This window comes from Erpetoichthys calabaricus, chromosome 7 (genome assembly GCF_900747795.2).
Source record: "Erpetoichthys calabaricus chromosome 7, fErpCal1.3, whole genome shotgun sequence".
NCBI classification, from domain to species: domain Eukaryota; kingdom Metazoa; phylum Chordata; class Cladistia; order Polypteriformes; family Polypteridae; genus Erpetoichthys; species Erpetoichthys calabaricus.
The window spans coordinates 23,429,203-23,567,497 of NC_041400.2; the positions used below are offsets into that span (position 1 = coordinate 23,429,203).

At 39.1% G+C, this 138,295-nt stretch overlaps 2 protein-coding genes across 2 annotated transcripts; one reads left to right on the forward strand and one right to left on the reverse strand.

The window, feature by feature from the left end:
* The first annotated feature begins 3,669 nt into the window (after positions 1–3,669).
* mettl14 (methyltransferase 14, N6-adenosine-methyltransferase subun) lies at positions 3,670–27,613 on the forward strand. Its single transcript, XM_028804989.2, has 11 exons — positions 3,670–3,845; positions 10,176–10,264; positions 11,555–11,642; positions 14,189–14,269; positions 16,325–16,412; positions 16,551–16,641; positions 17,094–17,235; positions 17,734–17,826; positions 18,390–18,506; positions 22,140–22,350; positions 27,220–27,613. Exons 1-11 carry the CDS (start codon positions 3,780–3,782, stop codon positions 27,534–27,536), a joined length of 1,383 nt encoding a protein of 460 aa, XP_028660822.1. The 5' UTR covers positions 3,670–3,779; the 3' UTR covers positions 27,537–27,613.
* Positions 27,614–40,819: 13,206 nt separating this feature from the next.
* On the reverse strand, positions 40,820–113,789 carry sec24d (SEC24 homolog D, COPII coat complex component). The gene is made up of 23 exons (XM_028804988.2): positions 113,697–113,789; positions 105,700–105,879; positions 99,355–99,481; positions 98,713–98,834; positions 96,953–97,231; positions 90,171–90,292; positions 89,810–89,921; positions 89,401–89,528; positions 79,571–79,709; positions 78,343–78,458; positions 75,897–76,021; positions 74,143–74,334; positions 72,105–72,198; positions 71,514–71,630; positions 67,544–67,714; positions 65,540–65,636; positions 64,380–64,525; positions 58,634–58,772; positions 57,606–57,724; positions 54,576–54,755; positions 51,716–51,907; positions 46,995–47,084; positions 40,820–42,597 (listed from the first exon to the last, which is right to left on the reverse strand). Exons 2-23 carry the CDS (start codon positions 105,848–105,850, stop codon positions 42,457–42,459), a joined length of 3,099 nt encoding a protein of 1,032 aa, XP_028660821.2. The 5' UTR covers positions 105,851–105,879; positions 113,697–113,789; the 3' UTR covers positions 40,820–42,456.
* Between the last annotated feature and the right edge of the window lie 24,506 nt (positions 113,790–138,295).

Consider the following 138,295-nt stretch of genomic DNA (forward strand, 5'->3'; position numbering starts at 1 on the left):
GGATAAACTGATGGGAGAATCCACACACCCCTCCTCTGAAGCGGTGCTAAGATCAATAGGACAATCTGCTAAACACCCCTATTAATGAAGCGGTGTTAAGAATAATGGGAGAATCAAAATGAGTCAGCAACTACTGTTGGCTTTAGTTGATTGGAGGAGGTGATAAAGTTCTGCATATCATGAGTCAGATGACAAGATGTATTAGATAAGGTGATGTAATTAAAGAAAAGCATAAAGTGGGATTAATTGTTTAATTGATTGCTCACTCCATGGACATTTGTGCATAACTCTTTGCAAATAAAGAAATGTTCTGCCTTCTCATCTGGGCTCCATGACTGCCTTCTTTGAAGACAGACGAGTTTTTTTTAATGACACTCCTAGATAAGAAACAAACCCAGTTTAATCTGCCATTAGATTACACACTTTCTTACAGATAGGAAACAGTATGTGCAGTTGAGCAAACTTGTGTGACCCTCTAGCCCTTAGTACTGGTGTGCCACAGGCCTGTGTCCTTTCCCCACTACTCTTCACACTCTGTACCTCTGGTGAGTCATCTGTCAAACTTCTTAAATGTGTGAATGACGTCACACTAATAGGCCTCATTTCAAACAATTATGAGTCCATATACAGATGAGAGGCAGAACATAAGACAGTTTGGTGTAGTCTGTATAATAATTTGGACGCTTTCAGGGAGCTGGCACTTGCTTTAAATGGCTCAATTGTTGGGATGGCAGAGCCATTTAAGTGTCTGGGCACCACACTGTCGCAAAACCTTAAGTGGAATGAAGCATCACATGTATTATCAAGAACACTCATCAGAGAATGTTCTTTTTGCACCAGCTGAGGAAATTCAATCTCCTCCAAGCAATATTGGTCCAGTTCCACACAGCAATCATCAAGTCCATTCTGACCTCATCTGTAACTGTCTGGTGTGCTGCTTCCTCTGCTCAGGCTAAGTATAATCTGTGGCACATCATCAGAACGTGTGAAAAGATCATAGGCTGTAACTTACCACCCATTCTAGTCCTATACGAGTCCAGTGTAAGAAAGCATGCTGCAAGGATCACCACATCACTTAAACAAATTTCTTCCATGTGCAGGTATTCTGACTAACCAGGTCTGGGTTTTTACTCAGTCTCTATGCATACCTGCACATCTTGGACTTTTTAACCTTTTACATTTTATATATTTTATTCTGTTTTATCTTTTCATATTCTGTGTTATCCTTGTATGTTGCATCAATGACATTAAGACAAATTCCTAATACTTGTTAAGGTCAGGTCAGGTCAAGTTGGGGAGCATGCACTGGTACAGCACGTTGCTGCACCCACCACATGACAAAACAGCTTGGGATCCTGGTTGGCAAACTCCCAAGCAAACACACAGTCCAGTCCCACTCTCCGGAAACGATCATCTATCTGCCGCAGCTATGTGATATGTGGGAGTCCCCTTGGCCTGGTCTAGACACTCAAGCCTGCTTACACTGGGTTTATGTCCAAGTGTCTGTTAAAGGCGTTTTCGTTTGAAAGCCACAGCTCAGTCAGCTCTCTGATATTTTCATTATTAGCCTTGAATTTTACTTGCACTGTGTCCCATTTAAACTTGTAAACTTGTATGTGTATATGTCAGAGACCACGGGTCCTTCCTTCTGACATCATTGTGATGCTCTTGTATTTGTGTTGCAAAAACTGTGTATCAGTACCATTATGGACTAAGTTGAGGCTGAATCATCTGAAGGTCATTAAAAACAAGACACTAATGTATCTCTCAAGAGCTAGCTTTGAATAATCAAGAAGGTTGCACCAAACAGGAAAAGGTGTTGGAAAGCAAAAGTATTTTTGTAGAGTATACACAAGTTTTTCAACACAGTCAGATGAATAAGTAGCTGCAAATAAGTTGCCAACTCCAGGCTTGTTAATTAGTACATGTTCATATCAAGTTCTAAACTAATAATTGGTCCCCACCTCATTCTTTTCATTCTTGTGTTCATCGTTCATCAGGGAATGCTGTTGTTCTTTCAAAGAGGTGTATTTCAAGCAAAGTAAACTTAGCGTTTGGCATTCGCTACTTCAAGACCCGTTATCAGGGCCGGATTTTCCTATAGGCTAACTAGGCTTCAGCCTAGGGCCTCAAGATCAAGAGGGGCCTACATTCAAATTGTTAGCAAAATTAAAATTACACTATTCTAAAAACAGTGAACACTAAAACACTGAACCGAAAATAAGGAGAAATTCTACGCATATGACTAATAAACAAACATAAAAATGTATTGGTTAAGATCAACGCGTATTACGTATTTTATTATCTCTCATGTAATTTACAAACTTAAAAATGGAAGGTGAAAGGGCCTCATAAGTGGAATAGCCTAGAGCCTTTTTTCATATAAATCCGGCCCTGCCCGTTATATTTCCGAATACCTCAAAGTATACTGAGCCATATTCTGATTGCACTGTTTTGCTTTTCAATATAAATGTTTGATGAACAAATTAGTTTTAAGTTATGCCACCTTTCTCACTATCCAGTGTAGCCAGGTTTTGACAGGCACTTTACAGACCAATTCTATAAAATCTAGCCGAATGATGGTTAGTATGAGGGGTGATTCATGCCAAAATTAAAACTCACAATGCGGACATTTGGCATGCATCACCCCCAGAGTTAGTTCACTCAAATAACCACCAAGCTGCAAACATTCTTGATTGTCACTCCTCTGGTTGGCAAATTGATATTTAATTTGAATGAATGGGCGGGGCTATGTGGTTAAATGTCGGGAGTAGTTTTGCCACATGACTGACGTCTGCCGGAGGGTACAACCAATATTATATTCGGTTATATCGGCCCAGTTTTCTTTTCTTCTTTCCAGTGAAACAACATAACAGAAATTTAGTGATGACTGACTGTATCACTGAATATCTGCAAAGGAAAAAAAAAGTGTATTTCCAGGCTGAAGATGAAAGGAGGTTGGAGACGCAGTACTACAGCAATAAAGGATTCATCAGGTGTTTTACCAAATGTCATGTCTCATACCTTCACTGTTCTTCAGCGAGGAAATAACCTTTATTTTTTTTTTGCCTAGGAGAAATGTGACGAGGTTAAACTAAAGTAACATAATTGTAAACGTCATGGTGAAATACAACACATTTTTGTTCTCACAGGAACTATCCTTTTAAATAATATACTGGTATAATTTAATGCTTTATTATAAATGTGGCATTCACATAAGAAAGGATTACTCACTAAATATGTTACAGCCTTTTATCTTCGCATAGTCTCAAAGACAACTGACCGGTGTTAAAAGAATGGAGTTGTGCGTCATTTCACTGACATTACGTATTAAAGAAAAGGAGACGATTTCATAAACTAAGCTAAAGGGACGTGGAAACGCAAACAGACATTTTCATTCTTTACAAAATCGTACCCGGTTTAAAAGAAAAAAAAAAATAGCTCAAAATAAAGAGTCGCGTCAAAGTCATTTTTTTCACACAAAACGGGCTTGACCTCAGCTCAAGTGTGCGTCTAATCGCCAAATCTCAATCTGTCAAAGGTGCTTCTATCTAGAAAGAGATTGAGGGAAATAAAAAATGATTGGCAGATGTTTCGCCCACAGGCTGTACTATCCACGCTAAAGCCCGCCTCTTTCACGAAAACACAACTATGGTTGGGTAGGTACTGGTCTGATGACCCGGATGTGGTGTTAGTGGAAAACGCACGCGTTTCTTGTTATTTCTAGGAAGAGGGTAAAAGTTTATTCAATTTGTGTTGTTCTGGATGAAATTAAAATAATGAACAGCCGGCTACAAGAGATAAGAGAAAGGCAGAAGTTACGTCGACAGCTGTTAGCGCAGCAGGTGAGAACATTTAGTACAGACACTCGCGTCTACTTATGTTCTTAGGTAACCAGTATTCTGTATCGCCTTTGACTTTGTTTATACAGTATATCAGTGCTTGTGCTTATAATTGCTTTTGTAATACAGTACTGGTAATAATGTGCTGGTGGGTCTGTAAAACTACAATTAAGGAAAGCGGCTTTAATTTAAAACAATTGTAAACATCGCAGCATGGGGTTTCAAAAAGTCGGTTTTGGTTCTTTTAGAGAATGGGATGCTTAAGTGTTCGTTTCTTCCAAATTACGCATTCGTTTCAGCCTGCAATCAGTAAATATTGTTAGATTAAAAAAAGTCTCCTCCCAGGCCGAAGATTTTCATTAAAAAATACTATATTCGAGCTCAATTTTTACCTTTAACATACCACAGTTTTAACAATGGCGACGTTGAATGAATTGTTTGGCATTGCTATTTTATTAAGATGTCATTAAATGGTGCTGTACAACATACCCCACCAAGCAATATTCATATGCATGCGACCAATTTCAGCCAGTGTGTTTGTCGTAGAAAAAAACATAGAATTGCATCAAATTAATTTGTTAGTGCTCTTTACTGGGAGTAAATAGATCAATGGAAAGGTTTTTTTTTTTGTTGTTGTTTTTTTTTTATTTAATATATCTTTGGCAGATCAGGAAGGTGTGATGTCCCTGTCAGCATTCTGTGGGGTAAGAAATGCAGTGCAGTGGCTAAGGAACTGGGCAGTAATTCCTCACTTAAGCCCACATTTGAATCAAAAAATAATTTTTTTTTGGTCTAATTTTTATACACACAGTGCAAATTGTTGTGAAAAGTGTAATTACGGACACTTGGGGAAAAATGCAAACATTGTAAATAAATGCACATAAGAACGTCAGGCTTGGATAGTAAGAGGGCTTTTGTTGTCAATAGCAGGCTTGTTAGGTGGTAGTAAGGTGTGGTCAGATCTGCCCAGTTGTTTACATCTAAATCAGGCAAGTGCAACCCACGGGCCGAATCTGGCCCGCGTACTGATTTTATACGGCCCGCGACGACTTTTCCAAATATCATTGAATCTGGCCCATTAACACTCTTGGTGATGCCTGTTTGTTCTTGTGGTATTGTTGGATTATTTTTGATAGTATGATGCGGCCAGTGCTTTCTGAAGTACTTTATATTGTGCTTCCCCCACTTTTAAGGCACGTCTGGAACTGTCGCACGTTTAAAGTGTGCAAGAGCTCGTAGTCGTTGACTCTGCTGCATCTTTCTGCTCTGCTGTCATGCGTAGCATAGCACAGTCTTTTCATGGTTTTTGCTAGTGCTGTACCTATCTGCATGTTGTTTCAAGTTTCACGCTATATACTTGTGAATTTTTGATCAAACCCTAATTAAGATGGCTTCAACAAAGAAGAGAAAAGTGCACGCTGAGAGCCGTACATTTCAAGAGAAATGGACTGACGATTATTTTTTTATGATGCAGAAAGAAAAACCTCTTTGTTTGATATGCTTGGAAACTATTTCAGTTTTAAAGGAATACAATTTAAAAAGACACTACAATACAAACACGCTAATTACAACCGTTACAAAGGTAAACTAAGAACAGATAAGATACAAAATTTGAAAAAATGTGTATCGGCACAACAGATGTTATTCTGCAAACATACTGATGTAGCTGACAATATTGTTTGTGCAAGTTTTATTGTTAGCGAAAAAATTGCGAAGCACTCAAAACCATATTCTGAAGGCGAGTTTGTCAAGGAATGCCTTACTGCAGTTCTGTGTCCAGAGAAAAGCCATGAAATGGAAAAGATAAGTCTTTCTCATTGGACAATAACCCGACGAATCGACGAAATGGCCAGTGACATAAAATTAAGCGTTAAAAATATTGCATCAAAATTTTAAGCATTTTCCATTGCTCTTGATGAGAGTACAGACTCCAACGATACCGCTCAATTGGCTATATTTATTCACGGAGTTGACACTAGCTTCAATTGTACGGAAGAATTGCTTGCACTCCAACCAATGAAGAATACAACAAGGGGTGAAGAGATTTTCCAGGAAGTAAAAACTGTTTTTACTGTATTTGATTTAAAGTGGGAAAAGTTATGCGGAATATCCACCGATGGAGCTCCATCGATGATTGGACCAAACATCGGAGTTGTTGCCCAAATAAAAACCAAATTATCAAGTAACAAAATCAATACCGAAGATTTGTCGGTATTGCATTGCATTATACACCAGCAAAACTTATGTGCAAAATCAGTTAAATTTGCACATGTGATGGGCACAATAACTGCATGTATAAACTTCATTAAATCCAGGGCGCTAAATCACCACCAATTTCAAGAATTTCTGGCTGACGTTCTTTCTGACCATGAAGATCTTACATTTTATTGTGAAGTGCGTTGGCTTAGCAAGGGAAAAATGTTGAAATGTTTTTATGATTTGAGAAATGAGGTATCTCTTTTCATGGACATGAAAGGAAAACCTATTCCTGAGCTAGAAAACAAACCCTGGCTGTGTGATCTTGCATTTCTTGTTGACCTAACAACACATCTAAATGAACTTAATGCTAAATTACAAACTCAGGGACAAATATTTTGATTGTGAATTGTTTGCGAATGAATTAAATTCATTGAGTGGAGAATTCAACATTTGGTTCCGTGGTTTTAAAAATCAAGAAGCAAACATGCAAATTTTCTCTTGTCCATTTGATGTTGATGTCGAACTAGCTCCACTTTCATTGCAAATGGAATTAATTGAACTACAAGAGAACCTTGTCCTGAAATCAAAATTCAATGATATTGAATTACTTGATTTTTATAAAAACTATTTCCCACGTGACAAGTTTCCAAAGCTGACATCTTTTGCTCAGAAAAGAATGACTCTATTTGGCAGCACCTATAAATGCGAGCAACTTTTTTCAAGGATGAACTTCGTGAAATCCAAAACCAGGACGCGAATTACTGATGAGCACCTAGAAAACACGTTGCGAGTTTCCACGTCCACAATATCTCCTAATATTGATAAGCTTGTGTCCACCATGCAATCTCAATCGTCGCATTAATAAAGAGTTTTTATTAAATAATATATTAATAAATATTTGTTTGTTTTTTTTGGCCGCCTTGCATTTTCGATTTTCAGAAATACATATATATCCTGAAGTACTCTGGCCCGCGTAATCTTTCTACTTTCTAATCCGGCCCATAGTCCTGTCAAGGTTGCACATGCCTGATCTAAATGAAGCATGTCCAGCTTTTCGTGTCCGCAAATGTTACATGCTGAAAGATGTTTGTACTTTCTGATGTTCCTCTGGTTGAAGTCCCCATCATTCTTGGAATGAATGATTCATTCACTAACAGTTTTGATAACAGAGAATTGGTGTTTATCAATCTATCTACAATGCATCCGGAAAGTATTCACAGCGCATCACTTTTTCCACATTTTGTTATGTTACAGCCTTATTCCAAAATGGATTAAATTCATTTTTTTCCTCAGAATTCTACACACAACACCCCATAATGACAACGTGAAAAAAGTGTACTTGAGGTTTTTGCAGATTTATTAAAAATAAAAAAACTGAGAAATCCCATGTACATAAGTATTCACAGCCTTTGCTCGATACTTTGTCAATGCACCTTTGGCAGCAATTACAGCCTCAAGTCTTTTTGAATATGATGCCACAAGCTTGGCACACCTATCCTTGGTCAGTTTTGCCCATTCCTCTTTGCAGCACCTCTCAAGCTCCATCAGGTTGGATGGGAAGCGTCGGTGCACAGCCATTTTAAGATCTCTCCAGAGATGTTCAATCGGATTCAAGTCTGGGCTCTGGCTGGGCCACTCAAGGACATTCACAGAGTTGTCCTGAAGCCACTCCTTTGATATCTTGGCTGTGTGCTTAGGGTCGTTGTCCTGCTGAAAGATGAACCATCGCCCCAGTCTGAGGTCAAGAGCGCTCTGGGGCAGGTTTTCATCCAGGATGTCTCCATACATTGCTGCAGTCATCTTTCCCTTTATCCTGACTAGTCTCCCAGTTCCTGCCGCTGAAAATCATCCCCACAGCATGATGCTGCCACCACCATGCTTCACTGTAGGGATGGTATTGGCCTGGTGATGAGAGGTGCCTGGTTTCCTCCAAACGTGATGCCTGGCATTCACACCAAAGAGTTCAATCTTTGTCTCATCAGACCAGGGAATTTTCTTTCTCATGGTCTGAGAGTCCTTCAGGTGCCTTTTGGCAAACTCCAGGCGGGCTGCCATGTGCCTTTTACTAAGAAGTGGCTTCCATCTGGCCACTCTACCATATAGGCCTGATTGGTGGATTGCTGCAGAGATGGTTGTCCTTCTGGAAGGTTCTCCTCTCTCCGCAGAGGACCTCTGGAGCTCTGACAGAGTGACCATCGGGTTCTTGGTCACCTCCCTGACTAAGGCCCTTCTCCCCCAATCGCTCAGTTTAGATGGCCGGCCAGCTCTAGGAAGAGTCCTGGTGGTTTCAAACTTCTTCCACTTACAGATGATGGAGGCCACTGTGCTCATTGGGACCTTCAAAGCAGCAGAAATTTTTCTGTAGCCTTCCCCAGATTTGTGCCTCGACACAATCCTGTCTCGGAGGTCTACAGACAATTCCTTTGACTTCATGCTTGGTTTGTGCTCTGACATGAACTGTCAACTGTGGGACCTTATATAGACAGGTGTGTGCCTTTCCAAATCATGTCCAATCAACTGAATTTACCACAGGTGGACTCCAGTTAAGCTGCAGAAACATCTCAAGGATGATCAGGGGAAACAGGGTGCACCTGAGCTCAATTTTGAGCTTCACGGCAAAGGCCGTGAATACTTATGTACATGTGATTTCTCAGTTTTTTTTATTTTTAATAAATTTTCAAAAATCTCAAGAAAACTTTTTTCACGTTGTCATTATGGGGTGTTGTGTGTAGAATTCTGAGGGGAAAAAAATGAATTTAATCCATTTTGGAATAAGGCTGTAACATAACAAAATGTGGAAAAAGTGGTGCGCTGTGAATACTTTCCGGATGCACTCTATCTATCTATGGTTTCTCTGTCAAGTAAAATCTCAAGCCATTGGGCTTTGAACCATGCTCTTGGTCTTAATCGAGAGCTTATGACGTAATACAGTATTTGCCCCTGCAACATGAGACTGGAGGTATGTCTACTCCTTCCTATTTCATAGCAAACACCACATGCCATTGATGATAGGTAAAGAACAGCAGTGACATCTGTTAAGAGTGAAGCATATTGCATAGGCCAATCAGACTGCAGGATACTTTGTGAACAATTTGATGATAATAAAAAGAAGCCAGCAAACCTTCTTTCTTTAAGAACTGAAGGTCTGCGTGTGTTCTAGTAAATAAATAACCTTAAAAAATATGCTGTCAAGAATATATATCTACCTATAAAGTGCCTTGGTGTTGTTCATCATATAAAAGACATTATATCAATATAGGATAAATGTGTGTGTGTGTTTGGGGGGGGGGTTTGGGGGGGTGGTGAGGAGCACACTTAGCCAGTAGCTTCCAAAAACCCTAGCAGCTTGGTGGCATGTGGACTCCTATCTGACCTTTAAAAACACGGCAGTGACTTGGGTATTTCCAAACATATAGCTTGATTTTCAAATTTTTGTTTAAAATTTGAATACAGTTTGTTTATCAATGATTCTGTTAATTCTTAATTTGTACTGTTTTTTTGATTTCAATGTTATGGGGTCTTTGCTTGCTTTATCCAGAGAGATACTCCTAATAACTACCAATCCCTGATAGGATTATATTAGCATTCTTTTACACTCTGAAACTTAATAAGAATAAAGTTTTATCATTTGGTCAGGTGGGCGGGCACGGTGGCGCAGTGGGTAGCGCTGCTGCCTCGCAGTTGGGAGATCTGGGGACCTGGGTTCGCTTCCCCGGTCCTCCATGCGTGGAGTTTGCATGTTCTCCCCGTGTCTGCGTGGGTTTCCTCCGGGTGCTCCGGTTTCCTCCCACAGTCCAAAGACATGCAGGTTAGGTGGATTGGCGATTCTAAAATGGCCCTATTTTGTGTGTGTCCTGCGGTGGGTTGGCACCCTGCCCGGGATTGGTTCCTGCCTTGTGCCCTGTGTTGGCTGGGATTGGCTCCAGCAGACCCCCGTGACCCTGTCTTTGGATTCATCGGGTTGGAAAATGGATGGATGGATGGTCAGGTTGTCTTTGTAATTTTAATTAAATTATTTGAATTCTTATGGCCTTTAAAAGTGAAAATAAAACAAATAAAGATGAGTGTAGTTGAACCATTCTCTTCAATCAATCACCAGTTTGGCTTATAAACTTTATTTATTTTCATCTATAGTTGGGAGCTGAAAATGCTGACAGTATTGGTGCTGTACTCAACAGCAAGGAGGAACAGAAAGAGATTGAAGAAGCCAGAGAAACCAGTAGGTCAGTACTGCAGTATTTGGACTTGTTCTTGGCACAAAAGGGACTTTGTGAAAATTAATATTTGTGTCATTCTCAAAACTTTTGGCCACGACTATGTTTTGTTTCTGTTTTTTATTTGGTTGCAAACTAGTTCATCTATATTTTGTGTGAGTACGTGTGTTACCATCATTGGAAAAATACCATACTATTTTCCTGTGCTCTTTTCTGTCACTGTCCTCTTTTGAATTTTCCCTTCATACCATTTCTTGCCTTTTTGTCACAATGATTGATCGCAAATGATTTGTCAATTTTTAAAACTGTGAGTAATCTTTCTTAAACAGGTGCCCCAACTGTGTTTTTTTTTTTTCTCTCAATTTCCATGCTGCTGGGTTAGTCTCCAGCTGTTTGCATTCTGAAACCTCATTAATTGTTTGTAAAAATAAATATCTGCGGTGGGTTGGCACCCTGCCTGGGATTGGTTCCTGCCTTGTGCCCTGTGTTAGCTGGGATTGGCTCCAGCAGACCCCCGTGACCCTGTGTTCAGATTCAGCGGTTTGGAAAATGGATGGATGGATGGAAAAATAAATATGTGAAAACATTTCAGTTTTTATTTTTTAACTATTCCATTTTTACTTACAAAAAGATTTTTTCAGTGTCTCTGTCACAATGTGTGAATCCACTCCAGTGAGATGCCAAGTGAAGTTGAAAGTTTGCGTGAAGTGAGGCTTCTGTCATTTCGTCACCATGCGCTTGTCGTAACATTTCTAGAGTTTCATTACCGCTCATCCCAAGCTTAACGCAAAATTCAATCACACACCTGTGCCAGACTCTCACAAGAGCGTCGTCTTCATCCACCATAATGACACATACAAGGTGCTTTCACTGGCAGTGACAGAACGCTGAAAAATATGGCTGCCCATCTGCAAGTTCACCCACGTCAATGTTGGTCATTCACAGACACCTGCACAGTATTCCCATTTCTACATCCCTGAAAGAGAAACCTTGACAGTCTAATTAGTTTTCAGTAAGCCATTGTATGAACATATTTCATTAACTTATACAGGCTTTCTTATCTTACCGAGCATACAGTATGGCGCAGAAGGTTCAAGAGTAAAAGGTTAATTACAGTGGTATAGATGTGTCCATTTTCACCAAGAAATATTAGACTGTATACAAAAATGTATGTATATGTGATCTTTTATGAATATTCTGTTGTATTTGAATATGTATCAGCAATACTCCTTGAACTGAAAGGTTAAAGACTACTTATTCTGTAGGATAATTTATCAGTTTCTTGAAATGTCTTTTCAGAGCTTCTTATGACACCTCATTTTCTGCAAATAAACGCAAGTCTCAGAATGAAGGTGATGTTATTGATGAAGATAGTGATGTACAAAGAGTAAGTTGTAATCTGAATTTAATTCCATTAATAAATGCCAGCTACCAGGGTTGAGTGAGATGTTTGACTTGTGTCTTTTAGTAATATTTTCATGGGATTAACATTACCAGAGTCTTTATTTTTATGCTAGTTTTATTGCTCTCATATTGAAAATACACACCTTAAACCTTAGTAGTCCGTAAATAATTCTGTATTGAATACTTCATCCAGCTATCACATTTTAAACCTATTTCCCCTCCAAACGAGGAGCAAGAATTTCAGAGAATATAGTAAAATCTTCCTTAATTCTATGACTGTCCCTTTGATGTTGATGACATTGAGAGACAGATTGTTGTCCTGGTACATCTGTGTCAGAAGGAAAATCTCCTCTCTGTAATCTTTTTATTCATTGTTGATGGTCAGGCCCAAAATGGTTAAAGCCATTGGCAAATTTAGTGGAGCAGGTGCTGTGTCTGGCTATACAATCATGAATGAGGAAAGGGTATAGCAGGGGGCACATCATTTGCTCTGTGGAAGGCTTGTGTTGATGATTAATGTGAATGAAGTAATGCTGTCATTCAGCATGTGGTGGGGTCTGCCAGTTATAAGGTCTACAATCTGGTGACAGAGGATGACATTAAGTCCCAAGTCTGCGAGCTTGGTGATCAGTTTGGATGCAATAACTGTATAACTTCTGAGCAGTACTGTAAACAATAGTTTTGTACCCTTTGCGTTTTTGTGATCTGGACGTGTTAGTATGGTACAAAGAGCATTCTCTGTAGGCCTGTTGTGGTGTGGAGCAACCAACCTGGAGGTGATTCAGACTGTAAGGAAACATATCCCAGCATCATTCACTAACCCACATGGTCTATTTGTATTCAGATCTTCCTTATGTTTATCTCAATTTTATCAATTTGTTTGATTCCCCAGACCACTTTTTGCTTGACAAACAAAAGGTTAAATATAAGTTAGGTTTTCTTGGTGGTGAAGACTGTGGTGGTAACAGGCCTAGCTGGACAGACAAGACCACTCTATTCTCAGCAGCTTCTTTCAACTCCTTCTAGGGAATTCCCAGAAGCTCCTGAGTAGGGTGAATGATAGCACCACCACAGCATGTTTTAGGTTCACTCTGGGGTCTTCTCCCAGGTAAACTTTTTATGATGCCTGGGAAACTTTCGGGGATGGGTTGCATCATGCCTGTATGCCCAAGCCAGCTCACCTAATGCCTCTTGATCCAGAGAAACACCTGATCTATCCTGAAAATTGTTCATCCTATCAAGGGGAGTTAGCCTAGCAACCCTGCATAGGAGCCTTATTTTGGTCCCCTGTACCAATAATTCATATACTATGAAGAGCTGACCGGTAAATCAAAAGCTTCATCCAGAAGACTAGCTCTATCCCCAAAACTAAAGCCCCTGTATTGTTTAATTGGTCAATCTCACAATCGCCTCTACCCTCACTCATGAACAAGACCTGAAAGTACTTCAACCACTCCACTCAGGGCATCTGTTCACCCCTTGCCTGAAGATTACAGACCATTATTTTTTCCCCGGACAGGTACATGACCTTAGATTTTTCTGGTGCTGATTCTCCTTCTAAAGGTATTACAATTTGGCTGCAAACTTGTCCAGAGATTACAGTCTGATGACATCAAGAAAATCTTACCAACTGAATAAGCAGAAGTGCAACACTTGGGTTCAGGCTTCAGATGTACCCTGGTATCCTGGCTATGAAAACTAAGAACAGGAAAGTAGGTACCACATAGATGACAGACACCCTTGATAAAGTCCAGTGTCCACCCTGAACAGACCAAGAAAGGAAATACAACTCTTGCACTGCAGGGATTAAGGTTAATCCCATACTCATGAAGTACCTTCCAGAAGATACTGTGGGTACTTAATCATAAGCCTTTTCCAATTCCACAAACTTTGCTAAGATTTGGTAAATTGTCACATGTTTCCAATGTATGTAAGAAAGGATTGGTTCACTGTTGTGAATCTGAGGTCAAGTATTGAATAAAGTCTCCATTCCATCACCTTGGCATTTGTTTTCTAAAGCAGACTGAGGACCATGGTCCCTCTGTTAAAAAAAAAAAATTTTTTTTTTTTTTTTGTTTTGTTTTTTTAAATATAGGACTCACCACTACTGTCTGGCAATTTCCAGGCGTACTCCTGACTTTCGAAACAATATTGGAGATGTATGTTGAGCAAAACACTCTTACAGTATTCAGCGCTCTTATTATCTCCAATCACTTCTCATTCACTCCTTCAGCCTTGCTACTGTGGAGGCGAAAATTTAACTTGGGATAAGAAACTTAACTTAAACAAGGAGTTCTCTCCTAGATAGAACATCTTGTTCCCCTGTGTCATAGAAAAACATTTTTATTATTATTACCCAAACATTAATGTGAAAGAGACGAGATCTTTGATTTAAAAAAAAAAAAAAAAAAATCCATTATATTGGTCAATGACCCAATCTGGCTCAATGGCTTCTTGACTGTGGTAGGCTCTGTCTGTAGTTTTTGTTTCCCTTGTGATTATCATATTCAAATGTATTGTTTTTGGCAGGATGAAATAGAACAACAGCTACCTGATGAGAATCTGCAATATGAAGAAGAAATATATAAAGATTCAAGCACATTCTTAAAGGTAAGAATGTAGTTATTTATGCTGCTTGTCTGCAGGTTTTAGTTCTAAGTAATTTGCTGATTAGTGGCCAATATCTGCTGTTAATGAATTGTATCAGATTGGAAGATTATTTGTCTCACTTACCTTAATACTGTTTGTAAAATTACTGTATGATCTTCAGAAAAATGCTTATTGAAATATCTGCTGGACCATGGCAGGTCAGTTGTCTATTTTCTGAAAATTATGAGGGATTTATCTTTTTCGTAACCAGGTACAATATATCTGGTAGCATTTTGTCATGTTCGAAAGCAGATTCCTTAACCACATTTTAAAACTGGCTGAATGTTATCTATACTAATAAAAGGCAAAGCCCTCACTCACTCACTCATCACTAATTCTCCAACTTCCTGTGTAGGTGGAAGGCTGAAATTTGGCAGGCTCATTCCTTACAGCTTACTTACAAAAGTTAGGCAGGTTTCATTTCGAAATTCAAAGCGTAACGGTCAAAACTGGAACCTCTTTTTTGTCCATATACTGTAATGGACTGCAGCTCACTGGCCGTGGGAGGCGGGGTTGCGTATCGCGTCATCACGCCTCCCACGTAATCACGTGAACTGACTGTGAACGCAGTACGTAGAAAACAAGGAAGAGCCCCAAAGAGCGCTGAAGAAAACATTCATTACACTAAAGACTGCTTCACAAAAAAACAGCAGAGCGCCTTATATGAGCAGGCAGTCAGCTAAAGAAGGGAATCAATAAATAACTATAATCGTAATAAACGAACAAAAAATAGCAGAGAATCCGAGGATTACATAAAGGAAATGGGTACCTGAACAGAAAAGTGACTCATACCTACACAATAACTATAACAATCATAATAAACGAACAATAAAACAATACAGAACCGCTAAGCAAGGAGAAAGGACGGCCTTATATGGCGTTTGTTTATAAAACAGCGGACAGGCTGTGTAAAGGCAGCTTCACAAAAAAACAGATCCTTAACAAATTGTTATTGGTATATTTTCCCTCAATTTAAAAAGGTTTTCTTTTCTTCTTAATTAAAATTTAAAAGTAATACTTCACCGCTACGAAGCCTGGGAATTTGGCTATATGCAGTGAGTGTGTACGCCTGATGAGCCCAGAATTAGGGCGAAACACGTGTCGCGTACTCTTTCCGTTATTTGACAGCAAACTATTTTCAACCATTCTATGATCTGCTTCTCACAACTGAAGGCACCGTGGCTGATGTTAGCTGACTTGCTGGCCAACCATAAGCGTTACCTGGTAGGTAACCACCCATACAATCAGATTGTGATTCAGACTACGAATGCTGTGTATATGTATATATGTATGTCTATATATATATATATATATATATATATATATATATATATATATATATATGCATATATTATATATATATATATATATATATATATATGCATATATTATATATATATGCATATATATGCATATATTATATATATATGCATATATATGCATATATTATATATATTTATAAGTACATATTTAGATGTGTAAATTTGTATATGTATATGTGGATGTGTGTATATGTAGATATGTATATATATGTTTACATAACCTCTTTAACACACTACTTCTCCGCTGCGAAGCGCGGGTATTTTGCTAGTACAGTATATTGAATAAATCAATGAGGTTAGAAAGCTGAACAGTTGTGTATTGTTATTGTGTCTTTACCTTTAAACGTCATTAATATTATTCTTTTAAATATATGGTGTACTTATTTTCTGAGGAAAACCATTATACATTTTGACATGTTTGCTTGCCAGTTTTTAAATATATAGGACTTTATTTGTCCCCAGAGCAGAAATTTGGCTTTTTACAGAATACCTTTAAATATAATAATAATAAATACATAAATATGAGTGTGTGTGTGTGTGTGTGTGTGTGTGTGTGAGAGAGAGAGAGAGAGAGAGAGAGAGAGACTGGATGCAGACTAGAATAACTAAAAATAAAATGAAAAAGAAAGGATGTTTTAATGTAAACTGTGATATTGCCAAATGATCTAAAAGCTTAAATTTTCTTTGTATACAGGGAACTCAAAGCTTGAATCCTCACAATGACTACTGCCAACATTTTGTGGATACTGGCCATAGACCACAAAACTTTATTCGGGATGTAGGTAAGCAGTACTTTAGGAAGTGCTTAGCTTTTATTAAAAATGTTGATTAATGTATGCATGATTTCCTGCTAACACTAATTATGAATTTTTGTTTATTTGTCTAAGATGGTTTTAAAGTTGTCTTTGTTCATTTTACAGGACTTGCTGACAGATTTGAGGAATACCCAAAACTCAGGGAACTAATTAGATTAAAAGATGAATTAATTTCTTCAACAAACACACCTCCAATGTAAGTACTGGGATTGAAATATAGACATTGATTGTTTTAAAACAAATGGAACAGTACTTAATTTAAGTAATGCTAGTAACATTATTAGCAAAAAGCATGTTGGGATTCTTTATTAAAATGTATTTGTTGTAGGTCATAGCATTCATTAAGACAGAATTAAGTTGGTTTAAAATTTGCTGCATATTCTCATGCTATATTTAGCTAGCCAGAGGAATGTTGATCCTAGTGGTGTAATCTTTACGTGTTGCCCTTTAAATCCAACTGGATGTGTTCTGGTGGGCTTTCCTAAAAAATACGGGGGGTGGATGGTGTCTAGAGACATGTATTAAGAATTAAATTTTTCATGATTTAACATTGTGAGCATTCCGAATATTCTTCCTTGCATTTCATACATACACGTTTTAAAGAGTGTTTTAGAAGTTGTAGGTTATTTTGAGTTCTTCTTTTTTCAGGTACCTTCAAGCTGATCTGGAGACATTTGACTTGCATGATCTTAAATGTAAGTTTGATGTGATTCTTCTTGAGCCACCTTTGGAAGAATACTACAGAGAGTCCGGCATTATAGCCAATGAGAAGTTCTGGACCTGGGAGGAGGCAAGTTAATGAAATGATAAAATCCACCTCAACTCTTACTTCTAATAAGATGAAAATTTGAATTGTGTTGGTCATAATGTTCTGCTGTCCCAAGTTCTGTTTACTTGTATTTGGTCTAAGCACTTAAGCAGTCATTACCTCACCATCTTTCTTCTACAGAAGTATGTCCTCCATTGTAAGTGTTTGACCCTAAACTTTTTATTGGGCCACATGTTGGTTGCTGAGAGTAGAGTGAGGTAATATGAGGCAAAGGGAAATGGATGGTTGGAAAATACTGCCTTAGCATTACCTTAAAAGTATTTTACACTGTCTGGAAGGAGGAATGTTGTTTAATGTTGGTTTATACACAAATACTGCATACTTTAACTGTTTTTAAATATTTTCATTTTTATGCCTACATTATTATGTGCCAAAGGAAAAAAAAGTTTAGAGTAAAGTTTAAGTGATCATTGTTTATACATAGTTTTCTAATATTAACTATATTCCCTTGTCCCACAGATAATGAAGCTTGAGATAGAAGAGATTTCAGCACTGAGATCGTTTATCTTTTTGTGGTGTGGTTCAGGCGAGGGTCTTGACCTTGGACGAGTGGTACTGTCTATATTGTTCTCTTTCAGACAATTTTTTTTTAATTAACATGTTTGTGAATATTATTTTTGCATTGCTTTAACTCAAATACATTTTCGCTAATAATTTTATAATTGGGATAAAGTGCATAATAAGGCGGTTCCCCCAACACCGCATCTTCACACATTGATAAGTCAAATCATCTTTAGTAAAACGTTCAGCTTGACAGTAAATCAGTATAAATATGCTAAAGATTTTCCAAGCACACTGATTAGTCATGAACCACAATCAAGGGTTTACCAGACATCACTCATTCACTTAAATCTTTGCTAAATCTCAATATCAAAATCAATAGTCTATGTTTAAGTAAAAATGTAAAATCAAAGTTATATCATGGCATATAAATAATACTTTAAAGGCCCTTGAATCACTCATGGGTGTAAAGGAAGCATGCAAGCCTCTAATACTTATACTCTATCATTTAAGAATGTGAGGTGATGTTTATGGTAGTTGTTTAAAAAAAAAAAAAAAAAACACTTCTCTATAAGCACTGTCCTTTACTTGAATGTAATCATTTTCTTTCCCAGTGCTTGCGGAAGTGGGGATTCCGAAGATGTGAAGATATTTGCTGGATCAAAACTAACAAAAATAATCCGGGAAAAACAAAAACCTTGGACCCCAAAGCTGTGTTTCAGAGAACAAAAGTAAGAGAAATCTCATTTAGGTGATCATTTACTCTTTTGTGGGATAATCTAAGGCTTTTGCATTTCATTTAATATGAAAAAAGCACTTGGTAGTTTTGTCTTTATCTTGCATGAAACAGACCAAAAAAAATAGTCTAAAGCAGCCTCATCGTGGTTCCCCATGTTATTCAGTAAAATATGATAGTGTTGTGTCATCAGCTGTGGTAATTGCTTTATTACCGGGTGAGAGCCTCTTTTATAGAGGTTTATTGAAATGCAGATTAGGAGCAGCTCAAGGTCTAGAAAATGATTCTCGAGGATTGAGTTGCTGAAAAACTGTCAATTTGGTTTATATAAAATGACTGAGATAAGAGCTGCTACTCCTTGTTCAGTTCTCTTTCTTAACGATGGTTGCCCTTCAGAAAGTTACAATTAATTGTGTTTCTTGGCTTCAACATTGGTGTTGCCTTTCACACTGCAGAATCTGAAAGAAATTAGTAAAGTGAAGGAAAAAATAAATGTATCCTGGGAATTTCGATAGCTGAATATATATCATGCTTACTGTTTTGCAGTTGTGGAGATTATGAAAACTGAGATTCCTTTCCAAATAACTTTATCCAAATTAAGGATTTTTTTAAATTTTATTTTGTATCACTGTCTCTATATAGAATATGAAGTTCCATACAAAGGTTTGGACAACCCTGGCCAAATCACACACATTTGAGATTTTTACACAAGTAAAAAATAGTAAATACAACTTCAGCAACAAACAAAGTGCAATGCTGTGTGAGCTTACCAAGTTTAAACCTTTTTGATTTGGTAGCATATGATCCAGCTCCACCTATAACCCGAATGCACTCAGTATTTCAAATAAACTAAATTAGTCTGAACTTGTAAATGAGATGTGAGCTGATCCAAAACATACTTAACTTTATTTAAACGTTTTGTCTCATCAAAAGCAGTGATAGGTTAGCAACTAGTCACATTTAATGATTTATTTATTTGTATTGCTTGTTGTTAATTTGCTGCGGTCATCTGTGTTATGTTTATGATGTTGGCAACCTATTTAGCCACTCCTTTTGCTATAGTAGTGGGAATAAAAGCAGGAGGCTGGATGGCCTCTTCAGTCGTCTGACTTCAAAATCTAAATATACAGGCTCATCACATTTAAGGGAGCATTTTTATTTTTGATAGATATAGAAGGTTTTTTAATAAATGGCTTTTTAGCTGAGCAGTGTCTTGTGCACATGCTTTATTCAGCAGTAGTAATTGCAATTAAATTTTTCTTGGGCACCCTGTGAGAGGCACTATAAGAAATAGATTTATTGTTAAAGGCACAATTTCCATGCTTAAATTGAATTTTCCTTTGCTGTAGGTGGAGAGATACCCATTGTGTTTAGTACCCCCTACCAATGTAAATTTGCATACTGTATAGTATATGTAGCCGGCTTGAAGAACAATATTTTTTACAGCGACTCTGATATCAGACTGCCAAAGTTTTGTGATAATTACATGGATGGTGTAGGACAGTGTTTCTCAACCATCAGGTTCCCATCGGTGGGTCATGAATGGCTATTACCATTACTGTGTTTTCTTATGGTGTAAAGGCCTGTAAGAACTTACTTTCTCAGAAATTTGAATACTTAGAGGTTTTGTCTTCTCTTTCCTTTGTAAATGTCATCTATATATATATATATCTATCAATATATAGATATATACAGTATGTGTGTGTGTGTATATATAATATATACAGTGCATCCGGAAAGTATTCACAGCGCATCACTTTTTCCACATTTTGTTATGTTACAGCCTTATTCCAGAATGGATTAAATTAATTTTTTTCCTCAGAATTCTACATACAACACCCCATAATGAAACATGAAAAAAGTTTAATTGAGGTTTTTGCAAATTTATTAAAAATAAAAAAAATTGAGAAAGCACATTTACATAAGTATTCACAGCCTTTGCCGTGAAGCTCGAAATTGAGCTCAAGTGCATCCTGTTTCCCCTGATCATCCTTGAGATGTTTCTGCAGCTTCATTGGAGTCCACCTGTGGTAAATTCAGTTGACTGGACATGATTTGGAAAGGCACACACCTGTCTATATGAGGTCCCACAGTTGACATTTCATATCAGAGCACAAACCAAGCATGAAGTCAAAGGAATTGTCTGTAGACCTCCGAGACAGGATTGTCTCGAGGCACAAATCTGGGGAAAGTTACAGAAAAATTTCTGCTGCTTTGAAGGTCCCAATGGGCACAGTGGCCTCCATCATCCGTAAGTGGAAGAAGTTCGAAACCACCAGGACTCTTCCTAGAGCTGGCCGGCCATCTAAACTGAGCGATCGGGGGAGAAGGGCCTTAATCAGGGAGGTGACCAAGAACCCAATGGTCACTCTGTCAGAGCTCCAGAGGTCCTCTGTGGAGAGAGGAGAACCTTCCAGAAGGACAACCATTTCTGCAGCAATCCACCAATCAGGCCTGTATGGTAGAGTGGCCAGATGGAAGCCACTCCTTCGTAAAAGGCACATGGCAGCCTACCTGGAGTTTGCCAAAAGGCACCTGAAGGACTCTCAGACCATGAGAGAGAAAATTCTCTGGTCTGATGAGACAAAGATTGAACTCTTTGGTGTGAATGCCAGGTGTCACGATTGGAGGAAACCTGGCACAATCCCTACAGTGAAGCATGGTGGTGGCAGCATCATGCTGTGGGGATGTTTTTTAGCGGCAGGAACTGGGAGACTAGTCAGGATAAAGGGAAAGATGACTGCAGCAATGTACAGAGACATCCTGGATGAAAACCTGCTCCAGAGCGTACGAACTGTATGTAAATATTTTTTTTTTAAAGATTTTTAAGCATATAGTTAATTATAGCATAGAATGCACAGCGTAATAGTAAATTAAATGTAAAACTAAATGTTAATGTAATAACATTGAATAACACTGAGAAAACCTTGAACAGAAAAAAGTAACATTGCAAGAATTCACGCTACGAACTGATCGCAGTAGACCGAAGTGAAGTGGAGGTTAAAATCCAATAGAACAAAGTCTTCATTAAATACGAGGTTAAAACAATGCTCGAATCAGTCTCTTTAAAAACAAGCCTGGTGCATTCTTTAACTGCCTTCTCGGCCTTACGTGGCCAACCCCCAACCCCCCCCCCCCCCCCCCCCCCCCCCCCCCTCTCTCTCTCTCTCTCTCTCTCTCTCTCTCTCTCTCTCTCTCTCTCTCTCTCTCGTTCGAGCGCTGCACAAGGAGAGACTGAACACGTGCGGAAATCATCGGTGCGTACGAACCGGAAGGGAAACTGGCTTGTTCGTCACCCGACTGTGTGGTCGTGAACAGATGCAAAATTTTGGCAAACTTTTTGGTCGTATCCCGATTTGTACGTGGTCCGAGACGTTGGTGACCCGTGGTTCCACAGTATTTCTCATGCACACTTATGATTGTGCATAATAATAACGGCAAAGCATTTATGGAAGTACTGTGAAACAATCTAGGTACAAACAAAAATCATTTATAGTGATTCAATGAAAAATGCTCTAGGATGTTTTTTTTTTTTTTTTTTTTTAATCATATCATCCACTTAAGGAGTCTGTTCACTGATTTCCTTTATTGTTTGCTTGTATTTATTTCTTTGTTTATTTTAACAAAGGAGCACTGCCTGATGGGGATCAAAGGTACTGTAAAAAGGAGCACAGATGGGGATTTTATCCACGCCAATGTAGATATTGATCTGATAATTACAGAAGAGCCCGAGATAGGCAACATCGAAAAACCTGTTGAGATATTTCACATCATTGAGCACTTCTGTCTCGGACGTAGGAGACTGCATCTCTTTGGAAGGGACAGCACAATACGACCAGGTTTGTGATGTTTTTTTTTTTATATGAGTAAAGAGAGAATGCTGTAAATGTTGAATACTGAACTAGAATTTGAGCAGGTGTCTAAACATAGTAAGTCATTTATCTTACTCACATTGACATTGCTTTTCTAAAATGAACACGGCTTAAGCCCCAGAATCCTGGGTTAATATAGCTTAGATCAGTTCAGGGCTCCAAGTAACGAAAGTCTTTCCTAAGAGCCTTGGCCATAAGATAGGAAAGAACCCTGGATCAAGTGCCAAGCTATTGAAGGGACTGCTCTGGCACTCACACGCAACTTACATTCACGTGGGCCCAGTTAAGACTTTACAACCAGGATAACACCCGTGCCTTGATGAGAGAAAAACCTGTACAGCAGTGAGAATGTTCAGACTCTGCACAGACTCTGACAAGGCACGGAATTCAAATCCAGAATGCTGTGTCTGTGAGGCAGCGCTAATCACTCTGCCACTCCATTTATAAAGTGATTTTTGCCAATATTATAAGCTATAGAATTATATTGATATGATTTGTCAATTGAAGAGAAAGCAGTAGTAAATAAGTGCTTTCAGGTTTTTCGAATGTGAAAGGCATACACGGGCAGCTAAATTTTAAAGTCCTGTCTTTTTTCCAGTCACTCCAATTAAATTGACTTTACTCTTTGAGTTTGTTGTATTTGTCATACATTTCATTGACTTTAGTAAGTCTTAAAAAGGTATCTTGTATTATGTTAGAATATTGCTTTTCATTGCATTCAATATAGTTAATAATTTAACACTCCTAAAGAGATGACTAACAATGTAACAAGTGAAATATATTATCTCAAACTGGTCTGTACACTTGTATTGCACTTGTCTGTTATGTGAGTTTGTCAGTTGGAGATGATGTGAGGCCACCAACACACCCAGTGAGTGTTTTCTTTTTATAGGGGTATTTTTCTTTGTATAGACATTTCCCCTTGTGCAGTGCACTTACTTAAGATTTTCCCTAAAAAATGTCTCATTGTCCCATTTTAGTGGACTTGGCACACAAAATGCCTTTTTAAAGTGTATTTTTTACTCAACGCCAAAAGAGTTTTCTATTGTGTGTTCAGTTGTTCATGTTTTTAAGTTCTAGTATGTTGGGCACAGTTCTTAAATGCTGAAAAGAGTTGTAAAAATGTGAATTTAATGCATTGTAGGAGGTGCAGCGCTTATCAAAATATTCACCTCATTCAGAGACCTATTCTCACTTTGACATTAAAATATTTTTCTGTTGATCAGTGTCAAATAAGCCAAATTGAATCTATTGTGATTAAGTTTTGTAAAACAATAAAGAAAAGAGGTAAATTCTTTATTTTTGAAAATTGTATTGCATCTAACTACACAGCACAGTACCATTTCTGATAATCCCCTTTTGGAATCCCCTTTTATTTTAGATCCTAAATCTATAGTCAAGTCAAATTGCTTTTGCTTTCACATGGTTCACGAACATGGTGTGCTAAGCCTGCAGTCTCTTAAATGTAATCTGGTAAAGAGTGTGAATCTTTATATACACTAAACCTACTTGTGATGCATAGCGGACTGATATAAGACTACAATTACTCTGCTTCATGTATTTCACCAGACATTTTACTTGCACCTCAGATGTGTACAGATACTGTACTGTTTGTTTTAACATTGGTGAATTCTGGTTTGGCACCATTTGGGCTGAATGAAAAAAGTTATTACACACATCTAAGAGCCTCTACATTAAGGAATGCATTCTTTAAACAGTGATAGGTCGTTTGTGGCGGTCTGTTTCACATCAACCCCCAGTTTTTTAAGTTCTCTGAGTTCTTTTCTTGTTAGATATGCTGAGTACCGAATGAGCCATGTGACCTTTTATTAGGTGCAGAGCTCTACAGTAATGATTTCTGTCTGGCTGTCAGAGTTTTCTTTATTTGTAGTTGCATAGAGAGACTTTTTTTCCCCCAAGTTCAGAGTTTAATTTTTTTTCCTTATTGAATAGAATAGACACATTCACAATAAATAAAAATCTCAGATTACAAATGGGACACACAAGATTTCCCTCATGTTCCTTCAGTTATAGTTTAATACATTTCTGACACATATTAAGGACAGCAATGGGAATCTTTGTTTTTCTTAAATCAGAAGGATGAAACATATGCACACCATATGCACACCTTCTGTCGCATGGAAAAAATTGCACATCAGGCCTCTGAATATTTTTTCCATTGCATTATGTCAGAAATTCTTTAAATCTGAATGCTGTAAGGCATCTGATAGTTCAGCTGTTTTTAGGTTGAGAATTATTTTGTTCTAGAAAACATTTCAGGTTGTCAGTTTGAAGAGGGGAGGTATAGTCTTTTAAGCTGCAGTTGCTGCAATTAATCAGTAAAATTATATTATCTCAATTTTGAATGATACAACAATTGCAGTTACTGTATTAAAGTATTTCAGTACCAGAGAGTTAGTGTAATTTCTGCAAATTGATCTCTAAATGCTGTCACAGTGATGTGAAAAGGTACATGTCTGATTCTTGATATCCTTCAATTTTTGTATTTTTGCAACCGTGAACATTCAGATCTTTAGACAAACTTAATGTTAATGAGACCCAGCATAAACATAACCGCGTTTCCAAATTTTTACTTACTGTAGTTAAATAATTGTATTTTTTTTTTTTAGATCTTTTTTTATATTTGATTTCAAAATAAGGAAGTGGATAGCAAAGGAAAACATTTTCATGTATAAATGTGAACCAATCCCAGGTGATACATCTATGAGTGACTGAGATAGATATAACAACAGAATTATGGCAGGCATACATAGAGGAGTTGTGTTTGATGGAAAGGGAAGAAGAAAAAAATAGTCATATCATGAATGGTTGGGAACAGGGGCAGAAAAATGTACTCCACACATCCCAAGAACTGATCTTATCTGTTGTGGCTTGCAGAGGGCACTCCTGCCACCCAAACCCGACACAAACAGATGTAGGACACAAGTTAAGCACACGTGCTTTTTATATTTTGTCTTTTTTCCCCCCATGTGAAATGCCTTCCCCCTTTTCTCACTGGTACAGCACACTCTGAAACTCAACAGCAACAAATCTTTTTCTTTTTTCTCTCCTTCTCATTCCTCCACTCCTCCGGGCAAACTTTGTCTACCGCCTCCCGACTCTGGCTCCTTTTATAAGGCACTCAGAAGTATTCCAGGTGCTCCTTGACCCACTTCCGTGTGTGGTGGAGATGCTACAAATAAGGGCTCAGCAGCAGTTGCAGCACCCCCTGATGGTGACCACAGAACCCAAAAGGGCTACATCAAACTCCAGCTCCCATGGAGCCCTGCGGGAGTCTGAGGCACCACTGCAACACAGGGGTGCTGCCAACTAGCGCAGAGAGGTAGTGCTCTGGTTATGCTCCCTCCCCTGGTCCTTCCAGCGTGGAGGCGTCCCGGCCATGCAAGAGCCCCAGCCATACGCCACACTGTACATAGAAAAAGAAACGAAGATTTAATTTTAAACTTGTTTTTGATGAAGTGGTAAGTGGCAAGCCCAGCTCTGTCAAAAAAGCGCTGATTGAACTGATGCCTCATGAAGCCCAAGTTGGCTAGGAGATGAGTTGCCCACCAATGTTTAGAGAATTACTGTGAAATAGTTTTGTATTTTATTAAAGTTATCCAACACTTTTATTGCCTATGTGAGAAGGCAGTTGCCCCCTTAGTTGCTCACAGAAGCAGCTGACCAGAGTTAATTGATAGTTTGACTATGCTGACTGAACACAGTCCAACTGAAATGCACCAGTCCTGTTGACACTAAACCTCACCATTTATTGACACTTACTTTGAGAGTGAAGTAGTGAGCATGGAATCACTAGAAAATTGATATGCTTCAACTGAAGGAAATTCCAGAATAGGTTACAAAAAAGTTGTTGCAACTTACTGATCAGTCTACAACTGAATGAGCCCGAACAAATAAAATGAAAGTTTTGGAGTGGCATAACTAGAGTCCTGACTTGAACCTAACAGAAAAGCAATGGTAGGACCCGAAACGACAGCAGTTCATGCTCACTGACTTAGCAGCGTGTCTAATTCAAAACAGTTCTGCAAAGACAAGTGGGCTAAAATTCCTCAGCAGAAATGTGAAAGATGAATATCAAAATACAGGAAGTGTTTGCTGCTTAAGGGGCTGCAACCAAGTATTGAATGGGTGGGAGTCATTACTTTTTTAATGGATGGTAAGGTTTTTGAGTTTGTTCCTGGAATAAAGTAAGTAATGTTTGAAACCTGTACTGCCTGTCCACTTGTGTTCCTTTTCTCTAGTATTTTTGTCTAAAAGTATGAGGCCATTCATTGTGTATAAAATATAGACAGTGGATACTATTAAAGGGTCAAATACTTTTTATCATAGCCTTGTGTAATGACAGAACATTTTTCAGATTCTTTTTTTTTTTTTGGTTGGATTTAACAATTTAAAGTCATGATTGCAGCACTTCATTAGTAAACAGTTTATATGATCATTTTTGAATAAGCATTTACTAAGTTATCCTATCACGGTACATTTGAGCATAGAAGTGTTGCCTGTTTTGTAGCTTTACCTTAACATTTATCTGTACATTAAAATGGTGATTTATATTTATGTGATGAGGCTGTTGTGATTTTTTGATCCAATGTTTTTCTTTTTTGAAGTAGATGTGTGTTGCTTGTTGGGGTGCTATATTTATTTTGTTTGTTAAAAATGAGATGTAGTTGCTTTTAGATAGATCTTTATTGTCATTGTCACTTTTACAAAGGAACAACAATGTTTTCAATTTTAGTTTTATGAATTTTTTTACAGGGTACCAATGGGTAGTTTACTTGTAGAGTAGTAAATGCTATGATTGTCTTTGTATCTTAGGATGGCTGACGGTGGGCCCAACGCTTACAAACAGCAATTTCAATGCGGAGTCGTACTGTTCCAACTTTGCACCTCCTAATTCTCACTTGACTGGCTACACTGAGGAAATTGAGAGACTTCGTCCCAAGTCGCCACCTCTTAAGTTGATGCCTGAACGAGGAGGAGGAGCCCCCAGAGGAGGAGGAAGAGGAGGAGGGGGTGCAGCAGGGCGTGGGGATCGGGGAAGAGAGAGGAACAGACACAACTTTCGTGGGGACAGAGGGTCATTTAGAGGTGGACGAGGTGGGCTTCATAGAGGAGGATTTCCAACCAGGTGATAAAATCTGGCAGAATTTTTTTTTTATGCTAAATAGAAGAATGATTCCAAGTGGGTTTATCCAAACACGACAGACAAGACAGTGTTCTTGGGAAGCATATGTTACAGGATCTGTAACATGTGGATTGGGAAATATATTTGATTCTGTTTTTTTATAATATTGTTTTTCCTAAATAAATCTCAGTAATTGGGAAATTTTTACTGGTGCTGGTCATTGATTTTTTTTTTTTTCTTCCCCAATTTTTTTTTTTTTTTTTTTTTTAAATTATTTACAGGCTGATTCATACAGTGGGGCAAAAAAGTATTTAGTCAGCCACCAATTGTGCAAGTTCTCCCACTTAAAAAGATGAGAGGCGTGTAATTTTCATCATAGGTATACCTCAACTATGAGAGACAAAATGAGAAAAAAAATCCAGAAAATCACATTGTCTGATTTTAAAGAATTTATTTGCAAATTATGGTGGAAAATAAGTATTTGGTCACCTACAAACAAGCAAGATTTCTGGCTCTCACAGACCTGTAACTTCTTCTGTAAGAGGCTCCTCTGTCCTCCACTCGTTACCTGTATTAATGGCACCTGTTTGAACTCGTTATCAATATAAAAGACACCTGTCAACAACCTCAAACAGTCACACTCCAAACTCCACTATGGCCAAGACCAAAGAGCTGTCAAAGGACACCAGACACAAAATTGTAGACCTGCACCAGGCTGGGAAGACTGAATCTGCAATAGGTAAGCAGCTTGGTGTGAAGAAATCAACTGTGGGAGCAATTATTTGAAAATGGAAGACATACAAGACCACTGATAATCTCCTTCGATCTGGGGCTCCACGCAAGGTCTCACCACTTGGGGTCAAAATGATCACAAGAACGGTGAGCAAAAATCCCAGAACCACACGGGGGGACCTAGTGAATGACCTGCAGAGAGCTGGGACCAAAGTAACAAAGGCTACCATCAGTAACACACTACGCTGCCAGGGACTCAAATCCTGCAGTGCCAGATGTGTCCCCATGCATAAGCCAGTACATGTGCAGGCCCGTCTGAAGTTTGCTAGAGAGCATTTGGATGATCCAGAAGAGGATTGGGCGAATGTCATATGGTCAGATGAAAAAAAAACTCTACTTGTCGTGTTTGGAAGAGAAAGAATGCTGAGTTGCATCCAAAGAACACCATACCTACTGTAAAGCATGGGGGTGGAAACATCATGCTTTGGGGCTGTTTTTCTGCAAAGGGACCAGGACGACTGATCCGTGTAAAGGAAAGGATGAATGGGGCCATGTATCGTCAGATTTTGAGTGAAAACCTCCTTCCATCAGCAAGGGCATTGAAGATGAAACATGACTGGGTCTTTTAGCATGACAATGATCCCAAACACACCGCCCAGGTAACGAAGGAGTGACTTCGTAAGAAGCATTTCAAGGTCCTGGAGTGGCCTAGCCAGAGTCCAGATCTCAACCCCATAGAAAATCTTTGGAGGGAGTTGAAAGTCCGTGTTGCCCAGCGACAGCCCCAAAACATCACTGCTCTAGAGGAGATCTGCATGGAGGAATGGGCCAAAATACCAGCAACGGTGTGTGAAAACCTTGTGAAGACTTACAGAAAACGTTTGACCTCTGTCATTGCCAACAAAGGGTATATAACAAAGTATTGAGATGAACTTTTGTTTATTGACCAAATACTTTTTGTCCACCATAATTTGCAAATAAATTCTTACATGATTGACATGTTCCCTACTAGAACTTTAATAAAAATGTATTCCTAGGTACTCTGATACTGGCCCTAGCAGCAGGCCCTTATAGGAAACTTTTTTCAGATGACGACAAATACAAATCAACCAAAGATAGAATAATGCATTCCTCAGTCAGTGTGAGACAGGGATTAAGTCATCTGAAAATTGTAAATCACACACTGTTTCAAATGTCCACTCCTACACTGGTTTCCTTCATCTTATACTGAGTTTTCCATCACATTTTACAAGTTGTATGGAAAATGGGAGTAAGGGGGACATCAGGTAAGTTAATTTGAGTCTGCTCTTAAATAAAATGAAGTTCTCTATATTAATACATTCTTGTTTATCATGGCATAGGAGAGTAAGAATTTCGTTGTACACATTGTCATATTAGTGCTGCAAAGACAGGCATGGCTTTCTTCATTTTCTGCTTGATTTTAGTTTACATATTTTGGTCTTTTGGTCCTAATGGCTTACAGTGTAATTAATTCTGATGTTCCACACCATATTACCAACATGACATCCATAAAAGAAAATTTTGGCTTAGTAGGAAATTTTAATTATCCATGCATACACCTCGTTCTACAGTTTGTATGTTGTTTGCTAAAAGTATTTTTTAACATGGTTATAACATAGCATCCAAAATCATGGAGCTCTAACCTCAGACCTGAATTTTGTTCTGCAAAATTAGATATATAGTTCTTTGTCCTAAGGCTGAAATTTTGCTTTTCACTGAAGCTCAGTAAATAATCCTCCCTCGAAAAAGAGTTCCAAAGTCTTGTCTTTTTATATATTTTTTTTATTGATTTGAACATGGGGCACAGCTGTTTAAAGTGGAGCTAGACAAGGTTAAAAAAAGAATATTATGGTGTGTTGGGCTTAATTCTGCCAAAAGGAAATGTCTGCTATGGAGGTGATAGCTTAGGCAGGAGTCACATTACTTGACTTCTAATCAAGAGGGGATGTCAAACTTGACGGCTGTAGTTGCTGCTCTTATTGCCAAAGGATTTCAGATTACTTGACTTTGGCCTTATGCTTGGAGTTTTTGTCTTGCTTGAAAACAAATCTCCCAGCATGCAGGTTGCCTGCAGACGTCTTCACGTTTTCCTGCAGGATGTCCCTGTATTTTACTGCAATCATTTTTTTTTTCCTCTACCTTCACAAGCTTTCCAGGGGTTACTGCAGTAAAGCATCTCCACAGTCTGATACAGCCTCCACCATGCTTCATGTTGGGGGTGGTATGTTTTTAATAATGTGCAGTGTAACATGGCATTTGGTCTCTTCACACCACAGGAACTTCTTCCAGCTGACTTCAGTCTCTCATGTGCTTTCTGCCGAGATATCCTGTTCTTCCCACCCCTCCACCCCCCTTTTTCACTGCACCCTAAATCTTAATTGAGCACCTAGGCAACTGCTGTTGTCTGCACAGACGCTCCAATCTGAGCCACTGCAGCGTGTTACTCGTACAGTACATCTCTTGGTGGCTTCTCTCACTAGTTGTCATCTTGCATAATCTCGGTTTTTGTGGACAGCCTGGTCTAGGCAGATTTACTCTTTCCATTATAGATAATCCTCTGAGAAAATTCTTGAAAAAATTAACACATATACAGTAATCCCTCCTCCATCGCGGGGGTTGCGTTCCAGAGCCACCCGCAAAATAAGAAAATCCGCGAAGTAGAAACCATATGTTTATATGGTTATTTTTATATTGTCATGCTTGGGTCACAGATTTGCGCAGAAACACAGGAGGTTGTAGAGAGACAGGAACGTTATTCAAACACTGCAAACAAACATTTGTCTCTTTTTCAAAAGTTTAAACTGTGCTCCATGACAAGACAGAGATGACAGTTCCGTCTCACAATTAAAAGAATGCAAACATATCTTCCTCTTCAAAGGAGTGCGCGTCAGGAGCAGATCATGTCACAGAGATAGAGAAAAGCAAACAAATCAATAGGGCTGTTTGGCTTGTAAGTATGCGAAGCACCGCAGCACAAAGCTGTTGAAGGCGGCAGCTCACACCCCCTCCGTCAGGAGCAGAGAGAGGGAGAGAGAGACAGATAAAAACAAACAATCAAAAATCAATACGTGCCCTTTGAGATTTTAAGTATGCGAAGCACCGTGCAGCATGTCGTTTCAGGAAGCAGCTGCACAAAAGATAGCAACGTGAAGATAATCTTTCAGCATTTTTAGACTAGTGTCCGTATCGTCTAGGTGTGCAAACAGCCCCCCTGCTCAATCCCCCTACGTCAGGATCAGAGAAAGTCAGCGCAAGAGAGAGAAAGAAAAGTAAGTTGGGTAGCTTCTCAGCCATCTGCCAATAGCGTCCTTTGTATGAAATCAACTGGGCAAACCAACTGAGGAAGCATGTACCAGAAATGAAAAGACCCATTGTCCACAGAAATCCGCAAACCAGCAAAAAATCCGCGATATATATTTAAATATGCTTACATATAAAATCCGCGATGGAGTGAAGCCGTGAAAGACAAAGCGCGATATAGCGAGGGATTACTGTATACATATGTGTGTGTGTTTGTGTATGTTTCATCAGTATTATTGGTACTGTTTTACTATAAAAGCACAAAGTCAGAAAAGATTGCTTGGTTGTTTGTGTATTGGTGTTTTTTTTAATGAATCATACCAGGCATTGTGGTGCATATGCAGAGCAGCTTGTAAGGCAGATGCACAATGTGATTACTGGTTGGAGTATTTTTATTCTTTGTACAGTATATGTATTGACTTGTCTTCAAGGTAAGACCGGGTTTGTGGAGTATTGGGATGTGCCACATTTGGCTCACATCTTGCCTAATGAATTTGTGAATAACACACATTTTAAAAGCTTGTCTTTAGTAGCATGCATGCAAAATCATGTATGTCTACAGCATCTGTCTGTTAGGGTGGTCTGGTTTTGTTTTTCAAAGAAGAGGCCTAAGGCCAGGGATATAATCAAAACTTGACACATGGCTTCATATAAGAGGAGGAGTCAAGCTAAAGCTAGAAAATGGGATTTATTAGAAAATGGAGCGAACCTTCACAAAACTGGTAATGTCATTTCTCAATGTCGTCTCCACCCTTCTCAATGCACTTGCGCCACCTACCTGGATTCCAGCAGAATAAAAGGGTTTGTCTTATCCCCTCAACCACTCGTGCACCGCTTTCTTCACGTTGTCATCTGTCTTGAATCAATGACCACCCAGATGGTTTTTTTTTTTTTTTTTTTTTTTTTTTTTTTTTTTTTTTTTTTTTTTTTTTTTTAGTGGTCCAAAAAGGTGGTAGTCACATGGTGTCAAATCTGGCAAATAAGGAGGATGTGGCAATACCTCAGACTTCAGTTTCTCAAGACAAGCCTTGGTGTCCTCAGCAGTGTGTTTATTGTCTTGCAGCAAAAGGACTCCTTGAGACAGCAGTCCGCACTGCTTGGATCGAATAGCAGGCCTCACATTGGTCTCCAGCAAGTCACAGTAACTGGCATTAGTGATTGTAGTACCCCTCGACATGTAGTGTTCGACAGTAACTTGGGTGCACAAGATGTTGTGAGGACAAGACAAAACCTTGTATTCTGCTGGAATCCAGGCACTTCCAGACTGATCTGTTTTGTGAAGGTTCGCTCCATTTTCTAATAAATCCCATTTTCTAACTCTAGCTTGACTCCCCATCATACTATGGATTTTTGCTACTTTTTCTAATGTAATAATTTGATCAATTTAAACATCTTAAGTTTAGAGAAGAAGATAAGAGCTGGTTTCCACGGCAAAAAAACTTTGCTAAAATGGCAGCTACAGGTTTAAGGTTTAATTCAAAACAGGAGGTTTTACATCAGCTCACAAGATATGAGCTGCAACGAGGGCAGTTGTCCTGTTTTAGCTTCCATCTTCAGATTAACAGAACACAAAGTTTGCTTCCTTGAGCGGATTTAGCACCTGGGAAACACTGGCTGGGTCAGACGGAGTCTAAAGAAGCAAGCAAAGGAGAGAGAGCCAAAAGGGCAGGTGAGAACTCAGTCTTAAACGTTGTAAACGTCGTGAGACAAGAACATTGCGTGGTAAGAGTGCAGCTGAGCTGTAGAGGGCAAGGTAAGAGTGTGCTTGTTCTCCATTGAAGTACTGTCTAAGAGGGAGTCTCCGAGGAGCAGTTCTGCTAGTTTGCCATTGGTTTACTGTTTAACAGAGTGTCCAAGCAGCTGCCAGTGGTGGCCAGGAGGACTGTGCAGCAGACCAGATACTGAGCTGTCTGCACAGCTACCACCGTCAGGGATGGCAAATAGGCAGTTGGATCCGTCTTAGAATACTTGTATCAACTGCATGTAAATATATTTTTGTAAAGATTTTTAAGCACAAATGTAGTTAATTATACCATAGCATGCACAGCGTAATAGTAAACTAAATGTAAAAACATTGCATAACACTGAGAAAACCTTGAACAACAGAGAAAATTAACATTGCAAGAGTTGCGCTATAGCGCTACGAACCGTTAGACATTTTCTCTCAAGACAGTAATAGATAGATAGATAGATAGATAGATACTTTATTAATCCCAGGGGGAAATTCACATACTCCAGCAGCAAAAAATATTAAATTAAAGAGTAATAAAAAATGCAGGTAAAAAACAGACAATAACTTGAATAATGTTCAACGTTTACCCCCTCTGGTGGAATTGAAGAGTCGCATAGTTTGGGGGAGGAAAGATCTTCTCAGTCTTTCAGTGGAGCAGGACAGTGACAGCAGTCTGTCGCTGAAACTGCTCCTCTGTCTGGAGATGACACTGTTTAATGGATGTAGTGGATTCTCCATAATTGATAGGAGCCTGCTGAGTGCCCGTCGCTCTGCTACGGATGTCAAACCGTCCAGCTCTATGCCAACAATAGAGCCTGCCTTCCTCACCAGTTTGTCCAGGCGTGAGGCATCCTTCTTCTTAATGCTGCCTCCCCAGCACACCACTGCGTAGAAGAGGGCACTCGCCACAACCATCTGATAGAACATCTGCAGCATCTTACTGCAGATGTTGAAGGATGCCAGCCTTCTAAGGAAGTACAGGTGGCTCTGTCCTTTCTTACACAGAGAATCAGTATTGGCAGTCCAGTCCAATTTATCCTCCAGCTGCACTCCCAGGTATTTATAGGTCTGCACACAGTCACCTCTGATGATCACGGGGTCCATGAGGGGCCTGGGTCTCCTAAAATCCACCACCAGTTCCTTGGTTTTGCTGGTGTTCAGTTGTAGGTGGTTTAAGTCGCACCATTTAACAAAGTCCTTGATTAGGTCCCTGTACTCCTTCTCCTGCCCACTCCTGATGCAGCCCACGATAGCAGTGTCGTCAGCAAACTTTTGCACGTGGCAGGACTCCGAGTTATACTGGAAGTCCGATGTATATAGGCTGAATAGGACCGGAGAAAGTACAGTCCCCTGCGGCGCTCCTGTGTTGCTGACCACAATGTCAGATCTGCAATTCCCGAGACGCACATACTGAGGTCTGTTTGTAAGATAGTCCACGATCCATGCCACCAGGTATGAATCTACTCACATCTCTGTCAGCTTGTCCCTAAGGAGCAGAGGTTGGATGGTGTTGAAGGCGCTAGAGAAGTCTAGAAACATAATTCTTACAGCGCCATACATAGATACCTTTCTATGAAATCTTTAGTTTTTTGGCAGTCTGTACAATGGAATATTCTTCCTTTTGCAAAAAACAATAGACTGACATGTTTCTTAAGAAAACTGTTTCATTTTGGCCATATTTGATCCCACCACTGAACTTTAGCAATGTCAGTCCTTTGCAACTCCAATGAACAGAATAACAGGCTGCAGTAGTGCTTTTGAAATTACCAAAGGTTCTCTGATAACCAATTATTATTTAAAAGGACTAATTAACGATAAGGTAAGGGACTATACCATTAGAGCATGAACAAATTACTGCTGAAATTGGGCCTCTGCATTCATACTGTATGTGAATAAGAAATTAAAAAGCTGCAGTAATAGGTATTACCAACATTATTAATGTCTTAGCTGTATGTTTACATCAATTTAATGGTATCTTGATTAAAAAGGGTATCAATTTCTATCTAAAGCATTTCTGGGTGTGTCCAGACTTTTGACTGGTACTGTAACCGATCGCACTGTACACTGGTGCTTTGGACAGCAGTGCAGTATAACCCCATGGTAAGAGACCCTGACATTTAAGAACACATTTCAGTTGGTCATTTCACTTATGAGTGCTCTGAATATAAGCCTGTACTTAGAGTGGGGTTCAGTATCGAATATTGGAAATTCTGGTCAGTGAAATTTATTTTTCATTCAATATTCTTAACATTTTAAGTGCATGAAGTAATAGCTGCATATCACATAGTATCACCAAAAATCAAAAAAGCACAGCAGCAGTAACATCTGTGGGCGTCTCACTAATGGCCATTTATCAAACATAAAAGCCATCAATATCTGCTTTTCTTGGCTTTTCTTCATCTTCCCAGGTCTCTGAGGGGTGATGAGGAGGGTGGAGGAGATGGAGAGCTGCTCTCCGTTACTTACACTTCACAGCATTTTGGTTGATATGACAGTAGAATGCAATGCTCAGTGTTTTATTCTCAAGTGGTCGAGGTCTGGCAGCTGAGACGAAGAAGGCGTCTCAAGTGAGGGTCTTCATTTTTGAATGGCTGGGAAATGCTGCCACCACATGGCAAACCAGAAATGTTTGAAGCCTTTTTAAAACAGAAACATTTTCAGATTGATGTAGCATTTAAAGCCAAAGAGCATGTAAAACAAATCGAGAGGAGACAATTCAGTTCAACTTGATGGTTAGCCAATAATTAAATTGCCCAAGTACAGTGCATCCGGAAAGTATTCAAAGCGCATCTCTTTTTCCACATTTTGTTATGTTACAGCCTTATTCCAAAATGGATTCAATTCATTTTTTTTCCTCAGAATTCTACACACAACACCCATTATGACATCGTGAAAAAAGTTTACTTGAGGTTTTTACAAATTTATTAAAAATAAAAAAATTGAGAAATCACATGTACATAAGTATTCACAGCCTTTGCTATTAAGCTCGAAATTGAGCTCAGGTGCATCCTGTTTCCCCTGATCATCCTTGAGATGTTTCTGCAGCTTCATTGGAGTCCACCTGTGGTAAATTCAGTTGACTGGACATGATTTGGAAAGGCACACACCTGTCTATATAAGGTCCCACAGTTGACAGTTCATGTCAGAGCACAAACCAAGCATGAAGTCAAAGGAATTGTCTGTAGACCTCCAAGACAGGATTGTCTTGACGCACATATCTGGGGAAGGTTACAGAAAAAGTTCTGCTGCTTTGAAGGTCCCAATAAGCACAGTGGCTTCCATCATCTGTAAGTGGAAGAAGTTCGAAACCACCAGGACTCTTCCTAGAGCTGGCCGGCCATCTAAACTGAGCGATCGGGTGAGAAGGGCCTTAGTCAGGGAGGTGACCAAGAACCCGATGGTCACTCTGTCAGAGCTCCAGAGGTCCTCTGTGGAGAGAGGAGAACCTTCCAGAAGGACAACCATCTCTGCAGCAATCCACCAATCAGGCCTGTATGGTAGAGTGGCCAGACGGAAGCCACTCCTTAGTAAAAGGCACATTGCAGCCTGCCTGGAGTTTGCCAAAAGGCACCTGAAGGGCTCTCAGACCATGAGAAAGAAAATTCTCTGGTCTGATGAGACAAAGATTGAACTCTTTGGTGTGAATGCCAGTTTGGAGGAAACCTGGCATCATCCCTACAGTGAAGCATGGTGGTGGCAGCATCATGCTGTGGGGATGTTTTTCAGTGGCAGGGACTGGGAGACTAGTCAGGATAAAGGGAAAGATGACTGCAGCAATGTACAGAGACATCCTGGATGAAAACCTGCTCCAGAGCGCTCTTGACTTCAGACTGGGGCGACGGTTCATCTTTCAGCAGGACAACGACCCTAAGCACACAGCCAAGATATCAAAGGAGTGGCTTCAGGACAACTCTGTGAATGTCCTTGAGTGGCCCAGCCAGAGCCCAGACTTGAATCCGATTGAACATCTCTGGAGAGATCTTAAAATGGCTGTGCACCGACGCTTCCCATCCAACCTGATGGAGCTTGAGAGGTGCTGCAAAGAGGAATGGGCGAAACTGGCCAAGGATAGGTGTGCCAAGCTTGTGGCATCATATTCAAAAAGACTTGAGGCTGTAATTGCTGCCAAAGGTGCATCGACAAAGTATTGAGCAAAGGCTGTGAATACTTATATACAGGTGATTTCTCAGTTTTTTTATTTTTAATAAATTTGCAAAAACCTCAAGTAAACTTTTTTCACGTTGTCATTATGGGGTGTTGTGTGTAGAATTCTGAGGAAAAAAATGAATTTAATCCAATATGGAATAAGGCTGTAACATAACAAAATGTGGAAAAGTGATGCGCTGTGAATACTTTCTGGATGCACTGTATGTCATCTGGTCAGTTGTTAAATAATGGCACGATCAGTGCTTCACTTAAAATGTGTTCTGAATGTATTCACCCCCCTTGGATTTTTAAACAAAGTTTCCTAAATTCTATCCACAAAAGTGGTTAAGAAGGCTAGTAGGATGCTGAGTAAAAAAGCAGCATGTGCGGAGTATATTTTGATGGGGGTTATTGCTTATGTGTGCAGTTTTTGTCTCCATATTGCAAAAAAAAGAGAAAGTCCAGAGAAGAACGACTAGGCTAAATTTCTAGGACTACAAGGTATGAGCTATGAGGAGAGAGTAAAGGAGTTAAAGAACTTAAGAGGTGACATGGCCGAATTAGTACAATGGTACTATGCTAGTGCTGCTGTTTTAAAATGAATTCTTTAACAGCAACTCGGGGACACAGATGGAAACTCCTTAAGGGTAAATTTAGAATGTTATTCTTCACAAACAGAACCACAGGCACCTGGAATAAGTTACCATGTAGTGTGGTAGAGTAGGCCTGTAGGGATCTTCAGGACATGTTGATGCAGGTTTGGAAAAATTAGATGAATAGGATGAATGCACTTGGTGGGCCAAATGTTATTAAAATTATTCTGATGTTTATTGTGATCCATGATTTAACACCATACCCAGTGGGCCCTACCACCTTAACTCCAGCTACTACTCCTACTCCTAATAATACTCTGCACCTCTCTTCATAGGTCTGCTTCTGCATTCAGACTGGCATCTAAAGTACCGTCCCCTCGTTTATGAGTTTTAGTGGCCCCCACTGTTCATCACCAAAGTGTCACTTCCACACTGGATGGTACTTACTTGGTCAGCCTAAATGTAAGGACAATGAAGCTGTAAATTGTACTAATGTTTGATGCTGCTTTCTGTTTTAGATCTGACATTTGTCCCAAACTGCTTCCATTGCCTGTTGATGGTTTTTTTTTTAATCTTTTGTGTTTTCATTTTACCATTTACTTTGAATACTTAGTAATGTATTGTAATGTTGTTTGCTCTTGTTATGATGCATATTCTTTATGGTACTTCAGGAAATAATGACTGTCAGCCACGGAGGAACAGTTTTGCTCAATGCTGTGTCGTTTTCTTCATCAAGACTGAGCTCTGGGTGGGGAGGTGGGTTCAGTATACTTTTTCATCAAAGTACACATTTTGTACAAATAAAGGATGGGAATGTTAAAGCCAAACAGAAGAAACTAATGCTTTTTATGGCCTTCCATGAATTATATTTAAAAAAAATGAATTATAAGCATAACATTGTCAAACCCATTTAATCCAGTTCAGGGGCACTGGGGGTCCAGGTCACCAGTCCATCGCAGGGCCTGCTCTCACATGTCTGTTTCGGAAACCTAATCAAGCATACCCTTAGGGCACAGGTGTCAAACTCCAGGCCTGGTGGGCCGCAGTGGCTGCAGGTTTTCAGTCTAACCCTTTTCCTAATCAGTGACCAGTTTTCACTGCTGATTCCCCTTTATTTTAACAGCCATGTTAGAAGGAGGGCGGCACGGTGGCGCAGTGGGTAGTGCTGCTGCCTCGTAGTAAGGTCACCTGGGTTCGCTTCCCGGGTCCTCCCTGCGTGGAGTTTGCATGTTCTCCCCGTGTCTGCGTGGGTTTCCTCCGGGTGCTCCGGTTTCCTCCCACAGTCCAAAGACAAGCAGGTTAGGTGGATTGGCGATTCTAAATTGGCCCTAGTGTGTGCTTGGTGTGTGGGTGTGTTTGTGTGTGTCCTGCATTGGGTTGGTACCCTGCCCAGGATTGGTTCCTGCCATGTGCCCTGTGTTGGCTGGGATTGGCTCCAGCAGACCCCCGTGACCCTGTGTTCGGATTCAGCGGGTTGGAAAATGGATGGATGGATGGATGTTAGAAGGATTCAGTCCTCTGAATTGATTTGTTTCCTCATTAAATGACAGCCAAACAGAAATGAGACGTGAAACGAGCCAACAGATGACCAGCTTAAACTGGGGCTTCAAATTCCAACCAGTTTCTTAATGAGAAGCCGATGCTTGCTGTTAATTAAACCCGTTATTTAATTCCACGGCTTGTTGCTGCTCTCGTTCTGCAACAGCAGACATTTCCAAAACTGTTGATATTCTGTTTTTTATAAGAACATCGCCAAAGTGTTTTGGTGAGTTGAGAGATCAACCTTACTGAGACCTTCACCTTTCTTTATTTTCAGATATTGTGTGATGTGGCGGCTCGTTTTGTGTCTCATTATTGTTTGGCTGCTAATTAAGGAAAAAGAAACAACTAATGGGCCTGAGTCAAGTTAAGTAAAAAAGTAATTAGCAGAAAAAAATTGGTCACTAATTAAAAAGATGGTTAGAATGAAAACCTGCAGCCACTGCGGCCCTTCAGGACTGGAGTTTGACACCCCTGTTTTAGGGTGTGGGAGGAAACTCCACAGGGAAAATAAGTCAACTCCAGACAGACAATGACTGGGCACACCATTTGAATCCAGGGGACAGTACTGCCAACTTTTAACATATATCAAATTATTATAGACATAAAATTATATGATTTTTTTCACAGAAAACATTAGAACATTATACAAAGAACAAGCCATTCAGCCCAACAAAGCTCGTCAGTCCTATCCACTTAATTCTTCTAAAAAAACATCAAGTCGAGTTTTGAAAGTTCTTAAAGTCTTAGTGACTACCACTCTACTTGGTGGCTTATTCCACGTGTCTCGGTGTAAAGAAACATTTCCTAATGTTTGTGCAAAATTTACTCTTCAGTTTCCATCTGTGTCCCCGTGTTCACTTTAAAGTCACCGTCTCGATCCACTGCACTAATTCCCTTCATACTTTTAAACACTTCACTCAGGTCACCACTTAACTTTGTTTTGCTTAAACTGTAAAGGCTCAGCCTTTTTAATCTTTCTTTATTATTTATCCCCTGTAGCCCTGGAATCAGCCTAGTTGCTCTTCTCTGGACCTTTTCTCGTGCTCCATTAAGTCTATTAGGCACCATTAAAAATGTAATTTATAGTTTTGTTTCAAATCATTTTCTGACAGATATATAGGAACTGCACCTTCCTTAAACATTTTTTAATTCGGTGGACATCACATATGTAGAAGCCACTGTTTTTTATTCCAATACAAAGTAGTAATGATAACACACTGGCAGTTGTAATGTAGCTCATTTTATTAAATAGAAATGTCAAATTATGAATACTGGAAATGCTGTACAAGGTTTTATTTTTTTAAGAACTTCAAAGATGAGAACATTTGGAGCCAGCTGTATTTTAAGACAAAAAAGAAGAAACATTTGTTTTAACTGCTTACCCTGTGTAAAATTCTTAAGTAACTTAATTAAGCCATTATTTGGGAATTTTGTAATATCAGCTGAAATTAAAATTTAATGTATTTAACTTTGTGAAATAAAAAGGTGCATACTGTTTTACTTTATTAAACATAAACTATTAATACAATGAAAAATTACTTTTAATTTTTACAATATTGTGGATTACTGCGGTGGGTTGGCACCCTGCCCGGGATTGGTTCCTGCCTTGTGCCCTGTGTTGGCTGGGATTGGCTCCAGCAGACCCCCGTGACCCTGTGTTTGGATTCAGCGGGTTGGAAAATGGATGGATGGATGGAATATTGTGGATTATCAAATGGTATTGTAGTCTGTAATGCCAAATGACCCAGTGACCTGGGGATTGCTGATGTTGCATCACCAGGTTGGCACAGCTTCTATGTGGAGTTTACATGTCAATCTTCTTGCCTTTATAACAGTATGATACCCCAATAATTTACGGCCCAACTGTCAGAATGCCAACCCTAAATATTACCAATACGTGCAATACGTGTGAGCGAGTGCACCCTGCAACACACCGGCTTCCTGGTCAGAGTAAAAACTGTTGTGTGTTTGCTATTAGAAGGATCAACTCTGACTTTTCTGCGCTCATGCAGATGTGCCAATGAGCCTAAGAATAAATGGAGTCAAATGCAAAGTTATGTGCTAAAAACAGAAGCCAGCAGAATGACATAACTGGTCATTATAACCACCACATCAAAGAAGGATGATGACAAGACAGACCAGACTGGCACTCACGTAGCCATCATGTCATATATGGCATTTTCTCTTTAGGCCAAAAATAAATAAAGAAGGGTAACACCGTGTATATTGAGATTTAGAGATGGAGGTTACAGCATATTTCTTTGTTTAATTAATGGTACCATGATGGGCTGGTGACCTGTCCAGAAATTGTCCCTGCCTTGTGCCCAATGCTTACCTGGATAGACTTCAGCTTCTCCATGACCCTACTGTGGAAAAGCAGGTTTGGAAGATGGATAAATGGATAGATTGATGGTATTAAACTAATGAAATATATTTCTAAATAAAGTCCCAATTTTTGTGTACAATTGTAGCACTATATGTATAACATGTAAAGAAAAAGTAAGTGTCTTCTCCATAATCAACCAACAAAAAAATAAACAAAATAATAATTAAGTGTCGTCAATAACAAAAATACACTGTATTAAAAGCAGCAATGCCGTATAAGCATTTCTAGTTGGTCAAATGGAGGCACCATGAGATATCAATATCCAAGATTATTAATATTTAGGTCACTCTAGGTTAACTGTACAAAAGGCCTGGACTTTGACGAGTTATTAAAAAAAAAAAAAAAAAGATATTTTGTTTGTAAACAAATGCATTTGATTTGCTGGAATAAAATACTGGCCTTGTTTTACAAAATAGGGCCAAAAGAATAACATCCAATAACGAAAGAATGATTACATGGAAATCATGTCTGAGAATTATGTTAGTAGCTGCCGGATCTCTTTGTAAACGTGGCAGAGAAAATCCATATAAGACGCTCCTCCGTATAAGCCTTTGTCCTCAACCAGAAACTGTCGGAAACTCACTTCTGCCTTATCTTTTTGCTTCACAAGTGTTAGCTGCAGAAAACAATAATAAAGCTGTTAGTATCATGGAGCTCCAAGACAGTAAATGTGACACTTTTTATGGCATTCAGACACACATTACTATAAAAAAAAAATAAATGAAAATAAAATAAGAAAAACTACAGTTCAAATGTTAAATGCTGTATTGTTTCACAGCACACCTTTGTTTAGGGAACACCTCGCTTATGTAGTAGTTTTAAATAGGACAGTATAGTTTTACATTTATTAGTACACTAAATTTAATTTATTATGTATTGTTCTGAAATTATTATAAGATTTTTTTTCTGTTTTTTTTTGGTGAACATTTTAATATTGAGCATGGGAAAGACATTTTATAACTTAAAATGTATTCTTCTTCTTATTATTATTATTAAGTATTATTATTTATTATTATTTCATACTTTCTTTCCTTCTGGATATCTCCTTACTCTCTGAGGTCATCCATGCCAGAGAGCTAAGACTGGCAAGTCTGTGTCTTTGTGTCAATTACCAGACTAACAGTTGATTGTTCTTTCTCCTAGAAATCATATTTGTTTGTGTGGCTATTGCAGATGTGATAGATATTGATAATAAACATTACATCTTTTTTCAAATTCTTTAAAAGCACATTCCAATTCTGCCGATATACAGTATCTTCAGTTAAATAAGCTCACAATTTTTTTGGATAGTTGTCACATTTCGCCATATTGCTTAAATTTGAACGAAGTACTTTGTTACATTCAGAAATAAAGCTACAGTACATGTATTTAAAATGCTAAATGCAAGAAATTGACATTCTAGTTTTGGAAAACCTGTTGTGAGGTTATTGTATTTTCATCATACACTGCCTGGCCAAAAAAAAAAGTCGCCACCAAAAAAAAAAGGTCACACACTCTAATATTTCGTTGGACCGCCTTTAGCTTTGATTACGGCACGCATTCGCTGTGGCATTGTTTCGATAAGCTTCTGCAATGTCACAAGATTTAGTTCCATCCAGTGTTGCATTAATTTTTCACCAAGATCTTGCATTGATGATGGTAGAGTCTGACCGTTGCGCAAAGCCTTCTCCAGCACATCCCAAAGATTCTCAATGGAGTTGAGGTCTGGACTCTGTGGTGGCCAATCCATGTGTGAAAATGATGTCTCATGCTCCCTGAACCACTCTTTCACAATTTGAGCCCGATGAATCCTGGCATTGTCATCTTGGAATATGCCTGTGCCATCAGGGAAGAAAAAATCCATTGACGGAATAACCTGGTCATTCAGTATATTCAGGTGGAAATGCTCTTACTTTCACTATTAAACATAGACCTGAGTTCTACTGTTGTTTTTCTTCGATTTGATTTCACCAAACGTTTAAGTGATCGCCGATCACGATCATTCAGGATTTTTTTCCAGCCACATTTCTTTCTCGAAGACGATGGTACCCCACTATCCTTCCAGTTTTTAATAATGCGTTGGACAGTTCTTAACCCAAGTTTAGTAGTTTCTGCAATCTCCTTAGATGTTTTCTCTGCTTGATGCATGCCAATGATTTGACCCTTCTCAAACAGACTTAACATCTTTTCCACGACCACGAGATGTGTCTTTCGACATGGTTGTTTAAGAAATGAGAAGCAACTCATTGCATCAGTTGGGGTTAAATAACTTGTTGCCAGCTGAAAGATAATCGCCCATGCAGTAATTATCCAATAGGAGGCTCGTACCTATTTGCTTAGTTAAAGCCAGGTGGCGACTTTTTTTTTGGCCAGGCAGTGTATATACCTTTATATAAAACAGACATGAAAGATTTAGATCTCTTTTTCTGGTTACTAATTAGAGCAGCTGAAAATTGTGAAATCTTTTACAGATGGAAGTTCTGACTGAGATGATAACCACCAGTGGATAAACTGGGAAGGAGCTGACAGACTTCACTAGTGCCGCCTTTAATCTTAATTATCCGTTAACTTCTCAATTTGTCTTTGTGACAATGGTGGTGGCTAACCAAAGTGCATTTGAAAATCCTGATAAGTGGGCGAGAAAGAAAGACCATAGGTGTAGTTTATTTTGGTTATTTTAAAAAGTAACTTTAAAAATAAAAAAGTGTGAAGCCAAAAGTCATGAGCCTAAGTATACATGTGCTGAGTCAACTATAACACCAAAATGTAAAACGAGAAATTACAAAGTCAATAAATTAATATGTAACAAAGGCAACACTAATTATTAATTAAATAAATGCCCAATATGAATTGTTTATTCGCTTTATTCAGATGCTGTTTTCTTGGTTTGACTAGAACTCCCGTCCATCCTAGTAGAAGACAGAGAGCCTAAGTAAGAGATTCATAAATGTCTCAATATTTCTGTTTGGTTTAGCTTTATGGCAGTATACCAGTTACTAAAACAGCTTACATTGTAATAACATTATGTATCAAAAATACATAATTGAGTAATATAATTGCAATCCTAAACATTTTTGCATTCATATTATCTGATCTTTTCATCAGATAATATTAATATGTTCATTTTAGCGGCATAAATATAGGCAGAAATTCTCAGATGATTCTGCACTTACGGGGTGTATTGATAAGGGGAGTCAGGTGGAGAACTTTGTTTCTTGGTGCAAAGAAAATTGTCTGCACCTTAACATTAGCAAAACGAAGGAACTGCTTATTGACTTTCACCGCAACAAAGAGCCTCAACGTGCGACCACTATTCAGTTAGTCCACTCCTATAAGTATCAATGAAAGATTGGACAGGTCTCAGAACACCGAGGAACTACAGGACAAATGGCAGAGCAGGCTCTTTTTCCTTAGGAGGCTGTGTTCCTCTAACTTAGGAAGTGACATCCTCCACAACTCTGTGATGACCAGTGCATTTTTTTACGCTGTGGTGTGCTGGGCTGGTAACATCACTTCAGGAGAGGCCCACCGAATTAATAAGGTAATTAAAAGGGCAAGCTCAGTTATGGGACACAATCTGAACCCCCTGGAGGTCATAGCAAAGGAGAGAATTAAAACAAAACTTGGTGCCGTTATGAACAATGCTACAGATCCTCTCTCTGACACACTAACATGGAGGACTTTCAGCAATAATTATTCAGCAGAAGTGTGTCAAGAAACACTATGGGGGCTCCTTTATACCAACAGCAATACATCTGTATAGCGCCTCACTGGGACTGCCAAGTAAGAAGTTGTCTCTTGTTTCTTTTTAAGTTTTTCTTCCTTTTTAGTCATTCTGGTGTGTGTTCAGACCATAGTATGGTTTTACATATATATTTATGTATTTATTTATTAAAAGAGCTTCTATAAAAAGCCAAATATCCCCCTGCAGACAAATAAAGTTTGTTCTGTCTATATAGAGGTAGGGCAGTTGCACAAAGGCCAATAGCACTAAAGGCCCCACGTTATTGCATGGCTGATTTTGTCTTTTATTTTTCTTCTCTTCATTATGTAAAGCACTTTGAGCTACTTTTTGTATGAAAATGTGCTATATAAATAAATGTTGTTGTTGTTGTTGTTGATGTATCGCAACAGGTCTTTACTAAGGTGCATGTCTACCTGACATAAATGAATAGGTAAATTGTGTGACCATTTCCACAACTCCATAAAACTTAATTATGATTATTGAGCTTTTATGTATGTCTCTTATTGATGGTGGTCATTTTTAAACTGAATGTAATTTAATTTAACATGAATGGGCATTTACTTTATTTTTTTGGTCTAGGGCCCATTACATTCTGACTCACACTATTCAACATTCATGTTTCTACTTTGTTTAGTTGAATTTCTAGAATGATACGTAGTTTATAGACTGGCTTATATAGCATACATGCTTTAAGGTATGCACACTATGCTCATTACATTGCTGTCTTCTGGCATTTTTTAAAAGTGTTAATGTAGCATAAAAAGTGCATACCCCAAAACTACACACTTTAATAATAATAATAATAATATATTAACATTTATATAGTGCTTTCCTAATCTACTCAAAGTGTTTTACATAGAGAGGGCAGAACCACTTCACCCACAATAAATTAAACTTACACAATTCTACACAAGTGTGGAAAAAACATTTTAAAAGTGTTAATACAACAAAAAAATAAAAGTACTAATCCACACAAAGATTACTGCTGTTTTAAAGAGCAATAATAATGTAAATAAGAATTTAAAAAAGCAAACACTAAATGAGTGCTTTTAGGTAAAATGCAAGGTAAAATGAGTTATTTTTAGGTAAAATGCAAGAGAGATTTATATTTTCATCATTCACAAGATTTAATAATATTCTTCTTTAATTATAATAGAAATTACTCTTCTGAAGTTTCTAGACTTAAATGCATTGACTTCTTTTTGAAAAGAATATACTCAGAATTATTTTAAATAAAACAAATACAGTACACATCTATATTTAAATGAGCTAATATTGGTATGGTTTACCTTCATTGAGTAAGGCCTTTGGTGACTAACCGTATCAATGACAGACCTCAGCTTTCTTGAGTATGGACTGTCAATAACTGGTAGGGTTGTCTGCAAAAGAAGAAGTCAAATCATCTTATACTTTGACTGTGGTTCATAACAGTGGAAATATACTACAGGGCTGTGAACGTTATGGTTAAAAGACAAGGTTAGAGAAGAACCAGGGCACCTTTGGCGCCATTCCTTAATACAGTGTTTCTCAGCCTCGGTCCTGGGGGCACACGTCTCATTTAATTAACTGGGATTATTTTTCTTTTATTCCACATTCAGAAAAGCACAGCAGCATGATTTTTACATTTATAAGACATTTAGAACTATTTCTGCTTTTGCTATAGATTTAAATGATTTAACTCTCTTTTGTTGATTTCATTATATTTTGCCCTTTCTCTGTGCAGTTTTTCCCCTTCGTTGTATCTTATTAATGACAATTAAAAATGAGCAGAGCAGACACGCTGGTAAACAACACGGAATAATCAAAGGCTGCAAGTACTTTAGCATCAGACCCACTATTTAGTAAATAATGGATTAATTAAACAATTAGAACACCTAGAAAAGTAAAATGAAATTCAAGATGAAAATATTGTTAAAAAGAAAAAAATACATTATTCCCATATAACTGCTTGGTACATTTTAATATACAGTTAGTTTTCTAATTTCTATATTGTTCCCCTTCTTCAGGCAAGATGTAATCCTGAGTTGCCTCGAAAGCTTGCATATTGTAATCTTTTTACTTAGCCAATATAAGGTGTCGTTTTCCTTGACTGCTCACTACATTCATAATGGCTAACACGGTACAACACCCTAGTACTATATTGTTCCCACAACACAGAACTTGGGAAATAACACATCACTTAATTAGCCCAGGAGTCCAATTAAAAACAGAAGCTGGTTGGAACAAAAACCTGCAGCCACAGTGTGCCCCCAGGACCGAGGTTGGGAAACTCTGCATAGGTCACAAGTCAGTGAGTGGGGGTTAAGCATCCTCATGTCTGATAAAGAGACCTCTGAAAAGTGTAGAAGCCATTTTAGCTTTCATCTTTACAAGTGAAGGTTCTTTAGAGAATTAGAAGGACTACTTAGCACAGTATATATGACCTCTATGGCATACCCCAAAAAAATCTTACCAAATAAAGTAACTCATTTTTTGCAAATCTGGGTATTACCACCATGTAACAGAATTTAAATGTATGTTTAAGGGTAGTGCTTTATATTTGTGTACATTAAAAATTGAACAATGTAAGAATGTATCATTACAAAGGAATTGTAATTAAACATAAAGTCCATGTAAGGGATATTTCAAATTAATTTGGGTAGCAAATACTAAATATGTTCTCCTTTTAAAATATACAATTAAAAAGTCCTCCTTCATGTAGAACAACGCTACTGCTACTATATACAGTATGTCAATGGAGATGAGGGTGTATGAAGGAAGCATCAGACCAAGCAGTGGACAGTCTAAAGAGGGCAAGGGGGGGAAATTCATTTCAAGAGACATACAATATTGAAATATCCAAGATGGGAAATAGGAAAGCAGTTATTAAAAAAGGGAAAACAGAAACTTGTCAATATGTAAATAATAGTTATATATTTAGAACAGTGCTCAATGTCTAAAATGAGAGATTGTAGCATTCACTGTACAGAGCGTGCACAAATTAAAGTTAAAATGGCAACTTTATATTGCAGCACTGGAAATACTACACACTTAACCCTGAGAGAGACTGCAGAGACTGTAACACAATTGTTATTACAGTCTTTTACAATTGCTTAAGTGCAGTTCTCAAAGCACTAACCTCATTTCTGTAACACAGCCTCAAAACTCTACAACCTTAACACAGCTGGCCACTGCGCTTTTACATTTCTTAATGTGTATGCACTAAGCAACAATTAGTAAAGCACATTTTGTATATCACTAAATACATGCATCATTGCACAAACACAACTTGCATTGTATAGACAGTTCTCATTGGTTCTGATAAGCCAATCAGAACAGATTGTCCTTTTATCATTTAGAAAAACACATTTCTCATTCATATTAGCACAATGGGTCATTGTATAAATCATCCATCCATTATCCAACCCGCTATATCCTAACTACAGGGTCATGGGGGTCTGCTGGAGCCAATCCCAACCAACACAGGGCACAAGGCAGGAAACAAACCCCAGGCAGGGCACCAGCCCACCGCAGGGCGCACACACACACACACACACCGAGCACAATTTAGGGACAATTTAGAATCGCCAATGCACCTAATCTACATGTCTTTGGACTGTGGGAGGAAACCGGAGTACCCGGAGGAAACCCACGCTGACACGGGGAGAACATGCAAACTCCACGCAGGGAAGACCCGGGAAGCGAACCCGTGTCTCCTAACTGCGAGGCAGCAGTGCTACCCACTACGCCACTGTGCCACCCCGTATAAATCATTGCATGCTAAATATAATGCACAATGAGCAGTGTATTCCTTTGGTAGTTTGTTAGAAGGTATAATAAGAATAATGAGCATCCCCCCATTCTACCTGTGCAAGTCATGGCTAATTGTAAGCAATTACTAATTACAAACCTTTATAAGGTCTACCTCAGTGTTGCTGTAGGGAACAATGCAGCACCAGAGCAAGAGCAAGAGGTGTCAGAATATGTGAGACGAGTGCAGAGAAAGTGAGGAAGAGGCAAAGGGAGTCAGAGGTGACTAAACATATCAAATGAGATCAGGGACACCGTTGTTGACCATGTAATAAACAATGGCCTAAGCTTGGCCGAGGCTGAGCAAAGGGTCCAGCTGCAATTAAGCCACACCTCAGTGGCATTCACAATATGAACATTCAGGAATGAAAACAGGTATATAACCAAAATCCTGCACACTGCATATATATTTTACTGTTTATGTGTAAACTTGGTAATGGCATACTGTAACAGATATTTGTACTGTGGAGTTCATGGATTCATGTTTGTGCCATTTCAGGATTGTACCACTTGCCTATTATTTACACCAGAACAAGAGATAGCAATTGTTGATATGCTGAGGGCCAACAATGTGAACAGACTTTGTGACATCCAGAGTGAAATTCTATAAGGTGGCACCACCTTTCAGAACATGACCTCTGCCAGACTCTCTGCCATGGACAGGGTGCTGAAGAGACATTGCTGTAACAATGAAACAGCAGTGCAGGGTTCCTTTTTCCAGAAATAATGAAAGGTGAAGGAGCAAAGGTTCCTATATGTGCAGGTCCAGTAATGTTTTCCCCTTAAATATGTCAATGTAATTTGAGTCCATACTTTAAACATACAGTTTAATAATTGTGTTTTGAGCAGTGTGTTACACTATTGGAAGTTCACTTCCAATTTGATCTGATATGCTGATTTTTGCTTTGCAGACAGTGATGCAGCTGGAAGTGAGTGACACCGCATACATGTTTGTATATGAGGATGAAGCAGGGTTCAACCTAAACAAAGTCAGGTGACGTGGCAGAAACAAAACAGGCCATCGAACCACAGTGGATGTGCCAGGTCATTGCGGTGGTAACATAACTATGTGTGCTGCAATATCAGAGGATGGTGTAATCCACCACATTCCCACCATCTGACTATAACGCAGCTCATCTCCTTGATTTCTTAGGAGGGCTTTACAATGCTCTCATTCCTGAGAATGAGGTGAATGATGAGACCTGATATGCCACAACATGTAGTTATATCTATCTATCTATCTATCTATCTATCTATCTATCTATCTATCTATCTATCTCTATTGGACAATGTCAGTTTTCACCACTGCAATCTTGTCAGTGAATGGTTAACTGTCCATGAATACATGTCAATGGAGTTTTTGCCACCCTATTCACCCTATTCCTCAACCCAACAGAGGAATTCTTCTTGGCATGAAGGTGGCAGGCATATGACCATCTGCCCCACAACCAGATGTCTACTGAAGGAAATGGATGCTACTTGTGAAGACATCACGGTGGAAGCATGCTGAGGGTGGATGCGGAATTCAAGAAAATTCTTCCCCCTCTGCCTTGGAAGATAAGACATCAGATGTGATGGTGATGAAGTGTTGCGGCCAAACAGAGAAGACAGGATGGATGCTGAGATGGCTTGAAATTATAATGCATTGTATTTACTGTACAGGACATACATTTTTTTCCCCTATTTGGAAGTTATTTGAATGTAGACTGGATTTTTGTTGCATATTTCTGTGTATATTTTGCATTGGCAATGGCGTGCCTTGTTTTGATTCAAATACATAGCATTTTTGGGGGGTTACCTATGCATTGTGCTGTCTTTATGGGAACAATACTTTACTGATGACTTATTTTGTGTGTTTTGGTACATGTCCATGTTTTGGGCATTTAACATTTTGGAAAATGCATCTTAGTGATTGAGAACTGTAATTGATAGGTAGAATGAATGGAAATTACAGCTACAGTGTAAAGACAAAGTGAGAGCCATCTTTGAGCTGATAAAGTAAGGATAAAAGAAATGGTTTTCTTATCTGCATTGGCAAATGTCATATGGATCCACAAATTACAAGAGATATGCTTTCTGTGATGTATTCTATAGAACACAGAGGCTGAGTAACATTGTGGTAAAATGAAACAAAAAAAATACACTGAAGAAATATTTTATGACCACAGACAAACTTTTTGATTTCTGGATTCTGCCAGCACACTGAAATCTTTATACTTACCACTTCTGAATTGATGTGTGCAAAAGAAGGCACATTAAAGATGCCCTGAATGATTTCTGGTGGGGAGGCAGCCCCAGCCATATGAAACATGTTTCGTCCATTTTCCAAAAGGTAAATTCCTCCATTTGTTAAGCGCTCTTCTGAGCAACGGACTGAAGTAGGTAGCAAATCACTGTTGACATCCATGTTGTGCTGCAAAGTGAATGGACACATTTCAATACAGTATCAGGACTGATTGATAGATTTAGTTTTATTGTATAAAATATATACTGTATAATGAACCGCTTTAACAACACTAGTGTGGAAACTTCAGGTGCATAGCAACATGAGCTATAGAGCAGGCCACCAAAAACAGAATATGACATGATTATCACAGGAGAGATGAAATGAAATGTGAAAAATTACATATCTTCTATAACAAATAGCAAAACAACAGAGAATACTGTACAAATTCTAAACAAGACCATGGTAACAAAAATAAAGAACTAAATGCATAAACAAAAAACTTAAATATGCAGATATGAATGAATGCAAACAATTGATTTTTGTTTTTCATTTTTGTTCTAGTTTTTCATTTGTTTATCATTTTTTGAGTTTAACACAATTTTTGTAAGGACAACATGGTGTTGCAGTGGTAGTTCTGCAGTAGTAAGGAGAGCAGGGTTCGGGTCATGAAATCTGCATGTTGTCCCCATGTCTGCATGGGTTTTCTCTGGGTGCTTTGCTTTCCTCACACAGTCCTAAGACATGCAGGTTAGGTGGACTGGAAACACTGAAATGGCCTTAGAGTGTGTGTGGTATGTGCTTGTGTTCACACCGTGATGGACTACTGTCCTGTCCGGGGTTTTTTTCCTACCTTGCGCCTTATATTTGCTGGGATAGACTCCAACCCCCCTACGACACTACTGAGGTTTAAGTGGGTTTAGAAAACAGTATGGTACAATTATTTTGTATTTTTTGGTCTATTACTTGTTGGTTTTATGTTCATAAATATCTGTATATTTTTTTCACATTATATATAATAATAATAAATAATAATAATTCATTACATTTATATAGCGCTTTTCTCAGTACTCAAAGCGCTATCCACACAGGGAGGAACCGGGAAGCGAACCCACAATCTTCCACAGTCTCCTTACTGCAAAGCAGCAGCACTGCCACTGCGCCACCTGTGAGGCGCAGTGCCCTTTACTCATGTGATGGACAGCTGGCGTTTCAGTCTGGCCAGGACGTCCCTCAACAGAGAAAAGGAGGAAAAGTACCCTTTTCAGGGCGTTGCATCCCCCAGGACGCTAGATGGCAGCTTCCCTGGACGGAAATGGTTCCCCGGATTCCCTCAGGGCATCATGGGACATGGAGTCTGTTTCATCAGCCCTGTTGGATGCCGTGGGTGCTGCCAGGGGGAGCTCACCAAGAACCTGGGGACTATTATTGGTACAACAACCCGGAAGTACTTCAGAGTCACAAGGACGGAAGCCGCAGTACTTCCGGGATACTTGAAGAAGGATGATGTGGCGTTTGACCCGGAGAAGGAGCAATTCTGGGTCATGGACTATTTAAAGGACTCTGGGAATACCAGCAAGAAAGCCGGAGTTGGGTGGTAGAGGAACGGAGCTGCTGGGAGTGGAGGATTGTATTATTGATTATTGATTTATTATTGGAAGAATTGCGCAGTGTGCAGTGCTTTGTGCACTATAACTGAAGAAAGTATTAAAGAAATTATTCTTGGTGTTTTAAACATGTGTCTTGGATGTCTGTCTGGTGGGTTCAAGTGGGCAACAGCGACCCCTAGCGTCCACACTCACCCTCTTATATTTGTATATTTAAGTTTTTTGTGCATTAATATTTTTTTTGTCGTAATGTTTGTCTTTTACATTTTTTGTTCCAAGTGCTGATATGTATCCACTGCTATTTTGCCATTCTACCAAGTTTGTGTTTTGAGTTTATATTACTTATTCGCATACCTCACTTCACCTACCTTAAGATTATTATGTACTGTAGGTTGTTTATTTTTAGTTGGCTTGCTCTACAACACATGATACAAGTAAATAGCACCACTCTACCCAATACAGTATAATGAAATAAACATTCATATTAAGCTCGACTAATAATCTTATTGGGGAAAATATAATATATATATTTTTTTCAATTTCAGTTCATTTTCCAATAGCTCTGTTTCAGGAGTACAACACATTTATGCACAAGAGCCGAAGTTACATTAAACACAATGTGCATAGACCTTCTAACTGAGATATGGTCATTTGGTGTGGAGGAGAAGAAAACAAAAACACCAGGCAATAACATTCCTGATAAAATAAAACTCCTAGAGAGTTTGTGAATAGTTAGACAAAATTAAAGTTCTGACTGTCTAAAATATATCTGTACACAAATTGATAGGACCTGATGTGCTGTAATTGTCAGCATTTTTGTGTTGCTTTGTTCTTTACAAAAGGATGCTTTATGATTAATTTTGGAAGCTATCCAGCATGATAGATAGATAGATAGATAGATAGATAGATAGATAGATAGATAGATAGATAGATAGATAGATAGATAGATAGATAGATAGATAGATAGATAGATAGATAGATAGATAGATAGATAGATAGATAGATAGATAGATAGATAGATAGATACTTTATTAATCCCAAGGGGAAATTCACTAACTATTCAATACTAACATTAAAGTAATTTCAGGACATTCAAATCTATTGAATATTAAATGAAGCGTTGTATTGTACAGCTCCTTTCTAAAACATTTCCACAAATGCTCATAAATAGCATTGTCTTCACAGTATCCCCCACTTTAACCTGTATGGCGTTTGCACTCTCACATTACATTCACACAGTTTTCACTTACAAGTGGTATGATTCTTGGGTAGAAAAATGCTTGAGATTCAGCAACATCCATTGATAACACCAGCTGTTTCTGATAAGCTCTCTCGTCAGTGGCAATTTCTGTGTTTCCTACTAGAACTGAACTTTTCAGTAAGCAGTTCATATAAACTGGTAACACTTTCATAGTGTCAGGCAGAATTAACTAAGAAAATAAGAGAAACATTTACAACAATAAGCTATTCACTATTTTCATAATCTGCTTTTCCAGACAGAAAATACAAGACTACTCACTATAACAACATATGCAATGTAATTATCATCCATTAATTTACCATTTGTCTGTTATGAGTTATGCAAACAATGCTATACACATTTACTTGGAGCCAATTAGGAGACCCCAAAAGATCTGACACAGTTGCTTCCATAAGTGAAACTCAACCAGATCTCTTAAACAGAACCAAGTCAAATTAGGGAGAATATGCATAGCTGCACACAGAACTCACCCTAGTTGAAACTCAGAAAAAGAACGATACATTTTTGAAATGGTAACATCTACCAGCTGCTTCACTACTAAATATCCTAAGTGACCAAATATGTTTAATTAAATATCCATTGATAGGTTTTCTCTCATTTAGACCAACTATGTTCAGTCAGTACTATACTTATAAATAAGCTAAAGTTTCTTAAATAAAATACAGAAATGCACTTCGCCAAATACAGTTAAAATCAAATTAAGTGTCATTTTGACTAAAATAAATATTTTACTTGTCAATCTTTATTTTATAAAAAATAATTTATACTAAGCACCAAGACATTTTTTATTGATACAATGTATTTCATATGTCAAATACCTGAAGTACAGTAAATAAATACACTTTAAAAATGGCCCACATTAAGAGAAAGCATTGAGGGACTCCTTAAAAAGAACTTGTGAGAATGTACGGTCTGTTTACAAAGAATAAAAGAGGTTAGACAGTGAAGAGCAGCATAGTCAGTAGGATGTTCTAAACCTTGGCAAAGGAGATTATTTTTCACCTTAACATATCGTTTTTATTTTAAGTTAATAATGCGAAAATTCAATGCACACCAATGAAAGCAATGTGTCAGGTTCCAGGTGTGCCGTTTTTAAACGCTCATTCTCTAAGAATTCTACACAGCAACTGCTATTCGTTCAAAAGGTTTTAGGATGGTATGGATTTTTTTTTTTTTGATATTCTAATCTATTTAGAAAGTAAAGGACAATTTTTGTCTCCTGAAAAATAATAATAATATGCTCTCTTTCTTCAAACATTTGGTTTGTAAACTAATAGACATATTTATTTATCATGCAGTTTAAAATCTGAAACAATAATGATTTGACGAGAAAAAGACAAGTCTGTTGCACCTGCCTGCTCAATCCTTGTAAGGCATTTTTTAGACTAGCGTGAATGACATGATCTTTATTGCATAAGCCAGTAGTCACCACCACCAGCATCAGCCATCTGCTACCAGAGGTGTTGTCATTCACTCCAGTTAAACCAATACTTTTTTACTGTGCTCTGCCCACTTTGAAAATAATTATGGAGCCACCAATCTTACAAGTCATTAAGATCCTAGAAATTTGATTCTGTTCATCTGGACAAAGTTTTTAAGTGGGAGAAATATTTCGAGACTTATCCAAGTCTCTTCCTCAGTCTCAATTGACTGCAGGTTTCCCCAACCTTATAAACAGTACCTTTGCTTAATCACAGAGACTAGCACCATTGACAAAGGGCCAGTTGATCAGTGATATGCAAATTGTCCACTGATTAGTAGACGTGTGAACCATTCATAGAGGGTTAAGGAATGGCTGCAATCACAGCATTGTAAGATGGCGACAGATGTACCCTTAGGCCCCCTCCTCTGTTCAGAGATGGTCGTTCCTTTTTCACGTAAATGGCCTCCTTGATTCCTCTCTCAAACCAGCGCTCCTCCCTGTGCAGGATGTGCACCTCTTCATCTTTAAAGGAGTGACCACTATCCTGTAGATGTAAATAGACTGCGGAGGAGGGGGCCTAAGGGTACATCTGTCGCCATCTTACAATGCTGTGATTGCAGCCATTCCTCAACCCTCTATGAATGGTTCACACGTCTACTAATCAGTGGACAATTTGCATATCACTGATCAACTGGCCCTTTGTCAATGGTGCTAGTCTCTGTGATTAAGCAAAGGTACTGTTTATAAGGTTGGGGAAACCTGCAGTCAATTGAGACTGAGGAAGAGACTTGGATAAGTCTCGAAATATTTCTCCCACATAAAAACTTTGTCCAGATGAACAGAATCAAATTTCTAGGATTTCCTTACCTGGATTATTGAGCATGCATCGAGAAGTCATTAAGATATTTAAGAAAATGACTCTCATTGGCCACTGTTAACAAAAATGTATCATTAAGTCTTGCAAGTACCAAGTTAAAGATTTAAAAATCTTCTACAATAGAAAGTTTGGAAAGCTTGGACCCCTTCATAAGTAAATATAACCTGTTTTTCCAATAACTGTTTTGTCCACGGGCGGCACGGTGGCGCAATGGGTAGCGCTGCTGCCTCGCAGTTGGGAGACCTGGGGACCCGGGTTCGCTTCCCGGGTCCTCCCTGTGTGGAGTTTGCATGTTCTCCCCGTGTCTGCGTGGGTTTCCTCCCACAGTCCAAAGAAATGCAGGTTAGGTGGATTGGCGATTCTAAATTGGCCCTAGTGTGTGCTTGGTGTGTTTGTGTGTGTCCTGTGGTGGGTTGGCACCCTGTCCAGGATTGGTTCCTGCCTTGTGCCCTGTGTTGGCTGGGATTGGCTCCAGCAGACCCCCGTGACCCTGTGTTTGGATTCAGCGGGTTGGAAAATAGATGGATGTTTGTTTTGTCCACAGCATCAAGGAAGCATGCTTTACACTTTTTGCATAATAAAACAATTTTTAAAAATCTAAACAGATTATACTAATCACTATGTTGTTTCCTCATTTTCTAAAAATATTGAATAATCAATAAATAATGCATTGGAAAGTAGACCACTATTCACAGACTGATTACCTTATTAGCTCTTACCTGAGTGACTGCAGAGGGCGAGGCACAGCACTTCTTGTAACAGGCCAGCATGTGTGCCGTCTGATTCACGAGGATTTCTCTTACAGTTTTTATAGGCTGAGTAAGTATGGCTTTGTAAGCTAAAGGTTAAAAAGAACAACATAAGAGAAAAAAGTGTAATGCATATACTACTTTATGAATATAAAATATATGATAAAAGAATATATTCTTACAGGAGTTGCTAATGGTGCTTTTAGCAGAAGTGCTATTAATATTAGCATATACACATACAGACTATAAAAATCTGTTATATTAAGATAGGATTATTATAGTAATATTTTCAGTTACAGTATAGGCTTCACCTAATGTAATTTGTATCAACATCATGAATGTATCCTTTAATTTAGATGGGTATAAAAACAAAAGTAAGGAGTACGTCAGATAACCCAATTTGTGATTTATATTAAATGATATGAAGTTCAGCATTTTAATGCATTCTTGTTTTTCATGGTGACATGTTGCATGTTGGTCAGACACGCAAGTAAGAATTTCACTGTACTGTACACATGACACTGCCACTACTACTGCCTAATCCAAATCAGGTTTAAAAGAGAATATCCCACAAGCACTGGGCACAAGACAGCAAACGATCCTGGATGGGGTACCAGTTCATCACAGGACCAACAAGTACACAATTGTTTATAAATGACTTTTACAGCATTAAAAGGTATAATTATTCTAAGATGTATACAAATTAAGTAAAATTCTTTACAAGCCTAATGAGTTCATTATTTTTGAGCAATGTGTTCCATTTCTGGTTTGACACTTCTTAGGTACTTTTTAAGAGGTCTGACCAACATCTATTAGAAAACTCTGTTTCTCTATTATAATAATTTGTGTTTCTTGGTTGTCGTCCTGTTAAATTTGACTAGATTTGTTATAACTTTTATTATAAGTCCATATTTCGGTAAAGTTTAGGTCAGTTTATACTGTAACTGCCATGCACATTACATAAGGGTGAACACATTAAATATAATAAAAATATGTACCAGACTTTGCAAAGAAATTAACGAGGGCATCTGTCTCACAGCTCTTGTACAAATCTGCAAGTTGAGAACTACAGTTGAGACTTAAGTTATGAATGCGAAGTCGTCTCTGCCCACCAACTGTTGTATAAAGCAAGGCACACTGGAAAGCAGAAGAAAAACAAACACAAAAGTTAATTTTTAAATTATTCTGACACAAGACTTTAAAATAATGTTTGCACTAATTCAAAGAGTGTCTTGACTTCACTTTAGCTGGAGTCACACTCCAGTGATTTGAGTTGTAGCCTTCATTTATATAATCATGGCACAAGTCTGTGACTGGCAATCATGCAGCAAGACACCCCAGGCAAACTCAACCTTTATTCTTTATTGTCATGTGTACAAGTACAAGTACCATGTACAATGAAATGCTTGCTGGCATGTGCCGCCGCAGACAGTGAACATAGACCAAAACAAAAAACAAAAAACACACACACACAATAAATAAATGAATATAAATAAGTAAATAAATAAAGCCAGAATCCTAAGAATAAATAGAGAAGTGGCAGAAGTATATGTGCGAGTAGCAGTGGAGGTGACACAAGGTCACAGATTGTTCACGAGTCTTATTGCAGTTGGGTAGAAACTGTTCCTGAACCTGGAGGTGCGTGTCCGAATGGACTTTAGTCACTTCCCAGATGGGAGGAGTGTGACAAGTGACAGTGCAGGGTGGCTGGGGTCCCGCCTCATGCGGTTCACTTTCCTGAGAGAGCGTGTAGTGTGGATGTCATGGATCGCAGGGAGCTGTGTGCCCGTGATCTGCTGTGCTGTATTCACCACACGCTGTAGAGCTCTGCAGTCCTGAACTCAGCAGTTGCTGTACCAGGATGTGATGCGTCCTGTCAGGATGGATTCCACAGTACACCTGTAGAATCTGCACAGGGTTGTGGGGGACATCCGGGCTTTACTCAGTCTCCTGAGGAAGTAGAGGTGTTGTTGGGCTTTCTTGACTACTGCCGCAGTGTGACTTGACCATTTAAGGTCATCAGTGAGGGTGACTCCGAGGAACCTAACGCTGCTGACCTGCTCCACAGCCTCACCTCCGATGTAGATGGGGCTGTGCTCTGTTGCCTGTTTGTGGAAATCCACAATCATTTCCTTAGTTTTACTAACGTTGAGGGTGAGGTTGTTGTTAGCACTCTGCGAAAAAATGTGCCAAATCAAAGGGGCTTGCTTTTGTCATAGGTCCTAGGGCCAGACTCCTGTGTTCAAGAGTTGGCAACAATGAGTTCATGTGCAGAAATGCAGTACATGTACAATGCAGCACAAGGAAAGAAAGAAAGCAGGTGTTCTGGACCACATGTAAGAATTTTACTGTTCCCCGTACCTGTGACAATAATACGAACATAAAGGTAGAGAGGCTTCTCTGTCTGAGGTCTTGTGTTTGTCATATAATGACAGAATGGAAAAAGTTGAGCCGAGACTCTGGCTGAATTTACCATACAGGAAAAAACATTTATGGAACCACCAGCACTGTCAGATAGTATGTTAACTGATTGTGAAAATGTGGTGAGCTCACAATTATTTGGAAAATTTAAAACCTCTGAGAAGTTGTGTAATCTATCACCCCGTACAATTCCTAGTCATGTTAAGTGTGACATGTTCTCTGATTTGAGGTCCTCTACTTTGCCTTGGGTGTGTAAGGATGTATAAATCCAAATAATAAAGGCTAGTATGCGTTACATGTTTGTATAGTCATACAAACACAGGATACATATAAGTGATGTATTCCTTATATCAAATCCAGTTCACCTTATTCTTGATAAACTATATACACATCATTTGGTATATACTTCTCCTTTAAGGAGTCTGATTTTTTTTGGTAAATAAATTTAAAACCAAGAATAGTTCTATAGAAAAGATATAAGAACTTGAAGCTTAGAGCTGTGGATAGCGGTCAATGAAGCATACAACTTCAGCTTGTTCAAAAGATAACATGCTATAAGCTTTACAGTGACAGAAGTGCATTAAATATTGAATCTGTCTTGGGTCCACATAAGAAATAATGAAATAAAATAGAAATTATTGTGCTCTGAAAATGAACAAAGCAAAGGATATGAGAATACTTGTCATGAGTGGTGGACCGTATGTAGGGACAATGGCCATCCAACAATTCAAAATGTTTTTAGTGTGAAGATCCAAATGAGATGTGCCATACAGTATTTGACTTTTTGATACAAACTTATCTGTCGCATTTTTTGGTATTACAGTTTTTCTCAATCGGTATGACACATTTCTCTCACCAAAAACGCCATTCTCACAACTGTTCATCAAATCCTCACAGCAATAATGCATGTGGTCACAGCACACTCACATTTCTCTTCGTTGTTTTATAAACTGCAGATGCTGAGGCACATATTGGCCAACTCTAAACACATTCTTCATTGTGAAATGTATTTCTCATTCGACTCTGAGAAACTCATCATAACCGTTACAACATTCATCAGTCAACTCAAAAACCAACTCTGTCAAACTGAAATAGCATCTCATTGCTATAAATGACAGCATATAAAACAACTCACACATGCAGCCTTTGCATAATCCATTCATACAGGACAAAGCTGGTGAGAGGAAGCAGAAGGCAGATGTTTCCAGTCATGTTTCCTCTGTGCCAGACCACTGAAAGCACAAGCTGTCAACCTCTCTCACAGGTGCATATCCATGTCAGTTACTGCAGTGTGTAGTGCTACATGGATCGGCAAACTGTCGCACAGGGACAAGGCATGTGGAGTGGAAGGGGTCCAAGAACACGTAGAGGGTGTTGGGTACACGGAAGAGACAGAGAGGCAGGAGCGGTCGAAGGAACCCCACAGGAGGTCCAGAAATAAGAGCCACAAAGTAGTCAACCATGGTCTAAGCATGGCTCAGGCAGGGAGACGGGTGCAATCTCAGGTGAGCCTGTGGTATCCATACTGCAGACATTTCCAGACAGAGGCAGTGGTGCTGTAAGAATTATGTTTCTAGACTTCTCTAGTGCCTTCAACACAATCCAACCTCTGCTCCTTAGGGACAAGCTGACAGAGATGGGATTAGATTCATACCTAGTGGCATGGATTGTGGACTATCTTAAAGACAGACCTCAGTATGTGCGTCTTGGGAACTGCACATCTGACATTGTGGTCAGCAACACAGGAGCGCCACAGGGGACTGTACTTTCTCCGGTCCTGTTCAGCCTATATACATCGGACTTCCAATACAACTCGGAGTCCTGCCATGTGCAAAAGTTCGCTGATGACACTGATATCGTGGGCTGCATCAGGAATGGGCTGGAGGAGGAGTATAGGGACCTAATCAATGACTTTGTTAAATGGTGCGACTCAAACCACCTACACCTGAACACCAGCAAAACCAAGGAGCTGGTGTTGGATTTTAGGAGGCCCAGACCTCTCATAGACCCAGTGATCATCAAAGGTGACTGTGTGCAGATGGTGCAGACCTATAAATACCTGGGAGTGCAGCTGGATGATAAATTAGACTGGACTGCCAATACTGATGCGCTGTGCAAGAAAGGACAGAGCCGGTTATACTACCTTAGAAGGCTGGCATCCTTCAACATCTGCAATAAGATGCTGCAGATGTATTATCAGACAGTTGTGGCGAGCGCCCTCTTCTACGCAGTGGTGTGCTGGGGAGGCAGCATTAAGAAGAAAGACGCCTCACGCCTGGACAAACTGGTGAGGAAGGCAAGCTCTATTGTTGGCATGGAGCTGGACAGTTTAACATCTGTGGCAGAGCGAAGGGCGCTCAGCAGGCTCCTATGAATTATGGAGAATCCACTGCATCCACTTAATAGTATCATCTCCAGACAGAAGAGCAGCTTCAGCGACAGACTGCTGTCACTGTCCTGCTCCACTGACAGACTGAGAAGATCGTTCCTCCCCCAAACTATGCGACTCTTTAATTCCACCCGGGGTGGGGGGGGGTAAACGTTAACATTGAACATTATACAAAGTTATTGTCTGTTTTTCACCTGCATTATTATCATTCTTTAATTTAATATTATTTATTGTATCAGTATGCTGCTGCTGAAGAATGTGAATTTCCCATTGGGATTAATAAAGTATCTATCTATCTATCTATCTATCTATCTATCTATCTATCTATCTATCTATCTATTTCCAAACGAGAAAAGGTACTGAAAATACTTTCCATACTACACCAATATTGTACCTATAAACTACTACAGCTGCACATAATTACTATAGAATTCTATAAAGTAAGTCAATATTTTGACTATAGTGATCGAAGGCAATGAGACCCCGCACAAATTTTGTATGTCAATGAAGCAGACATAAACCTTCACAAGTTTCGACAACATTACAGGAATCTCATTAGGCAGAGGGCCACAGTGGTTGGGCCTGGACAACACAGAGGCAACATTACCATGTGTGCTGCGATGTCTGAACAGGTTTTGCTCCACTATGTTCCAACTTTTGGACCCTTCAATACAAATCGGCTTCTGCTAGTTTTGGATGGGTTATTCAATGCCGTCATTTCTGAAATTGAGAGAGGAGTGGTTGCACCAGACCTGCCAAATGTTGGGATGGTCTGAGACACTAAGATTTCACCAAATAAAAACTTGGTTTGATGCCCATCCGAGGATATTTAACTTGTTTCTGCCACTATTTTCACCCTTCTTTAACCCAATTGAGGAGTTCTTTTTCTGCATGGAGGTGGAAGGTGCACAAGCACAGTCTCATAACCAGATGTCATTGCTGGAGGTAATGGCGACTGGATGTGAAGACATAACACCTGAAGCATGTTGTAGGTAGGTATGACACGCTAAAAGATTTTTACCCCTCTGCCTTGGAAGACAAACTATAAGGTCTGATGAGGATCCAGTTCTGTAGCTTGAAGCTGAAGAAAGAATGGATGGCCCATTGATGTTGATATTGCTTCATTAATAAGATACTTTTGAATATATTTTCCTCAGTTTGTTTTTATAGAAAGTTTCCATTTCCTGTGTAGGTTTACAATAATTACTGTATTTTTACTTGATGGGTAAATAGATGTATATGTACTGTAAATAGAGTAAATGTGTTCCACAATTACGTGTTATTTTCTTGGTTTCACTTTTGTCATGACAGAAGTATTCCAAATGCCAAGTTTTAATGTACAGTAAAAAAAATTGGTGTTTAGTCTCTGTAAAAAACAAACATGGTATAATTATTTCTCCATCCATTATCCAACCTGCTATATCCTAACTACAGGGTCACAGGGGTCTGCTGGAGCCAATCCCAGCCAACACAAGCAGCAAGGCAGGAAACAAACCCCGGGCAGGGCGCCAGCCCACCGCAAGGTATAATTATTTGGTCATAGTATTATAGTGACTGATCAGCTTTGTGCATTTTGATGCATGTAGTGAGTGTGCTGAGTGTTTTAAAGCCATTTGCACAGCTATGGTGCTGCTTTGAGAAATGCATGAACTGTTATGGGAAATGCTTCCACAGCTGTGAGAATGGTGTTTTTTTTGCGTGAGAAACACGTCAATCGATTGAGAAAAACTAATATGGTGGCATGTGTATATGTGGGCATAATATATCTTACATTTATATCTTATATTTATACAGTATGTCTGATACACCAAATACACAATTATTTATGGTCTAATTAATTTTTCTAAATTAATGGTTTATATGACATATGGCTTACTAAGGCATTTTTGTGGCATATAAATATACAAGTTTAGTTTTAGAACCAGTTCAATTACCTGAAATAAGGCTCCAGTATCTTCACTAAGTTTATCATCATGTTTGAACTCAACAGTTACGGTCTTATCACAGTCTATAGCCGCCATCTCCACATCTGTAGTGTTATTCATATAAATGGCACCAAAAAAGTCAGTTGCTCTGAAACCTAAAAGTACAAACAGAGAAAAAAGTATCTTTTTACAATAGGACAGAAATTTTGGTAATATTTAGTAACTAAATATTAATGAATGATGCCATATTTTCTTTTAATCAAAGACATTAAGGAGCTGTTGTATAAATGCGTTACCGATTTTAAAATATCAGCAAGTAAGGTTAAATGCTGATTTCAAATATGTTAAACAGGGTAAAGTACATTAAGATAACATTTAATTCACTAAATAGCAGAATGCTTTTGTTTTTTGCTTTGTAAAGTGTTCTTGCTTGCTATATGTGTTTCATGCATGCATAACTAGTGCTCATTTCCATCTTGACGCCAAGTAAATTACGTAAGGATTTTCAACATGCATCTTTTGTTGTGCCCACTGAATTGTGTTTTTGAGCATCCACAATCATGTTCTTTGAACAGAGTGGGGTACAGATGGCACAGCATAGAAGCAACTTGTTACTACAATACAATACAATGAGCTTCATACTGATTCAATGGAGAGCTCCACTTTATGGTAGACTACAACCAACAAAGAAGGGGTCTGGTCTGATTAGTGCTCTGGTGGGAATCCAAAAATTATAACAAAGCCAAGAAGTTAAGATAGAATACTATTAAACTCCTCTTGGCTGACAAGTGAAAACCCAGAGAGGTCCATCTGTCATGTAAGAGGGGTAAGACACTGCCACTCTAAAAAAAGATTAAGCAGCCTGTAAGTTGCCTTGGAAGCCTTAAACTTTATGGACAAATCAAGACTTAAAGGTACTGGGACAACAGGGGTTGCTAGAAGGAGCTCTCATGAAGTTACAGTGTAGGACATATATTGGGACTTGGTCCAGAAGTGAACTACAAGTGGTGGGGTGTAAAGCCTGCTCTCGACGAGGATTATGACTTGGAATTTAAATTACTGTGAAGGCTGAGAGGAAGAAATACAAGAGGGGAATGGAAGTTGAGCTGTAAGGAGGAGACTACAACACACAAACAATTCCAAGACATCAAATTTCAAATATTTATTACCGGTATTTGTCCTGACTCGCATTGTTGCATCAAAACCAATTGACTTTGTAACGTCTTTTCTCAGATCACTCAGGAAATGATCACCATCCGAATTAATCTGCAGTAAAACAGACATGAAATTTTAGTTAGTAAAAGTAGCTAACATGCAGATCTATAAAATGATTCATCCAACACCATAACAAACTATAAAAACACTTGCTTGAGACAAATGGAGTAGGTGCTATGTCATAATTGAAATATTACCAGAGTAGACAATCTGGATTTTAAATTGAAATGCATTGCAGGATATAGAAACATTACTGTAAATTAGTTTTGAAAACTCCGTTAAAACATGTGAAGAGAATTTCTTATGGTATTTAGCTAAATGATTTGAGAGCTTAAAGCAGTAGGATAAATAAATCAATAATTAGCTCTAGGAGCCCAGTTTTTGATCTATTCCATCAGTCTTTAGTTTTTCAAAGTTATTTTGGTCCAAGTTATCTGTTGAAGGTCATAAATTCACTTTGAGTGAAAATAAATGTACATGTTATGCTGAACGTATTGTTGGTCTTGAAAGGCCAAATTTGCTATGCAAGATGCATTATTGGCTGAACAGAATTAGCTAATAATAAGATGCTTGTCAAAAATGGCTAAATGTCTATGGCAAATGTTACTGCAACTCAAATTTCTTATTATATACAGACCCTGAAGCATTTATTTATTTGGCAAATTGAACTTTTCTGTTATTTTTCCCCAAGTAGTATATTGGTTTTTTTTTCCTGCAAATGGCATTAAAAATAAGAAGAAATTAAAGCTATTTTAAAATTTCCAGAGGTGTTCGGTTTTTATGTTTGTTTGTATTAAATATGTCTTGTTTTGATGTTTTGGTCAATTTAGTAGTATAATAAAACAGTTTGTTGCATTGTGGAGAAAGTAATGTGCCAGTGACATATGTGTAGGAAATATAAAGTAGAAATCACAAATATTTTGACAACTACCGAGAAATTGTCTTTTACAAATATTAACAGATTGATTATGCTGACAGATCAATTTTGAGATCTAGTTCTTTCCTTTATATGCAGCTGTTATAGGCTTGGCTAAATATAAACTGGTTTCTTCACGCATGCTATACGTGAAAATTCACAAGCTGTGTAAAAATCAATTGTGCTCAGCATGATGCCACTCAGAATAAATGAGGCCTAAATTAAATCAATGAGATTAGACTAAATTTAATAAACTGCAGCATGCTCTTGTCACTTTCGAAGTGCAGTGGGGAGGTAAATGCAAATTGTGTTTCTGTGTATATTCCACCCTTTATGTTAGTTCTACTTTTACTAAATTACAATTTATTCGGTTTTGTAGATTGTTCCAGTGTTGTTTCTATTGTATCGAGTTTTGGGGGTGGCCATAAGAATTCACTCACCATACATTTCATTGCACGGGTTTCAGCATTGTTCTACTATGCTCACTTTCTTGACTGATACGTCACCCTTGCCTTCCTCTGTTTTACAACTTGGGTTCTCACCTTTTCACACCAAAAAGAGACCTCAAACTTAAGTTACTCCAGCAGAAAGCAGCTAACTAGTAGCTAATATTATTGTTTAATTACTATCATATTTTTTTCCCAAAAGACATTCTGTCATAATTAAGTACCATTTTCTTATGTTTTTGTAAAAACAGAATTATGCGGTAGCAGCAAAAGTACTCTACTAATAAATTGGTATTAATAGCTGGCACTGTAGCTTAGTGGCTAAAGCACTAAACATCAAGCCACAACGTAGCAATTTGGTTATCATTTACAAACCACTGTACAAAGCTTAGCAAGTCAATAAATTATCTGTGTTCCAAATGTAAAAACTATACATAAACAATTTTAATATACATCCATACATGAAAAGTACCCGTGGATACGTTTACAATTGAAAGATGCTATGAGACATTTATTTGTAATAATTATTTAGATTTGGCAGCAAAATAATTTTTCAAAATGACAACAAATACACAATGAAAACATTTTTGTTTTACCTGGAAATTACTGTACTTATAGATGCTTCCTCCAGTGTACAATGGTATAGAACCCAGTGTGGCAACATCTGCATACTGGTTTGGAAAAAGAAACAAGTCCACACAACAGCTGTTAGCAACACACTCCTTGGCCAGGCTCTCATAAATGCCCTTCAGAGGTTGGAAAAGTATCTGAAAATTAGAAGAAGCATTGCTTAGTTCACTTTAAAATCTGCAGAGTGAACAGTACATAATACAATTGCCTCTATAGTGTCTTAATAAGCTGAGATTCTTTGTGAGAATCCAATAAGAGGGGCTAATATTTGCAAGTATAGAAAAATTCTTTAATCTGGGACAAAGATTGTGTGGTAATCTAATATATAAAGCTGAATATGTGCTTGTCCGGTATGCAAATCCACACCATTTACCCTATCTCCACCAAATTTTGTACAGATTACCCATTTGTTCAAGAGAACACCATATGCTATGTTTCTTTCTGAAATTTAGCTGGTGCCCCAACCCCAGGCAGCACCAGCCGTCCCCTGCTAATGTTTTATACATTATATAGCCAAACGATTATGGACACTTTACCATCACACCTATTTGAGCTTGTTGAACGTCCCATTCCAAAACCACAGGCAATAAGATGAAGTTGCCCCCCACTTTGTGTGAGTATAACAGCCTCCACTCTTCTGGAAAGGTTTTCCACAAGATTTTGGAGTGTTTGCATGGGATTTTCTGCCAATTCAACCAAAAAAGCATTTGTGACACCAGATACTGATGTTAGACGAGAAAACCTGGATTGCAATCTGCATTCTAATTCATCCCAAAGGTGTTCAATAGAGTGGAGGTCAGGGCTCTTTGCAGGTTCCTCCATGTCTTTATGGACTTGGCTTTGTACACAGGAGCACAGCCATGCTAGAACAGAAAAGGGCCTTCAACCAAACTGCTGTCACAAAGCTGGAAGCACACAATTGTCTAAAACATCTTTGTATGCTGTACCATTAACAGCAGCCTTCACTGGAACTAAAAGGCCTGGCTGAAACCCTGAAAAACAGCTCTAGGCCATTATTACTACTTCACCTGACTTTGCCGTCTGGAAAGAAGCATTCTCCTGGCATCTGCTGAACCCAGATGCCAGGAATCAGACTGCCAAAAAGTGAAGCGTGAATCATCACTCCAGGGAACACATTTCCACTGCTTCCAGGTGCAGTGTTGGTGTGTTTTTCACCACTCCAGTCAATGCTTGGCATTGTGCAGAGTGATCTTAGGCTTCTATGCAGCTGCGTGGCCATGGAAATGCATTTCATGAAGCTCCCATCCCATAGTTCTTGTGCATATGTTGTTTCCAGAGGCAGCTTGGGACTTTGTTGTGAGCGATGGAACGAAGAATAGATGATTTTTATGCAGTATGGTGCTTTAGCACTTGGCAGTGCTACCCTGTTAGTTTGTGTGGTCTACTACATCATGGCTGAGCTGTTGTTCTTCCTAGATGCTTCCACTTCACAATTGCAGCACTTACAGTTTACCAGGGCAGGTCTAGCAGAGCAGAAATTTCACATACATGTACAGACTTGTGACAAAGGTATCATTCTACGACAGTGCCCTGATGAAGGTCACTCAGCTCTTCAGTACGGCCCATTCTACTTTCTGTGTTTGTCAATAGGGGTTGCAAGGCTATGTGCTTTATTTTATGTACCTGTTAACAAAGGCGGCGACTGAAACACCTGAGCTCAGTATTTTTTAGGGGTGTAGTGTATAATCATTTGTTATATATTAATTTATTTTCTAGGCCTCGTACTTCCTTATTGTGGTTGCTAAGATCCAGAGGCTGTCATCCCAGAATCAGATATAAGAAAGGAACCAACCCAAGATGAATAAAAATCCATAGAAGGAAACATACATGCATGCATCCTACAAATGTAGAGGTGCCAATCAGTCTAACAGCATATATGTGGGAAGTGACAGAGAATCCAAGTGTCTTGGACAAAAGCAAGAAGTTCATACAACTCCAAACTGATTTTTAGTTTAGCCTAGTTTCACACCAGGGTCCAGCGACTGATAGATGAATGTGCTACTTACTTTGCAACTCTTCATTAGAGGAAAACTGAAATTAAAACTGTAAGCACAGGTGAAAGTACTGATCCTAGTACAATTGGCCAAAAATGTCAGTTCTTTTAGTTTATTTGTTCTTACAGAAGTATTTTGAAGAAAAATTATATAATGGGGATGGTACTGTAGCTACATCACAGATTCAATATTTTGGTTCAAAGCATGTTCCTGCTTGCCATTAGTGTTAAGTTAGCTATTTCGTCTACATTCTCAAAACATGTGTGTTGGTTAACTGGCAATTCTAAATCAGATCCATATCCATGACCGGACTAGGACAGGGTCCATCATCTAGCAACCCTGATTTGGATAAAGCAGGCGCAAGAATGTTTTAAGTTAAAATATAACGAGTGTATGCAATAGCCTATGCAACTATTTTTTCACCCTCCTTATTCCATTTGGTGTCAAACAAAGAGCAGCATTGAGCACATGGTAGGACAACACATTCAATCTGATCCAATTCTGTCACATAGTTCTTATGTTTGTCTTCACACAGAACTAATGTAAATAATTTAAAAGTTAATGTTTAAAATGTTAAGAAAATATGAATTCCAGAGAAGGTATTCCATTAGGATTTGAAATGGTGATCTTATGTGTAAGGCTGGACCTGTAATAATGTATACAGTATGTTCTAATGGGGTAAAGTACAACATTACATAGAGAATATAAAATAGTTATTTGAAACTAATGTACCTGCACTTTAACTGACTGGTGGTTTATCAAGCATCACACTAAATTCTAACATAATGCCTTTAACGACTGCATCTTTGTCAATGTTAGTTTTTCATTAATAAGTGGCTCACAAGAGATAATAATAATAATCTTTATATATAATCTTCATTTGGATCTTGATCTTTGTTTGTCCGCGAATTCACTGCCTTGTGTGTTGTTCCTGCTGTGTTCAGTAGAGGGCAGTAGTGATGGAGGAGGAGAGGAAGTGAGGGGAAGGATCGTTGGATGAGGTTGGAGTGTGGTGATTAAAGAGGATTGAACTAAAGGAGACTACGTGCTGTTTGCACTGGCTGAATACACAACACCTTGGTTGTTACTTTTGTTTACAAACACTGTCGATAGCACTCTTTGTGTTTAGATCTGGCGTTGACACCGTGCTTTATGTTTAGATCTGGTGTCGACACCTGCTTCGTTGTCGAGACTGTGGTTTTTTGTGTTTCTATCGACCGTCGTTGGCAGCACTTCATCCAAATCGAATGTTCACCCACTTCTTGGAGTCGGCAGTCAGAGTATATAAGTCTGGCACACTTCTGTGATTTTCCATCAGTCGGCGTTTGGAGTTCAAGAAAGAAGCATTGCTTCTTCCTTACTCTTTGGATTGCCACAAAGCAACCTGCGAGATTGGAGAAAGGTTGAGAAGAGATCGTGAGAGGAAACAACAACGTCATGAAAACGAGATGGACTGTGAACGGAGAGAAGCAGAAATGCTCCTCCACCACCACATAATTACTATTTGGACAGTGATTCTGAGTAGGCCGTTCCTATCGAATCAATGTCCAAGGATTTTGTTTCCCTTATAAAAAATCATAATGCAGTGCGACGAAGGGCCCAGTTCACGACTGGCAGCCACGTTTAAACAGGGAGCCCTTCACAGACAACTTTAACACGTGCAACGTAGTTGGGCGCACATGGCTAGTAATAATAATAATTTTTTACATTTACATAGTGCTTTTCAACTACTCAAAGCACTCTCACACATGGAGGAAACAGGACGCGAACCCACAAGCTCTTTACTGCAAATCAGCAGTGCCGAGATGCACATCAGGAACTCAAAACACGCAGAATGACAGTACAGCATACTTCCAATTATCTTGACTTAAGCAAAGCATTGTATCTGCTTGTGTGTTATTTTCTTGCATTAGCTGGGTACCTTCTCTTTCTCAGTGTTCACAAGTTTCCTGTCATCTCTGTTTTTAAGTTTCCCTGGTGCCTCAGCTGTAGGAATTGATGACTGGAATATGAACAGTTTCCCACTGCATTCTGCTGCCTGTCATTAAAATACAACAAAACAACTATTAGCCAGGACTATAAGTAATACTGTATTTTAATGTTTAAAAGTAACTTAGCTGAGCATACTGTATCCTTATAATATTTACACACAAACCTAGATGCTGCAAAATGTAAAGCTACAGCATAATTTATAACCAATAAAAACTATAATTTATCATTTATCCCTGGATTTAATGAAAGAGATACACTCCTCCCTTAAGAGACATGGATATATTGAAATATATATAATTATAAAACATTCTGTGCAATACTATATACTACATTTAAATACATGTATAAATAATTACATCCTAAGCATACTCATATCACTTTTTGTAATCTCCTGTTGCACAATTCACATCAAATAACTTGCTTTTCCTTCTGTTTTGCCATTATCAGTTTTCCTCCAGATAAAAATCTCACCACTGCTATGTCATTCATTTTATTTAGAAAGCCCAGTATATTGTCTAACCTTTAGCGCTTCCATCCCAGCTTGGACGACAGGAGCAAAAACTGTTTCACCTTCATCAGTGTCAGCAAACATGTCTGGAATGTTGTCCAGGAGACTAAAAGAATTGAAGTTACCAGTGAAAAGCATATTATTATTATAAACATAATGGTGTTCAGGATAAAACTGACAGCGTTACCTGTCACATCAAAGCACTGCCATTTTTCAGAAAATTAAAAAGCATAATGTAAAACAGGGGTGTCACACTCTGGTCTTGGAGGGAGGCTGTGATTGGTGCTTTTTTGTGCCAATCAGTTTTGTAATTAGAAAGCAATCTTTACCATTATGCCATTTAATTAAATTGAATGGTTGTGCCATCTTTGAGCCAGGTAAAATATTTCTAAAATTATAGATTTTCCTTTTCTGTAAATCCCATCAGAATATTTTGTGGACAGTAGCAAGTACATGCTTTTCAGTGCTTCACTTATTCCTCCCTTGATTTTCAGAAATTTAATTGAAAGTGATAACTTTATAAAAAAATGCACACTGATTTCCTTTTTATTTACATCTCTTTTTTTTTATTCAGAAATCTGAAAAATAAATGTAGCAATTAAGTGTTGTAATTCTTAATAAGTGAATGAAATAAAACAAACCAAAAATAAATATTCCTACAACTGTCTTCTAATGTGGAAACTGTCCAGAAGGAAAGCTTGCATTTTTCCAGGAGATCAGCTTCATTCCCATCAATAAAAGATATTGCAGAAAATCTGTTTTTACTAGTAGCTCCCTAAACGATTTCACCACAAGGTGGCGACACACAACCACATACTGTACTAGATACAGTAAGCCAGGACTATTCTCAGACACTATCAGGAATATGGAATAATCATTTTATTCATTTGACTTAAAATTCCTTTTTATAGTAATTAAGGAGTAAAAGACACTACAAAGGGGAATGGTGAATTGGCTTTTACATACTTTAATAGCACAAAATGTTGTTTAGTAAGTAAAAAGTAAACAGTGTTTCAAAGCAAAAAATATGTTTGTAAGTTTTACTGGCATTGTGTGTATAAAATAATCACCAAGTACTTCACCTGGGTTACATCCATTTAATCTGTTTCATAGACAAGTACAAATATGGCTCTCAGGTACTGTAACATGCCCTAATGTATTTTTTTAGTATTCAGTTTGAATCAGATCTCACTATAAGCTAATGCTGAAAATGTCGTCATGCTAAGGCAGTCTTCAGAATGTTCAAATGCATCTCAGTTTGCCTTTACTCTCAGTCTATCCCGCCTCATTACCCAAGTCCTCCCTGTTGTTGTATTGACTTAATTTCTGAGACTTTACTTACTTGCCTACTGTAACCTTACCTTTTTCAAGTATGACTTGGACAGTTCTACTAACCATACTGTCTATATCTATTTTGAAAACAATATAATATAATTTTTGAGCGACACTGTCTTGTACTCTTGTTTGCTCAATTGGTGCCTTGTGAAAAAAGATTAAGGGAGTTTCTTGAATTTACTATAGGTTGCTAATATTCTTTATTTTCACATCTACTGCAGCAATGTTCATGGTTTTCAGGATAATTTTAGTTACCATGCCTTTTAAACTCATTGTGCCCTTAAAAATATAAACTATCTTAAAATCAATTTCTGACTGACATACTGCTTCTTCAATTAATAATGAGAATATACAGTATGTCAGAGTGGCTCTTGGGCATCACAGAGCATTAAATGTAAAAGTGCCTATCAAGGACAGTTCTAAAACATAAGACAAGCGACTCCTAATCACTACTGTATGGGAAGACCCTGCAGTCAGTTTTCTATTATTAGAAAGAAAGAGGACTAAATTTCCATCTTATATATACCGTAGGCAAGACATCTGGAGCTATGGGAAAGGAAAAGAAGTAATTATGTATTATAAAAAGTACAGTTTCTAAAGCCTATTACACTAAACATATTCCAGTTCTAGGCGATAAACCAGCACACAGTTATAAAACTGACACCATCTTCATTTATTAAAACAGGAAAAAAGGAAAATGATTATATTTTCATACTTGATAATCACCGTCTGAGATTCATGGAAGTCCACTAGAAAGCCATCTAAAAGAGGCACAAACATCTCTGTTACATCAGGCACCACCATCATCTGTGGCTGAGCCAGATTGCTTTTTACATTGTAGAAATGAAGAATCTTATTGTAGGTGACAAATCCAACTTTAATCACCGACTTCTCTGCATTGTCTTCCCTGAAACAAAGACCACAATTAAAAAATAAGTTTACTACAAAAAGGCAATGCCTAATTGCTCTTTTAAAAAATATTATTATTAAGAATAGTTTTTGGTTCCATAGGTTACTGTTGGGGGCGGGACACGGTGGCGCAGTGGGTAGCACTGCTGCCTCGCAGTTGGGAGATCTGGGGACCTGGGTTCGATTCCTGGGTCCTCCCTGCGTGGAGTTTGCATGTTCTCCCCGTGTCTGCGTGGGTTTCCTCCGGGCGCTCCGGTTTCCTCCCACAGTCCAAACACATGCAGGTTAGGTGGATTGGCGATTCTAAATTGGCCCTAGTGTGTGCTTGGTGTGTTTGTGTGTGTCCTGCGGTGGGTTGGCACCCTGCCCAGGATTGGTTCCCTGCCTTGTGCCCTGTGTTGGCTGGGATTGGCTCCAGCAGACCCCCGTGACCCTGTGTTCGGATTCAGCGGGTTGGAAAATGGATGGATGGATGGAGGTTACTGTTGGCCTTCATATTTTACAATTGTACTAAATTGACAAGATGGCTTCTTTACTAGCTAATGACAACACAATTGCTGTTTGGATTTCAACTATATGCTAGTTGTAATGTTTTAAAATGCCAGTTCAGGGTCAGTAGTAGAGGGTGCCTTCCCATGCAGCAGTGGGTTCTATGCACAGGTCAACCTTTGATGGCCAGACCTTTCTGGTGCCACCACATCACCTCACTTTCGATAAACCAATTCTCAAAACATGCATGTGTTTGATATGTGAGAAGACAGCCAATGCAGAAAGAGGGAGAATGTGAAAACTTTACACAGGACAGAGCCATGAGGCTGCAGTGCTAAGAATGACTGTATTTTATTGAATCCACTTAATCCAATTAGTTGTCACAAGCAGGTCAGCATTTTAAAATCTTAAAACATTTTCATTATGATATTGCAAAAGGTTTTTACTTTATCCATCCATCCATTTTCCAACCCGCTGAATCCGAACACAGGGTCACGGGGGTCTGCTGGAGCCAATCCCAGCCAACACAGGGCACAAGGCAGGAACCAATCCCGGGCAGGGTGCCAACCCACTGCAGGACACACACAAACACACCCACACACCAAGCACACACTAGGGACAATTTAGAATCGCCAATGCACCTAACCTGCATGTGTTTGGACTGTGGGAGGAAAACGGAGCACCCGGAGGAAACCCACGCAGACACGGGGAGAACATGCAAACTCCACGCAGGGAGGACACGGGAAGCAAACCCAGGTCCCCAGGTCTCCCAACTGCGAGGCAGCAGCGCTACCCACTGCGCCACCGTGTCGCCCGGTTTTTACTTTACCAAAAAATAAAACAAAAAATACTTTTACTGTATCAAGTTTAAAACATGATTATTATAAATTGAGAAATTACTTATATCAGCTTTGTTAGCGTTAGAATATTTTAACAAATACAAAATCTGTAAATGAATAGCCCACAACTAAGTTTCATTTGGCAGCTTCAGCTCATAAATCTTAACAAGTCACAATGTGTATATAAATTCAGGCACGCGTAACGTTTAGACAAACTTTCTCTTTACTTTACCTGGGGAGTTTGTTCAGAAGAAGTTTCAGTTCATTGCATACAAGTTTCACTAAACCACTTTTGATATTATTGTATGACACATCAATCATGAAGATGAATGCAGGAGGTTTTGGAGGAGTATTGTTCTGTAAAGTAAATTAAAATGAATATAGCTTCATGCGTTATGCAAATCCAATTCTTTCATTTGAAGTAGTTTTATTATACTTGTTAAAACCAGAGTAGTATTATGTGAAAGACAAAATATGTATTTTAAAATTAAAAAGATTAACCACTTAATTGTGCTAATAAAACCATCCAATGTACTGTATATCTTGGATATTATTTTTCTATTATACAAAACTAACCCATTTCATTCCTCATAAATCATCAAACTAAAGCTTTTTTCTACCTATGGATTTGAATGAATACAGTGTTTTGTACATAATTTGTTCAGGTTTTTTTTTGCCCTTTTAACTACAATGTAGTCTTCAATCTTGAAAACAGAGGCAGGCACTTATATTTTTATGTAACATTAGGAAAATTCACTTCCTCAAGTTTGATCTCACACATAAGCCTACTGCAGAAATATACTTTAAACAATGTCAGCTGAATAACTCAATTGTTTCTTTAGTCCAAATGTAAACTATATGAGGTGATCGGAAAGAGTGAAATCAAGTGAAAAAGACGGTACCTTAACTTGACATATCACATACCCGCCATCTAGACCAGGGGTCCTCAATCCCGGTCCTGGAGGGCCGCAGTGGCTGCAGGTTTTTGCTCCAACCCAATTGCTTAATAAGAAGCACCTATTGCTCAAGTAACACTTCTGCTTCACTTTAGTTGTCTCACTCGTTAAGATTTTGAACCCTTATTGCTTATTTTAGGCTTAAACAGCTGTATTCTTGGTTTTTAATTGCTCCTAATTAGCAATAACATGTAAATGACAAAAGAGACCAGCATTTCTCCATTTAGCTTATTACCATTTACACCTGTGTGTCTTGATCATGCACTATTGGGTTTAATTTAATACTTGGAAGGAAAGTGAAGGACAGAGAATTGCTCATCCATTTTAGCCTTCAAATCATTTGGATGAATCCTTAGAAAGGGGAAGAAAATCTAGGATATGAGAATTTCCTGACACGGCAGAGTTAAAGCACTAACAAGCCATGAAATCAAATTATTAGCAAGAATTGCTTTCTAATTAAGCAACCGGGTTAGAACAAAAACCTGCAGCCACTGTGGCCCTCCAGGACTGTGATTGAGGACCCCTGATCTTGACAGATGAATTATATTCAGTATATATAGGCTTCTAAATCAGATGTGGCATAGTATATGTACACACAATAAAAAGTTTTTTTAACAGAGTGACTAACTCCTATTTATTCAATGTATTTAATGTTTATTTACTGTTGCTAGGAGCAGAGGCGGTACCTGGGTGGCACAGGACATGGGTAGGGCCTGTTTAGAATAACAGAGAGAAAGACCAAAGGTAAAGTGAATTGCCCATTTAAAATATTAGGATAAATGTTGCTTTGAAAATGCTGGTTTTTAATGATAAGTCAAAGTTACAGGTGCAGTGATCTCCAGGATCACCAGAAGATACTCTGGACTCTTGGTCCAAAGACTGACATCTTCTACCCTGATTTTAATGGGCAAAGTCTCGCTGAAGAAAGGAACAGAGTGGGAAAAATAAGACAGGAACTACTGTGTGGAACTTCAGGAGTGGATTAAACCTTTTTACCAAAAGGCAAACCACCCTGTTAAGGAAGGCCACCAGGACAGAAGAATTTTGTTTGCTTTTTATTTCTTCATGTTCTCTCCATTATTATTCATCCCTCATTTATTTTGGTTTTGATTGATCGTGCTGTGTGATACAAGAGACTTTTCTTTGCATTATTCCAGACGGTGCTCGCATTCCCTTTAATAACCATATGCCTTAGAGAGTAGCATTTGCCAATGCACTTTTATTCTGTTTTCTTTGGAAAGCATATAGAAAAATAAAAATAAAGAATACTTATATCATTGTCCTAGTTTGTGAGTGTTTATATGTGTGGGTGTCAGTACCTAGGCATGAAAAATAGAATATATACTACTGCTATTGATCTTAAATTATGGTTGTCTTTAATTTCTTGAACAAAATATTCACTGTTGATGAATTTTTATAGTGGAAAAATAAAAGAATGGAAAGTTTAATGGTAGAAAGATGGTTACATTTAACTTTAGCTAAAACCTTCCAAGAAACTTGGCCAGTAAAAAAGTTTGTTACACGTCAGTGTATGATGTATTCATGTACTGCCACTACTCTGAGGAAGAAGTGCAATTAACAATTCAGTTGCGGTGTGTACACATGACAAATAAACTTGAACTTGGCAAACTCTCAATAGCCAAAATGTGTTGCTAACTTTATTTATTTATTTTTTAATTGGTTTGGTAACAAATGGAAGGATGTGAAGGTGTAAGAACATACCTTGCAGTAGTCCAAATTTGCAATAAATTCATATGATCCTAGGGATAGCTCTGGCCTCTCCAAAACATCCACCCTTCTGCCAATATGATCCAGATGTTGGAAATAGAAAGATGGAACTAAAAAAAAAATCAAACAAAAATAAATTGCCTTAAGCAAAGCAGGTTTAAGAGTTATTAAAACTAAATTTGGAAATTTAAAAGAAGAATGACAAGCATGTTTGAAGGTACTTTAGGTTAAAGAAATATGAGATATGGAAACAAATGACTTGAAGAGTTTTCATTCCTTGCATCTGTTTTAGTTTGTGCGCTTCTGTGGTTTGAAACAAAATTAAAATCTTAATTTGAAAGTGTACATTTTTCTTGTTTAGTATGAGTAAGGTAAAAGTTATTCAATTTTCATTTCTGTATTTCACCAGCATAGAGTAAAGGAGACAGAATAATACAATAAACATATCTTGTTATTTAGTATGTTATAGGGGGAACTCATGCAGAAATCTTACAAATGTGCTAGAAATGTTTACTATTTATTATACTTCCTACCTTCCAAGTATTTCAAATTAGAGGACTGAAATGAAATGTAAAAGGCTTAGGGTGTTACTGTACAAATAAGTCATTGTTATAACGATGTTAGCAAAATTATTTTTGCAGAAAACAATTACATAAAAGGGCACATAGTTACTTCTGCAGTGCAAAAAAAAACAATAATGAGATTTCAAATAGCATTTCACAGTACTAACAATTAATACATTACATTTATTTATGATGGACTGAAGAGCAGATGTAATAATGAACTAAATATTTGACACAGTATGTGTTTGATATTCGGCATCATTCTTTGGTGTCTTTTCTTGAATACGGTTATTCTGTGCTTCATCATTATGTGTGTTGTGAACAGCAGTTTATAAAAAAGACTTGCTTACTGATTCATTGACTTATTGCTTCACCGTTAGGATATTCATAGAGATAGAGTTACCTGTGTTCCTTTGTAGGTTATTAATCTGAGTGATATGTTTCTGTTTATTTATTTTCACAGCTTTAAATTAGCCTTAATTGATGATTTTCATGTGAGAAAGTATCAGAATCCATTTTTTTGCCACTATGTGACACGTACTTGAATTTGAAAACTACTCAATACAAAGTATAATGCTTGCCTGACAGGGAATCCATTCACAATATATGCTATATATGCGACAGTTTATTAAAGTTTGCTTAAAAAAGCTGAAACGTGCCTTCATTTACACAGCTACAGAATCCACATTGGTATCTGCGACCACCATCGATAAACTGCATGAATGGACACATGTAAGCTTTGCAGCGGTTGCATCTGATTGGTCCACTCTCTCCGTGGTCCACCACATACAATGGATTCTATGAATTAAAGAAAACAGAACATTTAAACATGTTGAGAATCACAAGTGAAATGTACATAGATGGTTTTTATATTCTGTTTAATAAGGTAGTTCTAAGGTGTAGGGAAGGAAAACATACTGAAGTGTAAGTTCTATATTCAGGTAATAAGAATATTAATCACACATTGAGTGCCATTAAACTACTGTATAAGAAACAAATCTAACACAGGTTTAGCATTTTTTGAGAAAATTTGCTCATCTTCAAACAGTCTCAGAAGCAAATGCTTTTAAATTGCTAGGTTATATTAGAAAAGATGTCAGATACAATCAAGGACTGTAGGCAGCAGTGGTGATTAATGATATTCAGTGTATAACTGTGGTCTGTGGATTACTGTAAATAAGCTTTGCACACACATTAATAGCCTTCTTATGAAATATTATTTTTCATACACAATATACATTTATTTTCGTTATTGTTATGATTACTACTATGTTGTAGTGCCTGCCTTTCCTTTTTATTATGTATTGCTTACCTTTGTTTTCATTTTCATGACCTATTCATCCACAAGATAGTATTTCTTGGACTCTGCCAAGAAAGTTTTATGTTTTACATGGACTTCTAGAAAAGTGGTGTCAAAACTCCTAGTTAAACATTGATTGGATTATTGTAACAAACCAATCTTATCCTTACTACACCATAGCACTTTGAGACTCCACCACTGCTGGACCCCGGACACTCTGCAGCACCATAGTTTAGTTTCCTTTATTTATTTATACAGCACAGTTTAAAAGCAACCAGTGGTTGACCAAAGTGCTTTACAGCATTAAAATCCATCCATCCATTTTCCAACCCGCTGAATCCGAACACAGGGTCACGGGGGTCTGCTGGAGCCAATCCCAGCCAACACAGGGCGCAAGGCAGGAACCAATCCCGGGCAGGGGGCCAACCCACCACAGGACACACACAAACACACCAAGCACACATTAGGGCCAATTTAGAATCGCCATTCCACCTAACCTGCATGTCTTTGGACTGTGGGAGGAAACCGGAGCGCCCAGAGGAAATCCACGCAGACACGGGGAGAACATGCAAACTCCACGCAGGGAGGACCACAACGTTAAAATAAAACCAATAAATGCATAACAAATAATTAAAACATAAAACAATAAATGGGTAATACAAAAACAAATATATATATATATATATATATATATATATATAAACATACCTCTAAAACACCTAAAAAGCACAAATAAGTACACAAATGAGTTTTTAGCCCGGATTTAAAGCGTTCAATGGTGGCGGCTGATTGAACATGGAGAGGAAGACTGTTCCACAATTTGGGCCCAACCTTGGAGAAAGCACAGTCACCTTTACGCCTCAAACAACTGTTTGGGACAGAAAGCAGCAGCTTATCAGCCGACCTCCGAGCTCTATGGGGTCAATAGGGTTGTATGAGGTCAATGAGGTAAGCCGGAGCTAACCTGTTCAAAACTTTAAAAACGAACAGTAAAATTTTAAAATTGACTCTAAATTTTACCGGTAACCAGCCTAATGATGTTAAAATTGAGATAATATGGCACAATTTATTTGTTTTAGTTAGCAGATGTTTGGCACAAGCTGAAGACGAGACAGAATAGTCTGACTAACCTCCAAAATACAGTCCATTACAATAATCCAGACGAGAAAAAATAAGAGTATGGATTAATGTCTAAAAATCTCCAAAAGAAAACTTGTGCCTTACTTTGCTTAAAACTCTCAGATGATAAAAAGAGGCCTTAACAACAGCATTTATTTGCTTATGAAATTTAAAGTCAAATAATATGCCCAGATTTTTCACATAAGGCTTAACATAACTGGAAAGTGAACCTAGATTGCAGGTTATGTTATTAACAAGATTCAGAGATCCAAAAATTAAAATTTCCATCTTGCTTTCATTCATTTTTCAAAAATGACTAGTCATCCAATGGTCAATGTCATTTAGGGAGTCGAATAGGCATTTCAGTGCATCCAAGTGGCCAGATCTCAAAGGAAGGTACAACTGTGTATCATCACCATAACAGTGGTAGGGCATACGAGCTGCTGACCTACTTAATCCTGGGTCTTTGAAGTCTCATCTCTCCATAACCTTGTACTCCAAACATCTGCACTCTCCTACAGCATCTTGAGAAGACAACAGTCAGAGCACTGAGAGCACCTCAGATAACTGCTGCATTCATCTCTGTTTTTGCATCTCATGACAAATCCTGACCATGGATTTGTAGGCTAAAACATTCTTCAATATAAACTTAGTGTAAACCTATGTACTATATGCTGTGAATGATTTGTGTTGCTGGTCACCATTGTGGATTTGAGGCAGTACTGTAAGCAGAATGAACTTTCCACAGTGGGATTCATAGCACTACACCTGGTCCTCCAAGGAGCTAACACTCCCTGATTGACATAGGGACATTATCTCAAACTATACTGCAGTAGTGAGATCATATTTGAAGTACTATGTGTAAAGCTTGTCACCACGCTACAGAAAATATATAACCGCACTGTAATTTGGGCATGGAATAGCAGTCAGGTGCATTGCTGGATTCATTTTATGTTCCACTCTGACATAAAGTACTAAGGGAACTAACTCTCTTCCATCTTAAATATAAAAGACTACATAGGAAGCTACGTCAGGCATTCATAATTCTCAGAAGCCACAGAAATTATCCGGTTGCATTTTTTTTCAAGTGAATACACAATAAAGTACAACAGTGAAATTGAAAGAGAAAGAGGACTTTGGAATCTGAAATATATTGTACCACCGAGTCATCCTTGATAGCTTAAAAAACAGGAGTAGATTTTTGTAATTCTAAAATAAAGTAAATGAGCTTGGCAAATATAATGGTTGCTTCTTCATTTGATCTAATCTTTTTAAGCATGGTCTTTTTGGAGAAACACCAGTGTGAAGAATGTTTCTGCGCTAACTCAAGCTGTGGGAGACTTACCAATCTGTTAGTTTTACCAGACACTGCTACTGGAAAAGAACCAAATGACAAAATTATTGCTATTGGAGGCAGAGCACAAACTCGATGATGTCTATGTGTTTGCAACAACGTCTCTGCACAACATAGATGGGACATTAAGGGTTTGAACATTTAAGGGTCTTGGGGATTGTTATTATTGACACTTGCCAATCAATAATGCAACACTACTTTTCTATGCAAGGAGAATGAGAGAAGAATTTTAATTTCCTTAATAGAGAACTCCCATGGTTACAGAGTAAATCTAATAGCAAGATGCCATTTTTATCTTTGAACATCCTCGATGTGTCAAGACATAAACTCAAAAAGTTGTTAAAAAAATCTCATTAATGGCACCAAAATGGATAATAACAGCATAAATCAGAAGGAACTATGCTTCATTAGGAGATCTTTTGTTTAAATTTTCCAGTGTTCTTAGTCCACTGTAACCACATCTTCCTATTTTTAACTGACAGTTGTCAAAATATGTTCTGTCACAAAACAGCATATCCCATCCATAACAACGTATAATAAGATGCACAGCCAGACAGATCTCTGTTAGGACCTCCGTTGTCAGTCTTTGTCAATCCGTTTTTTAACCATAGTTATTACCAGATATAGGACCTACAAATGGCAGTAGGTTTTTTGCTGGTGGCTCTTTCTCGACATACCAATGAGACTGTCATGGCTGAATACCACAGGACCATAGCTCCTAATAGATGTGTACTGGTATTTCTAGCTGTCACTAACATTTCACATTTCAAGACACCTACATTTTTAGTCATACTCCGTCTTTGTCTAAAAAACACACACACACACATACACACATACACACAATAGGTCTATAGGGACAAGCCTAACTACTATAATAATTATTGTGCGCATATAATGATCTTACTGACATAGTAGTCAATTATATGGGCAGGGCAAGTGTAATTCATAAAGAGGATAGTTAGTGTTTTTAACGAGGCTAAAAGTTACAGTTCAGGTACTCATTGGAGTCCGACAATCAGAAGAGAGAATCAGGAAATACATCAGAAGAAACCGACACTTTAATATAGACGGGACGCTCTAAAACTAATGTGGAAGATTCTTTAAAATCTAAACTTATCAATTAAAGTTAATTTATTGTTATGCATATCACAATTATTTAGTACAAGACAACTTTAAAATCATATATTGTAAAGTACTTGGAATTTTGTTAAAGTACTTGGAATTTTGTAGATAATGAAAAGTCAACTGTACATATCCTTATTTAAGTTAGTTAAGATAGTTATTCCAGACTATGCTGAGCAAGGTGACTGTTAAAGTGCTTTTCAAAGGTGCAGGTGATGCTCACTACCCACAATATCCTTTTTCTCAGAAAAATGCTGGTAGGGGACCATCCTACTGATCTGTTATAAACACCATTTTATAAGAAGAACCATTGTTCGACTTCTCAATTTATTGCTTGAGGACAACATCTAGAAACTGATTTATAAAGCCTAGTTTTGAACTCATCCTACAGTAATTTATGAATGGTAACACTTTATAAAATTGTTTTATTGTTTTCAGGTCAACACTGACCTAAAAGGAATGCCAGCATTGCAACTATGTCTTGGAAATTTTTCAGCCCAAAATGTCAATTTCTCAACATTACTGAATTGCCAAACAGCACCTAGGTTTAAATTCAGATAAAAACTCACACAGAAATGAACAAAAGCTAGAGTTTCATTATAGCATTCAGAAATAGTCCTATAGCAATGCATGTCCAGAGAAGAAAGATCTCAAAGTACTAAAGGCTACTAAGCGTCATTACAGGGTTAGTGTGGAGTTGCAGTTTCTGCTTGGTGACTCCAGAAGTATGTGGCAAGGGCTCTGGACTATAATAGACAATAGAAGCAAATCTCACGTTGTGGTGTCAGCTGATCTGGTTTGGGGAATGAACAGGCTACATTCTACACACGTTTTAATGCTAGCAGCAATAATAACTAAAATTGATCAGTCGGTCTTAGTGGCCTTAGTGGTGCTGGAAGGCTCCCCGTCCCCTCAGACATTGTCGAGAGGCCTCTTGGCCTCTCTCAGCATGATGTTAGGAGGCCTCTGAGGAGACTGAACAACAAGAAAGCGGCAGGACTGGTTGGCCTTCCGGGACGAGTGTTGAGCACTTGTGCAAACCAGCTTGCACCATTATTTGGCATTATTAGGCAGGCTCTATTGTTGGCATAGAGCTGGACAGTTTGACATCCGTAGCAGAGCAACGGGCACTCAGCAGGCTCCTATCAATTATGGAGAATCCACTACATCCATTAAACAGTGTCATCTCCAGACAGAGGAGCAGTTTCAGCGACAGACTGCTGTCACTGTCCTGCTCCACTGACAGACTGAGAAGATCATTCCTCCCCCAAACTATGCGACTCTTCAATTCCACCAGAGGGGGTAAACGTTGAACATTATTCAAGTTATTGTCTGTTTTTTACCTGCATTTTTTATTACTCTTTAATTTAATATTTTTTGCTGCTGGAGTATGTGAATTTCCACCTGGGATTAATAAAGTATCTATCTATCTATCTATCTATCTATCTATCTATCTATCTATCTATCTATCTATCTATTTATTTCTGTGTTCAATGATTCCCTGGCCCAGTGTAAAAAAAAAAATCAGTCATTGTCTCTGTACCCAAGTCCAGCACCCCCTCCTGTCTCAATGACTATTATTCTGTGGCTCTGATATCTGTAGTATAGGAATGGTCTAAAAGGCTCATTAAAGACCATATTTGCTCATCAAGCATCTACTGATGCCATTGCAGAAGTACTGCGCACCACATTAAGTCACCTAGACAGTGCCTGTAAGAACTATGCGAGACTGCTGTTCGTAGATTACAGCTTAGCGTTCAACACCATAGTACCCCATATTCTGATTTGCTAAGATCTAGGTCCTAGGATTTGGTACTTCCATCTGCCGCAAGGTCTTGGATTTTCTCACCAGGAGACCACAGGTGGTGAAAGTGGGCAATATCATTTCAAACAGAGGGTCACCTCAGGGGTGTGACTTTAGTTCTTTGCTGTATACTCTCTATACCTTTGACTGCACAGCAATGTACAGTTTTAACTCAATTGTGAAGTTTGCGAACGAGCCATTGAAAGTATCCTCACAGAGTGCATTACCACTGTGGAAGCTGCACTACTCAGGTGCAAAAATCTCTACGGAGGGTTCTGTGAATAGCTGAGTACAACATTCAGATTTAACTTCCACTTTACAGGATGTCTTCATAAGGCAGTGCTTGGTCAGGTCTCTCCAGATTTCCAGGGACTCCAGTCATCCCAGAAATAAACTGTTTAAGCTGCTGAAGTTGAATGAATGATTTTGCAGGAGCGTCTATCCTCAATCCATTAGACTGATAAAAAAAACACAATTTTCTATGCTATATTTTGTATGGGTTACTATTAGCTTTTTAATTTAGGCACTGTCCAAGTTCTGCTACAAAAAATATTTCACTGCATCTTATATTACTGCATAATTTTGCATGTGACAAATAATTTTTTGAATTGAATTGACCTTTAACTTATTCTATTAAAAGAACAAAATATTCTCATGTAAGTGACAAAAACAAAAGATTACTTAATGCTATATTTAAAATATATGACTGTCTACTCGGGGCGGCACGGTGGCGCAGTGGGTAGCGCTGCTGCCTCGCAGTTGGGAGATCTGGGGACCTGGGTTCGATTCCCGGGTCCTCCCTGCGTGGAGTTTGCATGTTCTCCCCGTGTCTGCGTGGGTTTCCTCTGGGCGCTCCGGTTTCCTCCCACAATCCAAAGACATGCAGGTTAGGTAGATTGGCGATTCTAAATTGGCCCTAGTGTGTGCTTGGTGTGTGGGTGTGTTTGTGTGTGTCCTGCGGTGGGTTGGCACCCTGCCCAGGATTGTTTCCTGCCTTGTGCCCTGTGTTGGCTGGGATTGGCTCCAGCAGACCCCCGTGACCCTGTGTTCGGATTCAGCGGGTTGGAAAATGGATGGATGGATGGATGGACTGTCTACTCTCAGTTCATCTTCACTTCTGACAATCAAAATCCATAAATTATAGTCTGCAGGCTTTAAAACTGTTTTTGGAAATTTAAATGCATATTTAATTTGTCGTTGCTGCATATTTCATGCTTTTTTAGCCATTCATTTTGAAATCTGCTTTTTTTGGCTTACACTGCATTGTGAGTCAGAGTCCATCTTGGTAGCAATGACTGCATGGCAGGGACCAAAAGTGGTCAACTACTGGGCACAACGCACAAGTACATGAGAACATTAGAGCACTCTAGACAAGAACAGGCCATTCAACCCAACAAAGCTCGCCAGTCCTATCCACTTATTTCTTCCAAAAAAACATCAAGTCGAGTTTTGAAATTCCCCAACGTCTTACTGTCTACCACACTACTTGGTAGATTATTCCAAGTGTCTATCCTTCTTTCTGTAAAGAAAAACTTCCTAATGTTTGTGCAAAATTTACCCTTAACAAGTTTCCAACTGTGTCCCCGTGTTCTTGATGAACTCATTTTAAAATAACAGTCTCGATCCACTGTACTAATTCCCTTCATTATTTTAAACACTTCAATCATGTCACCTCTTAATCTTCTTTTGCTTAAACTGTAAAGGCTCAGCTCTTTTAATCTTTCCTCATAATTCAACCCCTGTAGCCCTGGACTCAGCCTAGTCGCTCTTCACTGGACCTTTTCTAGTGCTGCTATGTCCTTTTTGTAGCCTGGAGACCAAAACTGCACCCAGTACTCCAGATGAGGCCTCACCAGTGTGTTATAAAGGTTGAGCAGGACCTCCTTGGACTCGTACTCCACACACCGTCCTATATAACCTGACATTCTGTTAGCCTTCTTAATGGCTTCTGAACACTGTCGGGAAGTCGATAGCTTAGAGTCCACTATGACTCCTAAATCCTTCTCATAAGGTGTACTCTCGATTTTCCGACCGCCCATTGTGTATTCAAACCTCACATTTTTACTTCCTATGTGTAATACTTTACATTTACTGACATTAAATTTCATCTGCCACAAATCTCCCCAAGCCTGTATGTTGTCCAAGCCAAGTCCAAGTCCTTCTGTAATGATATAACAGATTCCAGATTATCTGCTAATCCACCTATCTTGGTATCATCTGCAAACTTAACCAGCTTGTTACTTTTATTCCTATCTAAATCATTTATATATATTAAAAATAGCAGCAGCCCTAGCAATGCCCGATGCTGGTTACCACTCTTAACATCGGCCAGTTCTGATAAGGTTCCTCGCACCATCACCCTCTGCTTCCTGTGTCTGAGCCAATTTTGCACCCATCTAAAAACATCACCCTGAACTCCCACTTCTTTTAATTTGATGCCCAACCTCTCATGTGACACCTTATCAAATGCTTTCTGAAAGTCCAGATAAATAATATCATCTGCTCCACTTTGATCGTATCCTTTTATTGCCTCCTCATAGAATTCCAGCATGTTAGTAAAACACGACCTCCCTTTTCCGAACTCATGCTGACTGTTCAGAATAACTCCTGTCCTTGCCAGGTGTTGCTCAATCTTATCCTTAATATTTCCTTCCATTCATTTTTCTGTGATGCATGTTAAGCTTACTGGCCTGTAGTTGCTTGGATCTGCTCTGTCACCCTTTTTATATAATGGGATGATATTTGCCATCATGATATTTGGGGAGAGAATGTACATCGCCAAAGACGGAGCAACTGTAAAGGATTCAAATTAAGGTAGCTAACTGCTTTGTCACCTAATTTTTAAAAATCAATCAGGAGACACCATAATTCATATTTCCTCTAGGGGTGCGAATAGCCCCTGTGCTCACAATATATTTGAGGAGTTTTATTTAATACGTAATACCCGCTCTGGTTGGGTAGCTTCTCAGCCATCTGCCAATAGCATCCCTTGTATGAAATTAACTGGGCAAACCAACTGAGGAAGCACATACCAGAAATTAAAAGACCCATTGTCCGCAGAAATCCGCGAACCAGCAAAAAATCTGCGATTTATATTTAAATATGCTTACATATAAAATCCGCAATCCATTCTGTCTTGACTCATACTCTTCTACATTGCATGGTTTACAATAATGCCTGATAATAATAATGCCTACAAAATGAGTAAATTATGCCAAAAATATTTATCTTTGGGACAATAATTCAAATAATTTTAATAAATGATGCTGAACTGACTATATTAGAAGACTGTAGGAATATTAAAACATCTCTACCTTGGTGTATATTTTGTAAATGAGCAAGTAAAAAAATAACTATTGAATATTATCTGACAAGTCATTTTTCGGAAAATTGCAAGGGGTGTTAATGTTAAAACAAATTCAAACACTTTATAATACATGATATATTAGAAAGCCTACACTCATTAAATGTATTTATTAATGAACAATAACAAAGAAGCAGAAGTCTACAAATACCATTCTTGTAACTGTTTATTTCATTTAGAAATAAGAACAAGAATAAAATGTGTCTTGTAGATGACAGTTAAATAATCCACATTTGGAATACAGAGTCTGTCAAGGGACAAGTCTTTCAAATGTGATGAATAAAAATGACAAAATACGGGGAAATCACATCATTAAATGTTGTTCAATCATTCATAGATCAGTAAAACCTATGTGTTTCATGGTTAGAGTCATAAATAATGCAACAGAATTATAGGATACATAAAACGAATACTAAATTTACTTACCTCGTTCTGAGCAACTTTAGCTAATGGCTTGATAATTGCTGCCAGAGGAACCTGACACTGTTTAGCAAGATCAGCTGTGCAAGGAAAACAGTAGGTTGTGCATCGTATAAAGCGAGGGCTTGTATTTCCTTAAAGAAAAAACAATAAATGATAAAAATACATATAAAACATTAAATTCTGCTACTAGTTTGCTTCAAATGAAAGATCAAAAGCAATACCAGATTTCACCAACATGTTCATGCTGGAGTTAAAGTATTAACTGTAGTCTTATTACTGCATTAAGAGTACTGGAAAAGTGTACATGAAATAACAGATATGCAACTCCTTTTGCACTTACATGCTACAGCAGAAAATATTTTTACAGGCAAGATGAATGAAACAAGAAAGATTGAAAGATATATTCTGATACCTTGATCCTGTATGACACAATCAGTGGTCACAAGTGGGGGAACTTGACCCCGTAAGTTTGTGATAAAAATTTGACCAGCCCGTTTCATTTTATCATCTTCAATGACTTGAGTCTATAAAACATGGAAATAGAATCAATGTATAGAAAAATTATAAAACACAAGTGAACAATGCACATTCATATACTGTACAACTGATACAATGCAAGTTATTTATCTGATAGAACAAATAACAAAACGACAAACACTTTCAGAAACTCCTCTAAAATAATAAACTCCTCTAAATAATATTGAAACAAATGTGCAACATGTTAATATTTCCTTAATCAAGCAACACATTAATTTCAGTGATACTTTACTCACAACACTTGGAACAGAATCGGGATCGAGTTTTTTCTGTTGAGGACCAGACATTTGGGCTAATCCACCTGGTACGGATCCAGGAAAGTTTGGTTGAAGTCCTGACATCTGCCCTCCAAATGCACCTACCAAAAATAACACATATTTACATTAATAAACACTGCTACTATAAATAACTAATCAAAGAAATGCCATTGTTACACAGTACAGTAATCCCTCGCTATATCGCGCTTCGCCTTTCGCGGCTTCACTCTATCGCGGATTTTATATGTAAGCATATTTAAATATATATCGCGGATTTTTTGCTGGTTCGCGGATTTCTGCGGACAATGGGTCTTTTAATTTCTGGTACATGCTTCCTCAGTTGGTTTGCCCAGTTGATTTCATATAAGGGACGCTATTGGCAGATGGCTGAGAAGCTACCCAGCTTACTTTTTTCTCTCTCTCTCTTGTGCTGATTTTCTCTGATCCTGACGTAGGGGGATTGAGCAGGGGGGCTGTTCGCACACCTAGACGATACGGACTCTCGTCTAAAAATGCTGAAAGATTATCTTCACGTGTCTACCTTCTGTGCAGCTGCTTCCTGAAGTGACATGCTGCACGGTGCTTTGCATACTTAAAAGCTCGAAGGGCACGTATTGATTTTTGCTTGTTTGTTTTTCTCTGTCTCTCTCTCTCTCTCTTCTCTGCTCCTGACGGAGGGGGTGTGAGCTGCCGCCTTCAACAGCTTTGTATTGGCGGTGCTTCGCATACTTAAAAGCCAAACAGCCCTATTGATTTGTTTGCTTTTCTCTCTCTTTCTGACAATCTCTGCTCCTGATGCGCACTCCTTTGAAGAGGAAGATATGTTTGCATTCTTTTAATTGTGAGACAGAACTGTCATCTCTGTCTTGTCATAGAGCACAGTTTAAACTTTTGAAAAAGAGACAAATGTTTGTTTGCAGTGTTTGAATAACGTTCCTGTCTCTCTACAACCTCCTGTGTTTCTGTGCAAATCTGTGACCCAAGCATGACAATATAAAAATAACCATATAAACATATGGTTTCTACTTCGTGGATTTTCTTATTTCGCGGGTGGCTCTGGAACGCAACCCCCGCGATGGAGGGTTACTGTACACAAGAAAAAAATGTAAAACTTTAGATATACAAGTAGAAATACTTACAAGTGGGTAAGCTCTAGAGAAATATTTTGTTAGATTCATAATTAAATTGTATTTAAAGCAGGTAAGCAGTACCAAGTGATGAATGATTATGAGTGCATGTAATTCCAAATGGAAGAGACTAAAATGTAAACTGCATTAAATGTGGTGTGGTAGAGAGTACAGGATGCACCAACATGAATATGCAGTATAATGAATAGCAACACGTTTTGGGTTTTCATGCATGAGCCTTGCACTGTTGTACCAAGAATGGGTTACTACCTTAAACCAAAAAAAGAAGTCAATGACATTGATGAAAGGTACAGACGGAGAGAATTGTGTAAAGCGACACATGAGCTAAAGTCACAAAACAGCAGCAGTAAATGCAGCAGGAATACTGAAACAAGCAGGCCAGATAGCACAAACATGCAGTGTCTTTTTATGGTTCTTGCATCTGACAGCCCAAACTGTCTCTCTCAGTGAAAAATAGGGAAGCGTTGTTGCAGTGGATTTAGTAATGCAAACATTAGACACTAGAGAACTGGGAAATAAACATCACCTTGTCTGATGAATCCTGCATGGCTCCTGTTGATTGATAATTATGGGAGAATGAGTCCATGGATCTGCCTTTCCAGGTGTAAGCAATGCAGTGTAGTGGTGTGGAGTGTGCTTTCATGCTACCAACTGGCTTTTCCATTACTACAGCAACACTTTAATGCTACATTGATATTTGAGTTTCAGTGATACAGTGCCTATAAAAAGTATTTCCCACTCCTGAACTGCCCATATTTAATTTACGTTTTTATTTTCACCTCGGGCGGCACGGTGGCGCAGTGGTAGCTCTGCTGCCTCGCAGTTAGGAGACCTGGGTTCGCTTCCCGGGTCCTCCCTGCGTGGAGTTTGCATGTTCTCCCCGTGTCTGCGTGGGTTTCCTCCGGGCGCTCTGGTTTCCTTCCAAAGACATACAGGTTAGGTGGATTGGCAATTCTAAATTGGCCCTAGTGTGTGCTTGGTGTGTGTTTGTGTGTGTGTGTCCTGCGGTGGGTTGGCACCCTGCCCAGGATTGGTTCCTGCCTTGTGCCCTGTGTTGGCTGGGATTGGCTCCAGCAGACCCCTGTGTTCGGATTCAGCGGGTTGGATTTTCACCTTAAGAGTATTTTTCTTCTGCTCAGTTTCCAAAAAGCCAAATTAAATCCACTGTCACTCAATGTCGTCCAACAATAAAATGTAAAAGCAATGAATTCTTCTTATAGGCACTGGAGGTACAGAAATTCATGGATCAGTGTACTTGTTTGTAAACAGGCATTTTTCAGCAGAAGATGGCACCATTCCACAAGAGTGCCTCTGTTAAAATGAACATTGTACCCCATGTCAGTTTCATTAGCTTTATGATAACAGTAGACAAAGAGCCCGTTTCGACAACGTAAGATGAAACAGGCACGAGTAGAATAGTATAATATATAATAAGTATAAGCACCACAAATCTGATATAGGTGCATTGAATGAATGCGTAATTAGGCCTTGAGCTGTAGTCGAAATCGCGTTTCAGGCCTCTAGAGCTTTAATCGAAGTCGCCTTTCTCTTTGAATTTTTGCGGCCGTAAATCCGCCACCTCCCGCGATGTTGGGGTTAGATGTCGGTTGAAGTCGCCTTTCTCTTTGAATTTTCGCGGCCATAAATCCGCCGCCTGCCACGATGTCGGTCTTGTAAGGTTTTTCGGACAGCTGCACAGAAGGTGACTGCGCATTCGGCCTTGGACATGCGCAGAAGGCGACGTGCGCAGAAGGCGACTGCGCATTCGGCTTCGGACAGACGTGAGTGAGTGAGGAGACTGGCGAATTATGTATTAAGATTAGCTTTATGATCACAAAAGACACATTCCAAAAATCCCACTGATCAGATTACCCAACCACAAATAATCAACTGCCTTTACTTTACCCCTAGAAAACATTTTAGTTTGGGCCTAGCACTGAGTTTAAATGTCCATTTTGTGACTGGGATGTTACAGGCATGTTCATACATATTGTATGTCTTGACACTGTCCTTTAGTTTTAGTTTAGCTACCCGGGTTTAGCACAGTTAGAGCAGACAGAGACACAAGTACCTGTGGGAAGCACAAAGGAGGAGGTCTAGCACTCTATGTTAATACAAGATGGTGCAGCTCTGGACATGTTACCGTTAAAATCTCCACTTGCTGCAGGGACATCGAACTGTTGGCTGTAAGTCTGCGTCCATATTACTTGCCCAGAGAGTTTGGACACGTCGTTGTTATTGCATACATCCCTCCTCGGGCGGCCGTGGAGACAGAGAGTGACATCATCCATTCTGCAGTTGCTAAATTACAAACACAGCACCCCGAGGCGCTTGTGCTAATTGCTGGAGACTTTAACTATGTAACGCTGGACAAAACGTTACCTGCCTTCTCCCAGTATGTGGATTGTAACCCGGGGAAATAAGACTATTGACCTACTGTATGCAAACGTTAAATACGCATACAGCGCCACCCTGCTGCCTGCGCTTGGGAAAGCAGATCATAACCTGGTTCTGCTTCAGCCTCACTTCAAACCAAGAGTGAGGGAGCTACCTACAACCACACGCTCATTCAGGAAGTGGTCCCTTGAGGCAGAGCAGGCTCTGAGAGACTGCTTTGGAACAACAGACTGGGATATCCTGCAGGGATCACATAGTGAGAACATTGAGGAGGTTGTTGACTGCACTACTGACTACATCAACTTCTGTATGGACATTGTAGTTCCAGTAAGAACAGCATGCTGCTATGCTAACAACAAGCCATGGATTATAAGTGACATCAAGGGCCTTTTGAACCAGAAAAAAAGGGCTTTTAAAGGCAGTGATCAGCATGAACTCAAGCGCGTGCAGAAGGAACTCTGAGTCCCGCTCAGGGCGGCAAAGGAGCAGTACAGGAGAAAGCTGGAGCAGAAGTTGCAGAATAACAGCATGAAGGAAGTGTGGGATGGGATGAAGATCATCACTGGCTGCAGCTCGAAGCGGGGTGCCACCATCAAGTAAGACGTGGAGAGAGCAAACCAGATGAACAACTTCTTTAGCATGTTTGACCACCCTAACCCACTCTCACCTCAGAGTACTGCACCCTCTACCCATCCTTCTACTGATTCCAGCATAGGAGAGAGTTTCCCCCGACCCACAATTACAGCAGCCCAGGTAAGCAGAGAGCTGAGGAGACTTTGTGCCAGCAAAGCAGCGGGTCCAGATGGAGTATCAACATGACTGCTGAAGGCCTGTGCGTTGGAGCTGGGGAGTCTGGCCTGTCGCTCTGACGTCACGTGTGATGAAGACCATGGAGCGGCTGCTGCTTCACCACCTGAGGCCACAGGTCCGCCACACCCTCGACCCTCTGCAGTTTGCATACCAGGAGAAGGTGGCAGCGGAGGATTCCATCATCTACATGCTATACCGATCCCTCTCCCTTTTGGACAGAGGCAGTGGTGTTGTAAGAATTATGTTTCTGGACTTCTCTAGCGCCTTCAACACAATCCAACCTCTGCTCCTTAGGGTCAAGCTGACAGAGATGGGAGTAGATTCATACCTGGTAGCATGGATCGTGGACTATCTTAAAGACAGACCTCAGTATGTGCGTCTCCGGAACTGCAGGTCTGACATTGTGGTCAGCAACACAGGAGCGCCGCAGGGGACTGTACTTTCTCTGGTCCTGTTCAGCCTATATACATCGGACTTCCAATACAACTCTGAGTACTGTTACGTGCAAAAGTTCGCTGACGACATTGCTATCGTGGGCTGCATCAGGTGTGGGCAGGAGGAGGAGTACAGGAACCTAATCAAGGACTTCGTTAAATGGTGCGACTCAAACCACCTACAACTGAACACCAGCAAAACCAAACAGCTGGTGGTGGATTTTAGGAGGCCCAGACCCCTCATGGAACCCGTGATCATCAGAGGTGACTGTGTGCAGAGGGTGCAGACCTATAAATACCTGGGAGTGCAGCTGGATGATAAATTGGACTGGACTGCCAATACTGATGCTCTGTGTAAGAAAGGACAGAGCCGACTATACGTCCTTAGAAGGCTGGCGTCCTTCAACATCTGCAATAAGATGCTGCAGATGTTCTACCAGACGGTTGTGGCGAGCGCCCTCTTCTACACGGTGGTGTGCTGGGGAGGCAGCATTAAGAAGAGGGACGCCTCACGCCTGGACAAACTGGTGAGGAAGGCAGGCTCTATTGCAGGCATGGAGCTGGACAGTTTGACATCTGTGGAGGAGCGATGGGCGCTGAGCAGGCTCTTGTCAATCATGGAGAATCCACTGCATCCACTAAACAGTATCATCTCCAGACAGAGGAGCAGCTTCAGCAACAGACTGCTGTCACTTTCCTGCTCCACTGACAGACTGAGGAGATCGTTTCTCCCCCACACTATGCGACTCTTCAATTCCACCCGTGGGGGTAAACGTTAACATTATTCAAAGATATTGTCTGTCTGTATACCTGCATTGTTATTACTCTTTAATTTAATATTGTTCTTTATCAGTATGCTGCTGCTGGAGTAGTGAATTTCCCCTTGGGATTAATAAAGTATCTATCTATCTATCTATCTATCTATCTATCTATCTATCTATCTATCTATCTATCTATCTATCTATCTCTCTATCTATCTCATATAGTGCCTTTCACTATCTATCTATCTGTCTATCTAGTTTCCAAACTATGATTCAACACCAGATGCTTTCTTTCCTCCTTATTGTCTTATTCCTGTATTTTCAAACCTCACCTTCTCCTCCTTTGAGATAAGCCTTAGGTATCCATATCTCTCATTAAACCTCCTATTTGCCTCAGGATGGAATCTCCAAACTTCCAAAGCATATATCTCTGAGCACAGGTGTTCATCCTTATTAAATCTGACCTTGTTGAGGCCTCAACTGCCAGAGTTAATAACTCAAATACCTTAAACGTAAGTTCATGGAAAAAGATATCCATAGTGACCAAAAATAAATTAAACCCCGTTTCTTGACATTCTCAAAATTTGACATCATTAGATTGGGTAGAGTAATTTGAGGTTTTTCTCTTAAAGTGTTACTCTTATTGTAAAATATTTCTCCGTATTAAATTACTTTGCAATAAAAAAATTATTACAAAAACAAAAATAACAACTTAGAAACTCCTGAAGAGGTTCTAAAAGTTTAATTGTGAATTCAGCTTAATGAAGTAGAGTTCTCACTTGCATTATAAGCTCAATTCAATCAACTATTTGGAATGCCACTGTTAATCAAGTTACTTCACCAACAGTTAATTGAGAAAATGTGCTGGGCGTAGAGGGCTCAACAGCATACTCAGAATTTCTAGTTTTCTTTGAAACATGAACTGAGTGCATATGGGGGCCAACTCCACTGTTAGTTAGACGCAACAAATACAGTGGTCACTGAATATATTATTCAGTTGTTGTTATATTAAAAAAAATAAAATAATGTATACCATCCAAAGATACCTTTCTCTTTCAGGGATGCTTATGGTAAAAGGGTGAATGAAAACACTTCACTAAAATATTGAAAATTTCTCTTGCTAAATTAGCAAAGCATACCAACCAATTTTGCCTTCTGTAATTCAAATCATCTTCTGTCTAAAAAAATACTATCAAAATGAATGAATCTACCTGTCTGTTGTGGAAATCCATGTGGTCCAACTTGCCCTGGAGACGGTGGAAATCCAGAATTGGGTAAACCTGGGTCTGGAAACCTTGGCTGGAGACCCACAGTCGGAGTGGATGGTAAGCCACCCATGCCTGAGCCGATTGGTGGAGAAGAAAGGTTCATTTGGGGGCCCTGAGGTATAGGTGGCATAGATGGACCTCGGATTTGTTGTGGGGATGTGGGAGGTAAAGCTGATTGTCCAACATTTGGAGGTAGGTGGGAGTTCTGAAATGCTCCTGGACCTGAAAGAAAATGAATTATGAAACCTCCATTTAGTTGTATTTAGATTAAATTAATAATTGTTCCAAATCTAGGTTAATGGGGTGGGATACACCCAACAGCAATCTTAAACTTCTGAATTGAAAAAAAACCTTCAGAAACCTCCCTATAGTCAGCGCCTTACCATTTTTTTTAATCATTCCTTAATTTTTGGTTATTTTCTACTTTTTATTTTGTTTTTGTCTTGATATTTTTAATATCACACATCAACAATGTCATCAGCTGGCTCGATGGATATATGTTACCATAAAAATGGTTACTCATGACAATACATGTGTATGGAAACATCATTGAGTTTACTAATCTGATCTTAAAGCACAGTATGTTTTGAGGAGTGTTTCCAGCTAAGAATTTGAAAGTGGCTTTCTGAATTAATTTTATTGGTTTAGCATCAATGTAGTTGTGCTCGCCAACTTGTTTAGCAGTAGATGTTTTGTTCTTGTGTACTGCTTTTCCTCCTTTGGCAGCAGCTGTAGTCTACTTTCCATTTTGTTTCTTGGTGTAAAGTATGTTATGAATATGGGCCCATCCAATCCCTATGGTACAATCAGTTTTGTTCACATGGCTGGTGTCCAGTTCTTTCTGATTGTACAGCAGCTTTCTAGTGGCATTTCCAATTTAGTTTGGTCACACAATTAGCAAGACTACATCAATTTGGCAGTTTTGTTTTTTTATGAGCCAGCTCACTGTTGACTTTAGCAAAGCCCTCCTTTGTGCCTCATCTTGTCGGTCTGTGTAGTTCACCAGTCTGCATCCCTGGCAGATGTGTTCTTTGTTCCTGTCTTATTTCTGCTACTGTAACGTCTCGTTTTGCCTTCACGGCAGGCCAACTGACAACTAACTGGTGTCTGCCTTGTTCCTGTGAGTCTGTGCCTCTCATTGACAGTGATATCACTTTGATTTACATGGCATGCTGATTCAGTCTCGTAGTAGTCTCCTCTTTTGTTATATTGTGACCAATGGCATGTTCCTTGCCTGGGATTCCATTTTTCTCTTTCTAGTTTAGAACCCTTACTTGCATGTGAAACGAAATTTGTTATTTTGTAAAAGATAACTATTTGGTCTAACTTTTCTGTATTTAACCTCTGCCCCCAAAGCATAACAACCACAATCAAGCAGCCTAAAATGTAAGTACTGCTTTTTTTATTTTTGATTACCATTTAGGCAATCATTTTAATAAAAAAAGACAAAGGCATCATTGCTAGGAGTCACAACTAATTTAAATCTGCTTTGACTGAATTGTTGATGAATGTTTATTATCTTCATTTTATTAAATAACTCCCGCTAAGTAGCTGAATATGAAAACAAGCTGCAAAGAATATCGCCAGTAGTTTTTCACATTTGACAGAATTGTTTATTAGGACATCATAAGGTGTTGCATTGATAGAACAAACCTCATTATTATGGTAGGGCTTTTGCCCAAAGGTAAAATCAGTACTTTTACCAATATGCATGGCACCCATCTGGTTAGTCAGCTGTTGTGTTGCTGTGGCAGTCGCCGAATTCTGATAGGAGGGCTGAGGAGGATGCATGTAGGATGTACTGCTTGCTGCTGTATATGAGGGCCTAGAATGAAAATAATACAGAAATGAAAGTTAGATTAAAATACATTCCAAAGACTTAATTATAATAGTTTTCTCAAATAAGCTCAATATCAGGAAATAGAAATGGATGTGTTTGAAAATAATGGATGTGTTACTAAGGAATATAATGAAAACAATCTTTGGAGGAGTCAAGCGATTCAGCCCATTGTCACTTGTAGATTTCCCTTATCATTCTAAGTTATGATCGAGTAATAACCTCTGGACTCTACAATTTTCCCATTAGCTTAACAAAGGCTACAAGGTCATATAAGATAAACAGAATTAAATATGAAGTGATCTCATGAGGTGCTTTACATGAAGCTACATAAAATAATTAATGCATGCATAATTCTGCATTATTTAAAAGATACTCCATCCTGACTAATTCCATAGTTAAAGCAGCAGCTGAATGCCCTCAATATTAACAATATTATTACATCAGAAAAAAAAACTCAATATTTGTTAAGTACAAAGAACAAACTCTGTGAAAACAATAAAATTACCTGGGTTGGTGAACTGGAGGTGAACTGGACCCATTTGGAAGACTACTTGCATCAAATTGATTTTGGGTGGAAACTGGAAGACCATGAGGCGCTGGAGGCCACGCAGGTGCTATTTGTTTGTGTGTTCCTGAGTTAAATACAAAAATTAAAATATAGAAAACCTATGAATATATTGCAGAATACTAATTGAGAAATCAAAAAACAACTTGCCATTGCATGAACAGTTTTCAATTTCATTATTAAAGTTCATTGGAATACATGTTGAAATATAGACCTAACAAACAAGAAAATTACTAAATTACAAAATACTAGTTAAGCCTAGTAAAAAGAAACAGGAATGTGAAGAACAAAGTGCTTGAAAGTAATTACATTGTGTTTTAAAACACTGCATGGGGAAAAAAGTTTCTACCAAATTAAAATCTGAGCTAAAATATTTTCTAAAATGGTTGTTATTGTACATATATAAACAAGAGAATGGTGCATTTATAGTAAATTCAGATATTAAAATAAACATGAAAACATATAATGAGTGATATAAAAATAATTTATTCCTTCAGAATTTAATTGGGACCTTTTGTACCAATGATTAACACAAAAAATCTAATGATTTTAACATAAGATAAAAAGAAACTTTAGAAAATCTCAGCAGAATTAATGACAACAAAAATAAGAAAACAATCCAAAATACTAATTTGACCATTTTTTAGGATACACCTATTCTACAGTGGAGTCATATTGCTTTAGTAGTCAAACACTTAGTTGAATTTATTCCACCAGTGTGTAGAAAGAGTGCTTCACATGAGCTCTGGTTCCAGCCTCAGGTTAGTGCAGCAGATTAGTGCAACATGAAGACACATGAACTTTAGTGGCAAAAACAATAGAAGTTTAATAAAATTCACCAATCAGGAGAGGTGTATTGGAAAAATTGAAAAATCACAGAAATTTTAATAATGCACCATATAAAGACTGTAATAAAGAAATAGACACTAAAGGTAACCAGTTTAGTATCTTTTTGTCCCACTATCCTTTTCTAATCAGGAACATAATCAGGAGGCCTAGAAAATTCTAAAAAGAATTATAGTCAACTGTGGCTAAACCGGAAGAAAGTAGGCAGTAACCAACTGCTTCAGGAGAAAGTATGAAAAGTAAATCCATTGGGGGAAAAATTATCAAATCAAACAGTCTAGAAGAAGGCACATGGAAGACTCCGAGACCAACTTACTTCATGATGACGATCTTCTGGTAAGACCAAATTTTACCTTCTTTAAATTAGAGCTACACTCAAAGCTTGATGCGAGTCCTAGTAATTTATGCACATGACCATGAAAATATTATTTTTACAACAAAGCATGGTTGCGGTAGTATCATAGAACAGAGAGATGTCTCCAAGCTTGGAAATCTTTAAAACTAAAACTAAAAATCTATACAGCCAAGTAAAAACAAAACCAAGGGGAAACTCCTCTACACTTTGCAAAAAAAAAAAACAACAGATGCATCTATCTATCTATCTATCTATTCTAATCTATCTATCTATCTATCTATCTATTCAAAGCGCATCACTTTTTCCACATTTTGTTATGTTTACAGCCTTATTCCAAAATGGATTAAATTCATTTTTTTTCCTCAGAATTCTACACACAACACCCCATAATGACAACGTGAAAAAAGTTTACTTGAGGTTTTTGCAAATTTATTAAAAATAAAAAAATTGAGAAAGCACATGTACATAAGTATTCACAGCCTTTGCCCATGAAGCTCAAAATTGAGCTCAGGTGCATCCTGTTTCCCCTGATCATCCTTGAGAGGTTTCTGCAGCTTAATTGGAGTCCACCTGTGGTAAATTCAGTTGATTGGACATGATTTGGAAAGGCACACACCTGTCTATATAAGGTCCCACAGTTGACAGTTCATGTCAGAGCACAAACCAAGCATGAAGTCAAAGGAATTGTCTCGAGGCACAAATCTGGGGAAGGTTACAGAAACATTTCTGCTGCTTTGAAGGTCCCAATGAGCACAGTGGCCTCCATCATCCGTAAGTGGAAGAAGTTCGAAACCACCAGGACTCTTCCTAGAGCTGGCCTGCCATCTAAACTGAGCGATCGGGGGAGAAGGGCCTTAGTCAGGGAGGTGACCAAGAACCCGATGGTCACTCTGTCAGAGCTCCAGAGGTCCTCTGTGGAGAGAGGAGAACCTTCCAGAAGGATAACCATCTCTGCAGCAATCCACCAATCAGACCTGTATGGTAGAGTGGCCAGACAGAAGTCACTCCTTAGTAAAAGGCACATGGCAGCCCGCCTGGAGTTTGCCAAAAAGCACTTGAAGGACTCTCAGACCATGAGAAAGAAAATTCTCTGGTCTGATGAGACAAAGATTGAACTCTTTGGTGTGAATGCCAGGCGTCACATTTGGAGGACACCAAGCACCGCTCATCACCAGGCCAATACCATCCCTACAGTGAAGCATGGTGGTGGCAGCATCATGCTGTGAGGATGTTTTTCAGCAGCAGGGACTAGGAGACTAGTCAGGATAAAGGGAAAGATGACTGCAGCAATGTACAGAGACATCCTGGATGAAAACCTGCTCCAGAGCGCTCTTGACCTCAGACTGGGGCGACGGTTCATCTTTCAGCAGGACAACAACCCTAAGCACACAGCCAAGATATCAAAGGAGTGGCTTCAGGACAACTCTGTGAATGTCCTTGAGTGGCCCAGCCAGAGCCCAGACTGGAATCTGATTGAACATCTCTGGAGAGATCTTAAAATGGCTGTGCACCGACGCTTCCCATCCAACCTGATGGAGCTTGAGAGGTGCTGCAAAGAGGAATGGGTGAAACTGGTCAAGGATAGGTGTGCCAAGCTTGTGGCATCATATTCAAAAAGACTTGAGGCTGTAATTGCTGCCAAAGGTGCATCGACAAAGTATTGAGCAAAGGCTGTGAATACTTATGTACATGGGATTTCTCAGTTTTTTTATTTTTAATAAATTTGCAAAAATCTCAAGTAAACTTTTTTCATGTTGTCATTATGGGGTGTTGTGTGTAGAATTCTGAGGAAAAAAATTAATTTAATCCATTTTGGAATAAGGCTGTAACATAACAAAAGGTGGAAAAAGTGACGCGCTGTGAATACTTTCCGGTTGCACTGTATCTCTCTTTTATAAAAGGAAATCCTGGGACAAGACTTTTTCAAAGAGATTATTTCAAGTCCCGCACTCCTCTCAACCATATTCAACCTAGTGCTGGGGGGGTATTCCGGTTCATATCAGAAACCGTTTTTTATTTTTGTTATGATAATGGATTTTTCTTATACCGCAACACCGGTTTAAATAGCCTAAACAACGTTCGGAATGTGGCGCAGTAGTAAACTGTTTAAGGGGGGACCTTTTTCACTGCTGCACCGCTAAACACGAATGCATCGGAGTACATGCGTTAGTGGAGGTATTGAACGGTGAAAATGGACAGAGAACATTCTGAAACTGAAGCTGTAGCAGACGATAAAGTTGAACTTAATGACACAGAAGAACTTTTGCTGGATAAAGGAGTCACGTCTGTTGTCTGGAGATACTTTGAATTTAAAAGGTCGGATGTGGACCATCATGTTCAAATGTGTGAATACTGTTTCTATACTACTGGATAATACTGCAGGCCAAGTTGTACTTGTTTTATTTTTTTTTTTCAATAATGTGTAATGTACCTGGGTATTGTGTAATAGTGTGACGACATGCTGAATTTATTCTCAACATTTCCACTTTAATCTCAATGCTTATGATGAGAATAAAGTTGACATGTTGACATTATTCTCGTAATTTGTCATTACAGTAGAACATCAAAAACTAAACTTCATCTTAAAATGAATATTTAATTTACTAGAGTTTCTCAAAACCCCGTCATAAGTTATGTAGCACATTAAAATGCTTTGTGTTAAGTGTTCCCCGACCCAGTTGTTAATCGCTAAGCGCTTCTTAAACTGACTTCCTCAGCACTAAGAGGAGGCACAGGCAGCAATCACCACACAGAATATATTAATTTCATGATATTCCTGCTCCCTGAACATTTAGAATGCTCCAAAACAGTTTCAGAAAAGAATTCAAAAAAGAACAATAATAATCTAAGTGCAAATTCGGAAAATAAGGAAAGTAATAATCAGCCCGGACCAAGTGGAATTGAAAACCTAGCAGCTCCAAGCAGGGTTGGAAATAAAAGACAAAGAGTATAAGACAAAGTAAGACATCGTAAAGAGGTTCAAAAACGTTTTTGCGATACACATGCAGAACAGGTTAAAGATTATGAAAGTGCTAAAATTTGAAAGATACAAAAAACTGATAGTAAAGATCGCATTAGCACTAACAAACGGCAATTATTACTCGGTGAAATAACAGAACAGCAAAAAGAGATCGAATATATGGACATAGGTAATATGACAGAAGTATGTAGATATTGTTCAGCTTTAAAGTTTAAGTCGGAAACTTGTAGATCATCTAATTCATGTTGCCATCAGGGAAAAGTAGTGTTTGTTGTTTGCCGTATGTTTTTACTGAAGTGTTACAGTAAAAGTGTAAGTTTAAAAAGTATTTGCGTGTTAATTTCAAAGCCAAACAGAACAAAAATGTATAACTCAACGAATACCTCTAACACAACATGAAACATAATATTCTTTCAATTTATTTATTACGTTTTACTATTTTTAACTATGGATAATTACTCTTTGTAATGCAAAATAGTTAATTCTACTAAGCATATGTAAGTTCCCATGAAAATAACAATTACTTTAAATCGTACATCTGGTTAACCATACCCGGGGGTTGGCGAGCGAAGCAAGCAGGGGCAGAGCCCCCTAGTTCCATTACAATAAGGAGTTAAAGCACTGAAGCTGCCATGGTTCCATCCCTGGCTTTAAGTTTGCTTATTGTTGTTTTACTTTTATAAATGTGTTTCTTGCTTGTGTTAATGTGTTTCCTTATCCTTTAGTTAATAATGCACTGATTTTTTTGTGTTTTAATTGTTCACTTTTAACTTACATACCACTCTTGCCTGTTTATTTTGGGTTGTAATTATACAGGTGTGCTAGTAACTGGGCTGCCCCCTGAACTCCCCTTTAAGGATTATTCAGCATTGGCTGGGACAAAGAGTTTGTAGTTTTTGTTGCTGGCTTACTATTTTACTTTTCTACAGTAGAACTTGCATTTGTAATACTTAAGGTTAGTTTGGTATCCTTTGATCTTGAATCTTATCTTGGTCTTTTGTCTTATTTCAGAATCGTCTGCACCTTTGTTTTATTACACTGCATGGCCCTTTTTGATCTCTTGGAGTATTTTTTGTATATGGCAATTTTTGTTTACCTTATTTGTTGTATTACTTGAATCTCAGTCTTTCGTAATGCATGGACTGGTTTTGCTTAAATTTGTATTGGAAGTAATTATTTTGTTTCACCTTGTTTTTTCCTGGTTAACAAATCAATTTAAGCAAAACTGAGTTTTTTGACGAGGCCTTCCTCCTTAGCTAAAATCATAACAAACATCACACTAGAAACAATTAACCCCAAATACCCATGTTCTGGGCCGAGTCAAATTCAAATCCAAACTATTACATGTACCAGGAGATAAAAAGTATTGTTTATTGACTAACTAATTCCTGCCATAGGGACCCTGAGAAATTCTACATAAAACAAAGACCTAACACTCAAAGGTAAAGACGAAGAAAGCAATAAACACTTATCTGTAAACTTAGGGTTGAAATTACTATCAAAAGTGGTATCCACCTAGTATTGAGACTACACATGCAATTAGTTTTTGTTTTTTTATTTACAAATATTTCAGAAGAATTTGTATATTTTTGCATTTTTTGTGCTAATCAAACCTGGGAAATCCTAGTTAAGTACATAAATAGTCCACATTTCAACATGATAAAACATAAAGGAACTCCATGAGTACTTACGAAATCTCTTTATGAAATGCACATACCAATAAATTAATATAATCAAAATGTGTGTCAGTAGAATACCATAGTCATGAATGTACTAATCAAGAAAAGTGTATAGCAGGCCCATGAAATTAAGGCATTATCTTTCCTAGGATCAGGAGACTAGAATTATATTGGGTGTGATTCTTTTGGCTCAGCTGCCTTAGAGATTCAAATACTGTATCTTTATTTTTACTTATGCTAGACAAAAATAGATGTGAAAAATATTTAAAGAATGAAATGAAATAAACAAGGATAAAACAACCTCTAATACGACAAGGTTAAGTATACATGTGGACATCACACACTTTTTAAAAACTGCTAATAGAAAGACATATTTTATTTCAGTTGATGACCTGAAACTGTTCTTTCTTACAAAACCTGACTACCTTGAGGGGGTGGAGAGAAGGCTGGTGAAGTCTCTCCATAGTGTCCATAAAGCAGATGAGAAGGTGCTGGTCCAAAACCTGAGTGATATCCTCCAATTCCAGGCTGAGACTGGGAGAAGGGTGGTGTTGCGACATAGCCCTGTTGGGTCATCCTATTTCGTTATTCTTCACACAGCAGCACTGTAAAATTCATACATTTACAAATTACATTACATACTACTACATAACTTACTATGATAAATAGAACTACAGTTTAAAAAGTTAATTAACTCCTTTTTTGTACTACAGGGTTATAAAATATTTCCTTACGGTGTTAACTGACACACTGTAAACTGTGGATTTTAACATATACTGTAAATAGGGGATTTTCTGAAAGGTACAACATGGGGAATAAAGGGAAAAAAATCTTTTCAGCAGTATGATTTGAACTTTAGGTTCAAGTGACCACCAAAATATTTAAATACTATCAAACAACCTAAACCTTTGACCACATTGACTAATGACACTGTCAGTCATGTGTAATGTCACATTAATCAAATCAATCAATGTAAATTAACTTCAAGAGAAGAAGCAAATCAATCATCTATGGCTAGCATCGCCCCCTTAGACATATTTAAGGAATTTTAAACATCTACTCAATATGTAATTTTTACAACCTGATGGAAAGTGTTAAACACAACCTCATCACCTGTTCAGGTCTTCACCTCGCATTAGCCAGGACAATTAACATTATTAAAATGAATATTTTTCCCAAGTTTTTAAATCTTTTTGAATGCATTCCAATATACAGTATATTAACAAATACTTACTTTAAGAAAAAACTGAATGTAATTGCAAAGTTTGTTTTATTTGGAATGCAAATAGTCCACAGACAAACAAACAAATAAATAAATAAAATGTTCAGAGATGTACAGCAGATTGGACTGGTCATTGCCTAACTTTCCATTCTATTATTGGTTCACCAATATGTGTACCATAAGATTATCCCACAAATCAGATAAAAATTAAACTGTACCTAGATGGTTAGTCATAGAGAAGAAGTGCGTACCATCCTCTGTTACCAATGTCCTAGTCACCAATCAACAAAGTTAAAATACTGTGGCTGTAAACCCGCTTAAAATATGAACCAGCACAGGAAATAGTTGAAGACGGAGATCAAATGCAACTTTACAAGACAATAATACTGTACATCTCCACCATCCCTGAAATTCACCATATTTAATAAATTTAACTTTACCCTTGGTATATTTGCATATTAACAATATTTAAACCTTTAAAAAACTATCCAAAAATATAACCTTTCAACAACAACAACAACATTTATTTATACAGCACATTTTCATACAAATAATGTAGCTCAAAGTGCTTTACATGATGAAGAAAAGAAAAAAAAGACAAAGTAAGAATTAAAATAAGACAACACTAATTAACATAGAATAAGAGCCAGGGAGGACAGAAAAAACAAAAAAACTCCAGACGGCTGGAGAAAAAAAATAAAATCTGCAGGGGTTCCAGGCCACGAGACCACCCAGTCCCCTCTGGGCATTCTACCTAACATAAATGAAACAGTCCTCTTTGTAGTTAGGGTTCTCAGGGAAGGACTTGATGACGATTTCATCAAAACATTTCTTCTACAACCTGCAAGTTAGAAGCTTTATTAAAAGAAATTTAGCCAACTTTGCACATTTTTCCTAACTTTTTAAAGTAGAAATAATACTTTTCACTTGCAATAAAGACAGTATTTTATACTATGCCACCATTTTTTAAAAATGAACCTTTATATAATCTGGGACAGCACTAGGACCAGTTGATTAGATTTTTAGATAATAAATGCAGGCCAATCCCAGATAAAACACACTATTACTAAATACACAAAAAAACTCAACTCAAAATTCTACTTCCAAGTCACAACACCATTCCCTCCACACAGGATATATGAAGGTTTCCAGGCTAAGATCACGCTAGTGACAGACATCCTGAGGCGCCTGTTTCTTGAGTTGCATGTTTATAGAATGTCCCTCTTTTAGGCGATATAGGAATAGCATTTGTATTTATTACGCAGTTTTGGGATCACAATAATTGTTAATCCTCTGTTTGGAATGACAATCAATGTACCTTAATGCTTAATGAAAAATATATTGTTGCAGAACAGGTACATATATATTGATGCTGTTACTATTCAAATAATTTTTGTTTTGCTTTGGAAACATGGCTGCTAAGTTTACATCCTCTTCATATCAAATGTGGGTTTCTCAAGACAATTAGTGAGACAATTCTAAAATTTAAAATGAACTAAAAGAGGAAAAATATCAAATATATTGTGGTATGTGGCCAAAGGTTTGAGATTTGATCTCACTTGAAACTAAAAACCTTGACTCTAGCTTATTAATACCAGAAAATAAAGTTCTCCCTACCGCTTGAAAACTTTACAAATATTTTATGAATAATTTAGAAATTACATATCTTTCTTGACTTTTCTAGAGAAATGTATTTCTCCATTCTGTTTATTAAACCTTTCACTTAACTTGACAGCTTCCCTGAATGCCAAAAAAAGTTTTTTAAGAATGTTCTAATTAATATAAAAATCTACCTACAAATGGCACTAAAACCTTACACTGCGAACCCCAAAGAAAAGACAAATTAGACAGACATGTGCATTTACTCTCCTCAAATATTCTGCTTTACTTGAATGTTGTAAGTATGTCTGAGCAGTGGTTTTCATCTCCAGTCCTAGGTGACCAGCATGGCTGAACATTTTTATTCTAACCAATTTCACAATCAGTGTGTCACACTTACTTTTATTTGACCTCATTGTTTAGTTATCTGGCCTACAAAATGTTTCTAAGAAATAAATATTTGTTTTTTTTGCCATTACTTTAATGACATACATTTCTTATGCAGTTTTCTTTTTAATTTACCCAGTTCTCCATAGTTTGCCCTCTTAATTATATCCAAATACTGCTGATAAGCAATGAACAGTTCATACATGAGGGCAAACAGCGTTGAATGCTGAAGAGAAGTGATAACTTCACTGTGATTTTCATTTGCCTGTACATTCAGAAATGCTTCTTACAAATGAGCGACAAGTGAATGTGGCACTGAAGTGATTTCTTATCTTTAGCATAACGCATTGTCAGTATTTGGATGCAACTAAGGGAGCAAACACAATGGAAAAGGGAAAATTAAAAAGAAAATAGCAAAGGAAATTTAAACATCTCAAGTTAATATTTCATCATTTCTTAGAACAATGTGGGCTGCACTAAACACATGGAGTGGGGACTCCCCAGTGGGTCACAAACACATTAGCATATGGCTAGGTCAGGAGACACTGTTGTAAAATAAGAGAATAAAAATGGAGAGCTTGCTAAACATTGAGATTGACTCAAAGTAAAGAGTAGGCAATGACCGTGAAACTGATTGGAATAAAAACATGCAGCCATGGGGGTCATTGAGGACTGGAATTGAAAACTAAGAGTGTCTTAAATAAGACAACATTTTTTGATTACTTAAATGTATAACTTAATATGTTAAATTGCTAATTTAACAGTAATTAAAAACATTTGAGCAAATCTTGTACTTCCAAGCCTCCTTCCCAATCAGAAGACCTGTAACACTGACAAAGGCAATTTGTATAGGGCATAACACTGAATTTATTTGGAAATAGCGTTTTTCTTCTGCATTCACAGTAAAATACTGTATATGAACACAAAAACAAATGAATTATTCAATTTAAAGTTGAGTATATTCTATATACATTTACATATGTACATAGTTCAGGTCATCTGAAAACTAAACAGTTACTAGAGCCTTGCCTGCAGCCTTGTAGTGTAGACTTCATTTTGTCTTTCCTAATTGAATATATTTGTCACACTCCAACAACAGGCACTGCCAATAAGAAATTCTAAATGAGTTCACGTCAGTCACTTGAATGCCACAGAACACAAATGCAAAACCCTACTTTGGTTATGACAGACAAATTACCAAATCAGTTATGTCCAGTATGGTCTACCAGAGGTCTGTCATGTTGTGTTTCAGCAAAAGAACTTTCAAATCTATTCTTATTCCCTATAGAAATTAATTATATTTATCATTTTTATTTTTTTCACTACTGCTATCAGTACATTTCAGTTTAAAAATCCTTATTGATCTTGTATTTACAAGCTTATTAATTCAGTTAACAGAAACTGAAATCTGAATATTTAACAAAAATCCATGCTATTTATATTTTAATAATTGTTGACTTAAAATTTCAGAGACACAGTCTTCATAGTGCAAGACAAAGCCTTTAGTCTGTGTCTTAAGACCAAATACGTTTCACTCTGCAGAGAAGTAAAGTAATTAAACCTCGGCTTAGATGTTTAATCCATGAGTTAAATATCCAACCCTCCACACATTTTTGAACCCACAATATTTAGTAGCTGACAATACTGATACTGACCAAAAAACAGAATCATAAATAAAACATGCAACTCTTAGTCAGTTTTGCTAATAATGCAAATATAAAAATACTCATCAACAAATGCCTAACTGAATTTGGAAAAAAAGGAAAAAGGTTAGGGTTAGGGTTAGGGTTTAGGGTTTAGAGCTCCCTGACTATATTCTAGAGTGGTGCATTGGCTCATTCCAACCATTTAATTAACTGGGCACCAATTCCTTCACCAGTCTGTTCTCCTATTTTACATTTATTTAGCAGACTTCTGTGCAAAGTAAGTTACAAATCAGTAGTGCATTATTTAATAAACACATACGCTATGCCAGAACCACTAGAATCCTGCTAAACAAGATGCAGCAAAAATCATACTTTATGTGTGCTGTATGTACTGTTAGCGCTGTAGAATACATGAATTTGTAGTAAACAGCTTATCAGGACACACTGCTTCATTACTTCTGTATGTAATACACCTATATGAATCCCAAAACACCAAATCAAACTTCATTCTGCTTTCTTAAGGAATTGGCAGATAGAGTATTTGTATTTCACTCACAGAGACAGAAAGGTTTTCTTGCAATTACTTATTATGCTTTTTTCGAATTTCTTTCAAATGGCCATTATTAAAGCATCCTTTTTTATTAGGAGCAAAGAGAGAAGAGAGAGTGGAACTGAATAAACAGCTTTGTTTTTGAATGCATCATCATATGCACTAGCATCTGCTGTTTAATGTCATTTCAAAACTATACTCTAAATTCAGGTTTTATTTGCCACAAGGAGCCATCAGACAGAACACAACAAAGAGGTTAAAATAAAATAAAAATTAGAGAAACAATAAGAGACAGCAGTAATTAAGCAATGGTAAAAGGAAAAGAAATGCAAAAGTCCTATGCACCAGCATGTATTACAAACATATGCTGACCCATCCATTTCTGTACCTGCCAATAATACGGTAGTTAAAGTAGAGGGTTCTACTGATCAGTGAAAACATTTTATGAACAATAAACAAACATCCAGTCATCTCTCCATTTTCTAATTCAGCACAATCTACAAGCACAATTTCTATCTCTGCATCTTGACACTAGAAATGTGGCTTCTAGTGTAATAAAGAAATAAATTAAAGACAGCACCACGATGGCACAAAGAGATGGAATGTGGCCTCAAAGTGCTGGAGCTCCCAGTTAATTTCCACTTTGCCCTTTGTATAAAGTTTACAAGTTCTTCTCATATTAGTGAAGGTTTCCTCTGGAAGTGAATTTGCAATGAGGGAATGAGTGATCTGTTTGTCCTTGGGCAGATTTATGGGTTGCTGCTAGTCCTGTGCTAGAAAAAATGATCTGAATTTGAAAATATGAAAAATGATCAGAGGCTGTCCACTATGAAGGATGTTATTTGTAAATACAAAAAGCAGGATCTGAAAATGGCTGGGTGAATTAAAGACATTTAATAAGCCTCTATATAAAAAATTGCTTCTGCATGGTGGTGATGAAGTGAAGACTAGATCCTGGGACAAAATGTGTGAGTACTGTATGGAGACCAGTCTATGTTCCCCATCTTTACATAGGTCCATACATAAACAATACGGTCAGAGGTACAACCAGATTGTAGGAATACCCCCAACACTCCCAAATGCACAGCATACAACCTATGAGGCACTGAGAAGCTACAAAAACTGGGAAGACTTCAGAACAGCTGCTGCTCCAGATTGAGTTAAGCTAGTTGAAGTATTTAAGACATTTTCTAGTGACTCAAATCACTTTACATAGACAGTGGGGATCCACTTCAGCTACCACCAGTATGCAGCATCCACCTGGATGATGCGATGGCTGCAACATTTTTACACCAGCAGGCTCACCAAACTTTAACTATTAGGACATAGTCAGCCACTAAGGGACCGGGATGGACAAGGTCATGATGGGCAGTTTAGCCAGGACACTGGGGGACACCTTACTTTTTTCAAAACATGCCCAGGGATCTTCTATGACCACAGATGGTCAGGATTTTGGTTTCATGTCTTATCTGAAGGACAGCACCATTTCTTCAGCACAGTGTCCCTATCACTGCAGTGGGGCATTTTGATTCACACACAGACTGTAGGGTCAGCACCCCCTGATGACCTCCCCAATACCTCTTCTAGAAAAAAAACAAGCTTTCCTGGTATGTCTTCTAGGTGGACTACTTTTTATGAAGTGAAAGTGGTAAGATACTTTCCATAGACTTTTTTTTCTAGAAGAGGTATTGGGGAGGTCATCAGGGGGTGCTGACCCTACAGTCTGTGTGTGAATCAAAATGCCCCACTGCAGTGATAGGGACACTGTGCTGAAGAAATGGTGCTGTCCTTCAGATAAGACATGAAACCAAAATCCTGACCATCTGTGGTCATAGAAGATCCCTGGGCATGTTTTGAAAAAAGTAAGGTGTGCCAGGAGGAGCCCACTAGGATGAAAATAAGTTATCTCTCTCTCTTAGCTGAATAAAGAGATCTTGAGGGTTACCCAGGATGTGCCAGCTGTTCTTGCTGGGAAAAATAATGTGTAGTCTCTCCTTTTCACTTCAAAATAACCACAGCATTTTAATATAACCTCACTGTCTTCACATCTTGTAATACCCCCTATATTAGAAAATGTTTGAAACGCATTAACTGAGGGTTTTGTCTGGATGAGCAGCATAAAAATGCTCTTTTAGATCATTTGGTGTACTAAATAAAATGATATACTTGACAGATATATCCCAAGTCTATTTTTATTTATTTTAGTTAAATTCTGTAGTCTGAGTTTGATTACCTTCTACACATTTACCACAACACAACTGCAGTATCCAAAGTAAACCATGACTTCATATACAAAACATAACACACATGAATAAAAAAATTCACCATCATACCAATGCGTTACATATGCGGCGACACAGCTAAAGAGGGCAAACAAGCTGTTCTTTAGTAACACTTGTGAATTAAGGGCACGTCATCCATACCGCTGGCACTCTCCATTACTGTAGTGAAGGTACTTTTGTCATATTAGGGTTGAACCATAAAGAGCAACAGCAGCGCTGGATGTACAAAAGAGGCCTGGTTACACGTAATTGTTAAATTACAGTAGAAACAGATGTTCCAACAACACTGACATTTACAGAAGACGTGCCTACTGGGCAGCTGAAACGTTGTATAGCAAAGGCCAAAGTCTGCTTCGATTCCTGTACCTGAGACCCGGCAGTCGCGATTAGCGGACAGCTAAAGTTGCCACGTCGAGCTGTCAACATCAATAGCGACGGCAACAGCGTCCGATTACAAGTGGCCACAATCTCAAATGTCACGCCAATACAAAGACGACTTTGTCATGGTTAACAAATAAAACATTATTACTAATAATTTTGTCCTTCTTTATAACACTTCGAAGTAACTGAAGTAGAAATGACAGGCAAACTTTCACAAGACAGCTGCCAAAAACTAATCTGCCAACTGCGTTTTAAACAGAAGACATACAACCAGAGAAGTGACGGTAATTATGTGTTAATAGTAAGAAATACAAATAAAAGTTGAAGAATCTAATTAAGACGTTTCTCACTTTACCTGCAGCCTGCGGTGATGCGCTACCTGCTTCTATTTGCGCCGCTGCCTCTCAGCACACCCGCCTGTGCTTGCCTGTATTCCGAGTGCCACGTCAAATAGTGCGGGTACGCGCTCGGCTAGCCGGCGCTCTCTGCGCGCGCGCACGCACACTATCTGCTGTAGGGAATCTTTTTACACTCGACGCGGCGACTCGCTAAGCATTAAGAAAACGGAGAGAGAGAGAGAGGGGAGGGGTGGTGGGGGGGACGCCACGTCATATCAGAAGGGAACCCCCCCTTTAGGTTAACAGTTTGGAAGTATTTTACAATATATTTTTGTAGCTCATTTTGAGTTTTAGAGTATTTTACACCTCAGGAAGTTACAATAGAAATGGTTAATTCTCCTGTTATAGACAAGAAACTTAAACATGTGCTGCGGGAATTGTATAACTAATCGATAAACATTTAAATGTTGATGAGGGCACTGACATTACCCACAGTAGTAATCATAATCTTACTAATCCATTATTCCAGACCACAGCTGGGCACCAGCCAGGACAAGGTATGAAACAGTTCTTAATGGGGCAACAGTCCTTGACAGGCAGCACAGATTTACACCCCCAAGCAATTTAGAGTCAGCAATCAACCTGATTTGCCTTATTTTTATGATGTTGGAAGAAGCCTGAGTATCAGCAATACCACAAGAATGAGTAGACTTCACACAGACATGAATAGGCCGGGCTCACAATGCAGGTGAAGAGGATTTGCTAACTGACACACATCAGCAATCAGTGATGGGGTTAAAGGCAAGAAGGGGCACTATACAGGAACAGGGTTTGTTACTTTTCGACACTGAAAGAAATGACATATTGGATTTATTTAAAAAATGTGTATGCAATGTATACTGTACATTTCAAAATTAAACCAAAACATTAACTTGAAAAACTTACTTAATAATAATAATAATGAATATTAAAAGCATTAAAATATATTCTGTACTTTCTGTATGTATGGATTACAAAATTACTTGTAGATTTGTGTATTGGTTCTTATGCTATTGGGTAAGGTAACCATGTTTTACTTCCATGGACTATACACTTTCTGTGTTATCTTAGAATTAATTTCCACGTTGTGTTGAATAACAAGAAAAAGATGTCTTTGTGCTGTAGTGTGTATCAAAAATATTGTAAATCAGCTTCAATGACCCTACATATTCCAAAGTATTTGGAGAAAAAAAGTACTTACTAAAAGTTTTTAACTTTCTTTACAACTGTACAAAGGTTCCTTAAACAAAATACTGTATAATTCTTTATGCAAATGGTGGATAGTCATGTACATAAAACCTGGATATTTTACCATTAAATCGACTTAAATTAGATATATAAAGTAAACATCTCCAGCAGTTCATTTTCTTAGTGATTGTGGCAATGAGACTCATTATCACATTAAATAATATAAAATTTTCATATTTTCATGTCTAAAATGACAGTGATTGTCACTTGGTGTTTCAGCACCAAGACATTATTCGAAGACACATTGAAAAAAATCTGTTCCAAAATATAGAAGGTGCCTTTCTATTTAGTTAAAATCTGAAGACCGTGGAAAAAGTGCTGTTCCTTGATCCATGCACAGGTACAGACGCTTCTGCAAAAGAAGTCTGCTTGCTGACGTAGTGAAAAGGCTTTGACACGAGGGTGTGGAGAAATCTTGTTACCTGAATTCCCATATATCACAACTTCAAAAATGATGTTGAGCTAACTGAGCATTAACATTCTGCAAAAAACTGTATGTATTCCTCCGAGTTCAGGGTTTAGTCCATATTGTGTGTCCAACATACTGCATCTTAAGTAAATGTGAAAGCTTATTTTACTGAGTAGAAGATATTGATTCTCATAAATAACAGATAGATAAACAGATGATTGTTGAGCGAAAGAACATTTTTTTAGTGAATCCTGGACACAAATTAATACCCTTCTTTATTTCAGGGGACATTTCGGTGTAACTAATGGATAACTATATATTCATATGTTTGACATAAAAATGTTTATGATTGATAATTATGTTAGACTAATCAAAGTACTTGACATTGCCAAGGTATAAAAAATGAGAAAAGCTGTCTTTTGGAAATTCAGCATGGCTAAACACAACCCATTGTGAGACAATAAGACAAATGCTTAGACAAAAGCTGTAATCCAGCATGACAAAGAAATTGTTATCCATATTAGGTGAGAAGAAAAGGCTGTACATTTACATCATTTAGCATACGCTCTTATCCAGAGCGACTTACAACAGTGTTTGTTAGTTTTTTTTCCCGCATACCCCTTGGGGTCAGAGCGCAGGGTCAGCCATTGTACAGCACCCCTGGAGCAATTACAGGTTAAGGGCCTTGCTCAAGGGCCCAGCAGAGTAGGATCTCTTTTGGCACTGACGGGGATTCGAACCGGCAACCTTCGGGATACCAGCGCAGATCCTTAGCCTCAGAGCCACCACTCCGCCTGTACCTGTGATCTTAGATGAGGTCACACTTCTGTATGCTGTTTTTGTTAATGAGTGAGTGAGTGAGTGAGTAGATAGATAGATAGATAGATAGATAGATAGATAGATAGATAGATAGATAGATAGATAGATAGATAGATAAGGCATTATATAATATAAGGTCTATATAATATAATAGATAGATAGATAGATAGATAGATAGATAGATAGATAGATAGATAGATAGATAGATAGATAGATAGATAGATAGATAGATAGATAGATAGATAGATAGATAGATAGATAGATAGATAAGGCATTATATAATATAAGGTCTGTATAATAGAGAGATAGATAGATAGATAGATAGATAGATAGATAGATAGATAGATAGATAGATAGATAGATAGATAGATAGATAGATAGATAGATAGATAGATAAGGCATTATATAATATAAGGTCTGTATAATAGATAGATAGATAGATAGATAGATAGATAGATAGATAGATAGATAGATAGATAGATAGATAGATAGATAGATAGATAGATAGATAGATAGATAGATAGATAGATAAGGCATTATATAATATAAGGTCTATATAATATAATAGATAGATAGATAGATAGATAGATAGATAGATAGATAGATAGATAGATAGATAGATAGATAGATAGATAGATAGATAGATAGATGGTATGTTTGCTGTTTTTCAGTTTATGTATTACGTTTATATTGCAATTTATTTTTACCAACTGTATTTGGATTTTTTTTGTACAGAGTGATGGCCTCATAACTGAAAGTACACTTAATAAAAACAAATTATATTGAATATTCTGAATCAATTGTCTCCATTACAGAGCCATACGTTAGCAGAAGTCTACTCAAACAAGCCAAACATGCACAGAAGCTCAGCCCATGGTAGGTTACATTAACTCTCACTTATACATTCGTCTTTCAGATGTGTGAGGCACACAAGCATTGCGAGTAAATCCACACAGGGACACAGTCGCAGACAGTGGCCGGCTGGAGAGCTGAATCAGCAGGTGAACCCCTATGCCACCATGCCTCATATAAAAGAATTCCTATTTCACATTTTCCAAGTAACACTCTGTATATGGTATTGCTGCCCAAAGTTGTTTTTCACTGATAATGAGAACAAGAAAATGAATCATAGAATAGCAATGACCATGCATTTCTAGTACACCAGTAATGAATAATAAAGCATAACACTTAGCTATGATTTGCAAATAATAGTTTCATCTTTTATATGTGTTCATCCTAAACAAACACAACAATGAGACTTTCACAACAAAACACATTTTCAGTTTTAAAACTTTGTGTGGGGAGACAGCAACCCATCCATTCTTGTTGGAACCCACCTGCTCGAGGAGTGCAGGGAATGGAATTGCTTTAAAGTCCAAATAATGGTAAAAATAGTAATAAGAAAAACATTTTTAGATTGCAAGGATTAACTATTTTTAATCAAAATAACGTTGCATTTGTCAGATATAGTATTTAATTTTTAGATCTTTGCCTGTCGTGCTCATGCTTTTAAATTGTTTTCACAGCACGTTAATGGCTAAGCGGAGGTGATACAACACAAATCTAAAGTTCACTGCTTTTCCCAGTCTTTTCTTCTTATTTATTTTTCTCCAATGTATTTAACAGCTGCTTATAAGTACATAGAAAATAATAAATCATTTAACATTATCAAAGTATTTAGATATTAAATGTACATGTAATGGAATCAACTTCATTATAATTAAAATACTGAGTGCAAACTTTTTTTATTTGTTTTGAAACAATTTGGATTTATGTAATACATCAGAATCACATTTCAGTTAAAGCGTTTCCAGAATCTGCACCTTGACGTTGGTGGTGAGTCAGTCTTGATCATAAATGTCAAATCAGCGAGGTCCACTGGAAAGGGGTCTTTTGAGAGATGCTGAGAGCATCAACAGTGCTTACTCCCCAGGTCTTCCCATATATAAACCTATGGCCTGCCATTAAAAGACAAACACAATTAATTAATTGAAATTGAACTTTTTGTACAGTCTTGAAGAAACAATGATTTACCTTCATCTCAGAATTAATACCTGCAGTCTTGTATCTTTACTTTGGATTAGAAGCAGTGTGGTCTATTTGGCACACCATATTGATGACACTTGTGTATTTCTTCCATCCATCCATCCATTGTCTCCCGCTTATCCGAGGTCGGGTCGCGGGGGCAGCAGCTTGAGCAGAGATGCCCAGACTTCCCTCTCCCCGGCCACTTCTTCTAGCTCTTCCGGGAGAATCCCAAGGCGTTCCCAGGCCAGTCGAGAGACATAGTCCCTCCAGCGTGTCCTGGGTCTTCCCTGGGGCCTCCTCCCGGTTGGACGTGCCTGGAACACCTCACCAGGGAGGCGTCCAGGAGGCATCCTGATCAGATGCCCGAGCCACCTCATCTGACTCCTCTCGATGCGGAGGAGCAGCGGCTCTACTCTGAGCCCCTCCCGGATGACTGAGCTTCTCACCCTATCTTTAAGGGAAAGCCCAGACACCCTGCGGAGGAAACTCATTTCAGCCGCTTGTATTCGCGATCTCGTTCTTTCGGTCACTACCCATAGCTCATGACCATAGGTGAGGGTAGGAACATAGATCGACTGGTAAATTGAGAGCTTCGCCTTGCGGCTCAGCTCCTTTTTCACCACGACAGACCGATGCAACGCCCGCATTACTGCGGATGCCGCACCGATACGCCTGTCGATCTCACGCTCCATTCTTCCCTCACTCGTGAACAAGACCCCGAGATACTTGAACTCCTCCACTTGGGGCAGGATCTCGCTACCAACCCTGAGAGGGCACTCCACCCTTTTCCGGTTGAGGACCATGGTCTCGGATTTGGAGGTGCTGATTCTCATCCCAGCCGCTTCACACTCGGCTGCGAACCGATCCAGAGAGAGCTGAAGATCACGGCCTGATGAAGCAAACAGGACAACATCATCTGCAAAAAGCAGTGACCCAATCCTGAGCCCACCAAACCGGACCCCCTCAACACCCTGGCTGCGCCTAGAAATTCTGTCCATAAAAGTTATGAACAGAATCGGTGACAAAGGGCAGCCCTGGCGGAGTCCAACTCTCACTGGAAACGGGTTCGACTTACTGCCGGCAATGCGGACCAAGCTCTGGCACTGATCGTACAGGGACTGAACAGCCCTTATCAGGGGGGCCGGTACCCCATACTCTCGGAGTACCCCCCACAGGATTCCCCGAGGGACACGGTCGGATGCCTTTTCTAAGTCCACAAAACACATGTAGACTGGTTGGGCAAACTCCCATGCACCCTCCAGGACCCTGCTAAGGGTATAGAGCTGGTCCACTGTTCCGCGACCAGGACGAAAACCACACTGTTCCTCCTGAATCCGAGGCTCAACTATCCGACGGACCCTCCTCTCCAGGACCCCTGAATAGACTTTTCCAGGGAGGCTGAGGAATGTGATCCCTCTGTAGTTGGAACACACCCTCCGATCCCCCTTCTTAAAGAGGGGGACCACCACCCCGGTCTGCCAATCCAGAGGCACTGTCCCTGATGTCCATGCGATGTTGCAGAGGCGTGTCAGCCAAGACAGTCCTACAACATCCAGAGCCTTGAGGAACTCCGGGCGTATCTCATCCACCCCTGGGGCCCTGCCACCAAGGAGTTTTTTGACCACCTCGGTGACCTCAGTCCCAGAGATGGGGGAGCCCACCTCTGAGTCCCCAGGCTCTGCTTCCTCATTGGAAGGCATGTTAATGGGATTGAGGAGGTCTTCGAAGTATTCCCCCCACCGACCCACAACGTCCCGAGTCGAGGTCAGCAGCGCACCATCCCCACCATATACAGTGTTGACACTGCACTGCTTCCCCTTCCTGAGACGCCGGATGGTGGACCAGAATCTCCTTGAAGCCGTCCGAAAGTCATTCTCCATGGCCTCCCCAAACTCCTCCCACGCCCGAGTTTTTGCCTCAGCAACCACCAAAGCCGCATTCCGCTTGGCCTGCTGGCACCTATCAGCTGCCTCCGGGGTCCTGTAGGACTCCTTCTTCAGCTTGACGGCATCCTTCACCGCCGGTGTCCACCAGCGGGTTCGGGGATTGCCGCCACGACAGGCACCGACCACCTTACGGCCACAGCTCCGGTCAGCTGCCTCAACAATAGAGGCACGGAACATGGCCCATTCGGACTCAATGTCCCCCACCTCCCTCGGGATGTGGTCGAAGTTCTGCCGGAGGTGGGAGTTGAAGCTACTTCTGACAGGGGGCTCTGCCAGACGTTCCCAGCAGACCCTCACAACACGTTTGGGCCTACCACACCTGACCAGCATCCTCCCCCACCATCGAAGCCAACTCACCACCAGGTGGTGATCAGTTGACAGCTCCGCCCCTCTCTTCACCCGAGTGTCCAAGACATGTGGCCGCAAGTCCGACGACACGACCACAAAGTCGATCATCGAACTGAGGCCTAGGGTGTCCTGGTGCCAAGTGCACATATGAACACCCCTATGCTTGAACATGGTGTTCGTTATGGACAATCCGTGACGAGCACAGAAGTCCAATAACAAAACACCGCTCTGGTTCAGATCAGGGGGGCCATTCTTCCCAATCACGCCCTTCCAGGTCTCACTGTCATTGCCCACGTGAGCATTGAAGTCTCCCAGCAGAACGAGGGAGTCCCCAGAAGGTATGCCCTCTAGCACCCCCTCCAGGGACTCCAAAAAGGGTGGGTACTCCGAACTGCTGTTCGGTGCATACGCACAAACAATAGTTAGGACCCGTCCCCCCACCCGAAGGCGAAGGGAGGCTACCCTCTCGTCCACTGGGGTAAACCCCAATGTACAGGCTCCAAGTTGGGGGGCAATAAGTATACCCACACCTGCTCGGCGCCTCTCACCGGGGGCAACTCCAGAGTGGTAGAGAGTCCAGCCCCTCTCAAGGAGATTGGTTCCAGAGTCCAAGCTGTGCGTCGAGGTGAGCCCGACTATATCTAGCCGGAACCTCTCAACTTCGCGCACTAGCTCAGGCTCCTTCCCCTTCAGAGAGGTGACATTCCACGTCCCAAGAGCCAGTTTCTGTAGCCGAGGATCGGACCGCCAAGGTCCCCGCCTTCGGCCACCACCCAACTCACACTGCACCCGACCTCCTTGGCCCCTCCCATAGGTGGTGAGCCCATGGGAAGGGGGACCCACGTTGCCTCTTCGGGCTGTGCCCGGCCGAGCCCCATGGGTGCAGGCCCGGCCACCAGGCGCTCGCCATCGAGCCCCACCTCCAGGCCTGGCTCTAGAGTGGGGCCCCGGTGACCCGCGTCCGGGCAAGGGAAAACGCCGTCCAAAATAGTTTTTCTTCATAGGAGGTTTGTTTAACCGCTCTTTGTCTCATCCCTCACCTAGGACCAGTTTGCCTTGGGTGGCCCTACCAGGGGCATAAAGCCCCGGAAAACAGAGCTCCTAGGATCATTGGGACACGCAAACCCCTCCACCACGATAAGGTGACGGTTAAAGGATTTCTTGTTTAATAAAAGTTTTCTTCAGGCTTTCCTACCATCTGCATGCTAGTTGCTTGTTCTACTAATTCCCAGTGAAACACATAGCTAAAGACACAACAACGTTTTTTTTGAAGATTTGAAAAAAAAATAAATTGAAAATATTAAGATTTCAAATAATAACATAATGAATTATGTTGTTTATTATTATTATGCATAGGATTCAGTATGGAAAGAAACAGGAAATGAGGCCTCCAAAAGACCAAAAAGCGTGCCAAAGAGGTTCATCCCAAAATCAGCCAGTCCCCAACTCATACCTGCTGTCTTCGGTCTACACAGGCCCTTATAAAGAGGAGCTGGCTTTAAAAGTTAGAACTAAACAGAGTATCAAAATATAACTCAAGAATGCCTCACAAGGGATAGAAATCATAAATCTCTAGCTGGCAGAGACAAGCCCCACAAAGAATCTTTATGAATTGAAAATTTATTTAACACAATAGAAAAACAGAGCAAAATGCTAGAAAGAGTGGAAAAGGATTTGCCTTAAAGGCAATCCAAAATGAACAAGTCCCAACACACTTAACCAAGGGCAAAATCCAGGAATCAAAGCAAGAAAGGTCCAATAAACCAGTGTTTTTGTTTGTATTTTTATGTGCTTATTTCAAGCAATTTTTAATGATCTTGCATTTGTTTTGAAATTTTTTGAAGTTGTAAATTTCATTTATTCATTTCATAATTTTCTCATTGTATCGTTTTCGTTATTAGTTGCTTAATTTTTCAGTGTGTTTTGGCTGCTGTCTTGTATTTTAATGATTGTGATTATTTTGGACACCCATCGCTAGTAGGACACTGCCGCACATTTCCAGGGGCGTGTTCTCAGAGGTCACGACCTGCAGGTAATCGATGCGATGAGTTAAAAGGCCGGCTGAATTTCACTTCCTTATCCGCATTGTGGATTCAAAACCTGTTAATACCTACTTTGTTTAAACTTTTTCTGACCTTTTTGCTAAAATTGTTCTGACTACAATGATTGTGTCTTTTGATCTCCCATTTTTGACCTTTTTCCATCCCATATCTATCATCTGGTGCTCACAAAAATTACTTGTCAACTTGCTGTTGTAACAGTTAAAGAAAGATGAGCGCAGAATGTTTTGTGAGTAAGTGAAAGAGCCACCCACGTAGTAGTCAAAGGTTTCCTCACCTTGTGTTATCCTATTTGTGTTTAATACTTTTTTATGTTTATACTTTTGGCCTTCTTGAGTCATCTTTGAATTTAGGAAAAAAAAACGGAGAGTCCCACAAAGCAGTTACCTGAATTTTGTAATTATTTTGCATTTTGTTTTATGTTTGCTCTAGATTAGTGGACATTGTTGTGTCTGATTTTTACGCCTTGTTCTAAGAATGGCAGATTGAGAAAAGGGGATAACCAGGAAAGGAAACATAAAACAGAAGCCAAAGTCAAACCCAGAGATCTGTCCTATGGTTTGCTTTTACCGATAAATGAATCAAAGAATTGTTTTAATGAGACAAAGCCAAGAATCAGAAACCAAGGAATCTAAAGCACAAGAACTAAACACACACACATGTGGTGGACAACTGGCAGCCTTACCCAAATGGGATGCCTATGAAGTGGAAAGACTGGGGGAGAGAGCGTGCACAGGGCATTATCTCCCCTGGCCCGCTAGATGGCAGCCCCAATTTTGCAACGGTGCCTCTGATTCCCACAGGGCACCATAAGATATGGAGTTCTGCAGCTCAGCCCTGTTGGGCTACATGGGTTCCACCATGTAGTGCTGAGGGGATTACGGAGCCCTACATTGTCGGTCTGCCGCCTCACCCAGACCATGTTAACAGGCCACTGGAAGTACAGCATGAAAGAAACCCTCTGCCTTAATTCCGAGATCCAGAGTCGGGAGATGGAGGAAAACTCTCAAGGAGGAAGAGTGAAGCTGGATAGTTAACTACAAAAAGAGAAAGAAGACAAGGTGCTGTGGGCTTTGTTATTGTGCTTATTTGTACTCTGCTTTGGTGGTGGGAAACAATAAGGAAGCATTTCCCACAACAGAATAGCACCTGTGTGTTGTGCTACACTTGTGTCTATGTCTGTCTGTGACAGGTTTTGGGAGCTAGAGCACCCCCTGCAGGCCACACTGCAAACTTGGGGAATGACGTGTCTGATGAGCTGCTTTTTATATCATTGCATTGATTACATTATTTACTGTATTTCTAGAGATGCACTCTATAGCAACCAACACTGTGTCATAATGATAAAAACTCTACCTAAAAACAACAATAATAGACAATGAAACAGGTGCTCTGGACATATTAAAATATGCAGAATCATAACAGTGACACCATTACATAAACACAAAAAAAAATGTTGTGCCCTTTGAGCAACAGACACAACACATGCAGCTGTCACAGGCCAGAATATAACTATAAGCTCTGACCAGGATACCTTGAAAGGCTTTTAAATAATTAACCAAAATGTAAGGGATGAAACAAAAGAAAGCAGAAAAATAAAAGAATTTCAGCATCTGCAGTTCATGGCCCCTAAAATACCAATAAAGGGTTTAGACCACTTAGTGAAGTAATGAACGCTCACTTTACAGGATGGTTAGTAATACACCCTAATTAGTCAGGGAGGATAAACCCAGTTGCCCAGCAAAGTGATGGCCAAGTTAAGCAGAACTGCACTGCACATCACAAAGCCACAGTTTTTAAACACAAACTGTAAAGCACATCAGCTTCTCTGTACCTCAAACCAAAATGCACAGAACTGACAGTACCTGGAACAAAACCAGCATAGTTGGGCAAAAGACCAGCATGTGCCTGGTAAATAATTGGTTCTCTCCTGTTCCTGGACACGCTTTCTCTCCTTTTCTCCTCAGCTGTGCCTTGTGTTCTTGATGCGCCAGCGGGTTCCTTCACTTGAGCATCTGTGGGGATTCCACCAGTGCCTGCTTTTTTGTTGCATCGAGTCTGCAAGTGTCAAACAAAGCACATCAAAAGGAGGGTAACCCAGCAGTGCCACTTTACAAAGATTAAAGCATGTGATAACTAATGGTTCTCCAATTAAAGCAAAAGGTAAAGCACAAAGGATCATGTTATACTTTTTTGCATTGTCTCCAGGACTGGCGTTAGAAAAGGCAAGAAAATGATGCCGTCCCTGAACACTATTAGAGCATTGTACCCAAAGCAGAAGGCTGCGTATTCTAACCTGGTTGGCCTAGAATGAGTCGCGTCAACCACCGTGTTAACTGTTAATTAACTTTATATAATGTGCACTTACAAAATAGAGGTATATACAGTAAAAGAAAGGTTTTAGTTGTTTCTTATGTAGTAGTGCAACTCATAGTTAGTTGATAAAGAATTAAATATCATACTGGGGTCCATGTCCTCGGTGCTCCCTGAATGTTCTCTTCGTGTTCGTGTGGGTCTCCTCCTGGCACTCTCATTTCCTCCCACAGTCCAAAGGCATGCAGGTTTGGTGGATTGGTTTTGTTAAATTGGTCCCAGTGCATGTGTGTGTGTGTGTGTGTGTTTGTTTGTATGTGTGCGCCCTGTTCAGGTGTTGTTCCTGGTTTGTGTCCAATCCTTGCTGGGATAGGCTCCAGCTTCCCTGTGAACATGCTTTTGGATAAGTGGGTTTATAAAATAATGTATGGCTTGATAACTGGAAGAATATTTATATGAATTAACCATCCATCCATTATCCAACCCGCTATATCCTAACTACAGGGTCACAGGGGTCTGCTGGAGCCAATCCCAGCCAATCACAGGGCGCGCACACACACAATTTAGAATCGCCAATGCACCTAACCTGCATGTCTTTGGACTGTGGGAGGAAACCGGAGTACCCGGAGGAAACCCACGCAGACACGGGGAGAACATGCAAACTCCATGCAGGGAGGACCCGGGAAGTGAACCCGGGTCTCCTAACTGCAAGGCAGCAGCGCTACTCACTGCACCACCATGCCACCCCTATATGAATTAACCTTTCAGATAATTATATAAAACAAGTTGTTATGGGGCGGCATGGTGGCACAGTGGTAAGGCAGCAGCGCTACTCACTGCACCACCATGCCACCCCTATATGAATTAACCTTTCAGATAATTATATAAAACAAGTTGTTATGGGGCGGCATGGTGGCACAGTGGTAGCGCTGCTGACTCACAGTAAGGAGACCCGGGTTTGCTTCCCAGGTCTTCCCTGCGTGGAGTTTGCATGTTCTCCCCGTGTCTACGTGGGTTTCCTCCGGGCGCTCTGGTTTCCTCCCACAGTCCAAAGACATGCAGGTTAGGTGGATTGGTGATACTAAATTGGCCCTAGTGTGTGCTTGGTGTGTGGATGTGTTTGTGTGTGTCCTGCGGTGGGTTGGCACCCTGCCCGGGATTGGTTCCTGCCTTGTGCCCTGTGTTGGCTGGGATTGGCTCCAGCAGACCCCCGTGACCCTGTGTTCGGATTCAGCGGGTTAGAAAATGGATGGATGGATGGAAGTTGTTATGGTATGTGGCCATGTAAAATTATTAGAGTTATGATATGTAATTGAATTAAATGATGGAAGCAATAGCAAGCTAGACTGTAAGCAATTTATACTTATTTTGATGTAATGGCCATTTTTTGTGCTGAAGTGTAACAAAATCCACTTCTTTATTTAACCAGACTGTTGTTTGTATGTCTCTTCTCTCTGTGTGTTTGAACAAGTGTGACAGACAGACAGCACACACCTGACCAGCTATACTGCTACACTGTGCTTTAAAACAAAATAAATAGAATGACCAGTAGAAAAGTGCACATAAAAAGGGCTAAAACTAGCTTGCTGTGATTTAACTAATTTGGGAATGGCAAATGTGATTTCAACTTTTATCATAACAAATACATTGTTTTGCTGTATTTTTTTTCTGAAAAGGTGTATCGATTTAAGATAAACTACTTGCATGTTTTAATTACAAATGGAAGCCATATAAACCTTTAAGTAAAATACACCTAGTAACCTGCTACTCTATCTATGGCAAGTTAAATGCACATTCACTTATATGAACTCAACTTAAGTTCACCAATGAATGTAATCTGAACATTTTTTGGAATGTGAGATGAAGCCCAAAGATTCAGAGAAAGCCTCCTCACATAAGAGCCTAACAAAATTTGACAAATGTGAGGAAACCATTCAGTCCATCAAGTGTGTTTGTTTACCTGAAGGCTAAGCTATCCCAAAATCTCATCCAGGTACTTCTTAAATGTTGTCAACGTCTCTGCTTTACTACATGGCTCAGTAGCTTGTTCCAAATACCCAGAGTTCTTTGTGTAAAGAGGTGCTTCCACGCTTCAGCCTTAAATGCACTTCTCCTTAATTCTGTAAAGTCTTTAAATCTGATTCACTGCTTAGTCAAAAGAATTCTGCTCAATCTACTTTCAGGATTCTGAAGACCTGCATTAGATCCCCATGAAGCCTCCTCTGCTCTGGTTTACTTCTCTGTGCCTGTCAGAGTAGGACATGTCCCCACATATGTCATGGGGATAGCTTGGTTTCCACTTTGCAGAGCTTTTTTGCAAGTGTTTTGTCCTGTTATATTTGATTAGCTTACAGACAGTTTATAGTCTCACAGAGAAAAATTTGTAATCACGTTTTTTTGCAGAATGGACGTTTCTGATAGAACGAGTCTATGGTGACCAATGCTGGACAACAGCAAACAATATCAAAACATAATGCTACTCATGTCACATAATCCAGATGTCAAGTCATCCAATTGTGTGCTCACAACATTCTAAACACATGTATTTTTACAAAAAAAAAAAAAAAAATTGGTATATATGCCACTTCTGGGAAATGCTCTTATAAACACAAATGGAATGCACTTGAATGCAAACTAGCATTCGGTAGAAACTACACGGTTGTAGGTAACATATAAAATATAAAGGGATGCCTTTATGGAAGGATCAGGAGAGAGATGAAACCTCCCCCGGAACACAAGAGGGCAGCAAACCCCCCCCCCCCCAAGCCCCCCCACCCCCCCATAGGGCCATGGGATTGAAGCTTAGAACCTCAACCCTGCTGGGGCCTGTGGCTGCCGCCAGGACAGTGGTGGAGCCCTGGACTGCAGCACTTCCACCACTCCAGAAGGCACCTGGAGCGTTTCTGGGGGCAACATATCAATCCCTCAAGGGATATTGTGTTATCCCTCAATCCATTCAGGGAACCAGAGTCGGGAGATGGAGGACAGAGCTTGTGTGGAGGAGTGAAGGCGGTGATAGTAGAAGAAGAAAGAAAGAGAGGGAAAGAAAGAAGGAACAAACTGAGCCATAATTGAGGGCATTGTGTGCAAAAGGAAAATAAAAGGACCTATTTTGGCACTTGGGTCTGTGTGTGTGTGTGTGTCTGGGGCTGATTTTCCACACTGTATATTAGGTGGAGTATTCCTTTAAAGTTACCGATCAATCGACCTTTACTTTTTTAGTGAACACCATTCTCAAGAACTTTACAAGTACATATCCATAGGATAATTGTCTACAGATGGAGCACAGGCTTTGAACTGCTTGTGCAAGACAACAACAATTTTGAAAGAAAACGGAGTAAGGAGATGGTACAGAGAAGTCAGAATTAACCTAGGGGTCATAACTGGGAAGACAATAATTGAATAACAAAGGTCTGGACTTTGAAAACAGAGTGGTAAGTTGAAAGCAAAAAAGGTACATGTAACCAGAGCCAAGAAACACAAGGTATAAATTGTAATCAGAGGGCAGAAAAAAATGTTGTAACCAGTAAATTAAAAAACTAACAATATGAAATGACTCAAAGGTTTTTGTTTTTTTTCTTTCATGAATCCAAATCTTGGATGATTAGGTACTGGTGGCACCGACTTTATAAATATGATGTTATGGCATGCAACCTCCCAGCAATGGGGCCTCACATCATAGCAACCAGTCTCCAACATGGTGGCGCCCATAAGAAAAACAACACTACACTGTGGGAAAATAGGAATCATTTTTAACCATGTGAAAGAGTAATTTAACCACTACATTCCGTAGCCTCAAAAACCTTGAAAACCATACTGAAATCATTTTATAGGCAAAGGAAATGTTGGAAAAAAATGTAATTTATAAGCCAGATCGTGACAGGCAGGTTGAGCATCTTGCTCAGGGTTACATAGTGAGCCATAGACAGCCATTGACTCAGCGATATTCTGGTGTAGGGCCACTGCAGCACACTGCCTAGTTAGGTGCTGGAACACACATATCAAAGCCACCTAGGAGGGAAGGAGGCCATTTTACAATCAGAGAGGCAGAAGGAAACCTGCACTTGTAGTGACATCGGTGTGCCGCAACTCTGCCAGTGTGAAAAGTCAGAGAAGCCCCCTGCTTACCTCTGACTTGACTGAGGATGGGGACATCACAATCTGACTAGATGATCCTCTGTGGTAGTGCTCACTTTTTGGTGTCTTTCCTGCAGAATGCTGACTGATGTCTCGTTTGACATTTTCTATTTTATAAATGGCCATTCTTATCCTGAAGTCACTGTGGGGCAAATATTGCCTTTGAACATTGGGAAAACTGTATCCTTCAAAACAAGCATAAAACAGTTTAAATAATGAAAAAAGGGGGAAAAGGGTGTGACATGTTAAACATTTATGTTAGAGCAAGCAGATTAATAAAAATATAACAAAAAAAACAGATTACTGTACTTAATACTTAATGAATAAATCTCGAGGAACACATATCATCCTTCCATCAACTTCCTGAGCTCTTTCTTTTTTTTCATCATAGGGTTGTGAGGAGCTTATGCCACACCATGAGTATTAGTATTATTCGCAGAATGGCAGTCCATTTCAGAGCACACTCGAACAAATCACTCCAACACATTTAAATAAAGTGTGACAACATTGTTAGACAACATGACTTAAAAGTCAACAATAAAAAACCTTAATATATGCAGTATTAAGATAAAAGGATTCAGTTAAGTGTCATGGTTAGAGTTGTGACTGTGCATCTCTGTGCAAGAAAACGTTTCCCACAATTACTGCACAAAGTGGCTACTTTAATTCAAGAAGCTCTCATTGTATCATCAGGAATCCTGATCTGAAGTGCCTGCTGCAGATGTGCCAATTGGTAGCTGAAGATGTATGCGCACTCAACCAACAATCCACCAATCAAAACACAGTACTCACTAGAGCCCGCCCTCTCTGCTTTGATGAGTGAGTGACAGTTTTTATTTTATGTTGTGTGCAGAGACACTGAAATAAGTAAAGGGAGAAATATTAATTTATTTTTTTAATCTTTTATTGAATTTATTAAAAGCATATAACATTTCTATATAATCAAGTCAAACTTAACATAAAACTCAATTCAAATCAACCCCCACCCATAAGAAAGAGAGAAAGGCCAACAGCTACAGTAAAACCGTTAAGAGTAATAAAGAGAGAAAGGAATCTTTTCCCCCAGTATAAATACTTATTCTAAAATATTATTGATTAGGTCCTGCCAGGTTTTAAAAAAAGGTTTGAACAGATTCTCTAAGTTAGAATTTGATTTTTTCCAATTTTAAATAGTATATAACATCAGTTACCCACTGACTTAACAGAGGTGGGCTAGGATTCTTCCAGTTAAGCAAGATAAACCTACGTGCCAATAGTGAAGTAAAGGCACTTCCAGTTTGTTTGTCCTTCTCCACTTTAAGACCCTCTGGAAGAACATCAAACACAGCGAGGTGGAGGAAATGTAGAGATGTCAGGTAATTGAAAGGAACTACTCTGGGCATCTCTCTTCTAGGAGGATTCGTTTTGCCGACTTGTGTAGTAGAGGCGGGAGGAAAAGTAAAACAGATACCATTTTGCCGATGATAGCAGTTAAGCGAGTTTGTCTTTCTTCTCAGGTTTCATTTTGCTGATGTGCTCTCCTCGCTTATGTTATTAGCGGCTAAGCGAGTTTTCTGTTTCCTTGGAGGCAGGGCCCTTACCCAGACTCCACCTCTCACTTCCGGGGTAGACAGACACACACACATCCACGCGTAGACGTTTATATATATATGTGTGTGTGTGTGTATATATATATATATATATATATATATATATATATATATATATTCACGGCATTCGTAGTCTGTGTCACAATCTGATTGTATGGGTGGTTACCTACCAGGTAACGCTTGTGGTTGGCCCGCAAGTCTGCTAACATCCGCCACGGTGCCCTCAGTTTGTGAGGAGCAGATCATAGAATGGTTGAAATAGTTTACTGTCAAATAATGCAAAGAGTATGCGACACGTGTTTCGCCCTAATTCTGGGCTCATCAGGCGTACAAACTCCACTGCACTCCCTCTCGGGAATCGAACCTTGGATGTCAGCGCCAGAGGCGATGCCCCTAACGTTGCGCCACGGCGTGTGGTTCGTTTATTTGACAGCATGTAGATCGGGGTAATTACATTCACGGCATTCATAGTCTGTGTCACAATCTGATTATATGGGTGGTTACCTACCAGGTAACGCTTGTGGTTGGCCCGCAAGTCTGCTAACATCCGCCACTGTACCCTCAATTGTGAGAAGCAGATCATAGAATGGTTGAAATAGTTTACTGTCAAATAATGCAAAGAGTATGCGACACGTGTTTCGCCCTAATTCTGGGCTCATCAGGCGTACAAACTCCACTGCACTCCCTCTCGGGAATCGAACCTTGGATGTCAGCGCCAGAGGCGATGCCCCTAACGTTGCGCCACGGCGTGTGGTTCGTTTATTTGACAGCATGTAGATCGGGGTAATTACATTCACGGCATTCATAGTCTGTGTCACAATCTGATTATATGGGTGGTTACCTACCAGGTAACGCTTGTGGTTGGCCCGCAAGTCTGCTAACATCCGCCACTGTACCCTCAGTTGTGAGAAGCAGATCATAGAATGGTTGAAATAGTTTACTGTCAAATAATGCAAAGAGTACACGACACGTGTTTCGCCCTCATTCTGGGCTCATCAGGTGTACACACTCCACTGCACTCCCTCTCGGGAATCGAACCTCGGACGTCAGCGCCAGAGGCGATGCCCCTAACGTTGCGCCACGGCGTGTGGTTCGTTTATTTGACAGCATGTAGATCGGGGTAATTACATTCACGGCATTCGTAGTCTGTGTCACAATCTGATTGTATGGGTGGTTACCTACCAGGTAACGCTTGTGGTTGTCCAGCAATCTGCTAACATCTGCCACGGTGCCCTCAGTTGTGAGAAGCAGATCATAGAATGGTTGAAATAGTTTACTGTCAAATAATGTATATACTGTATATATTACCACAATTCACAATACATTTATTTGCAAATTTATTTATTCAATTTTGTGAAAAATATTCCTCCACATGTTTGTAATGTTTATGCTTGAAACATTGCTTTCAAACACAAACCTTGTCAAATACATGAGCCTTGGGAGAGTTTTACAGGGTCTTGTTGCATTATAAATCATTGTTTATTATTTTAGAGTTTATTGTACAGGAAAAGTTAAAAGTAACACTGCAAAAACATTAGTTTTACCAGCCTTGACTTTCCTCCAGCTGCAGCACAGGCTCCTGTTTAATGGTGTTGATGTGGTGTTCTTCACAACTGTTTGTTTCAAGAAGGTAAATCAGCATTAAAAGTTAAGTGCTAAATGTTTTTTTTTTCCCTATAATGTCCAAATGTTCTTCTTATTGTTTTGCAGGTGTGGGTATTTTTTGGGATAGCATTAGGCTAAAAATGAAAGCATTCAGTTTTCAATGAGCGTGTGATGCCCACAATATACCCTACAATAAAAAGTAACTTTCAATTGTCCTTAGCTCTTTGACCCTGCTTTATTATTAATAAAAGCTCATCATTATTAATAAATTGTGGGATCACACTGACTCAGAAAGAAAATCGGCAACAACAGCGGCAATGCACAGGACCATCACCAATAGGACACCAGCTGATCACATTAAACATTCAGCCCAACAAGCTCATCCATCCTGCACACCTCGTTTGTCTGAAATAACATCAAGTGTAGATTTAAAGGTCCCTAAAGTCCTACTCTCCACCACATTACTTGTTAAATTTACTCCGTTTGTCTAAGGGTCTTTGTGTGGAGCAAAACTTTCTAACTTTTGTGCAAAATCTGCCCTTAACAAGCTTCCAGCCATGTCCCTATATTCATGTTAAACTCTTCTTAAAGAAACAGCTAAGATCCTCTGTTAATTCCTTTAATAACTTTAAACACTTCATCATGTCACCACTTAATCAGAAGTGGCTCAGTACCTTTAATCTCCCATCCCACACTCTTACAAATGATAGTTCTAAAATTGCACGTTACTGTGTTGTGTAGTTCCTTGTAGAACTGTTACTTGACAAAGAACTGTTTAATTCTGATAAAGATTATTTGAATTTGGTTCTATGTGCTTTGAAAAGGTTCCTAATATGTGGACCAAATGGAAAACTTTAGTGTATAGTAGGCTACTTAGCAGAATATAACATATCAAGAAAACCTGAACTTATCCTGTGTTATCGTCTACAGTGAGAGCCCTTTAAAAATTATGAAGTCATTGGTCTACATAAATGTAATGAATTATTATTATTATTATTTTACAAATCATCAACTATTCATGTTGGTTAATTGAATTTTACCGATCTAAATAAATATTGGTTCGTTCTGGAAAATTGAAATGGATGGTTCTTTTAGGAAATACAAATTGTTCCCCTATGGCATGTCCCTGAAGAACCATTCTGGCACCTTTATTTTTTAATAGTGTAGTTTATACCTCTCAGTCCTGAATCAGCCTAGTTACTCCTCTCTGGACCTTTTCTATGTCTTTATGGTAATATGAAGACCAAAACTGTATACAGTACTCCAGGTCAGGCCTGACTAGCACATTATAAAACTTAAGCACAACCTCCTTTGACTTGCACTCGTGATATGTAATCCAACGTCTTACTAGCTGTTTTGTAGATAATGACGGGTCTAATATGACTCCTTGATCCTTCTCATAAGGGGTACTTTCAACTTTCAGACACTGATTTTAGATTAGCTGCCATTCTAGCTAGTTGGTATCATCTGCAGACTTAACCAGCACATTGTTTATATTCCTGCCCAGATCATTTATCCATCCATCCATCCATTTTCCAACCCGCTGAATCCGAACACAGGGTCACGGGGGGTCTGCTGGAGCCAATCCCAGCCAACACAGGGCACAAGGCAGGAAACAATCCTGGGCAGGGTGCCAACCCACCGCAGGACACACACAAACACACCCACACACCAAGCACACACTAGGGACAATTTAGAATTGCCAATCCACCTAACCAGCATGTCTTTGGACTGTGGGAGGAAACCGGAGCGCCCGGAGGAAACCCACGCAGACACGGGGAGAACATGCAAACTCCACGCAGGGAGGACCCGGGAAGCGAACCCAGGTCCCCAGATCTCCAAACTGCGAGGCAGCAGCGCTACCCACTGCGCCACCGTGCTTCCCCAGATCATTTATATATATTAAAAATAGCAGCGGCCCCAATACTGACGCCCTGAGGGACACCACTTTTAACACCTGATATAATTCTGATGATGTTCCTTGCACCATAACCCTCTGCTTCTTGTGTTTTAGCCAATTCTGCATCCATCTACACACTACACCCTGAACTTATGCTTCTTTTACTTTGATGCACAACCTCTCATGTGCTACCTTATCACAAACCTTCTGAAAATCATATGCACCTCTTTTGTTGCTTCCTCTTAGAATTTCAGCTTATTAGTGAAACAGGACCTCCTGCTCTAAACCCATGCTAAGTGGTCACTAAAACTCCTGTTCTTGCCATGTGCTGCTCAGTCTTCTTCTTCATACTTCTTCAGTTAATTTACGTGTGTTGCACCTTCACTGGCCTGTAGTCATTAGATCTGAGTGAACACTCTTTTTATATAACTTGATAATATTTGTTATTTTCCAGTCATTAGGGATATCTCTAATTTGATCTGCAGTGACTTTCGAAAACTATATGCCAATGGTGTATGCACATTTGCACTCACAAATACATTAAATATAAAAATAATATTTGCTTTCAGTTTCTCATAACATTTCGATCCCCATTTGTATTATTAATATAAGCTCCATCATCCCCTCTTATTGGTTGCGGGATAACATTGATCCGGACATAAAGTCAGCAGCAAGCCAGTCGATCGCATACACACTTGTGTCCACTGACCGGTCATTGTTGTAGACACCAGTATGCGTTGTTGCTGTGAAGCAAACGGGAAAAACTCGTAAACCGAAAACAACACGCGCAAACTTTCTTACCCCTGTAAGTACTTGTCACCGGATTTACGCCAAAGGCACGCCGCCGAAATAGACTCATTACTTGATATTATTCACGTATTATTTAATTTGCACTAGTAACTGAAAGGGAGCTCTTCGGTGATCAGCCAGATCAGTTCTGGCAACACACGTAACTAAGGAAGTGGCGGCGATTGACCGCTTGGGGCGTCACACACCTGTGCAAAGCGAGATAAACTGAACGAAAGCGATTACAAAAATACGCCTTTTTAAATACGTATTTATACAATAGAAATGTTAAAATAAAAGAATTTCGTAGGTTAGCCATATTACGTACCATCCAGAGAGCAGATCTGACCATCTTAGTGCCACAAGTCTGTTATTGACAGCAGCAGCTCTCTTATTATCCAAGCCAGAAGTTCTTTTTTGAATGTTTTTAACTGAGCATTTCACTATACACTATGTATATAATTGTATGTGTCAAATTTTGATTTTAATTTTATTTCCATTCTTGTGTCCAAATCCACCGAGTGTTATTGTGGGTATTACCTGACCCATGTCTTAGGTATTGCAGGCTGCAGTATTACCCTTCTCGTCCGACTGCAGTCTTTAAAGTAGCGCTATGAACCACCAGATGTCGCTTTACTCACTGCTACTGATTCTTCGCCGGGCAAAAGCAGATGCCCGTTTGTTTTATTTCAATCACATTTTTAGTCTTTTTTTTTTCAACTTCCACTAAAAACTTGGGGTACTTATATGACAATTTCCGTAAATGGCAGAATACGTTATAGGGGAAAATACATTACGTCAAAGTTTGACAATGCAAGTGATGCATTGGATTTACATTTTCACCCTGTATAAATACTGTAGATTTCATTTACAGGCAATGAAATTTCTTAAGCTAATTACCGGTGAAGTGGGACTGAACAGGCGATCTTAATGGCAAACCACGTTACTATTTAGAGATGCCTGGAACGTCAGCATCAGTTAGATCACAAAGTGTAATGTACTGATAAAGTTTAAGGGTCCTCCACACACAGGGCAGTGGCATGATGCAAGCACGAGACAGTGACACGCGCACACGAGACAGTGACACGGGACAGTATCACGAGGTCCCTGGATAGTATGGGGCCCATACTGTGCTCAGTCCGCTGCTCTATGAAGTGTGTGACCTGTAACATGTAGAGCAAGGCTACCTTTGACTCTGGTAGCGCGTTCACTGTCCCGTGACAATGTCTCTTTAAAATAATGGTGCCATAGTGGTTCTTTAGAGCGATGCCATTATAAGGGAACTAGTTTTGGTTCCCAAAAGACACATCCACATGAAGGTTCCAGAAATAACTTTTATTCATGGTGGTCACAAATACTGTACCAATGACTTCTTTTAAAAAGGACTCTTGCAGTAACACAGGCTTAGTTTAAGCTTCCCAGAATGAAATGGTACTTTATCGAGCAATAGTTCTAAGAGGGGTGGCGCAGTGGGTAGCGCTGCTGCCTCGCAGTTGGGAGATCTGGGGACCTGGGTTCGCTTCCCGGGTCCTCCCTGCGTGGAGTTTGCATGTTCTCCCCGTGTCTGCGTGGGTTTCCTCCGGGCACTCCGGTTTCCTCCCACAACCCAAAGACATGCTGGTTAGGTGGATTGGCGATTCTAAATTGGCCCTAGTGTGTGCTTGGTGTGTGGGTGTGTTTGTGTGTGCCCTGCGGTGGGTTGGCACCCTGCCCAGGATTTGTTTCCTGCCTTGTGCCCTGTGTTGGCTGGGATTGGCTCCAGCAGACCCCCGTGACCCTGTGTTTGGATTCAGCGGGTTGGAAAATGGATGGATGGATAGTTCTAAGAGGAACACAACCAAGTAAAGAACCATACACTGCTAATTAAATAACCATTATTTTATGAGGGATACGTGCGTGACGCTGGCACTGAGAACTTAATAGTAAATACACTTATAGCGTAGATGTCACAGCACGTTTTCACGGGACAATGGCACGCACGGGACAGTATTTTAAAAATTAAGGTTCTAAAATGGCACTTTACTGAGTTGTGGGGTTTCCTCATTGAACTATTGCTTGACAAAGAGACATTTTATTCTGGGAAGCGGTCGTAGCAAATGACGTTGGTTCGCTGGGCTTTAAAGAGGTTGAAATGTGGAAAAATAAGAAATCTTTAATAACCAGTATATAGGCAACTTAGCAGAATGCAGACAGGTCAAGAAAATCTGGAGTCCACCTGCTATTGTAAGAGTTATTTTAAAAGCAGGAACTCATTGATATTTTACAGATCTTCTGTCATCTATTCATGGTTATTTATTGATCTAAACAAATAAAGGTTCCTTCTGGAACCTTCATGTTCTTAGTGAACCAAACACGGTTCCCTCATGGCATCCCTCTGAAGAACCACTCTGGACCCTTTGTTTTTAAGTTTGTACAGTACACACTTTTAAAAATGTTTCTTTAATGGCACGACTTCTGGTGTTTCAGATCCACTGCTTGGCCAAGCATCACTTCATTGATTACGAAATTGGTTCTTTGTTCTTTCAAGTGGTGTCTAATATGTGAACAAAATAAAGCTTTAGCGTACAGTGGGGTACCTACCAGGATACTGACAGGACAAGAAAACCTGAACTTCCATCCATCCGTTTTCCAACCCGCTGAATCCGAACACAGGGACACGGGGGTCTGCTGGAGCCAAGCCCAGCCAACACAGGGCACAAGGCAGGAAACCAATCCCGGGCAGGGTGCCAACCCACCGCAGGACACACACAAACACACCCACACACCAAGCACACACTAGGGCCAATTTAGAATCGCCAATCCACCTAACCTGCATGTCTTTGGACTGTGGGAGGAAACCGGAGCGCCCGGAGGAAACCCACGCAGACACGGGGAGAACATGCAAACTCCACGCAGGGAGGACCCGGGAAGCGAATCCAGGTCCCCAGGTCTCCCAGCTGCGAGGCAGCAGCGCTACCCACTGCGCCACCGTGCCGCCCAAACCTGAACTTGAAGTTGGAATTTCACGAATCGTCTATTCATTGTTATTTATGGAACCCTCTACTGATCTAAAGAAATTAAGGGTATTTTACTTTTTCACTTTTATTGTACATTTTGGATACTGAATGTTTTCTGGTCTTCAAACAAAATGCAATAGTGTGTTAGATAAGAGTGCCAGAGTGAACAAATATTTTTTCTTTACTTACATTATGACTTACGCCGCTATCCAACATTAACATCCAAATGTAGTTCGAATATGCTATAGTGGAATTTTGAGTTTACTGTTGACGCTTTTATTTAGCTGACTCTTTTTAAAATAGTAGTGACCAAAGAGCTTGTTAATAGGAAAAATTCTTTAGACGTTAATAGCTAATTCGTAGTTCTCTGGTTATTAAAAAAACACTAAATAA

Bases quoted from the DNA above. Each gene is read 5' to 3' on its own strand.
- sec24d (XM_028804988.2), bottom strand. From the start codon at position 105,850: ATGACCCAACAGGGCTATGTCGCAACACCACCCTTCTCCCAGTCTCAG. The intron at 67,715-71,513 runs GTACCCAGCTAA...TCTAATTTTCAG, and splicing joins TGAACACTGAGAAAGAGAAG to ATACTTTTCCAACCTCTGAA. The intron at 65,637-67,543 runs GTAAAACAAAAA...GTTTTACTGCAG, and splicing joins ATAAGTACAGTAATTTCCAG to ATTAATTCGGATGGTGATCA.
- mettl14 (XM_028804989.2), top strand. From the start codon at position 3,780: ATGAACAGCCGGCTACAAGAGATAAGAGAAAGGCAGAAGTTACGTCGA. The intron at 10,265-11,554 runs GTCAGTACTGCA...ATGTCTTTTCAG, and splicing joins GAAGCCAGAGAAACCAGTAG to AGCTTCTTATGACACCTCAT. The intron at 11,643-14,188 runs GTAAGTTGTAAT...TGTTTTTGGCAG, and splicing joins AAGATAGTGATGTACAAAGA to GATGAAATAGAACAACAGCT.